Source organism: Trachypithecus francoisi, unplaced genomic scaffold (assembly GCF_009764315.1).
Source record: "Trachypithecus francoisi isolate TF-2019V2 unplaced genomic scaffold, Tfra_2.0 Lachesis_group4, whole genome shotgun sequence".
Taxonomy (NCBI): domain Eukaryota; kingdom Metazoa; phylum Chordata; class Mammalia; order Primates; family Cercopithecidae; genus Trachypithecus; species Trachypithecus francoisi.
In genome coordinates this window covers 89,132,054-89,276,232 of record NW_022681469.1, presented here as the reverse complement: position 1 = coordinate 89,276,232, position 144,179 = coordinate 89,132,054, and the positions used below count along the sequence as shown (strand labels likewise).

At 38.6% G+C, this 144,179-nt stretch overlaps 3 long non-coding RNA genes across 3 annotated transcripts; 2 read left to right on the top strand and 1 right to left on the bottom strand.

Annotated features, from left to right (window-relative positions):
* Positions 1-42,270: 42,270 nt before the first annotated feature.
* LOC117072985 lies at positions 42,271-139,595 on the bottom strand. Its single transcript, XR_004433045.1, has 4 exons — positions 139,339-139,595; positions 57,410-57,476; positions 46,437-46,681; positions 42,271-43,029 (listed from the first exon to the last, which is right to left on the bottom strand). It is a non-coding gene; the product is annotated as an uncharacterized LOC117072985 (long non-coding RNA).
* On the top strand, positions 50,085-51,697 carry LOC117072986. The gene is made up of 3 exons (XR_004433046.1): positions 50,085-50,198; positions 50,810-51,065; positions 51,615-51,697. It is a non-coding gene; the product is annotated as an uncharacterized LOC117072986 (long non-coding RNA).
* LOC117072987 lies at positions 68,909-72,885 on the top strand. Its single transcript, XR_004433047.1, has 2 exons — positions 68,909-68,998; positions 72,133-72,885. It is a non-coding gene; the product is annotated as an uncharacterized LOC117072987 (long non-coding RNA).
* Positions 139,596-144,179: the final 4,584 nt, after the last annotated feature.

Sequence of the window (144,179 nt, the reverse complement as noted above, 5' to 3'; positions counted from 1 at the left end):
CAGGCTGGTCTCGAACTCCTTGGCCTCAAGCAATCCTACCACTTTGGCCTCTCAAAGTACTGGTATTACAGGTGTAAGCCAAAAAATAATAATTTTAAGTAGTTGGAAGGCATATTATATTCTTAGATGGAAATACTTAATAATATAAAGATACCAGTGTTCTATTTTTATAAACATATAAATACAATGCAATTCCTATTAAAATGCCAACAGAGTTTTCTGTACTCAATTTCCAAAAATGATACTTTAAAATTTTTGGGGCCGGGCATGGCGGCTCACACCTGTCATCCCAGCAAGTTGGGAGGCCGAAGTGGACAGATCACCTGAGGTCAGGATTTCGAGACCAGCCTGGCCAACATGGGGAAACCCCATCTCTATTAAAAATATAAAAATTAGCTGGGCATAGTGGCAGGCATCTGTAATCCCATCTACTCAGGAGGCTGAGGCAGGAGAATTGCTTAAACCCGGGAGGCGGAGGTTGCAGTGAGCCAAGATGGCTCCACTGCATTCCAGCCTGGGTGACAGAGTGAAATGCAGTCTCAAAAAAAAAAAATTATAATAATATAAATTTTTTTGGAAAAATTAATCCTCAAGAATCACCAGTTTTGGGAAAAAAATGAGGTTAGAGTTGTCTTACAAAATATTATCATATAGATGAGAACTACTTATGAAATCAGTATGGTCTGGCATAAGCATAGAAAAATACATCAGTGGGGCAGAATAGAGAGTCAAGAAATGATTATATGTAAAAATGTACTTTAGTGGGAAATCTATGATTTATTAAGTTGCATTAAACACTATCCTTCTGAAAGAAAGTAGGACCCCTAATTTCCATCTGTTCCATACCATGAAGGGCTCCAGCTCATTTTTGTAAACACTCCAAACCCCATTTTCAAACTCCATCCACATTCTGTGGAAGCAGCCAACCCTTGGCTCTCTCTTGGACTTAATGAGTATGTGCTCCTACAGCCTTGCCTGCCCTTAGAGGACAAACTCAGGGAAGCGGGCCCTCACAGAGTCTATTTGGGGAGGAGTTCTGATGATCACAGGACTTGCAGCAGAGTCTACATTGGAATGGGAATAGATAAATGGACTCAGAGAAGTCACAACCTTTAGCCCTCCAGACTGTTCTCTCCATAAAGCGGCACATGGCTAGAGGAAAACCAGATCAGACTAAAGAGTGTGGACTAGAGCAGGGCAACTCTTGCCTGGGTCTCAGTGAAGTGATGTCACCATATTGTTTTTCTTTTTGCTATTACAAGTACAACAAACTGTCCCTCAGCCAGAATATAGAAGTAAAGATAACTTTGAGCAGAAATACGGCTGACCTAAATTGGAAAGATAATATTTGTTTTTGGGTATTATAGTGGCATCACTGCTAGCCATTCCTTACTCATACATATGTATATCTTTGTATGTGTACATATGTCTGTACATGGAAGTTTATCAACTAGTTTGTTCATCTGAATGACATATGGCTAAGTCTAAAAGGACATAGGCTTGTGGGTATTTGTACACAAGGGAAGTATATGAAAAGATGGGCACTAAAATGTTAACGGTGGTTGTTTAAACGTGTGGGGGTGGGATATCACGTTTTTACTTTCTTTCTTAGAACTTTATGTCTTTTGAGTTTTCCAAATGATTGTTCTTTAAATAGCAACAGAAAAAGAATGAATCCATTTCATTATAGAGGAAAAGAAAAGATTAAGCCTGGAGAATGTTGGCCAGTTTCTCTCCTTGAATTGGACTGACTTCCTTCTCATCCCAATGATCGTGACCTCTTTTCTTCTGGTAAAATGCGGTTTGTTCCCAGAGTTTACCTAGATTTCAACAGTTTTATAGGAGAGACATCATGAAGTTTTCCCCAGTTACATTAAATGGATTGGCTAATTCATGAGAGAAGGACACCACAATAATTAAGCTCTTACTGTGTGCTATGGATGTTAGCCTTATGCTGGGGCCATATCTGGGGCTGGTGTGTTGATTGGGTTACCTAGTGTAAAGGGTTCATGATAATGGTCACATCCTTCTTACAAACTGATTTCACAATGAAATGATATATCTAGGGAGGGAATTTAGGAATCAGTTGTGGAGATCTGGAAGAGATGTTGTAAAACCCCTAGGAAGAAAGAACATCTTTCACCTCTTCTTGCTTAGGGCTTGGACTGACCTCCCAGATGCCTCTCTTTAGCCAGTATTTCTGCTTGCCAGTTATAAAAGTTGGATAACATCTTAAAGAAGATGATAAAATAACCAAGATAACATAAATAGTAAGATAAAGTGGTATAGAATGATCACTATAAAATGGCAAAGTAAAGGCCAAGAATTAATAACAGACGATAAACATTAGAAAGTCAATGATGAAAACTAGAAACTGAAGACTAAAGAAAATAAAATTGAGTTTAAAAATAATAGCTTGAAGAGCAAAATACAATCATAAAATACAACATGTAAATTGGCTAAGATAATGAAATTGTTAGACTAATAAATGAGGGGTTAACTGGGACCCTTGGGGGCTACTGGGAGCAGCATCTGAGCTTCAAGCTCAGTTTTCTTCCTGGGCTAGGAGTCTGTTGGCAGTGATTTCTGAACTTTGAGGTTCCCAGATGGTTGATTTCAGGAGAGTGGAGCCCTGAGGTTTTGGCCATGAAGGTTCCTTCTTGTATTTTCCCTATCATGACTCCACCCATCATTTCCAGTCAGGCAGCTGACCTCCTTACCTCTGCACCTCCTGAAACATGATTGATGCAATCTTTATTTTAGCACATACTCAAATATTTGTATTTCTTTGTACTAGTTTATTTTGGTAAAGGGAAAGATTAAAATGAAACAAACTTAGCAAAAGCCCCTAAATTTTACATTTAGACCTTACTCTCATTTTTTTAAAAAAAGGAAATCATTAAACACATGAGAGTCTCCTAATTTGCAAAGCCGGTTGTTTCAATCACTTCTGTGCCAATGCCAATTCATATTACAAAATTATAATGTTTACTTCATTACATATATATGAAGTACTTAAAGATCTGATTTTTCCCCACATTATCAGCTGTATAACAGGAATGGCCTACACTGGTTTGAGTCTTAAGATCTCGTTTTACCAGGGTTTTATTTCAGTCTTATAAATAAATGAAAAACTTTTATTAAATGAAATTGATGTCATTGAGATTTAAGTAATGAACAAGCTTTTTCTTAAGTGGGCTAATCATTTTATTTGATTAACCTACAATGATTATGTCATAAACAAAATGATTTAAATTAAACAAATATCCTTGAATAAAATTTCACTTTCATTTGATTCCCATTTGACCAAATCAGTTGTAAACTAGTCACACGTTGTATATACATAGTACCACATGCATGCATTCACTATAAACAGGCAACAGATGGTAAATATATCAAAACTGACACACAGAAACAATTGTGGTTCAGAAAGATCTTGAAATCTGGGAGAGTTTGATTAAGACCTCAAAGGGAGGCCTCATCAGAGGTGTTCAGTGGGAGAAAGCCAGCAATAAGGCCATTTGGAGATTGGGGCATTGACTGTTTTCTAATTCATTCCTTTCAGAATTAGTGACTACTCTCCTTGAGGTAAGATTTCAGCAATATAGTTTACAAAACCTCTTCAAAAGTAATTATTCATTAAAGAACAGCAACCCTAGGACTGCCTCTTAAGGATTAGCTAAAGTTATTTTAGTTTAATATTTCAGACCTAAATGAACTTCTCTCAAGTAGTCCTAGCTGGTTTAAATTGGTTTTGAGGTCACAGTTGTAAGGGAGGCCTAGGTATTGGTAGACCTACTGGAAGATGAGAAAACAGCAGGCATGGTGGTGCCACTGTACAGACTGCATGACAGCATTGTCTGGCAGAGCTCAAGAGCTATCCTAAAAGAACCACAGAACTCAACATACAGTGAAGGGCCACCTGCATGGCAAGGTCATTGTCACCCTTCCTATGCCATGACTTGCTTTGCAGAACCAAGTTTAAATGTATTTCGGATGCTTCTGGATCAACTATGCTTGAGAAACTATATGTATTCCTGATTTTGCACTTTGGGAAATGATACTGTCAGAATCACTGTTATCTCTAAGTCCCTTCCATCACAAGTCCTGATGATGGATTGACCAAGAAGGTCTAGTTCAGCCCTTTCATAGGACATTATTGATCTCAGACAAAACAGCAGTTTCTACAGGAAGCATTTGGTTGTACAACATAATCAAAACTATTTTTGAACCCTGGGCTTGTAATCATGTCTTTATTTCAGAGTGACCTCATTAAAATATTTGGAGGAGTTTGCGTAATTACTTACAAATGTTTCTATACCCTCAAGCAGAACTGACCCTTCTTCTGGGAGTGTAGGTATTATAGATACCACTTACAACTTCTCTGCTTTGCTCAATGGGTCTCAATTTCGTCTAGTGCTTAGAAAAAATATTCATACAGACTGGGCACAGTGGCTTACACCTGTAATCCTAGCACTTTGGGAGGCCGAGGTGGGTGGATCACTTGAGGTCAGGAGTTCAAGACCAGCCTGACCAACAATATGGTGAAACCCCATCTCTACAAAAATTAGCTGGGCATGATGGCAGGTGCCTATAGTCCCAGCTATTCGGAAGGCTGAGGCAGGAGAATTGCTTGAACCCAGGAGGCAGAGGCTGCAGTGAGCTGAGATCACGCCATTGCACTCCAGCCTGGGCAACAGAGCAAGACTCTGTCTCCAAAAAAAAAAAAAAGTTATACAATCTCTGGTTTTCTCCATTTTACTGTTAACGGCACCCCACACTTGGGAGAAATCTTTGGTTTGAAGACCAAGTATAAGTACCTCTATGTCATTTTTGCTCAGTTCTGCCACAATGTTAAGAACAGGTATCTAGGCTTGTTTTATGTTGACTGATCTATTATCTTGCTGACTTTGCTCAGTAGGATTCTTTTATGTAGCTGTAGCCTTGAAACCTCCCACAGTCACTAAGAAACCAGAATGTTCAGGATTCCAAGACTATCGAGATATAGTATCTGGGGAGTGGAAGGGACGCTGAAGACAGGAGTAAGTTTGAAAAGTCCACTTTGACCCACATTTTGTAGCAGGTTTCTTCCAGGTAAGCCTTTGTACCTATTTGCTCAGCTTGAGTTCAAGGATAATGTTTAGTTTAACTCACTTTTTTAAGAAGCCTGGCCCTTTCCTGCCCTTTCACATCTCCAAGACAGCTTGCTTAAAAAACAAAACAAAACAAAAAAACCCAGTGGATGCTCAGATTATACTAGCATAACTTCCTTGCTGTATTTTCTTCTACCTCTCAGATTCCCCATTTTCAGATTTATCTTCCCTGGCTCTAGCTCTGTAAGTACCAACTGTGTATTTTTCTGATTTGACTTTTGATCCCAGAATCCTGATCATCTCTTACATTTTTCATAGCCTTTCTCTAAAACAATAATTGGTATTAACCTCCACTTTCAGTATCATCCAATTATTTTAATATTAAAGTACCATTGTTGCAGACATTTCATTCCAAGCATGTCTCATTCTACAGGCAGGCATTGGACAAGGCTGAGACCAACAGAAAATTGATGAAAGTGGTTCAATCCAACGTAAGTTAGTTCAACCTAGTTCTGACTCTAACAAACTTGGTTCAAGGGGATTCAAGCTAGCTTAGAATAATTAAAACTGGTGACCACAACTCAAATTGGAGATTCAATTTCATCTAGTTCTGTGCTAGTCAGTAGCCTGTTTAAGATACAGTAGGGATAAATTGGAAAAGGAATGTTTTCTTCATCTGGCATCTTAAGACCTTATGTCTGTAAAAGAATTCTTTACTCAATATTCGTATCAATCTACTTGAATCTAAGTAATTTCATTTTGAGAAACACTAGATAAAATGTGCTCAGTCAAATGGAAAGAGGTTACCTGAAATCTTAGAAAAATATAGATTAGAAAATACATACCACTTCAAACATTTTTTCTTTGAATTTCTAAATGGTAAAATCATCCATGTCTGAGGATATGAAAACAGAAAGCAGCATAACTTTTAAATCCAATGTTATTAAGGGAAATGGGGAAAGAAAAGAGAATGTTAAAACTATGCAAACTATTTCCATGTGAAATGTAGTTCTTAAAATTCTAAACTTTGACCTATACTTCTTAAACTATTGAGTCAACGCCAAAAAGTATGTATTTTTAGGCATCAAATTGTTCCAAAATCAAAAGAAAGGAGTCTTGTATTAAAAGGATAAAAATGTGTGGTGTAAAACTCATTTTTCTTTGAAGCAGTGTTCATATCCAGTTTTTTAAACCTACCTAAACATCTTATTTATGCACCATGTTTTTTCAATCAGTTTTTGGCAACGTATCTTAAATTTAGAATTAAAACTGTTCCATTGAAGGCTCTCAGAAAAGAGAAAATTAAAAACTAAGTGCTGATTTTAGGCCTATTGAAGTCTCTGCCTAAATCTGCTTTTGAGAATTAATAGTGCCAAAGTTATTTCATTTGTGACTTATTTACCATTTGGCTGAAATGAAAGAATAGAAATCATTATCTTATCACATCTCTGCCTCCAGGGCCAGCAATTTCCCTTCAGTAAGTACCTCCTAAGACAATAATTTTTACAGAGAAGTGATGTCTTGTTTGAAAGCAAATATTCTCTTGGCATCTACTGGAGATGTCTCTTCACACTTAATGGATGCATGGTTCTTAATGTTTGTGTTGTCCTTTGTGAAAAGCTTAGTATTTTTGGTACTTATTATATTGTATGCCATGCAAAAGAATCAAGTTATTCTGCAACTCTTTGTCATTTAGATGCAGCCTAACTAGTGAAAATAAATAGTATCATCATATGAATCTAAGTGATTTGAAGGCAAATGCATTGGAAAGAAGAGAAAACTATATATTGTTGAATCAGAATGTTAAGGAATGGAAAAGATCTTTGAGATCATTCAGTCCAAACTTATTTTAGTTAGAGGTGACAACATTAAAATTTAGATAGTTTTGGGTTGTTCTTAAAGTTCCACAGATGGTTTAATGCAAGAATCAAGCCCAACTTCCAGAGTTTTTCTGGAAATGAATTAAGTAAATGTCCATAGTGTACTTTTAAGCAAAAAGGAATCTCTAAAGTTGCTCAGTTGCCCACAAGCACTGTTAGTCAAGCTGTATATTGTGAATACCATGATTCAGTTAGAAAAAAAAAAATACACTTCTGTTTTCATTTGAAGTTGGGCCACAAATACTCGAATATGCAGTTGGCAGAAAGCTAAATTTCCATCAAATAATTTTGTTTTGTTTAGCTGATTTTCCCCATCTGACCCAATGTCCAGCCAATTCTGAACTTAATTGAAGGGCCCTATTGGGGAGCCTTAGATGATCATGATAATTATTATTCTGCATGATTCATAAAGCTTTCTATAGTTCTCTGGGTTAACTTTTATTTCTGGGAAATGGCGAAGGCAGTGGTTTTGAACATTGGCTCAACATTGATATCACCAACGGGGCTTTAAATATATTAATGCCTGGGTTGCAACTACAGAGACTTTTATTAATTGGTTAGGGTACCACATGGATATCAGATTTTAGCTTGAATGCTCTCTGGGTGAATCTAATGTGTAGCTAACTTGAGAAAACTACTGGGTAAGGAAAAATTGTTACTGTCACTATAGCCAATTGGAGGACCTTGGAAATCTCAGCTGCTGCTCCAGTCCTCTTAGGAATCCTCTTCTTGCTCTTGTGTCTCAAAGCTAATATGGTAGGCTACTATGTTAGGAGTCTCTAAAGTAGGAAGTGCTTGCATTTCTCCTTTTTGCCCTTAAGAAACCTTTTCCTGGAGAGTTCCTATTTGGACTCCAGTATTTTCCTGTGCTAACATGGCAGAGATGTAAGAATGTAAGTGAAAACCAAGCGTACTGCCATGTTGGTAAGATAGCCAAGTAAAAAGGGCCCCCTGGCAGAAGTTTCTTCTGGTCTGCACTGGGAGGAGCATGCACTGGGGTGGAGCCTTGGGAAGTTTGCACTGTTTGTGAGCGAGTAGCCTGGCCTCTCTTACTCCAGGTGGAATCTGGGATTCAATCTGGGAGGTGGGGAGCCAGCTAGCAGGACTGTTTCCGCCCCCCTCCCCCGTTTTTTTTTTCCCTCTTTGCCCAGTACATTCCATTTTTCTCACTCTTCAAGTGTCTGAGAGCCTAATCTCTCATGGTCGTGTGACAAGGACCCCGTTTTTAGCTGAACTAAGGAGAAAGTCCTACAACATTGGGTCAGAAGTCCCCATGCCAAGTTTCCTGGCTATTAAGGGTCACACACACTGGTACTCTGCAGAATACTCAAAATCAGCAAAGTGATGCTGTGACAGACCCCTTTTTTATTTCTTTTTGGTCTTGAATACATTTTCTAGTTGCCAAAGTTATAGAGGGGACTTGATACATTTACCTAAACCAACTTCAGTATAATATTTCTGTTCCATTTGCAAAATACACCCTTCCAGACTTCTCTAATTTTATACTAGGTAGTTTCCATAATAACCATAGTAAATAAATATGTACCTGCTATTGCCTTTAAAGTTCTTTGGATAAAGTTACCCATATGAGATAAAGCTTAGTAATATGTCAAAACCTACTCTTGGGACTAACAAGTTAGGATTTATATTAACATTTCTTTTTGGCCCATAATGTTTTATATTAATGTCAATTCTCTCCTAATCAGTTGTTACCAAGCCTTTGAGGCCACCTCAGTTTTGGTTTCTAACAGTGAGTTTTATACATGTCACATGAGCTGGTTTTCAATGAAACCATCCCAAACATGTCCTCCAAATTTGCAGGAAAACTAAGAAAATTAACACTGTATTTCTTTGGAATGGGGTAATGATAATCAAATAGCCACAAATGTAATTTTATTTATATTGATTATAAGGTAATCAACCAGTTTCACAGGTTCTAACAGATCCCATGACCTTTTTCCTAACACAGTTTGGCAGTGCCCTTCTCCTTGGTGCCTCCTTGACAGGCATTGCCATCCACATATCTTTTCTATTATAATCCCCAGTCCTGACTCCCCCTCCAAATTCTTCATCTTTTGGTTCTCAAAGTACTCTACTCCCTATCACTGTGTGCTGTGTCCAGTATGTTTTTCTCTTTGTACAGAAACAGTATGACTTGTTCCAGGTCCTTATCCCAATGTGTAGTTTCATTCTTACATTGGGATTTGATGCAAAAGATATTCTCCCACGTAAGGGAAGGGTCTTGATGAAGTTCAGACTCGTTCAAGAAAATTGGCAACACTTGCTGAATACCTTGACAGCTTTCTAAAGCAAGAATCATATCAAAAAGAAACAGTTTACATTTTAGTTTTCAGCAGTCTGGCTTACTACAAAGGAACCAGAAATCGTGGGTTACTACATGAAACCTCCAGTTTCTTTTGCTAGGCTTCTGATTTGATAACTAAGGCCATAGATGTTCTAGGCAGTCAAATTTGTTAAAATGTTAACAGTCTGACCTCTAACAGAAAAGCTGATCTGTTACAGATTGAAAGAAAATACAATTTGAGATCCATGTGAATTACTTTTTTTTCCCCAAACTGTTTACTCATTATACGTTTAAAGGTCACCAGTACACGTCGGTGTTTCAACTATCTGGGAATTTATTCACTGCTGGTAACTTAAATGAGGCCGCTCTGTTTTTCATTACTGGCTGGTATTTTTAAGTCTAAGCTCTGAACTTCTAACTTAGAAGTAGAACAAAATAACTTGGTTTCAACATTCTCAAACATGGCAAAGAGGTTTCTTATTCCCAAGATGATCATAGGAACCGGATGTGATGTTATCTCCTTCAGTTACCAACATTATTCTAAACAAGAGACTCATATTTTTGTCATATTGGGCTAAAGATGAAGCCACCTTTGCAAAATTATAACTGAGGAAATTATGACAGTAAAAGAAATCAGACCTAACTGCCTCCATCTTTCTTCTAACCTTTAAGCTGTCCTTCTTCATTCCTGAGCGTAGGCTGAACTAACTTTGGGAAGGAAGTCAGTTCATGGTTTGACTCTGAAACAAAATTGATCATAGTCCTTTCCTGAAAAGGCCCCTCCCCCTTCTTGCCTGGGGACCAGTCTATCTTTGCAGAATTAACAAATTAGGTACAAGATTAGAAATTACTGTTTAGGGGTCATGCAGCCTCTGGCCGCAAGAGTCTGAACCTCTCCAAATTGCTCCTGGGGATAACATCACTATTATAAAACCTAAGATCAGTGCTTGAGATATTTTGCAGACCCTACACTGGATGGATCAACTGACACCACCCAGACCAGTAATCTGGCTCAACCAGTTCTGTGATCCCACCCAGGAACAGAAAACAGCAAGAAAAACTCACTTGGACCTCTATGAGTCCATCTCCAACCTGACCGATCAGCACTCCTCACTTCCCAAGCCCCTCTCCACAAAATTATCTTTAACTACAGGAGACTGATTTGAGTAATAATAAAACTCTGGTCTGCCACAGGCACAGCTGGCACTGCATGAGTTACTCTTTCTCCATTGCAATTCGACTGTCTAGATACATCAGGTCTGTCTAGGCAGCGGGCTAGGTGAACCCATTGGGAGGTTACACTGATGAGTGAAAGTTTCAGTTAAAACATTGCCGGCCGGGCGCGGTGGCTCAAGCCTGTAATCCCAGCACTTTGGGAGGCCGAGACGGGCGGATCACGAGGTCAGGAGATCGAGACCATCCTGGCTAACACGGTGAAACTCCGTCTCTACTAAAAACACAAAAACTAGCCGGGTGAGGTGGCGGGCGCCTGTAGTCCCAGCTACTTGGGAGGCTGAGGCAGGAGAATGGCGTAAACCCGGGAGGCTGAGCTTGCAGTGAGCTGAGATCCAGCCACTGCACTCCAGTCCGGGCGACAGAGCAAGACTCCGCCTCAAAAAAAAAAAAAAAAAAAACAACATTGCCAAGTGTCTGTTGGAGCAGGATAATATTGTCTCTTTCAATAACTTGTTTTTATTCTCTCTTTAGAAACAGTTCTTTGGATGGAAGAAGAAAGCTATCAATAGTTCTAGCTATATGGTGGATCACATGTGATTTCCATTTGTTTGATGAGACTTTTCCATGTTTTAAAACTTGTCAGTATAAAAATGTGGGGGTTTTTGTAATTAAAAAGAAACCTACCAGATATTACAATTATAATTAACGTTGTTGTTAGGTTTTGTTTTTTTTTTCCCCCAAATGAGTGTTTTATTATCAGTCATTCTGGGCAAGGGTTTTGAGGAAATTTGCCAAGACTCTAGTGATTCTCACACTTTAATATGCATAGAAACCACCTGGGATGTCATTAAAGTGCAGTTTCTGATCCAGTAAGTTTAGGGTGGGGCCTGAAATCCTGAATTAATCTTATAAACTCCTTGGCAAAGCTATTGCTGCTGGTCTGATAACCACACTTGGAATAATACTGCTCTGACCTGTGGTTTCAAACTTTAGCTGGCACCAAAATCACCTGGAGGGCTTGCTGAAGTGCAGTTTGCTACTCTCCCACCTGCCCACCCCATGTCTGATTGAGTACATCTGAAGTGGAGCTTGATAATTTGCATTTCTTTCTTTTTTTTTTTTTTTTTTTTTGAGGCGGAGTCTTGCTCTGTCGCCCAGGCTGGAGTGCAGTGGCCGGATCTCAGCTCACTGCAAGCTCCGCCTCCCGGGTTCCCGCCATTCTCCTGCCTCAGCCTCCCAAGTAGCTGGGACTACAGGCGCCCGCCACCTCGCCCGGCTAGTTTTTTGTTTTTTTAGTAGAGACGGGGTTTCACTGTGTTCGCCAGGATGGTCTCGATCTCCTGACCTTGTGATCCGCCCGTCTCGGCCTCCCAAAGTGCTGGGATTACAGGCTTGAGCCACCGCGCCCGGCCGATAATTTGCATTTCTAAACAGGTTTCCATGTGACATTGATGCTGCTTCAGGAACCTCATTGTGGCCACTGATCTAGAGCCCTGTTAATCAAAGGTTTGTTTCTGGACCACACCAGCATTACTTGGAAGCTTGTTAGAACTACAGAATCTTAGACCCCACTCAGACCTACGAGAGTAGAATTTTAGAAGCGCTACTTAGTCTCTTTGTGCCTCAGAATCAACAACTCAGCTTTAGCTTGTTAGAATCAACTGTGAGGCCGAGACGGGTGGATCACAAGGTCAGGAGATCGAGACCATCCTGGCTAACATGGTGAAACCCCGTCTCTACTAAAAAAATACAAAAAACTAGCCGGGCGAGGTGGCGGGCGCCTGTAGTCCCAGCTACTCGGGAGGCTGAGGCAGGAGAATGGCGTGAACCCGGGAGGCGGAGCTTGCAGTGAGCTGAGATCCGGCCACTGCACTCCAGCCTGGGCGACAGAGCGAGACCCCGTCTCAAAAAAAAAAAAAAAAAACTGTGGAACATTTAAAAATCCTGATGCCCAAACTGAACCTCAGAACAGCTCCATTGGAATCTCTGGGGCTAGGGTCAAGGCATCATTAGTGTCTAAAGCTCCCCAAGGGATTCCAGTGTACAGTCATGTTTGAGAACCACGCTGTAGATGGAACTGAAAAATCCAGAGAGAGTAATCTTGTTTCCCAACAGAAGGAGACTTGGAGGGCTAATTTTCCCTGTTGCCATCCTACTAGACAGTGTGTCATCAGCCACTGGACCAACAGCAAACACTTGGGGCTCAAGCATTAAATTGATTTGATTCATGGGATTTTAGCAGCCTGCATACACATTTCAGCTTTGTTGTTTGGCCTTACTTTGTTCTAGCTTTGTTACACACCAACTGGAGCTAACCTCTCCTGTATTCTGCCATCTCTGGGCTAAGACGTTAGAAATATAGCCCTTGGGTCATTAGCTTATTTCCCCACCTCACTTTCCTTCAAAAGGTATATTCTCTATCAGATTTTAATGGGAACAGAAAGCTCTCCTGCATGGATAGGATATGTCAGGATATAGATTAAGCTGTCTTAGAGGAGAAATAACATAATTTTACAGATATGAGATGATTTTTGCAATGTATTAAATAGAACAAAATACTGTTCTTGAGCATATATTGGTCATTTTCCCTAAAAGCACAGATAGGTTTTGTTTGGGCATGTGAACTGGAATATTTGCCATTATAAGCTTGTCCTAATATTCTCCAGCTTTAAAATATTTCCTAGGCAAGCCAAGTGTTTGTGGTTGATGGTTGATTTTGGAAAAAGTTATGTATTACTCACCTATGAAGAAGTGTTACATTGTTATTCCCAAGGGTTATAAAGGCTACATTTAATTCTGGATAATGTTGAAAAGCTGAGCTACCTTTTTACATACAAACCAAAGGAATTTCTGCATGGATAAGAGCTGTGATCTATTTTGTTTTGGCAAGAACAGCATAGTTTATGAAGAGAATTGAATTTATTCCAAATACCCTCCTCAGAGACGAGAAATATGTTTGAAATGTTTGCTTCCTTTGTACCTCTGTCAACTTTTTAATTTATTTAAATTTTTTTGATTCACCTTCTACTACCTGTCAGGCTAACGATTCCTGTAAGCTGACACTCGTTGTCTGAATTCATAAGTTCTTTTCACTCTTCCTAGATTTCCTTCCCTAGTAAGGCACCTGTTGACCTTGCTGCCTGCCTGATTCCACAGAGGAGACTACTCCCAGCACCTTCTCAGGCATCTCTTTCAGGCTGTGTGTTGTCCCTGTCAAGAGGTTCTCTATCTCTATCCTTGTGCCATCTCCCCTGAGGACAGCAAGCACAATACATGCAGTTTCAGATAACTTCAATTTGCCTTCTCATTCTGGTGGAAAACAAAATTCCCATCATAAACATTATTGAGAAAGTTATTGAATAAACAAACCATAAACTATGGCATTTTTATTACATAGAAAACTTGCAAACAAATGTCCTTAAGGAATCCTTCATTCCTCCGTAAATGTTACTAAATGTTTAACAACTATCTTTGGGGATAGAGGTGAGAGGCTTGATTTGTAGCATTTGCTAATTTCAGTGGCATAAAGATTCCTATCATGAGTGACTTCAAGCTGTTGGGTAGAGATGTGTACAATACACTCTTGCAGGTTATTGTGAGTCAGACCAGGCCCAGCACCCCAAAATATTAGGTGCCAAAACATTTGTGATATTTTTGGCTTCCAGATCTCATTTTCCTTTCATTTTCAAGTGACTTGGAGACTTACTAGTCAGAAGATGTCTCAAAGATAAATATTTCCCTAGCAGATATTGTCTTTGTAATCTCCTGTGTAACTGTTTTTCAGGATGGTTTTAGAATCATCTCGGGAATCTCCAGTACAATGTACTTTTTCATCTGACCAGCATTCTCAAATTCCTGTAAAACAGGGTGAAAAGCAAAACAGCTCAGTTATAATCCAATAGTATATTCAGGAATCAAGGTGTAGAGCCTAAACCATAAGTCATAGAGCATGAGAATGTTTAGAGCTGATTTAAAAGCCATCTAAAATTGTGTTTCCTAAAAAAATTTAGTTCATGTATGTCCATGGCTAGTGAAAATAAAAATGAAATGGCCTCCTAGACATGTTATGTCTTCTACCTCCTAGTTGAAATAATAAAATCTGTGAATATTGCCAACAATTGAGATTCTACCCATTTTTAGTCTGTATTGTTATAAGAAGATTTTTGTTTTCAAAAATCTATTAAAATGCTCAATATAATTTGAAAAATGTATATGCCCTACTCTTTTCAATCTCAAGATTCTAAAATACTTAGCAAGGGAAAAAGCAATGTGACAGATCCCCTATTGTACCTCTGCCTCTCATTGAGAAACTCTGATCTAAAGACTGAGCAACCTGCCAGAGGCCATCTAATAAAACAACTGGTGGTAAGATGGGAGAGTTCCCAGGTCCACCTCACAGGACATGTGACAGCGATGTGGTTCTCTGTTTGACTGCTGTAAGCTCAAACTCCTTATGGGAGGGGGAGCACAAAGATGGGCTGGTATGGGAACTAGGGTGAGCGCTTTTGGGCTTTGGCCCCACAGCAGAATTTGGGCTGGGTGCCTGTGACTGTTGAAGCCCCAGTGTTAACATTTGCTCTTTTAGCTCTGCAATCCACAGACAGCTTAAGTGTTAAACAACTTAGTGGAACCCCCTTGGTACCCAGGTTCTTGTCCAGCATCCAGGAAGGATCAGGTCATACACAGATTTAAAGGATGAATGCAGGGGTTTTATTGAGTGGTAGAGGTGGCTCTCAGTGGGATGGACGAGGAGTTGGAAGGGGAATGCAGTGGGAAGATGATCTTTCCCTGGAGTTTGGTTGTCCAGTGGCCGATCTCCTCTCTGATTGTCCCCAGCCAAACTCCTCTCAGTGTTCATATGCTCCTTCTGTAATCTCCTTCTCTGCCGTGTTGTTCTGCCATTCATCTGCTCATCTGCCTCTGGAGCTTGGGGTTCAGGGTTTATATGGGTACAAGATCAGGGGTGTGGCAGGCCAGAAGGCAACTTTTTGGGTGAGAGAACAAGAATGCCTGTTTTCATTTAGGACTGTAGGTTTCCAGGCTTGATGGTAGGCCTTTCCTGGTAGCATTCTTCTACTCAGTATTTTCCTCTCTCCTGTCCATATCAGTAGGGACCACAATTTTTTAATTAGAAACAAATATACTACTACCCTTCTGATTAGACTTCATATTAAAAGGCTTATGTATGTGTTTTATATATTTCATCCTTCTGAATGCCAAAGTCCTTTGGAAACCAGTTCAGTAAGTTGGAATGTAAAGCATTTAACTTAAAGTTTTCGTATGTTTTAATACAATGTTGATCTCCAGGTAAATCTCTGTGAATAACCCATACAAATGCATAGAAAACTAAACACATTAGATATTGTATGGACTATATTTTATGTTTCTTAGGCTAACATTAAATGTACATCAAATTATCTGGCCTCAGAGTAAATAGGTATATTTCCTGTAGCAGGGTACTATGGAAATCCTATGTTAGCACTAAAATATTACATATCAAAATGCAAACCTGCTCCTTGTTAATTTAATAGCATTGTTTGCATCTCTCAAGATACTTTGGGGATACCAAATGTATGAAGTTAACTGGACACAATTATTTAAAGTAATCTACTAATTTTGGTTATATAAGTATATTGGAAATCACAAGCAACGTATATATGCTATTTCACAAACCTAGACTTCGCCATTATTTTGTGTATTGGTATTAGAACATGTAGAATGTGAATTGCTATAAATTTTGCTAAAGAAAGTACAGAAGTGAGGCAACCATCCTAATTGTTTTATGTGTTTTAAGGCGTTGCTAATGCTTTCCTAGATGTTAATTTTCCATTACATTGTTGTGGTTATGTTATGACATCCTTGCTAGTAAGGGGTAAGCTTAGCAATATTTATACGTAGCTTCTTAATGATTGTATTCCAGTTCTGGTTAGCCTTGCCTTACTATGGATGGCTTCTCTATGAGCATAAGGATGGTAGAGTTTCAGAGTAACATTTCAGGAGCAAATTAATGCCTACAGGATTTGTATATTTCTTACTGAAATAATTCTCAATCTTTTACCAGTCCAGTTTCTAACAACTTAAGTCATGTGAAATCCTTATATTTATATGAATATAAATTTTTAGTGTCCTTCCTTCAGAGTTGGATAAACCTGACTTTAAATTATAGCTCTATCACTTTCTCACTGTTAACTTTCGGCAAATTGTGTTTCATCTATAAACCAACCTCAGCTTTTTTTTTTGGAAAACTGAACGAACACTGTGGGGTTTGTTGTGAGAATTACATGTGAAAATGAGCATAGTCCTGGCACTATGCATATCTAACTCATCACATGCTATGCACATATACGCATAACTACATATAGACCTGCATGTGTATCAATAAATAGAGATAGAAATAACCCTATATGCATATAGAACTTAAGCCTTTTGCATAGTCCTTGCACAAATTGTCACATTTTGCTATGAATCTTTGGAAACTTACAGCCTCAATGTCACCAGAGATGACGGGCACTGCTGTAAACAAGGAGAATACATTATTTCATGACCAGAAAAGAATTCCTATTGTCTGTGGGTGGACATGACAATCTTTTATAGGACAGGGACTTTTTAAGAGGTTGGTTCCAGCAAGCCTGTTTCATAGATTCTTATGTAAAAATGTCCAGTGATCAAATGAACTAAGTAGAACTATAGAATGAGAACTGGAGGAGTAGTCAGTATCACCTTGCCAACCCCTTTATTGAAACAGTGGCAGGCAGAAACCCAGAGAACTAGGAACATGACATTTGAGGTTTCACACACTAAAAGTGAGCACAGAATTACTTGCCATTTCATGTTGACGATTCTGGAAAACTCATTTCTTGTTAGGACTTGCATGATCTTAGCCCAAGAACATTTTGAACACAATGCCAACCATCCAGCTTGGGGACAAATGGAACAAGCTTCTCAAGAACTATTTAAATATTCAATTGGAAACTGGGAAACAGCAGGAAAATAGTTAATCACTTTTTTTCACATGTTATATATGATGGTAGATTAATTAGTGTGAACCCTGTGTGGGTAGGAACAGTATGTAATTTAGCTCTGAACCTTGGCCAATAGGAGACATCTAATAAATTTATGTTGTGAAGCATCTAGAATACCATGGGTTCCCAATTAATGTGCAGAGCAATTAGTACATGCTAGATAAATGTTGAATTAAATTTGGAGGTTGTAGGCATACCAGGCCACTGAACACTATGGTAATGATTTTTGTATCATCCATGTTTACAAATTCTCTAACATGAGAACAAAGAAGAGAAACAATGAATAGGGTAAGGAAAAAAATTATCCCCATCTTACTCCTTTAAAGTACAAGTTACATACAAATGCAGAACACAGAAATAACATAAGCAAAGAAATCACATTTGGAACATAATTAAAGAAAAGTCCATTTGTAATGTGTTTGTGTTTAAAAGTTTTATTCTTGGCAAAACAAATTCTTGCTTGAAAGATAAAAGACTTATTTTACAAATGGCTTCAAATGCAGTTACTTTCTGCAGAGCAATTAGTTACCAATAGCATTTTAATAGAATAATATAAATGAATAAAGAATATATTAACCTGACTCTCCTGAATTCCAGTATGAGTGCAAATGAATGGAAAAGATACTTTTATGAATAATTTTAGATTTTTAAATTCAGAAAGTGTTGTAGTTAGCTTGCTACATGAAGGATCAAAAATGTATCTGGGCCAGATGTGATGACTCACCCCTGTAATCCCAGCACTTTGAAAGGCTGAGGTGGGAGGATGGCTTGAGGCCAGGAATTCAAGACCAGCCTGGGCAACATAGCAAGACCACCCTGTCTCTAAAATTTAAAAATTAAAAGAAAAATGTATCTGAATTTACATATCCTTGGTCAAGCATTTATTCATTGCTTCTACACACATTCACTGAGAGCCTAAAATATGCCAGGTACAGCAAGCAATTGTTACTTAGGGACTGGACAACACTTTAAAGGGCTTCGAGCATCAGAAATCCAAATTTTAAAAATGTTCTCTTAACATTTCGCATCTTTTTGTCCTTGGTACTTGTGTGGACATAATTGCCTTTGATATGCCAAGGTGCAAGAGTGATAAATTAGCTCAACTAGGCCACATCTTGCAATGATATACTTTACGTTCTATCAGCCATTTGGGTAACTCTGATATATTTGCTGCATTTTCAATTACATACACTTTTTCTTCCTCATCTTGGTTGTAGTCTTAAAGTCTGTATCCTGGAGATAATACATTTCATTTGTTTCATACATTATATAGAATTACAGTAGGTGTCTCCTAGGTTTTTTATTGGCTTTGTGTGATGCTTAGCTTCTCAAATGGAATAGACAACATAAACCCTAATAAGTCCTTGCAAAGATGTTAGCACTAATCTAAACAGTAGAAATCAAGGTTCCCATTACTTTGAGCCCTTCTAAGAATTTCAGGTACTTTTTATGTTTTCTAGGTGAGCTGCGAAACCTCAAGTGTTAGAAGATTTGAGGTATGGCTCTTTCAGAGAGAAAATTTTGAAAATCTAGGTTGATGTTCCCAAAAGCTCCTAACATAAAAATACAGGCTTGACCTACGCTGTGATAGCAAAACTCTGAAATTATCAAGTCCACTTCTTCAAAGGAATACATGTAGAAATATTAATTGTGGTAAGAAGGTGAACAATCTTTTATAATATAAACAATAAAGAGAAGCTGTTAAGTACTCGTGATACATTGGTCCATACCTTTATGAAGGAATCCATAATTTTGAACAATGTTACACTTTGGGGGGCCAGGGACATTACATAGCAGCACATACGTAAGCTCATTGTAGCTAATATATGCTAAATATTATATAAGCTTACGTAAGCTAAGTTTTCAGGTGAAATTTAGTAGATAGCTTGTATGGTGAGTAGAAGGTGAGACACCTGGACGGAGGTGGAGGATAGGCCAGGAAAAAGAATTTTAAAAAATTATTGGACTACAACTTAGAGTATTACATTTTACCCAGTAATGTACATGTATGCCTCATACTTATCTGTATAGCTGAAGCAAAAGTAATGATATTTATTCTGTGTGGGATGCTTTCTGGTGTTTTCAATTCTATTGCATAACATTAAATAAACACTGCATCCATTATAGAGATTTCACAAAAAGATAGTGGTCATAAACTACAGTTGGAAAGGCACTGAACTTGAAGGAGGTAGTGGGGACAAGGCTGGACAAGTGTAAGGGGGAAGGACAGTCAGTCTAGGGCAAATAGGATGAGGCTTGTGAGGCAATTTAAGTAGGTACTTACTCAACTTCTTAACATATCAACCCTTTACTCGTGACCTGCGAGTGAGTGCCTCCTTAAATTTTCCTCCTTTGCAACTCACTCCATGCCATAATCTCAGCTCTGAAGACGTTCCTTATAGGGACACACCCATTTCATTCTGGCAGAAAAATGACATCAGAACCAGGAAGCTAAGTGAGTTCAGAGAGAAAAATAGAGCAAAGATTTTCAGGGCAAACAGCAGGTCGAAAAATATCACCCAATAAACCAGTTTGCAGCAGAATATTCCAGGGGTCAGATCCAAGTTAGAAAAGTCCAAGCAAAGAGGAGAGCTGCAAAAACAAGAGGCTTAACCTAGAAAGGCTGGATGTTGCCAGTGCCAGTGATCTTCTGGCTGAGACGAAGCACTTCTGTTCCAGGGGCAGTAGTTTGGTTAGAGATTATGTTTTGTTGTATGTATTCCGAAACCCTAATAACAATGGCTTAAATAGAGTCTTATTTTTGTCAAGTAGCATCAAGTCTAGGGGTGGACAGTCCAAGGCTGGTACAGCTGCTTTAGGGACCCTACCAAGGACTCAGGCTTCTTGTTCCATCATCCTTAGCATGGACCTTCGTCATTACAGATGCAACTTAGCCACACCACCCCTAGTTTCACACATTCCAATAGTGGAAAGAGGAATAATAAGGGGAGGAAGAAAAGGAGAAAGCAACACGAAGGAGACTGAAAAGAATACTTTCCTAGAAATCCTCAGCTGAATGCTGAATTCATCTTGTGTCTTATTGGTCAGAATTATGTCATGTGGCCATTCCTAGCTGCAAATAAGGATGAAGGATATTGTTTTTTAAACTGGGTACATTGCTGTCTCCCTCCCCTCACTAAATGCTGGAATTCTGGTAGTAAAAAAGGAAGAATGGATATGTAACTTGTATTATTGGCCGTATACCAGAGGAACTAATCCCAGAACGACCAACCCATACAGAGCAGTTAATAGAGAGAACCTGCTAGTGGAGGAACTAGGTGTTTGCATTCCCATTTTACACCCAAGAATGCTGAGGCTCAGAGGGTAAGCAAAGGGCAGGGCTCAGATAGAAACTCCAGTCTGTTTGACACTAAAGGCAGGTGTTTTTTTTTTTTTTTTTTTTTTTGACTCCATGATACTCTCCAAGGGTAAGTCAGCATATATCAGTTCCTCTCTCCCAAGTTGTTATCTGCTGACTCATTTGGCCAAATTTTCTTTCCAGAATAAGAGAGAAAAATATCCATAAGTCTGTAGTTAACAGAGAGAGAGGAGGGCATCATGTTGGGAAAAATGAGACTCATCAGATTAATTATCCTGAAACTTAGATTCTAGAGAAAAGGGAGGGAAGAAAGAATGTCCCAGTGTTGCCACCTTTCGGGAGGTTAAGGAACCAGTGGGTCTGCTTCAGACTATTTGGGGAAGTTCAGTGGCAACCCCTGGGCAGCAGCGTTTCTCCTATGTGATCCATGGATTAGGTAGATCAGAACCACCTGGTGTCTTCTACAAAATGCAGATGCTAGACAAACATTCCTGGCATAGAAAATTAGAACCTCTGGGGACGGGGCCTGGGAATGTGAATTCTAACAACATCCTCAGGTTAATTATGATGCACAATACACTTTGGGGTCCATTGATATTAATTATCAATAGCATTTATTGAGCACCTATTTCAATAAGCACTGGATCAGACACAGATAGAAATTGTTTAATCCCAACACCCTTGCAAGATCCATTGTCTTATTTACTATTGTGTTCAGGTTCAAAGAGATTAAGTGTCTTTTCAAACTCAGTTGGTTCTTAAGTGGCACTTGGGGTTCTTTCTGGAGTTTATTTCATTCATCTTTCTTCTGGGCACCAGACTCATGAGAATAGGGGAGCATTCTATATTATTTTATTTAGAGAACCCACTTAAACAATGTTCCTAGGTCCATAAGAGAGTTGAGTGTGTAGTTAAGGAGGAAGACACACAGGCAAATACTGCAGTGGTGTGAGTTGAGGCAAGAGAATTACGGATGGAAACATCTCTCTCAAATGTCCATATTCTAACTTTGGAGTTAGGGTTTCTCAGCTTTGGCATAATAGAGATTTGGAGCTAATTCATTATTGTGGTGGGGGCGGGGTGGGGGGCTGTCTTGCCCATTGTTTAACAGCATCTCTGGCCTCTCCTTACCAGATTCCAGTAGCCATCTTCCCTTTCTTCACTGGTTATAACAACCAAAAATGTTTCCAATCATTGCAGATGACTTCTGGGGGCAAAATGGTCTCTGGTGGGGAACTACTGGGTTGAAGTATAAACTCTGGTAAAATCCCATTCTGGTGGCTTCACTGATAGAAAATTCTACGTATGCCCAGAGGCAGGAAGCAAGGCCATGTGAGAGCGAGGGGAGACCTGCCAGTACATTGGGGTCTGCTGACTCCAGCCCTGAGGGTGCATGGTGAAGTAGGCCCTCTTCCTTTATTTGGGAAGGCTAACAACAGGGAAGGGAGAAGAGCAGGAAAACAACAGATAGGCCAGAAATCTGCCTTGGAATATGGGCTGAAACGGCAACAAAGAGGGCAGCAAAAGACCCAGCAGAGAGCTTTCATTTGGCTTGGATATTGTCTTGTCTTTTCTGGGAGTAACTTTTTTTTTTCCTTAACAGAACCATTTCATCTGAGTTGGGAAAGCACTAAATAATTAAGCGAATCTGTTTGTGAATGTGGTTCAAAGAAGCCGCCAGAAATGGTGGTTCTGTAATTCTAAAGCAGTAAAGCCAAGCACAAAAGCAAACCCTCATCAGTATAATGCACTGAATGAGGGGCTGGGAAAGGACTGACTTGAATTATTCATCCTCAACATCTGGAAGGTCAATTTGGCTTTTAGAATTTGATTATATTTAGGATTAGGGTACATTTTGTTGTCAAATGTTTCTAAGGCTACAATAGGGACAATGACTTACAAATGGGTCCATATTTCTTACATATTCTCTCTCCCCAAACCAAGTTTCCACATCTTTCCTTTTTTCCATTTTTTCATTTATCTTTTATTTTTTTTTGCCTTCAATCCTTGACCTCCCACTCTGTTCTTGTGATTTTCCACACTTGTTTTCACTGTTCCTCACTGGGGACTTTGTACTGACCTAGGATTTCCTAACCATTGATCTGTGGAAGCTTAGGCAGTGCATGGAAGATCCTCCCTGAGGTTTGTGTAACCCTTGAAATCATGTGCTGCATTTTGTGTGAATGGGTCTTTTTCTCTATACAGTGGGCCCTTAGATCCCCGCAAATTCCCAGAGTCCTTGACCTGAAAGTGGTAAGAGCCACTGAGGAGCATTTGCTATGGACTTTCAGCATAGAATGGGGAAGGCATGAGTATGGGAGTGCCTTCTCTTTGGCAGGCTCATTGCCCTATTACCTCATTCAATCCACACAGCCTCTATATAATATTAGGTGGTATTATTTTCATAGGTAGCTGAGGACATGAAGACTTGAAGACATTATGTAATTGCCAAGGATATCCAACCTTCAAAATGGCTCCATGCTCGGAATTTAAGTACCTCTTTTTGATACTTGCTAAAAACCTCTTGTCTGGACTTAAGTTGAGCCATTGATAATTAGGCCCAAATAAAAAGGAGAGGGAGTTATATCCCCATGCTCTCCCCACCAGAGATGGTAAAGAGAACTCAAGTGGGCTGTAACCAGCTTCCTAGAAAGAAAGATGATTATAACAAGGATATTCTTCATTGCATTACTGCAATATTTTAATTGCCTACACTATAAGTACCACCTACACTATAAGAAGGCACTATAAGTGCCTTCTGACTGCTATGTTAACACAAAGTGCTGTACCAACACAAAAGGTTGATGGCAATAGATGTGAGAAGAATGAATTTATTATTCAGTTTCACTAATCTGTTGAAAATTCATTTTTTAACATTTTAAATTAATTACTTTAAAATACTTATTGCCAACTAACCATGTAGTACACGTTAATGGCAGGTTTAAAAATAGTGAACCTTAGTTTTGATTTCACAGAATGATCCAGTTTATGTTGCCCACTCCTCTCTGACATAAACAAAAGGCTTATTAGAATGTGGTCACTTCTTTCAATTGCTTTTGGAAAAGAAAAAGATGACTCATCATTACTGCTTTTAGTTTTGAAAATTTTATTTCAGTGTTTGTTCCCCTTCTTCACTTAATATTAGTGTCAAACATTTCCCCATGTTTCTGTTTTTTCCATGTTGCTATATAGTCATTAGACTTATTTTAATGGCTGTATAATATTCCATTATGCTGATGTATAGTAACTTAAACACTACCTTATTGCAGGATATTTCAGTAATTTTGTATTTGTTGACAATTGAAATGAGTTGAAAGAAATCTCCTTGTGCAAATAGCTTTTCTCTTCTATTGTATCATTTTATTACAGGATAATAGACTGGCAAATGTATTTTGAGTCATGATTGATTAACTTTTATCAGAGATTTTAAAAAATGTGGTTTTCTTTATAAACATCAAAAGCCTTAGAATTTTGTATACATGTTGATCCAGCAATTTCACTTTTAAAAATTCATTGAAAAGTAATTAATGTTGCATGTGTGTTGAGAATAATAATGACCATCCTCAGACTCATGTTGACTCTGTTCTGTGAGTAAAATGGGACACATTTAAAGATCTGGTAACAGGGGATCAATAAAATAAACAGCGGAGCAATGAAATAGAACCTTTACTCTGCTCAATGTTATTCTATAGACAAATAATAGTAACAGTGGATAGTAACAGTAGAATAACAGTAACTAATATTTATTAAGCACCTAGAACATGTCAGATATTATGGTAAATTCTTCATGTCCTGTGCATTTTAATTTAACACAACCCAAAAGGATTCATTCATTCTATAAATATCAAATGCCTATTATGTGCTTGGTGTTATACTAGATGCTAGAGATACAATGCTGAATACTGTAAAGTCCTATAGTTATGCTCCTGAGGAGTTTGTGGACTGTAGGGGCAGATAGACATTAATTCCATCCCTAGAAGAGAGGGAATGAGGAAGAGAAGGAAAGAATGTGGGAGCCTCTGTTCTCTGGCATCTCCATCACTCCTCCTTAGTCCCCAGTACTTCATCTGCTTTTCAGAAAGCATTTCTTGCAACTGTAAAAGGTTAGGGAGGGGGCTCATTAGACCTCATTGATGAGGGCTGCGTAGACCTCATGTTAAGTGTCCAAGGCTGTAGAGATGATTACCTGGGTTCAAGGTTGGGCTGCAACACATAGTAGGCAAGCTACCTTTTCTTTTTCCCAATTTCCTTGAGTAAAAAATGGGATTAATAAGAGCTCCTACTTTTAAAATTATGACAGTCATTTAAGGTATGAAATGTCATGCTCCATAAAGTTTAGCCACTATTACAAGCTATATTGGTGATGATATGGTTGGAATCTAAAATTTTTCTTTTGCTGACTAGCATGTAACATTGTCGACTTTTACATCTTATTGCCAATTACTTGTTTTTGTTTGAGGCAAGGTCTTGCTCTGTCACCCGGGCTGGAGTGCAGTGGTGTGATATCGGCTCACCACAACCTCCGCCTCCCAGGTTCAAGCAATTCTCCTGCCTCAGCTTCCTGAGTAGCTGGGATTACAGGTGCATGCCACCACGCCCAGCTAATTTTTGTATTTTTAGTGGAGATGGGGTTTCACCATGTTGTCCAGGCTGGACTTTAACTCCTGACCTCAGGTGATCCACCTGCCTTGGCCTCCCAAAGTGCTGGGATTACAGGCGTGAGCCACAGCGCCCAGCTGCCAATTACTTTTAAAGGCAGAACCAGTGCAAAAACAACTGTTGGAGGTAGTATGTAGATATATATATATATATATATATATATGTGTGTGTGTGTGTGTGTAGTCATATATATCGAATAGGATGAAAACTTATAGTTTTCTTATATAGTTGAAACTGTGGACACTAGATTCAACATAAGTCATAAGTTTCATTATTAGAAGTGAGAAATTGAGAGTTGTGTATTAGTCTGTTCTCACACTGCTATAAAGAATACTACCTGAGACTGGGTAATTATAAAGGAAAGAGGTTTAATTGACTCACAGTTCTTCAGGCTTAACAGGAAGCATTACTGGGAGGCCTCAGGAAACTTACGAACATGGCAGAAGGAATAGGGGAAGCAGATACATTTTTTACAAGTGTGACAAGAGGAAGTACCACACTTTACAACCATCAGCTCTCCTGAGAACTCACTATCATGAGAAAAGCATGGGGGAAACCACCTCCATGATCCAGTCATCTCTCATCTAGTCCCTCCCCTGATATGTAGGAATTATAATTTTAGATGAGATTTGGTTGGGGACACAGAGCTGAACCATATTAAGTTGAAAGATATGCCTTAACTCTTGATAACTTACTATGTTCCAAGCATTGTTTCTTAATGATGTAAATATCTAGATGTACAGTAGTCCCCCTATATCAGAGCAGGATTCGTTCCCAGACCCCCAGTAGATGCCAGAAACTTTGAATAGTACCAAACACTATATTTACTATGTTTTCCCCTAAAATACATACCTATGATAAAGTTTAATTTATAAATCAGGCACAGTAAGAGATTAACAACAATAATAGAGCAATTATAACAATATATTGTAATAAAAGTTACATGAATATGATCTCTGTCAAAAAATCTTAATGTATTCTACTCACCTATTTTCAAATGGTGTCCTGGGTAGCTGAAACTGTGGAAAGCAAAACTGTGGATAAGGGGAACTACTATATTGAAAAGTGCAAAATAGAGAAGATTTCATTGAAGAAGTCTGCTGTTTCTGGAATGGGAAATTAAGGCAGGAATTTAGAAAAACATAAACGTTCCAAATTTCAATGCCACATGGCAGGGTGGTGAGGAGGAAGCTGGAGCCAGGGTTCAAGTAACCAATGAGTTCTCTAGTTGCTAGTTCTAGTTCTCTTTTGAAGAGAAAAGAGTTATTATTAGATATTTATCTTTTCATCTATAAAAGAAATATGTCAGAAGAAATTTGTAGGCTTTCTCCAGTCCAGAATATTATGACTTTAGTGTTGTAACTTGCATCATTGTTTTAATAATGAGAATATAATTTTCTAAAAGAATTGTTAAATATATTTAAATTGTCATACAGATAAAAATTGAAGCTCTCATCTTCTATAACATCATGGGTACTTTTGAGGCATAACTGGAACAGTTATCTACTGTGATTCTTGCTGGGACCAATAACCTTCTACAGATACCAACATCAGCTCCCATGAAAGGCAAAGAGCTGACAAGTATACAAACTGCACCTCCACATTAAGCTACCAGGAGAAACTTCCAAGTTACCCTGTTGTCACCTATGCCCCGAAGGTGAACACTGTAAACTGCTACAGCATGCAATTTAGGTGAGCATTCAGGTAACAACAGTGCCAATGATGAAAAAGATAATGACTTTTCATTGTCTGCAATCTTTCATTTGGGTGAACTTAAAAGGATTTTTTAATAAGGAAAATAATCTTTCCTGAAATGTAGTCAATTCTGTGATTAGGAATTATACAGAACTTTTTTAAAGCTGAGATAGAATTCACATACCATAAAATTCACCCTTTAAATGTACAATTCAGTGGTGTACATAACATTATAAAATTAGATCATTTTAAATGGGTCTGACACACAGTAGCCATGTCATACATATTAGGCTCCTTTCATTACATCAATACATTTTGAGCCTGAAATAAATGAAATGACACAGGATATATCTGGGGTGGTTTTGTTCGGCCATGACCCCCCTGGTATGCTGAAGCCCTTTCAAGAGAGCCAGTTGTCTGCCTCTCTTCGCAACTCTGTGTTGACTGATGCCACATAACTAGCTTGAAATGGGCCATGATGGGAATATTTATATCATGGAAACTTACCAATGCCACAAAATCAGAGCTTTTTTATTGTTTGAGAGCTGATTGTTTAACATTTACCATCACATCACTGCTAGTGTATATCAATTTCTTCAAGAGTAGAATTTATTATTATTCAGGGCCACATTCAGAGCCTCATCTCTTTGTCATGACCAACAGATTTAAATCCTCATCAACTGGGAAGAGGAAACTTCAACTGGATAAATACTATATTCATAACTAGTGTGTTAATTCTATATTACTTTTTGGGGAATGGTTTTAAAGAAATTTTTATTGTGGTAAAAAACACGTAACATGAAATTTACTGTCTTAACCATTTTTAAGTATACAGTTCAATAGTGTTAAGTGTGACTTGTTAATTTTTTTGTCATCCATAGCATGGCTTGTACTATAGACGATGGGTTTCATTATGAAATGTCTGAATGGGTTTTGAAATTTCATTTGTAATGAGGTAGTTAAATTTTATTCTGGTCAGGCTCATGTTCTCACAGTTAGTTTTTGGCTGATTTATTTCTGGCTAGTCTTTCAGAATATCTTAAAATGAACTTTATATTAAGATGACCAGCTTTAGGGAATTTGGTAGCCAGGCATCCTGGACCTCCTTCCTAGAACATTGCAGTTATGTGATGCAGCTTGAATGACCCCTGACATCTCTCTGATTCTCAGGTTCAAATTCCAGATTCCTAGGAAAGTACTGTGATTCACCAAGCTTGGGCCTGGAAGACATAGCTGCATTGTTCTTATGCTTCCTCCCACAGTGATGGTTTTGAAGGACGTGCTGGTAGGGGCAGAGTTCAGGACCTGTTACTTCATATTAGACAGACGCTGGGCAGTTAAAGCATCCAGTGTCTAGTAGGAATGGTTTTTATATCAGATGATAATAAATGATGACTTTAAAGAAAATATTTCATCAAAATAGTTGGGATTTAATTAGGGATATTTAGACTATTGCAGCATAATGTAGATAAAAATGGCATAAAATTTCTGTAACCTTAAAAAGAGAAATAACAGAGTAACATAATTCATTTGGGACTGTATCTGGTTAAAATTTTAGTTGTATAATTATACAACTAAATTGTACAACTTTAGTTGTATAATCCTTGGACTTAGAGAGGAGCTGTTCTGCCTGACAGTTTCTGGTATAATTTAAGCATAAATACATGTACTCTCAGACTGTTCAAATGAGAAAGGTGGTTTCAGAAAATCTCTACCCCATTTAAAGTGGACAAACTGTGATAGAAACAGTCGAAGTAAATAATTTCTAGGCACTGGGCAGTTTATAATGAGGCCTGGTTTTCTCCCAGCCTATGTTTCCCCAAGAGGCAATTAGAGTATAGGAGACAGCATGGAGATTTGAAATGTGAGTCACTTCTACCGTATTTACAGTATTTATTAACTATATGATCTTGCCTGAGCCTCAATTTCCTGTCCATAAAACACAATAATATCTATTTGACACTGTTGTTTTGAAAAATTAAATAATGTATGTTAATGTCCTTGCAAACTATGTTGTGTGCATACTTGTAAATTAAAAGTAATTGCAAAACTGCCATTACTTTTTCACCAACTTAGTATTAAATACTTTTACTCAGTTTTCATTTACAGGTTATCTCTCTCATGTTTAACCAACCACTTATAAATATTTAATGTCTATCACTTCCTCAGCCATTTTTGGCACACTCTGTGGCAGATACTGTGCCAGTTTATTGGAATGCCAAGATGTATCTAAAATGATCCCTGTTCTCAAGTGGCTAAACACAAAACTCTTTGTAGTGAGTATAAGTGGTTGTCATCAGTGCTTATCTCATAAAGCCATACCTGAAAAGCACTACCGATTGAAATACCAGGCTTTTGCACAGGATCTTCACATTCAATGGATGGCAGGTGATGCAATCCTTACAGTTAAGAGTGTACCTTGAGAGATTGCTTCTCCTGGAAGGATATTTCTGGAAGAGGATTCTTTGCGGCGCTTAGGTTGGGTAAGCCTATCTTCGTTACTGATTATGCATCTTCTATATAACATACTCTGATTTTAGTTTATCAGAAAACATGCTCATTCCCTTTTAAAATCCAGATTTATTTATGTTTATGACTACAAATTAATCCATTGAAGTGGACACTGTGATACACCACCAGAACTCCCTTGCAAGCTTCAAAGACTTATTCCTCTAGCTGCCTGGAGTGCCACAGAATACCACTTAAAACAATACTGATTTGTTCTGTCTGAGTTCCGGAGGCTAGAAGTCCAAAAATCAAGTTGTTGGGAGGGCCATGTTGCCTCAAAAACTTTTAGATGAGAATCCTTCCTTGCCTTTTGCAGTTTCTCGTAGCCCAGGCATTCCTTCACTTGTGACAGCATCAACCCCAATCTCCACCTCTGTCTTCACATAATGTTCTTTCTTCTGTGTCTCTGTTTCCATGTCTATGTACAATTTTTTTTTTTCCTTTTATAAAGACACTAGTCATGCTGGATTAGCATCTTCTCCCAATTCAGTACAGCCTTAACTTAAATACATTTGCAAAGGCTGTATTTCCAAATTATGTTACATTCACAGGTACCAGGACTTAGTACTTGAATGTATCTTTTGGAGGGACAGGATTTAATTCATAATATCCTGATTATTCATCTATAGTATTCTTATTAATTAGACATCCCTATGGCACTTTCAATAATGGTTCAGGAAAATTTAGTTTTGTATAATCACATTCTCCTTATTGAATATATAGTCAAGGGAGACAGCAGAGGTCTGACTCCCGGCTTATAAAACAGCTCAGAAAGTAATAGCCTTAACTGAACTCACTAAACAGAGTACAAGAAGAGTTTGTTTTCTGTTCTACGGACCGAGAACATATCTTGAACCCTTTGCAATTTTGCATCTCACTCAAGAGTGTGTGAATCTACTGATTTTTTTTTTTTTTAAAGGATATTTGGGAAAAATGTAAATGCCCTTATTGTGACTAAATGTTACAAGGCACATTCTGGAGCTATTTCGTAGTGTGGTACTTTGAACTATGGCATACAAAAACAAGTGTCAATGCCAGAAGGCTACTACCCCCACAAAGTGACATTTGGTATTATGGAGGATGAGTTAAAGCTACCATCCTACCAGCCACAGCAGAAGCTTCCCCTGTAAGGGTCACAGGAGTCCCTTGCATCTTGTCTGTCATCTCAGACAATGTGCCAACTGTGCCTTCAGGAAGTCGGTTGGCAAGTAAGCCTGTGATATCTGCTCCCAGTGCTGCAATGTGATCTTTCTTCCTTTCTCTTTGCTTTTTTTCGTACAAAAAGTGGCAATGAAGACATCTAGTGAGGGGGGAAATGACGTAAACCATTGCAAATAAAATAAATTTAATGAACAAGACAAGCTGATCTGGGAACCAAGGGATACTATAGTGTTACATGAGGATTTATACTCATAAATAGTTATGTGTTTTGGTTTTGTGTTGTTTTGTATTTTACTTGTCTTTTAGAGCATGTGGTAGCATCCTCTATATTTGTTAAAAATAAAATTGTAAAAACTGAATAAGAGGCATAAAGGAAGAATTTCTAAATCTGAATAGGATATATATAATAAAATGTACTGAGCCTTGAAATTCAGAGCTAAATAGGAATTATTGTTTATAATTTTTATCATGGCTTGTAGTGGTTATTAATAGTGACTGACAAGGCAAGAACTTATCTTTAATTGTGCTGGATGGCTGTTTGTAACACTTGAAACATCTTCTGATATGTTAAGAGAATATGTGTATTCTGGACTAGGAGTTGATGTATGAATTAACAACTTTGCGCTATAACGTAGTGTGAATTATATTTTAATCAAGAAAAGAGACGTTTTAAGAGCAATCACTGGCTCTTGATATGTGAATACTTAGTTTGAGCCCCATTTTAATACCTCAAGTGTAAAAGAATAAAAACCATATGGATTACATCTTCCTCCAAATATCCAAGTCAAGAAAATAAAGAGAATATGTGCTTGACAAAATGATTGAGTATATTTCAAGTTAGTAACACAAATTTTGGCTGATTTAGCTATTTCAAATGGATTTCATGCTTCTATTTGTGGAGTTTATTTTCTGTCACTTATACTATAAAACAATTATCTATTGTAGAAGCACTACAAGTATCATTTCATGATACTTAAATGCATTCAAATGTCTCCTTTCATTACGTTATTTTCAATGCTATGCATAACAAAACCAAAAGGAATGGATATAGCTTATTCAAAGTACTAAGGGTTTAGGGTGTTTTAACTAATATTTTTATCTCTATTAATTTATAAATTCCTTATCTTCATCAAAGACCACTTGTCTTAGATAAATATATTTACAGTCCTTGCTCCAGCTTCAGATGCTTTTTTCAAGTTACATCTGTGCTTGGAACCATTTTTTTCTTTATGTCCTTCTTTGGTCTTCCAGTTTGAAAACACTATTATTCAAATACTTCCTAAAATACGACTTCTTCCAATAAAGATTTTAAAAGCGACTTAGATGACACTTTTATGGCCAATATAAAAATACCATTCAACTATATCAGAGTTTAAGATTTGCCAGGAGGAGACTCATGGTTCATTCCTTCAGAACTGTCCATACATAGTCTTGGAGGCTATAAAGCAATCTAACAAATAGTACCACCTTTCTAGCTGTTCAACTATTATTTGAATAAACTCTCAGGTCCTGACAGTGACAGATTTGGGTAGAGAGCAGCGTTGTTGCCAAAGGTAACAAATATTTAGATCCATAAATTTCGGTTATTAGTAAGTTTCTGGGACCACATCAGTGATATAGACATGGAATCTAAGTGTGAGGACCCTGGCATGTCAGCATCTTTTGAATGCCTGGTTATGGAGGAGCAGAAAATCCTTTCCTGAGAATGGCTGAGAATGCTTAATCAATCATAGGACAGCCTGTTATGACGTCCAAAGGCACAGCCAACCTAGGTCAATGTGAAATAGTTGTGCCATATTGTCTCTCTAGAACCCAGAGATTAAAAATAATAATAATAAAAAAAAGGAAAAACAGACAAATGTATTTCATTTAATGTAAACATTAAGTCCTAAGGAATGACAAACATATTCCTATGTTTAAGTGATAGGGATTTCTGCAAAAGGTTTATGAATTGTTAATCGGATATTCCAACCCTTACACCTACGTATTTCCCTAAGAAATGAACTCTGGTCTGGATCTACCAGGCAATGTTCTTCTACTTTTCTGAATAAGAGTTTAAGCTAACTGAATTCTTTCCTACATAAAAAAAATGTAAAGAATAAATAAAAGTCCCCTCACAACAAATTGTCTCAATATAATTCCTGATGAAATGCCATTCTCAACCTTACTTTGCAGAATGTTAATATTTTTATGGTTAATCTAGAAATATTCATTAGTTTTCTTTTTAAGGAATCCAAAAAATATTCAGCTGATAAGAATAAAAGTGGAAGTGAAATATAAAGAGTTATGGCATTTATTAAAATGTCAAGCTTATTACTAATTATTCTTCACAGTATTTGTAGCTGATAAATTTTCTAATCTTCAAACTGGATAATAAACTTTCAAGTCCTTGGTTCAGCTACTGGTTCTACCAACTATCTGCTGAATGCTCTACTAAGCCTAGGCACCTAGTCTAGCCTTACAAAAAGTTTTCCAAGATCTTTACTTTCACAGAACACACAGTTTCCTGAGGTAGAAAGTATGGGTAAGAACAGAAATATTTGCCTAGTGGTATTGCTATGAGAATAAAGTATAGAATGGTTATGAAAGAGTTGAGTGCATTTTTGTTTTGTTTTGTTTTGTTTTGTTTTGTTTTGAGACAGGGTCTTGCTCTGTTGCCCAGGCTGGAGTGCAGTGGCACGATCTCTGCCTACTGCAACCTCCACTTCCTGGGTTCAAGCAATTCTCATGCCCCAGCCTCCCGAGTAGCTGGGATTACAGGCACATGCCACCACGCCTGGCTAATTTTTGTATTTTTGGTGGAGATGGGGTTTCACCATATTGGCCAGGCTGGTCTTGAACTCCTGACCTCAAGTGATCCACCCACCTTGGCCTCCCAAAGTGCTGGGATTACAGGTGTGAGCCACCACACCTGACCATGAATTTTAAAAAGAGAATATTATTGGTAATTAATACCTTAAAAAGAATTTGGTTAATAATTATTTCAGTGTGACTAATCTGTTTCTGAACTACTTATTGTCCACATGAGATTTACTATATTGGATGAGCTAATACTTTCTATATTTAAATTTAGTAAGAATTCATCAAGTACAGCTTCTAACAAAAAAATAGTCATTGCTATTTATCTCTTATAAAAATAACCATTAGTGGCTGGGCGCAGTGGCTCATGCCTGTAATCCCAGCACTTTGGGAGGCCGAGGTGGGCAGATCACGAGGTCAGGAGTTTGAGACCAGCCTGGCCAATATGGTGAAACCCCATCTCTACTAAAAATACAAAATTTAGCTGGGCGTGGTGGCAGGTGCCTGTAGTCCCAGCTACTCGGGAGGCTGAGGCAGAAGAATCGCTTCAACCCAGGAAGGGGAGCTTGCATTGAGCTGAGATCACACCACTGTACTCCAGCCTGGGTGACAGAGTGAGACTCCATCTCAAAAAACAAAAACAAATAAAAACATTAGTTACCAGATAAATGTTTTTCTTTCTATTCATCCTCACATCACTTGTATGCACAAAACCTTAAGGAGTTCAAGTGTTGGCTGTAAGTTAGATTTTCTTCCACCTGGATTCCAACTAGGAATTCACTTCAGGATAATCAGAAAATGGAGTTAGCTGCTCAAAGAGCACCAACCGGAAGGAGAGAGCAGAGGGACTGAGAGCACCAATGAGAGAGGAGGTCGGCCCCGTGCAGAATGTCTCTGGCATTTCTAAGTAGTGAGACAACTTTGGAGCAATACCTAATATTTTAACATTTCAGCCTTGCCTCTTGGATTAGGAAGAAGTCCAGGAGAAGGCCTCCCCAGGTGATTGGTGTGTGTGCATTGGGGTGAGCTTCAGGCTGGCTCTAGGTCCTTGTTGCTGCTCGCCTAAGAGCTGGGCACCTCTGTCTGGGTCTAGGTCAGCCTCGCCCTTCTCTACCTTCTCCCCCAACTGCTGCAGCTGATCCTTCAGATTCACTGACCTCTGGGGCTCTTCTCTCTCCGTGGGGAATGGAGAGAAACTCCATTCACTTCTCATGACCAGCGTGCTCCAAGGAGAAATCCCGTAGTAGGACTGGGCCCTTAACTGCAGTCCTTTCCCTGTCAGAGTAGGCAAGAATGTTGGATGGGGAAGGTTAGAAGGACTGTTATGGGGTGTGAGTGGGGCTCCTACTGTGCCTGGACCCACTGCTCGCTCCAGTTTACAAGTCTACTCCGAAAGTCTTCGTCTTCTTTATGGCCAGATATTTTTGTTTCGTTTTGATTTGTGTTTGTTGTTTCCTTGAGGCTCTCTGTTGTCTCTCTGCATCCTGTCTGTCAGGCCCATAGATGTCAGACCTGTTAATAATGACCTCCTAATCCAATGCATTTACTATGTAAGCAATTACGGATTTAGAAAAAAATGTTGTGTAGAACAAGGACCCATACTCACAATGTGAACATTGAATCCCAGTGAATCCCCAACTGTGACTGAAACTGCACCAAATCCACAAAGACAAATTGTAAACTTGGATGACACAAGGAAGGGACTCCAGGCTAGACTGGAACCAAGGTCCTGGTTAGAGTCATCCCAGATTCCTTAGAGCAAATTCTAAACTATATCCCACAAACCCATTGTAAGTTGTATTTTCTTGTCTACACCTAAATAATTGTTTAAATCAAATATGCAGTAAACTTTGTGTATCCTGCACTTCATAACCTGCTTTACCATGATCTATCTTTTAGTGTCTTCACAAAGTTGAATTAACCCATTTAGGTATTGTTTTTTTCAGCAAAGAATCTCTTGCTCAGACTGAGCAAAATCATACCAGTGTTGCTTTAAGAAGGCTTCCTTTGCCTGGTTGGCTTTTGCATTTGTGGCTTCTGAGTAGAACTAAGAATGCAGGAGGCTTTGTGTGCTGGATACTAGCTGTATCATCTTTGATGCAACATTTAACTTTAAGCTACCTCCAGTACACTTCTTTCTTTCCTAATAAAATTAATAGCACTTATATAATTTTAGTCAGTGTTTGCCAATGGATTAACACTAATACAAGTCTGCATAGAACATAAGCAATTTAATTGAAATGCCAAACCATTTAAAGATTTGAATATTCTGTGGTCTATTGCACTGTATTATAAAGGCAATTATACTTTCACTTTTTTTTCTGGGCCATTGAATTCAACCTGTGAGTGTATTTTTGGTTAGAAAATTTCTGTTTTAAAATGAGGCTGGCGGGAGTTCAAGACCAGCCTAGCCAGCGTGGTAAAACCCCATTTCTACTAAACGTACAAAAATTAGCTTGGTGTGGTGGCACACACCTGTAGTCCCAGCTACTCAGGTGGCTGAGGCACAAGAAACTTGAACCTGGGAGGCAAAGGTTGCAGTGTCTCAGGATTACGCTACTGTACTCCAGCCTGGGTGACAGTGCAAGTCTCAAAAAACAACAAAACAAAACAAAACAAAAAAATCCCCAATGACAACAACAACAAAAAACCATGTCTGGGCACAGTGGTTCACACCTGTAATCCCAGCACTTCGGGGGCGAAAGCAGGAGGATCGCTTGAGCTCAGGAGTTTGAGACCTGCCTAAGCAACATAGTGAGACCTAATTTCTACTAAAAATAAAAAATTAGCTGGATGTGGTGGTGCCTGTAGTCCCAGTTACTGGGGAGGCTGAGGCAGGAGGAGATTGAGCCCAGGTGACTGAGGCTGTAGTGAGTTATGATAGCACCACTGCAGCCAGGGTAATAGAGTGAGACCCTGTCTCCAGATAAATAGACAGACACCTTTTTTCTTTACCTACTGGCTTTCTGTGCCTTTGAGTCATGTAATATACGATTGCCCAAGGGACAAAGGGCATGGTAAGGTAGATTTCTATCATAAGAATATACCTAGTTAAATTCTAGTTGACACATTATTAAAGATTCAGAAAAAATAATTATTAAAATGAAACTTATGTTGAGATAAATGTGGATTCCCATGCACTTGTAAGAAGTAATACAGAAAAATCCTGTGTGCCCTTTAACTAGTTTTCTTCAGTGGTAATATCTCGCAAAACTACTGGGTACAATATCACAACGAGGATATTGACATTCAAAAACACAAGATACAGAACATTTCCATCATCATGATGATGCCTCTGTTGCCCTGTTACAGCCATACACATTTCCTCCCATCACCACATTCTTCCACACCTTCCTTAATGCCTAGTGACCAGTATTCTCCATTTCTGTAATTGGAATGTTGTATAAATGACATACAGTGTGTAATCTTTGGGGATTTTTCTTCCTTCACTCAGTATAGTTCTCTGGAGATTTTCCCAGGTAGTTTTATTTGGCAATTGTTTGTTTTTTATTGACAAGTAGTATTCCAAGGTATAAATGTACCACAGTTTATTCACCCATTAAGAAACACATGGATTTTTTTCTCTTTGTGGCTATTATGAATGAAACTGCTATAAACATTTATGTACATACTTCTTTGTGAATATTTTAATTTTTCTGGGATAAATGCTCGGGAGTGCAGTTGTATGGTGTTTGCATGCTTAACTTTCTAAGAAACTGCAAAACAGTTTTCCACAGGGTCCAGGCTACTTTATCTTACCACCAGAAACATACGAGTGATCCAATTTTTCCACACTCTCACCAGCATTTGGTGTAGTCAACTATTTTTTATTTTAGCCATCCTGAGAGCTTTGTAATTATACTGTGGTATTAATTTGCATTTCCCTGATGGTTAATGATGTTGAGCAACTTTCTAGATGCTTATTTGCCATCTGTACACCATCTGCAGCAAAATTACGCTTCATGATTTTTGTCCATTTTCCAATTGAATTTTTAATTTTTTGACTTGAGTTTTTAAGACTTCTTTATGTGCTCATTTATCAGATATGTAATTTGAAAATATTTTATCTCAGTCTATAGCTTATCTTTTCATTGTCCTAACAGAGAAACAGGATCTCTTACAGAGCAAAAGTTTTTTAATTTTGATGAAGTACAATTTATCAGTCTTCCTGATTTGGACCATGCTTTTGGTATCAAATCTAAAAGTTGTTGTCTAGCCCTAGGTGCAAAGATTTTCTGTGCTTTTAACCTGCAAGTTTCATAGTATTATGTTTTAAATTTAGGATCTTTTCAATTTCTCTACCTTTTCTTTTTCTTGACTTATTGTACAGACTAGCACTTCCAGCCCTATTTTGAACAAGAGTGGCAAAGAGTCACCTCCTTGTACTGTTCCTGATCTTTGGAGGAAAGCATTTAGCTTTCTACCATTAGGCATTGTGTTAGCTGTAGGTTTTTAGTAAATGCACTTAATCAATTTTGGGAAGTTCTTTTCTGTTGCTGTGTTTTTATTTTTTTAAGAGTTTTTATTATGAAGGGGTATAAAATTTTTGTTGAATACTTTTTCTGCATTGATTGATCATATGATTTCTTTTCTTTAGCCTGCTAATACGGTTGATTACATTCATTGATTTTCCAATATTGAACCAGCCTTGTATCCTAGATCATAAGAGTCATGGAGTATAATTCTCTTCGTATATTGTAAATTCTATATGCTAATATTTTGCTAATAATTTCTGTATGCATATTCTTGAAGGACATTGGCCTAAAGCTTACATTTTTTGTACATTTTTGCCTGTTTTTGGTATTATAGGGTATCTTTGTATATTCTGGCTGCTGTAACAAAATACCTTTGATATGGGGTAATTTAGAAACAACAGAAACTTATTTCTCACTGTTCTGGAGGCTGGAAAGACCAAGATAAGGTGCCAGTAGTATCTACTGAGGGCCCACTCCTCATAGATGGGGCCCTTTAACTGTGTACTCACATAGTGAAAAGGGCAAACATGCTCTATCAGGCTGTTTTTCTAAGGGCACTGATTTTGTTACTGAGGGCAGAGCCATGGGCTTCTTCTAGGAGCACAAGGGTGGTTCAGTATTTGAAAATCAGCTAATACAGCTGGCCATATTAATAGGCTAAAAGAGAAGAATCATGAAACCATACTAATCAATGCAGAAAAGGCATCTGACAAAATTTTATACCCATTCATGATTAAAACTTTAAGAAAAATAGGAATGGAAAGGAACTTTCTAAAATTGATAAAGAACATGTACTAAAAATCTGTACTTAATATTATACTTAACGGTAAAAAGCTAACGCTTTCCTTCTAAGATCAGGAAGATCAGAGCACTAGAAGTCCTTGTCTCCTAATAGTATCACCTTGGACGTCAGAATGTTAGGATATGAATTTGAGGGGGAGCATAAACATTCATATTATAGCATAGTATTAAAGAAAGAATTGGGCTATTCAATTATTTCATCTTGGGTAAGGAAATTTCAGTCATGTGCTATGTGCTCTATGGTGGGTAAGCACAGGTACTATGAGAATTCATAGATGGGGACTGATTCAATCTGGGCAGGAAGTTAGGCAGGTAGGCAGGTAGGCAGGTAGGCAGGGGTAGGGAAGGCCTGCTAGAGAAGATGATCTATTAGGTTGGTGCAAAAGTAATTGTGGTTTGGCAAAAAACCTAATAGAGGAGAGTTAACCAGGCTAACTAGATGGATGGGTAAGAGATCAGGATGTGTCAATAAGAGAAAAGAGTGTAGAGGGGATCGTGGTAGAGTTCATTAGGGGGCCTGCATTTTTTGCTGTGTCTAGAACTGAATGTGTCTGTGGGGATTGGACAAAAGAGGATCTTGAGGGGAGAGAGAATGATAAGAGGTAAGACTAAAGTGTAAATAAAGACTTAATCCTGGACAGTCTGGTAGGATCTGCTAAGGAGTTTGAACCAGTAAGTACAATGGTGGGGAGTCACCGCAGAGTGTCAAGTCCAAAAGAGACAAATGATAGTTGACTTCAATGTAGAAAATGGAACTTTTGCCTATGAGTACTCGCTGTAATAAGGTATGTAAAATGTAAAGTGAAACATACTCAGCCAAGACTAGAGTTTCTTTAGATTGCATTTCCTTAGATCTCTATTTAGACTATAGAGAGATTGTTCCTAACATAAGTAACAAATCCATTTTTTAAAGAACCAAAACGATTTGGGTTACCCACTTAAAAACTGAAGTCCAGCTCTCATTCTTTTCCCACTGCCCAGGAAAATGTAAACCATTGGGTGGACATGTTTTTATTGAAACATTTAAGCACTTTTTTGTTTTCTTCCTTTTGACTATTCAGTCATGAGTAATTTAGGTTTTTGTAAAGTACTAGTAAATTTGTCTCCCTTTAAATATTTTAACATACATTTAGTGAATAATTGTGAACAAGGCCCCATCGCTTGTGAGACACCTGAAGTGTCTCATAGTCTCATTCCACAAGTATCTTATGATTGGAGAAAAAAGACATACATGTGGGAAAAATTCATAATAATACAGGATGATGTGTGATATCAAATAAGTGGAACTGACAATAAGGGTGATTAAAATTTAGGGAAGGCAGAGACCACTTTGAACATGATGCAAGGGAAACTGAGTTCTTTAGCTTTTCATTCAAAAACTTTATTGAGGATCTTTCCTTGGCATTGAGCCAGATAATATACCTGTTCTCATGGGGCTTACTTTCTTTGAGGGAGATAGACATGGTAAAAATAAGACAGTTTCATTATGAATATGAAACAGGGCAAGGTAGGCTAAGTGAAGTGGGTACTATTTAATCAGAGAGGCCTCTCTGAGGAGGAGACATTTATACTGAGACAATGCCACGAAGGAGCCAGCCATGATTTAAGGTGAAAATTCTAAGCAAAGGTACCCACCAATCCAAGGAATAAGCTTGGGGTGTTTGAAGTTCAGAAAGAAGGCCAGTATGGCTGAAGGGGCTGCGAAGAACAAGAAGAGATGGTAGAAAATAAGATCAAAAGTGTCTAGATCACAAAGGCCATGGAAAGCCATTTCAGGATTTTAAGTAGAGGAGTAAAATAAAATGGTTATTAAAAAGACAATCTCGGTCGTGTGGGGTGGCTCAAGCCTGTAATCCCAGCACTTTGGGAGGCTGAGGCAGGCGGATCACCTGAGGTCAGGAGTTCAAGACTAGACTGGCCAACATGGATAAACCCCATCTCTACTAAAAATATAAAAATTAGCCTGATGTGGTGATGCCTGGCTGAGGCACAAGAATCTCTTAAATCCAGAAGGTGGAGGTTGCAGTGAGTGGAGATTGTACCACTGCACTCCAGCCTACAAGTCAAAGAGAGACTCTCAAAAAAAAAAAAAAAAAAAATTCTGGCTGGTTACTGGAGAAAGGAGGAAAAAATCAGATTCAGATGTGTCAAGTGCTACCGGGTGCACTAAGAGGTTAAAGAAGCGACCATTGGACTTGACAACATAGAAATCCTTGTGACCCTGACAGGAGTCACTTCGGCCAAATAAGCAGCAAGTGAAGTCCCAACAGGAGTTGACTGAGGAGGAAGTGCAAGCCATGACACACATTTTTGTGAAAGTGATTAAGTGCCTTTAAAAACGTTCTGCTAAAACATCACCTTCTGCTGAAAAACTTTGCGTACTCCTAAAACGTGTTTTTGAGCAATGTCTTTTTAAGGTGGAAGGAACTTTAGAGATGATCTAGCCTAACGCTTTCATTTTACAGATGGCCAGAATAAGGTCTGTGGAATTTAACTAGTTTGCAGAGCCAGATGCCTAACTTACAGTTTGCCGTTTTTGTTTTTTAATTCTACACTGCTACGAATGATAACATTTAATTGAGTGCTTACTAGGTGCCATATACTATGTCTAAAGCTTTACATATATTAAGTAATAAAATTCTCATGATAATCTTATAGGGTTCTAGTAAAATCTCCATTTACAGCAGAGAAAATGAAGGCACAGAACATTGCAGTATCTTGTTTCATGTCAGATATCTGAAAAGTTCTGTGGAGCTAGAATTCAAAACCCAGTTACTAAGGAGGACACATTCTTGATCAGTATTTTATTCTATTATTTTTATTAGTTCCAATCCTTATGGGTCTGTTTAAAAATGTGTATCTGCATTATTGTGCAAACATTTCTGAGATCTCATCACATACCTGATCCCATTTAACCTGTCTATCCCTCCATCACTTTTTGTGGAAAATGCTATTTAAGTTGGAGGTTCTGCTTGAGTATTCCTAATTTTTTTTCTTTTTAATGCATACGGTGATCAAAGTAAATAGCTAACATATTGGCACCAAACCATTGCCTTCTGAAGCAAGCTTTGTATGAAATTGGTCTGTCATTGACCACTGTAAGAAACTCATTTGTGACCAGGCGCAGTGGCTCACGCCTGTAATCCCAGCACTTTGGGAGGCCGAGGCAGGCGGATCACAAGGTCAGGAGTTCAAGACCATCCTGCCTAACACGGTGAAGCCCCGTCTTTACTAAAAATACCAAAAAATTAGCTGGGCGTGGTGGCAGGCACCTATAGTCCCAGCTACTCAGGAGGCTGAGGCAGGAGAATGGCGTGAACCCAGGAGGCAGAGTTTGCAGTGAGCCGAGATCGCGCCACTGCACTCCAGCCTGGGTGACAGAGCAAGACTCCATCTCAGAAAACAAAACAAGAAAAACAAACAAAACTCATTTGTAAAGATAATAGTGTAAAGACTTCATGACTCTTGTGTATGCTTGCCTGTGTCTAAACTCCACCTCTATCAGCAAACTCAGTAAATTGCCTCTTTCCAACATTTATCTCCTATTTTTGGAGAAAGTTTTGTGGGAGCATCTACCACATTGCAAAGATTCAACATTTCTCCTAAAAATAAATGGGAGTTTCTTTTAGATATAAGCAATGAAATTTCAAGCAATATTACTTCTCTCATGTCCTTTGCTTTTTTAAGATCTAAACCCCAAGATTCAACTGGATTTTCATTGAAATTCATCACGATCCCCTCTGCAGCTGTGGTCTCAAAATACCATTTCTGCATTTATTTTAGCCCATGGAATAACTCTGCTGAGAAACCACAGAGTCAATCAGACTCAAAATGCTTAAAATCCTTCCTGCTTGGAGTTTTCCATCTTCACATCAAAGCATTTCATGCCCGTCAGCAACTTTTTAATGCATTTGCTCCTCATTTGCACAATTTCCATTTAAAGACGTTCCTTGGCTGACTTCTCTGATGAAGTTTCCTGCTTGCCAGGAGAGCAATGCTAATGCAGAAATTACAAAGGGGGCTTCATGTCCCTTTTCTGGAGGACCTGATATTTCAGATAATGTTCAACTTCAGTTTTGGAGAAACCACTGTTCTTTGCACCAGGGGAAAAGAAACTGATTTTCAGTATGAGCAACCTGTGAAGATAGAGACAAATATAAGTAAATGAGAATGTCATTGAGGAAGAGAGTTGAAGACACAATAGAAGCACTTACTGGACTCCATACAGTAATGTCATATCTTTGTTCTAACTTAAGCTTCATGTATACAATGGGGTTTAAGAAACTTGGCAAGAGATTTTTTTTTTTTCTTAAACTGAGTTAAACAGTCTTGACTGCCTTCTTTTAATGAAAGGAAAAATAATACACATAACAATAGATTTGAGAAGGAAGAGCCCAAATCCCCAAGGGCAGCAATCTTCTGGAAAATGTTAATATTCATGAGTTATAGGAAAGTGATGAGAGCCAACACATCCCTTTTTTTTTTTTTTTTGCTCCAAGTAATCAATTCTTTGCCTACAGCCAAACCAGGCCTTTTAATAAAATTATTATTACTTAAAAAGTAAAAAGATAAAATTTTTAGCATTACATAACTCAAAAATAACCCAGGGTTTATATTTTATTGATATATCTTACACATCATGTAAAACTATTCTGGTGTTTATATCTTATTGATATACCTTACACACCATGTAATTTATTTTTGAAAACAGCTTGTTTCATCAAATCATAATATGTCTGTACTAAACAGAGTTGAATGAAATTTGGCTTAAATATCCTGATTTCTGTATTTGTCCTAAATCAATTCACCATGGTTCAGATTCAATGTTTAGTTGATAATAAGTGAACTCGCTAATATATTCATTTATTGAATTTTCATCCTATACTACATATTCATAACCATACAAAATACACAAATATGGAGTTCCTATGACTGCTAAATTAAGCACATCTAGATCAGCGTTTTGTCCATTTTTCATGTTTCCTTCTCTTAGGAAGAGTTGTGGTTTCTGAAATCATCGGAAAATTTGAATAACTACATTTCACCTCCACTTTTTAGGGGAGAGGTTCATGAAGAAGTGATTGAGAGGGAGAGCAAGGCTTGGTTGGACAGTGTGGTAAGTCAGCAAGGGTGAAAAGAGAATGGGTCCCTGTCAACTATATATATAGTTCTTCCAGGGAGGGAAACATAGCCTCAAATTAGCTTTTCATCCTGTTCTGACAGTGCAAGGAAAAAGTAGTGAAACTCTTTGGACCACTTTTATAACTTGCAGTGTTCTCATCGAGCTACATTTTTTTATTTGCTTGCTTTAAGGACTTAGAAGTCTATAAAGTGTAAAATGCCCAAATCTACAAATAAAAGCCTAAAATCATAGAGGTAATCTCAACAGCTGAGAAAGATGTAGCACGCAGAATGCCAAACTAATAGCTGATTAACTGAAAACGTGTATATATTTTTTAGCAATTAGTGGAGAGCTCAATAGAACAATTTTAATTAGCCATATGGTTTGTTTTACTGGGACTAGAGCTGTGTGTCTCTACCACTCTGCCAGGCTTTTAGGACTTCACAAGTTTAATATATACACACACACACATACATACTTTGTAAGTTTTATTTCATATATATATATATACACACTTATGTATTTTGATGATCCAAAATGAGACTTAATGATAATATCCAAACCATGTTTAGTTATGTTGCTAAAAAAGTAAGAAAAACATAGCAGTCTAATTTCCATTCTTTAAAGAACAGGAAGGATGGGAACTTTTGGTTTCAAGTGTATAAAGTGCACTGTTTTAATTCTTTCATATAGTATAAAAGAATGCTTGTATTTTACAAAAGATTAAAGCATATTACGCATCTTAGAAACAAGTGTCAAGAAAATATAGTTTTCATGACTTAGTACTTTACTGGAGTATTTTTTTAAACTATTATCCATTTACTTTTAAATGGGATAAATTTTATGTTAAGTGTTTTCTAGTCGTAGCACAGATCTAGTAAGGTTAAAATAGAATTGTAATTAACATAAGTAGGCTTTAAAAATTTTCACTCAGGGAAACAATTACTTGGGAAACAGATAATATTCTTAGATCTGAACACTTACCACATAAAATCCACATTGAAAAATAGCTAATATATATTTGTATTTTATTGAAGATGAAGTTATAATATATAAATGTGAAAAATAGCACAGAAGTAGACCTGATGATTTTAAGAATGGTAGCAAGCTCAAGCTCAGTAGTCAAGTTCCATACAGTTGATAGTTAATTTAAAGCTCTAAGATCTGTGATATATATATCTCTATATGTAGATATATATAGATATCCTTTTCCTCTGCCAAACAGGAAGCTATAACCACAAGCTATTGAATGCAAGTTACCTATTGAAACCTTATAACAGTGGTTCCTAACCTTTTCGGCACCAGGGACCAGTTTCATGGAAGTTAATTTTTCCAAGGACCACGGTGGGTGGGGGATGGCATTCGATTCTCATAAGGAGTATGCAACCTAGATACCTTGAATGCAGAGTTCACGATAGGGTGAATCTAATCTAATGCTGCCGCTGATCTGACAATAGGTGGAGCTTGGGCTTAGTAATGCTGGCTTACCTGCCCTTCACCTTCTGCTGTGCGACCCTGTTCCTAACAGGCCATGGACAGGTACTGGTCCAGGACTTGAGAACCCCTGCCTTAAAATAATTTATTTTTCTATTCTCCAAAAGATTCCATAGAAATGTGAGGAGGAAAAGTTGCAATTATTTCTGAACCTTCCCATCAGCCTTGTCGCTGACAGAATTGGCCTATTGTGGATGGGCTTTGTCTAGATTAGAGAAAGTAGAAGATGCTCTTTTGGTGTAATTGTTCAGGTGAGTCCTTCATGTCAATTATTTCATTCCTGTTCTTATTATGTTATTTGTATTAGTCTGTTTTCATGCTGCTGATAAAGACATACCTGAGACTGGGCAATTTACAAAAGAAAGAGATTTATTGGACTTACACTTCCACATGACCAGGGAGGCCTCACAATCATGGCAGAAGGCAAGGAGGAACAAGTCACATCTTACGTGGATGGCAGCAGGCAAAGAGACTCCCGTTTTTAAAACCATCAGATCTCGTGAGACTTATTCACTATCAGGAGAACAGCAAGGGAAAGACCCACCCCCATGATTCAATTATCTCCCACTGGGTCAGTCCCATAACACGTCGGAATTATGGGAGCTACCAGATGAGATTTGGGTGGGGACACACAGCAAAACCATATGATTGATTATCCTTTTTATGGATAAGTTACTAATCATAATATATAGTCATCTTTTTTCAGGAAGTTACTGTGAAATGACCTTCCTTCAGGCAAGAAAACCTAAATATCACAACCCTCAGATTTTATGAGTCCTTTTTATGTGAGAAAATAACTGATACCTTCTCTATCAAATCAATAATGTTCAGCCAGGCATTTATTTTTTATGTATTTTTATTTTTCAGGATGAAGGTAAAATCTTACAATTCAAAGTAACATTGTGGTTCATTTGACCAAGTACTTACTGTGGACTTTAGGACCATTTATTCAAATTGTTGTCTTTGATTAAGTCAAGAACTTTTGTTGCTTTTTTTCTTCTAGCTTTCTTCAACAACTGTAATTAATCACAGAATGTGTCATCAATCTTTCCACCAAGGCCATGAATACTCTTTGAATGAATGACGATTCTTTCTTTGTGTTAAGTTTCTGTGCCCCAAGGCTATTAAAATTTCATAGTTTCTCCACATTCTTCAAAGCTTTCAACTTTTGGCTAAAAACAACATGACAGAACAAGATCTATTATCTGGCTCTATGAATTAATCTGCATTCAAATGCCTGGTGATTATAGCACTTAAATCTATTTATCAAAGCACAGAGCTTTTGCAGAAAGTATTTCTGAAAGTTGTGCCTCTAAAAAGGGTAGAAAAGACTCCAAGACTCCGGTGTGATCAAAGCATTTGGATCAGGCAGCCATTCAACCACGTGGACTATTGGGACAAGGATTAGGCCCCCACAGAGTAGTTAAGTTTATAAAAATGATTCAAAAGAGCCAAAAGATCAGAAAATAGTAGGATTAGTTGTTTGTTTTATTGTTCTGGGATTCTGTTTCTAGATTATGAAAGATCAAAGGGGTTTACCACTTCTTCCCATATTGACGTCTAGAACCTCCTTTCCAACTAGTGTGGTAAGGCTTATCAGTATATGATGAAGATTTGGGATTTTGCATCTGGCTTCTAAACTTCTTTGTGTAAACTGGACCTTTATCCCTTCACTTCATCCTCTTGATATGAAAGCCAGCTAAAACATCACCTCCTGATCTTAATCTATCTTTGCATGACAACAAATCAGAATTGTTGCTCTTCTTTCCCCCTAATTCTCTGACATTTCTTATCCATTTCTTAATTCCTTTCTTCTCTGCTCTACCTACTGCCCTGCTCTCATAGTTCTAGAAGACCTTCATTACTCATGCCTATCCTAGTATTCATCAGTTGGCAGAGGGACTCCTTGCTTTCTCAAAGACTTCTCAACACAGAGAAATGCACAATAGAAGAGAAAGGGAAATATGGTTAAGCAACATAAGGATTTAGAGTTTTTGGAGAACGTTCAAAAGAAAGTTGTGAAACCTATGGGAAAGGTTTAAAGGAAATAAAATAGTCATTACTAAGAGCTAATGGGGGCTAAAGGTTGTTGTAGAGTGCATGTCAAATTATAATGCCTGGAAGCAAAGCAACAGTCTGGTCCCCAGAATAATATGAGGAAAAAGATACGGTCAAATTGTTATAAATTCCATGTTTTTGTGGTAAAAATATCGTGGTCAGTAGGAAAACAATAGGTAAAACTAGATTCAAACTTCAAATTACTCAATGATCCACGGAGAGAAAGAGAAACTCAAGCAGAATAAATCCTCCACAAGGATTGTTGTTCATTGCATTTTGACATCACTAACTTGGGCAATTACCTCAGTGCCCAATTCATATGACGTTGGAATGGATTTCTAAGCCCACACTGCTCACCTGACCCTTCGGACTTTTCTCATTATTTTTGTTGTTCATTCTGTTGTGTGTCAGGAGATGGTCTAAAATTAACTGAGTATCTTCCTATACCCAGGCCCCACCTTAGATGTTTTATATTTGTAAGGGAGTTAATCTTTACAACTAATACAGGAGTTATTAAGAAATAATTTTTAGGTAGCTAGAAAGGGTAAAGGTTTTTGGTGGTAATTTTCCTGTAATAAGAAGCAACCCCCAAACCATTTCTTTTCTAACCAGAAAGGGGGCTTGAAGGGCCAAGTCAGCAAGCTTTGATATGCAAATGCAGGCCATTAGAAACTGGGTCCACCCAATATGGCAATTCTTGCCTTCCTCTTGTCACCAGGTGTGCCCAGTGTCACGGCCACCTCCAGATACCTCTGGGTGTTCAGGACATCATGGCAGCCCTCATTTGCATATTAAAAGACTAAGATGGGAGGACCAGGTTTTCCCTTGGGCTATGTGAATGATGCACCTGGTCAAACCAATCCCCTGGGCCCTATGCAAATCAGACACCACCTCCTCCAGCCTCCAATATAACTGACCATTTTTCTGCTGCACACAGGATTTCTCTCTTGGAGCCTCCCTCCCTCTGTCGTCTCTGTATGGGGGAGCTGCTGCTTTCTTGATTGCTTGTTAAACTTTCTGCTCCTTAAAACCACTCCATATGTGTCCATGTCATTTTATCTAAATCAGTGTGAGACCAAGGACCCTGGTGCTACTCCAGTCATTGCAGCTGTATCATAACTACCCTGACAGGTGAATTGTACTACCCTCATTTTATGGAAGATAAAACTAAGGTTCAGGATGGTTAACCAACAAAGGTCATGTGCTAATAAATATTAAAGCTTAGACTTCAGGCTTGACTTCATTGATTGGGCATTTTATCAACTGTATATATTTACAGTTCTAAGTCCATTGTTGAAAATTTGAGATTAATTCCAGGAAGATTTGGAGATATATGACATGAAAGGAAGGAGGTCATAGTTTTTAGGTCAAATGATTTAACAAAGTCAATAGATCACACAATTTTCATTCACCTTGTGCTGACCCTTTTAAATGAAATGACATGGGTAATAAGGGTCACCCTTCCTGGAGCTAGCTAGAAAGAAGTGATGTTTCCTTTAGCTATTTAAGGATCAACCTCCCACATTCATAGGGAGCTTATTATACAGGGCAATGTGACAGGCAATGGGGATATAAAAGAAATGAGTTCATACCACAAGGTATTTTTAGTCTCAGGGAAGGAGTAAATATGCAAATGAGAAAATTCCATCAAGTTTAAGGCACCATTACCTTATCTCTTATTTTCCTTTTCCAAGGAAAATAAAGATGTCAAACTATATCATGCCTTCAGTTGTGGGATTTGAATATTCCTTTTAGAATCAACTTCGTAGACTATATGCCATGCCAGATGTCAATGCATTTAGTTACAGCTAGAATGAGGATGGGTCCAGAGGAGAGTCAGAAATATCTTTCTAGGCCAAGTGACCTTTGAATGTGCAAAGGTAAGGAGGAACAGTGTGAAGAAGAGATGCGCAGGCTATTCCATGCAGAATAAATAGAATGGGTAACTAGCTGGGACCCAGCCTGGCATGTCCTGGGATGATACGGAAATAGGGAGGCTGGGGCGTCACTGGGGACCTGGAGGCAGGATGGTGGTTAGGAATAAGGCTCCGGCCGGGCGCGGTGGCTCAAGCCTGTAATCCCAGCACTTTGGGAGGCCGAGATGGGCGGATCACAAGGTCAGGAGATCGAGACCATCCTGGCTAACCCGGTGAAACCCCGTCTCTACTAAAAAATATAAAAAACTAGCCGGGCGAGGTAGCGGGCGCCTGTAGTCCCAGCTACTCGGGAGGCTGAGGCAGGAGAATGGCGTGAACCCGGGAGGCGGAGCTTGCAGTGAGCTGAGATCCGGCCACTGCACTCCAGCCTGGGCGACAGAGCGAGACTCCGTCTCAAAAAAAAAAAAAAAAAAAAAAAAAAAGGAATAAGGCTCCAAGGTGCAGGCCAGCCTGCAGGTCTTAATGCGAGGGAGTTTGCATTAATTTATTGCAGACAATGGGAAGCCATTGGAGAAACTCAAGCAGGAAGCCGAGTCTATCTAACATCTTTTTCTTCCTTCTTTTTGGGTATGCTCCTATCAGAGGCTTTACAAATAGCTACTTTTACATCAAACTACATGCAACTTGTTTTCCCTGCTGGACTTCCATAGTTGTGAAGCCATGATTACCAGAATTTCTGATTCAAAGATTCTTGGTGAGTTTCCCTCCTCGGAGTCTTTTATCTCCTTTCTCTGCCCTGATCTTTACTCCAAAATTCTACTCATTTCAAATGCCACTTCTCCTAGGTATTGTGTCTTGTTCTTCCCCAAGTGTACAGCAGCTTACCATCATTATATGAACCCCCTTATACTTTTTTGAGCTCTCACTCAACTTCTCTTGATGTATATATTTTGGTATATTTGGTCTTTTAGATTGAGCTCTTTGAGTACAGAGATGGGATCTTAATATCTTATCAATTCTATGTTAGTATCTGTTTTGAGCTCAGTCTACTAAAGATGACATAATAGGTATATTGAATTGTGTACTTACACACATGGAAAAAGCATCCCCTTTCCAGTCTCTGAGGAGCAACAGAAGGAATAAAATGCCCCTACATCTGTATGCTTCTTGGTGTGGTAGTCAGCCTCCAAGGCACTCGCAGTGATCCCCACCTCCTAGAATTCACACCCTTGTGAAATCCACTCCTACATCATACCAGCGTCGGTCTGTGGGATCAAATAATATGGCAAAAGTGATGATACGTTACTTCTGAGATGAGGTTGTAGAAGAATGCTAGCTACTAACACCTTGACCTCTCTTTCTCAGATTTCTTGCTCAGGCCAAGCCAGCTGCCATGTCGTGAGAACACTCAAGCAGCACATGGCAACGAATGGAGATGGGCAGACATGGGCTGGCAAGAAACAGGCTTGCCAACAACAGCTTGAGTGATCCTAAAAGTGGGTCCACTAACCCCATGTGACTGTTGCCCTGGCCAACAACTTCACTGCAACCTCAGGAGATACCTATCCTGAGTCAGAAACACTCAGTCAAACTACTCGTGGCATCTTAATCCAGAGTAACTGTGAGATAATTATGATGATTTTAAGCTTCTCAGTTTGGGGGTAATTTGTTATGCAGCAACAGATAACAAAACACTTAGCAAATGTCATTCCAATATTCTTTGATTGAGGGACATAGGGATATAGGAGAAAAGAAAGGTGAACACTCAGGTTTAGAAAACAAAAGAAAATACAATCAAATCATTTTTCTAATAAAAAATGGGTACTTTGCAATTTTGCCTTAGCTCAATTTTAAGGTAGATCTATGTCAGAGTTCAAATTCAGTGTTCAATGACTTATTGCTTAAAAGTACAATGATCTACCTAGTCTCCTAAATGAGGCAAGAAAAGAGTGAGCTGGTAGAAAGAGGGTTAAGATCCTCCAAGAACTGAGTTTGTGTTCCAACTCTGTCACTTACTATTTGATTATCCATGGGCAATTTATGTAATCTGTTTTAAATCACGGTTTCCGTACCAGTACAAGGGATAATAATTTTGATCCTGCATATCTTGAGACTAAATGAGTCATTGTGTGTGGTGCTTTATAATACTGATGTGTTTTTCTCTTAACAGGCCCCGTTGACTGGAGGATGGCCACTTGACAACACATTGTTTCCTGAGGAAACTTTTGGCTTCTGGTGACTTGGGCCCCAGGCAAGTGTGTGCCAGTCACAAACTTTCTGGCTCATCCTAGGCTTCTCAGTCTCTGTCCCTCTATATTGAATTTGATTTTGAGAAGAAGGCATCCAAAAGAGTTGGTGTGAACCTAATACTGTCACAAAGCTAGGAAAATGTTGAGTTCAACATCTGAGACAGGAAGAGAACCCCAGCTGCCTTACTAAGACTGATTTCTGTCTTGTATTTTGAATACAAATTTTTGCATATATTCGTAACTCATCTTATGCTTTATATGTATTCAATGCTGAATGGAATTTTGATGTACTTAAAATCTGATAATCATTTTCTCTGCCATTTTCCAAAAGAACTGGAGTTTAAGCGGACTATTTAGAGGCCTAGCTATGTTCAAAGGCTCTCAGGGAAGATATTGAGTAACTTCTATAGTAGATGCTGTTGGTGCCCAACACTTATTCCTTCAGTGCCCATGATTTAAAACAGATTACATAAATTGCCCATTGACAATCAAATAGTAAGTGACAGAGATGGAACACAAACTCAGTTCTTGGAGGATCTTAGACCTCTTTCTACTAGCTCACTCTTCTTTTCTTCTGGCCTCATTTAGGAGATTAGATAGATCATTGTACATTTAGGCAATAAGTCATTGAATACAGAATTTGAACTGTGACATAGAACCACCTTAAAATTAGTTCCTTTTTATGGCTGATTAGTATTTCATCATATATATTTACATTTTCTGTATCCACTCATTGACTGATGGATATTTGGGGTGGTTCCATGTTTTTGCAATTGCAAATTGTGCTGCTATAAACATGTGTATAAAAATATCTTTTAAAAGATACTTGTATACACATAATAATAAAACAATGACTTCTTTTCCCCTGGGTAGATACCCAGGAGTGGGATTGTTGAATCAAGTGGTAGATCTACTTATAGTTCTTTAAGGAATCTCCACACTGTTTTCCATAGTGGTTGTAGTAGTTTACATTCTCAACAGTGTAAAAGTATTCCCTTTTACCACATCCATGCCAACATCTATCATTTTTGATTATGTCCATTCTTGCAGGAGTAAGGTGGTATCACATTATGGTTTTGATTTGCATTTCCCTGATAATCAGTGATGTTGAATGTTTTTCCATATATTTATTGGCCATCTGTACATCTTCTTTTGAGAATTGTCTATTCATGTCCTTAGCCCACTTTTTGATGGGAATTTTTTTTTTTCTTGTTGATTTGAATTTCATGTAGATTCTGGATATTAGTCCTTTGTTAGATGTGTAGTTTGTGAAGATTTTCTCCCACTCTGTGGGTTGTCTGTTAACTCTGCTGATTATTATTATTATTTTTGTCATGCAGAAACTGTTTAGTTTAAGAACCATCTATTGGTCTTTGTTTTTGGGTTCTTGTTCGTGAAGTCTTTGCCTAAGATAATGTCTAGAGGAGTTTTTTCCGTGTTATCTTCTAGAATCTTTATGGTTTCAGGTCTTAGATTTAAGTATTTGATCCATCTTGAATTGAGTTTTGTATAAGGTGAGAGATGAGGATCCAGTTTCATTTTTCTACCTGTGGCTTGCCAATTATCTCAGCATCATTTGTTGAATACGGTGTCCCTTCTCCACTTTGTTTTTGTGTTGCTTTGTCGATCAGTTGGCTGTAAGTATTTGACTTTATTTCTGGGTTCTCTATTCTGTTCCATTGGTCTATGTGCCTATTTTTGTATGAGTACCATGTTGTTTTGGTGACTATAACCTTATAGTATAGTTTGAAGTCAGGTAATGTGATACGTTTTGCTTAGTCTTTCTTTGGCTATGTGGGCTCTTTTTTGGTTCCACATGAATTTTAGCATTTTTTTTCTAATTCTGTGAAGAATGATGGTGGTATTTTGATGGGAATTGCATTAAATTTGTAGATTGCTTTTGGCAGTATGGTCATTTTCACAATGTTGATTCTACCCATCCATGAGCATGAGATATGTTTCTATTTGTTTGTGTCATCTGTGATTTCTTTCAGCAGTGTTTTGTAGTTTTCCTTATAGAGGTCCTTCACCTCTTTGCTTAGGTGTATTAAGTATTTTATTTGTTTTGCAGCTATTATAAAAGGAGTCAAGTTCTTGATCTGATTTTCAGTTCGGTCATTGTTGGTGTATAGTATTGATACTGTTTGTATACATTGATTTTGTATCCAGAAACTTTACTAAATTCATTTATCAGTTCTAGGAGCTTTTTGGAGGGGTGTTTAGGGTTTTCTAGGTATATGATCATATCATCAGCAAACAGTGCTAGTTTGACTTCCTCTTTACTAATTTGGATACCCTTTATGCACAAACAGACAATCTAAGGTCATACACTTCAAGGAACTAGAGCAACAAGAACAAACCCAAATTCAGCAGAAGAAATAACAAAGATCAGAACAGAACTAAATGAATGAAAAACCTGATTCTTTGAAAAGATAAACAAAATTGATAGACCATTAGTGAGATTAACCAAGAAAAGAAAGACGTTGCAAATAAGCTCAATTGGAAATGGGAGACATTATCACTGATACCAAGAAATACAATAGATCATTGAAGGCTACTATGAACACCTAGAGGAGATGGCTAAATTCCTAGAAACATACAACCATCCTAGATTAAATCAGAATGAAATAGAAACACTGAACAGAACAATAACAAGCAGCAAGACTGAAATGGTAATTTTAAAATTGCCAACCAAAAAAGACAGATTCACAGCTAAATTCTACCAGACATCCAAAGAAGAATTGGTACTAAACCTATTGACACTATTCCAAAAGATGAAGAGGGAATCCTTCCTAAATCATTCTATGAAGCCAGTTTTTACCCTAATACCCAAACCAGGAAAGGACATAAAATATGAAAACTACAGACCAATATCCCTGATGAACACAGACGCAAACGTTCTCAACAAAATACTATTTTTAATAGACTGGTAAATTGAGTAAATGTTTGAGTTCTGTAAGCTATTCTAGCAAATGACTTAACCTGAGAGGGGAGTTATGGAAACTCCCAGTGTATAGTTGGTCGGTCAGAAGTACAGGAGGCTGGGACTTGCTATTGGCATGTGAAGTGTGGACAATCTTGTGGGAACTAATTCCTGTTAGATAGTGTTAGAATTTAATTGCATTTCAGGACACCCAGTTGGTGTCTGCTAGGAACTAAAGAACTGGCTGGTATGAGAAATAAACCCTACACATTTGGTATCAGAAGTGAAGTGTTATTTACAGTTCAGTTGGCTGTAAGTTAAATTAAAGACCATTTAAATATATATATCTTTTTGAGCTTCTGTGCTCTCTCTTATCTCTTCGTAGTAATTGTCTCTTTGGAGTAATCCAAAACTGGTTATTGGTGGCTCTAAAGGAGTGTCCTCCCTTCAGGAGCTAGGTGGGCCTGCAAGGAAAGCCTGCTCACTGCATAATTCCTTGAGCTGGAAGATCCACTCTACTCGCCCCCAGGGCAGTCCTTTTGGTTGAGGTATCAACAAGCAGACCCCCACCTAGCTATCTTTTGTGGTGTTCTCAGGATACTCATGCATCCTTGTGAAACAGAAGTGGGAATCTAAAATGCGTCACTGCCTCCACCTAGTTTCCTGTCTTTCCCATGCTCTAACGCGTATAGGTCACCAAGTCTTCTGCAATATGATTATAGAGCATATTCCACCCAACATGTCTATATATGAATTATCAATTGTTAGCACTTAATACGGTACACTAAATAGAGGAAATGTATAGATATTGGTTGAATGAACAGAGGTTTAGCTATTCAACAACACTTTGTAGATAAAGATGGTTCTCAAGTCAGAGCCACTGTGCTCCCATCTTGTTCTATTTTCACTGCGGAACAACATCTGTTCATTTATATGGTGTATTATATATACTGAGACTGTAATTAAGGCACCCGCAGCCTTCTCCTCTTTTGGCCAACCAACATCATTTCCATGGTCCCTTCCTCTTAAGCCTGGGTTTCCAACTCTTTAATCATCACTGCTCTCAAATGTCCCACTTTTAAACTGTGGCGACCTAAACGGAAAGCTATCATAATGATGCTGTAAAAGTTTGGCAGATTTCATCAGAAACCAACATCTGTTTGGTCTTTTCTCATTATCTTCTTGCTGACTTTTCATTAAAGAGTTTTGGAAAAGCTGTAAAATGTATTTTTTAAATTAATTCAACAATATCCATTCTGGCCCAAATCTCTGTTTGCATGTATACAATTTTTATGCACAAATTGATTCATAAATGAAGGGTTTTTAAGCTTACAAATATAAGCCTTTATACAATATTTTAAAATATTTTGCATGTTTTTCTGTTTGTAGTTTTGGCTGTATTAACAGTGACATGACTTTCGAAAAATTATTTTGACTTCGTTTTTATTTAAACCTTTCCCTTGGTATATACCCATTGAATAAGAAAAACAACAGTATTATATACACTTACCATGTGCCAGAAAAGGGTTTTACATGTACTAACTTAATTTTCATAACAACTCAGTGAGCCAAGTACTATTGTCTTCTCCATTTTTTAGATGATGCAGTTTAGGGAGAGAGAGGCTAAAGATTTGTTCAAGATAAGCCCAGCAAGTGAGGGTCAGAGGTGGGACCTAAGAGAACGGACTGTAGGCTGAGGCTTCTAGTGTCCATCATGATATGCTGTTGTATGTACATGAATACCCGGGTGCACTGGGCCTTTTGTAGAACCTTTTTATTGGTGATCACTCATATACACAAGCAGAAGTTTTCTTTGTGTTTAAAGATGATTTTTCTAATACAGTAATCATACTTGAGTACTGATGCTGGTTTAACTGAAGAAATGACTCATGACTATTTCTTTATGGGTGTACTTTCTTAGCTCCCTTAAAATTTTCATTTTTTTTTTTTATTCTGAGAATGTAAGTCCTACAGTTGCTAAATATTGGTAAATTTAACTTTGTTTAGTTCAGATATTGAGCTCCTCTTGCCATTGTGAATAGCAAATGTAGTAGCCTCCACGAGCCCTATAAAATTAGCCCAAGCAGCTGTGATGTACATTTTAGCCTATCTACAAATACGGAAGAATGCTTTTTGCCCTGAGCATAATTCATCTCAGAGTCAGGTTTCCAGAAGAGACGGTACTATGGTCACTACCCAGGTCTTCCTGCGGTGCCTTCGGAAACTGTATTGCCCTTTCAAAGAACTCTTGATACCATTCTGAGAGAACTGTCTGCACTATGAAGTTAGTGGTATGGTGTATCCATACCTCAATAAACTTGCTCCACCTTCACCTATTTGTTCCTTAGAGTTTTCTTTAAACTTTAGGGAAAATAATTACCTTGATAAATAAAAATCATACCAGCTTATTTTACTTAGCTTAATAAATTGAACATAATATTAAAAATTGCTCTAAAAAAGCAAACCTAGAGGTGCTCTCTCTACCTATTTAAGGAGGTTATTTGAGAAAACCCATGATCCTGTCTCCAAATGTGCCTTTGAACTTACTACTTGTAGAGAATAGAAGAAAGCAATGCTTCTAGTCATAGATAAGGATTTCAAATAAATTTTAACAAGTATTCTTTACTCCCTAAATGTTCTCTAAAACAATGATTTATCTTTAAAATATTATATGCATACGGTTTTATGGTAGGATCTGTATCTATTAGGAAATACTCAAACATCTTTTAGTATGCTGATTTTTAAAGAATTCATAGCAAAAGGAATTCATAACAAAATATGAACAATGTTTACCTTTCTGGAAGTAGAATGGGAACTGTTGGGAATGGAGATGAAGACTTCACTTCATGTTCTTCATTTCCTGCAATGATAGAAAAACAAATTCTATACATGTATTTCTTTACAGGTAGTTATGTGAACAGTGAGATTGAGCTACTTGGTTTTCATACATTTTTCTGAATTAAATAAAATTAAAAGATTTGTCGAAGTTCACACAGCTAGTTAGTGGCTAGATCTAGACCTAGAATCCTGGTCCCCTAACTATACCGTCTTCCCTAAGGATTATTTATAAAGTATATCCCATTAATTTAATTGAACCATAAAACCAAGCTTTAGAACAGGTATAAATACACATAAGAGATAAATATAATGACTCATAGGTCAAATGAATTGTAACTATGTAAATATTAAGTGATAGAAATACGCTCAGTTTGAAAATAAAATGACGCACAGTTGAGGGAAAACTCATTTTTTTTAAAGATGGAGGATTCTAGATAAAATAATGGAGGAAAGTGGCCAATATGGTTGCCTAGAAGCAGCCAGTGGGTGTAGCTCTCATGGAGAGCAACAGAAGGGGTGAGTAAATATAACACCTTCAACTGAAACATCCCAGTATTCACATAGGGAGTAATCAAGGAAACAGTTTGACTCATGGAGAACAAAGAAAACCAAGACAGGAAAAGAGCCCACCTGGGAGAAACACGGAGCCAGGGACCCTCCACTACCCAAGGAATCCATGCTGCTTTGACAGATCTTTGCAACCCTTGGGACAGGAGAACTCCTTGTGAACCCAGTCCACCAGGGCCTTCAGTCTGACAGAGCTACATGGAGTCTTGGCAGAGCAACCACTCAGATATGGGTGGAATCACTGGAGCATTAGATACTTGGGCTTTCCAGCAAAGGTAGCTGCAGCTTCAGCCAAGTGGGAGGTTAGACCTCTGTACATACCCGTAGAAAAGAGGCTGAATCCAGGGGACTGAGCAGCAACAGCCTGCAGGCCCCACCATCTATGGTACCTCACAAGATAAGACCCACTGGCTTAGAATTCTGGCCAGCCACTGGTACCAGCATTCTACCTCCCTATGGAAGAGCTCCCAGGGGGACAGGCAGGCCTCCATCTTTACTGTTCAGGTACCTTAGCTGTTCCAGCCTTCAGGCTTTGCAGAATCCAGGCCGACCAGGGGCAGAAGGGATCCCCCAACATAGCACAACTGCTCTACCTAACATGGCCAGACTACTACTTTAAGCAGGTCCCCAATCTCATTCCTTTTCACTCGGCAGGATCTCCAAACTGGGGCACCTCCAGCCACCTCTCCCCTAAAGGTGTTCTCTGTCCAACAGAGATGAGTGAGCTCACGGAGGGGGCAGGCCACCATCATTGCTGTTTGGGTGACTTAGCCATTCCAGCCGTCGGGCTTTGGAGTGTCTAGGCAACCAGGGGCTGAAGCAAATGCCCAGCAAAGCATAGCTGCTCTACCAAAATGTGGCCAGACATCTTTTTCAAGCAGGTCCCTGATCCTGTTCCTCCTCACCAGGCAGGACCCCCCAACTGGGGTCTCCAGCTGCCCCCTACAGGTACCTCTGGACCAGCAGCAGGCCCATACCCCTCTGGATCAAAGCTCCCAGAGAGAGGGCCAGGCTGCCATTTTGCTGTTTCACAGCCTTCACTGGTGATACCTCCAGGTACTGGAAAATCTGAGGTGACTAGGGGTTGGAGCAGGCCCCAAGCATACTGAAGCAGCCCTACAGAAAGGTGGCCAGACTGCTACATGGGTGCCTGTTCCCCTATCCCATATCTCCAGGTCCTTCAGGCCTGGGACTCCAGCCACCCACCACCAGAGCTATCGAGCCCATAGCAACTTGGCAACTCCCTGGACAGAGCCCCCTGGTTCAGCTGAAAGCCTCTCCTGTATTGCTTTATTTTGATTCTTATTCTCCTTGGATTGGAGTTTGCTTCCCTCCTGAATCTCAATGATCTTCTTATCCATATTCTGAATTCTATTTCTGTCATTTCAACAAGGTTAAGAACTCTTGTTGGAGAACTGATGCAGTCATTGGGAGGACATATGACACTCTAACCATTTGTGCTACCAGAGTTCTTGTATTGGTTCTTTCTCATCTCTGTGTGTAGGTGTTCCTTTAACTGGAGTGCAGATTGAGTATAGTCCATAGACTTCTTTCCAGGAGCTAAAGGATGAAATAGCCAGTATAAAAAAGAACCTAATGAGTCTGACAGAGCTGAATAACACAATCCAAGAATTTCACAATGCAATCAGAATTATTAACAGCAGAATAAACCAAGCTGGGAAATGAATCTCGGAACTTGAAAACTGGTTCTCTGAAACAAAGCAGTCAGACAAAAATAAATAAAAAGGAAAAGGAATAAACAAAACCTCTGAGAAGTATGGGATTATGTAAAGAGGCCAAATCTATGAATCACTGGCATCCCTATAAGGGATGGGGAGAAAGCAGACAAGTTGAAAAGCATATCTCAGGATATCATCTATGAAAACTTCCCCAACCTTCTAGAGAGGCAGTCAAATTCAGGAAATAGAACTCCTGCAAGATTCTACACAAGAAGATCATCCCCAAGACACATAATTGTCAGATTTTCCAAGGTCAGAATGAAAGAATGTTAAAGGCAGCTAGAGAGAAAGGGCAGGTCACCTACAAAGGGAACCCCATCAGACAGTGCAACTCTCAGCTAAAACCCTACAACCCAGAAGAGAGTGGGGGCCTATACTCAACATTCTTAAAGAAAAACATCATCTTCGAGAATTTCATATCCAGCCAAACTTAGCTTCCTCAGTGAAGAAATAAGATCCTTTTCAGATAAGCAAATGTTGGGGGAACTCATTACCACCAGACCTGCCTTACAAGAGATCTTGAAAATAACACTAAATATAGAAAGGAAAGACTGCTATTAGTTAATGCAAAAACACACAGACCAGTGTCACTGTAAAGCAAACAAGCCACCATAATAACCAATTAACAGCACAAAGACAGGATCAAATCCACACTTACCAAAACTGGCCTTGAATGTAAGTGGGTTAAATGCCCCATTTAAAAGACACAGAGTGGCAAGCTGGATAAAAAAGCAAGACCCAATGTTATCTTGTCTTTAAGAGACCCATCTCATGTGTAATGACACTCACAGGCTCAAAATAAAGAGGATGGAGGAAAACATACCAAGCAAATGGAAAACAGCAGAAAGAAGGGGTTACAATTATTTCAGACAAAAGTTTCAAACCAACAAAGAAAGACAAAGTATATAATGGTGAAGTGTTCAAGTCTACAAAGAGACATAGTTGTCCTAAATATATACGCACCAAACAGGAGCACCCAGATTCATAAAGCAAATTGTTAGAGACATACTATACAAAGAGACATAAAGTCTTCCACTATTATTCTGGGGGAGTCTAACATTCCACTGACAATATTAGATCATCGAGGCAGAAAACTAATAGATATTTAGAACCTAAACTCAACATTGGACCAATGGATCTGACAGACCTTTAAAGAACTCTCCAGTGGAAAGTAACAGAATGTACACTCTTCTCATCACCACATGACACATACTCTAAAATTTGCCACATAATTAAACATAAAACAATCCTCAGCAAATGTAAAAAGAATCAAAATCATACCAAACACTCTCTCGGACCACAGCACAATAAAAATAGAAATCAAGGCTATGAAAATCGCTCAAAACCATGCAATTACAAGAAAATTAAACAACATGCTCCTGAATGACTTTTGGGTAAATAATGAAATTAAGGCAGAAATCAAGAAGTTCTTTGACTATCATGAAAATAAGGATACAACGTACCAGAATCTCTGGGACACAGCTAAGGAAGTGTGGAGAGGGAAATTCATAGCACTAAATGCCCAACCAGAAAGTTAGAAAGATCTCAAATTAACAACATAAATTTAAATGGAAAGAATTAGAGAAGCAAGGATAAATCAACCCCAAAGCCAGCAGAAGACAAGAAATAACAAAAATCAGTGCTGAAGTGAAAGAAATTCAGAGACAAAGAAACCATTTAAAAGATCAAATCTAGGAACTGTTTTTAAAAAAATTAAAGTAGATAGGCCACTAATTAGACTAATAAAAAAATTAAGACAATTAGAAATGATGAAATGGATGTTACTGACCCCATAGAAATAAAAACAACCATCAGAAACTACTATGGACACCTTTCCACACACAAACTAGAAAACCTAGAAGAGATGGACAAATTCCTGGACATATACACCCTCCCAAGACGGAGCCAGGAAGAAATTGGTTTCCTGAGCAGACCAATAATGAGCTCCAAAATAGAATAAATAGCCTATCAACCAACCAAAAAAAAAAAAAAAAAGCCCAGAACCAGATGAATTCACAGCCAAATTCTACCAGATGTACAAAGAAGAGCTCATACCATTGCTACAGAAACTATTCCAAAAAACTGGGGTGGTGGGGGGACTCCTCCCCCACTCATTCTATGAAGCCAGCATTATCTTAAGACAAAAACCTGTCAGACACACACACACACACACACATAGACATCAGGCCAATATCCTTGCTGAACATTGATGCAAAAATTCTCAACAAAATAAGTGCAAAATGAATATAGCAGCACACCAAAAAGCTAATCCACTACAATCAAGTAGGCTTCATCCCTGGGATGCAAAGTTGGTTTAACAGATGCAAATCAATAAATATAATTCATCATATAAACAGAACTAAAGACGAAAAACACATGATTACCTCAATAAATGCAGAAATGGCTTTCAATAAAATTCAGTCTCAGCAATCTGGGAGGCCAAGGCAGGCAGATCACCTGAGGTCAGGAGTTTAAGACCAGCCTGGCCACCATGGTGAAACCTTGTCTCTACTAAGAATACAAACATTAACTGGGCATGGTAGTGCCTGATGTGGTATTATGTGCCTGTAGTCCCAGCTACTAGGGAGGCTGAGGCAGGAGAATTGCTTGAACCCAGGAGGCGGACGGTGCAGTGAGCCAAGATTGCACCACTGCACTCCAGCCTGGGCGACAATGCAAGACTCCAACTCAAAAAAAAAAAAAAAAAAAGGCCAGGCATAGTGGCTCACACCTGTAATCCCAGCACTTTGGGAGGCTGAGGCGGGCGGATCACAAGGTCAGGAGATTGAGACCATCCTGGCTAACACAGTGAAACTCTGTCTCTACTAAAAATACAAAAAAATATTAGCCGGTCATGGTGGCGGGGGCCTGTAGTCCCAGCTGAGGCAGGAGAATGGCGTGAACCTGGGAGGCGGAGCTTGCAGTGAGCCAAGATTGCACCACTGCACTCCAGCCTGGGCAACAGAGCAAGACTCCGTCTCAAAAAAAAAAAAAAAGGTTAAAAAAAAAAAGAAAATAATGATCTTATGATTCATATTCTGATATTCTGGCACTCTTTCAGAATGTAATGAGACCTTCTAATCAGACTTCACATAAACTTTAATTTTAAATATCTTCCTTTTTTTTTTTTTTTTAAACAAAGGTTGGCAGAGTAGAGACCTATCTTTAAGGGAGAATCCTCCTACTTAACCAATCATTTGTCCATCTGTCCATCATATGCCTGTCTTCCTTCTCCTCCTTGTTTTCCCTCAATATGACTACGTATTGAACACCTACAATATGCCAAGCATTGTGCTAGGTCGATTCCTATTCCTATTTCCAAAAAGTCTTAGATGCCCTCCTGGAATCAGTGAACAGATATATATATAGGATTCTTGGAGTATCCTTTTTCCATTGCTTATAGAAACACATATGTGCTTTGCAGAAACACATATGTGCTTTGCAGAAACACATATGTGCTTTGCTCCTTGGACTGCTAACCCCCACTAAGGAAACATTGTCCCAGAGGGATAGTTCCTTTCCATATAGAAACAGTGATGCAGCACTGAGTAGGCAGTCAGTATTTACTGAATAAACTCATCAATAGCTGTGACAGCTTTCCCCTCTCCAAGCCAAACTCCTAAGTAAGCTTTGAAAAGTCTTCAAATTTACTTCTATTCCTTTCCATTCTACCATTTTTGAAATGGAAATATGTGAAGAAAAATGGATCCTGAATAATTTCAGCCCAAATTCCTGGAGGAAAATAGTAAGAAAAGGGAAATTGCTACTTATTTGGAGCTGCCTACAAGTTAAATTTTTATGATAAAATAAATTCTCATTATTTCACCGTTACCTCCTTCCTGGTAAAACGTATTGGTAGTTACTCTCATTTGCATTATTTAATATGCCCTGCTAGGATAATGTTATTTATATTTTTTTTCACGTGTCAAAACAGAGGCTTTGAAAAATTAAATAACTGGCCACACAAAGAAGTCACTGGGTCAAAGATGGTGTTAGTATGGCGGCTTGAACAACCTGTTTAAGAAGGGACAGGTGCTGAATTAGGGGAATGTGAGAGTTGGCACTGAGCAATAGGCAAGCCCAAGAGAAAGAAGGCTGACTCACCAGGACGTGGAATTAGCACAAAAGGTCAACTTTCTCTCATAGATAAAGGAAAACTCACAAGTCATATCCCTGACAGGACAAAAACAAAGCCTAGACACTTCAGCAAAAACATAGCATGCCAAGAATATGACTTTTCTAGGAAAACCTTTGAGTAAGACTTACATATGGAAAAAATGTTTTAAAAGCTGGGTACATATTGGGACAGAAAGAATTTCCAGGTAGGCATTAAGGATATTTCTAGATCTCTTGTCTCCTCTGGGTACAATTAGGTGTACAGAGAAAAATATTTTAGGCATTTTCATTTCAAAATGAACAGAACAAAGGAAAGAATTCATTAAAAGAATATAAAATTAATTTTAGTAGCAAAATAGCATCACTATCATAAGAAACAGCTCTTCTAGCACTGCTAATAAGGGTTCAATTCATTACAACTGATAAGATGCATCTGACATGAAAGGCTGGCTAGGAAAACCTTCAGGAAGATGGGGGAAAACCACTAAAATTCATTGGTTCCAGCAGTCCATTAAAACATTTTCCAGCCTGCTTATTGAAGCTGTGGAAAAACTGGGAACTCAGATTTCTCACTCTAGGATGTGGAAAGTTTAAATTACAAGAAGATGGAAAGGAAGGAAATGGCAAAAGGAAAGAACACCATGAGTTAGTTACAGCTAATCTGAATTTATGGATATTTCTTAAGAAATGCAGGGAAAATCAAACAAAAGGATGGGGATTATAACAAACTTCCATGAATGTATGTACCAAAAAAGCTGAAAAAACAGGGCTTACTTAAAACTTATACAAATGAAGAGAAACATTAGACTGCCTACTTCATTATTATAGTAAATACCTATTAAGTAGGCTCCCCACATAATGCATGTACATATAAAAGGGCAATAAAAAGTGAACTGGGCAACTTTTTGTTGCCCTCATATATACATAAGGGGGCAAGTATAAGTCAGTGGACCATTCTGAACATGCCCATATCTAATGAATTGGCAGCTATCACTTAGATATTAGAATTGCTACTATTTATTAAATGCTTCCCATGCTGTGGGCATATTTTAAGGAAATTTACATGTTATTTCATAGATAGTAGATGAGAAAACTGAGGCTGAGAGAGGGTAAGTAACTCATCCAAGGACACATGGGTAGGAAATAGAGAAGCCAAGGCTTAAGCCTAAGGATAATTCTCTCAGAGTTCATGTTCTTTCTACTATGCCACACTCTTTCACCTCCATCTTACTCTAGGGTATCTACAGCTTAATGAGGTAGGGAAAGGCTTCTGATGACATGGAAACCAAAGGCAGTACTCCTCAGGAGAAAGGGCTAAATAAGACTATTTAAGATGATAGCATGGAAAACAGAGTGCATGTTGTAAACACCTAGCACAACACTTGGTATATTGTAGGTGTTCAATCTATGGTCATGTTGATGGAAAACAAAGAGGAGAAAGAAGGCAGGCATAGGACGGCCAGATGGACAAATAGTTGGTTAAGTAGGAAGAATCTTCTTTTCCTTTGAAGTTTACAGGGATCTGTGTGAAATCCAAAATTTCAAAGAAATGGAGGGAAGCATACACAGCTGAGGTTGTGCCAGAGTCAAGAACATCATCCCATCAGGACATGAAAGTTGGAGACACGGTCTCTAGGACTCCATAGAGAAGGCATTTTTATCCCTTTGCTCATGCAAGATGGGCAAAAACATTTAGATATTTGGGATTAGAATATATATTCTCTCTCTATATATATATTTTCTATGTGTGTGTATATATATAAAATATATATTCTCCCAAACTTTTGAAATCCCAAATATGTTTTAAAAATATGTATTTTATATATATATATATATATGGCTGTATATTTAGGGGAATAGGCATATATAGATATGTACAGACACAGGCAATTGCAAGATATATATACCTATGTATACACACATCTTACAATTGCCTGTTTTGTCATTTACTTTTGTTAAACTTTAAAGCTGTTTCTGTGTTAATTCGTTTGCAAGGATTAGTGTAGGAGGAGAAAGTGACTTTTTGGTTCCTTGTCTTTTCTCATGCCTACCGTAGGCCATGGTTGACTTTTTTTTTGTCAACATTACAATCTGAATTTTTAGCATCATATTATAATAAGCCTTCCCTTGTTTTCCTCATACACTGAAAAGATTTAAGAGCATTCATGATGCCCTTGAATGTTTCTTTCAAGAAACAGATAACATTTGAAATTAGAGAAAACCTGAAGCATTTGGAGGTTTTGATCAGATGTATTCTCAAGTGGAGGACGTCTATGAAATAGCATAGCTGTAGAAAGAGGCAATCAAGCATGAAACCCTAGGTAGCATTAAATAGAAGGCAAAATAAAAGCTGCATGTGTTTAAAGCATATTTCTTAAAATATCTTAACATGTCTGAACCATGCCTAAGCCTATTTTATCAAAGTTACCACTAAAAAATTAGCTAAGTGTCTTCAACTTACATTTCAAACATTACTAGAGTAAAACTCTTTTTGGTCACTTTCCTTGATGTATTGGTAGTAAATTACATTTTTTACAATATACATGTAAGTATTTCGTGAATTCTTAATATAAAAAGTAAGGCATCATTTTCACCCTTTCAGGAAAAAAAAAAAAAAAAAAAACCCACAAGACCAAAGAGGAAATGTCACCATCCAAAGACAACAATCTTGATATTTCCTATAGGGCTTTGTGTGTCTCTTGGAATGGAGAAGGGTGATAAGCTTCTTATGGGACTCTCAGGCAGCCAAGATCAAGACATGTGCTCTTCTTCTTGCTCTCTGGGACACACTGCCTCTAAGAGAAGTGTGGTCTAGGAAATCCACTGTGATGGCTGTATTATCTTAAGTCAGTAGTTAAAAAAAAAAAAAAAAAAAAAAAAGAAATTCTACCCACCCTACAAAGTAATAATCCCACCTCTAGAAAATCAGGCACAATGAAGTAATTCTTTAAATTATACATCGTATATAAAATGACCAGTTTTCCAAACAGTCTGCATGATTTTGCATATTCATAGCTCATGGATGACTCCATAATGACCTGACAGCAACCTCTCTCTTAATTGGGCCCCGATTCCCAGGTTTCAGGTCTAATTTTCGTTCTAGAGAAGATTCCCCAACAAGATTGTTTTATACTTAAATCTAAGGAGACTCACAGGTTTTTGTTTTGCATTTGCTTTTCTAGACAGAGGCTACTGATTACATCCTATACTAGAATAAGTTCCTGTATACCCTTTGATATGGTTTGTCTCTGTGTCCACACCCAAATCTCACCTTGAATTGTAATAATCCCCACGTGTCATGGAAGGGACATGGTGGGAGGTAATTGAATCATGGGGGTGGGTATTTCCTGTGCTGTTCTCATAATAGTGAATCAATCTCACGAGATCTGATGGTTTTATAAAAGGGAGTTTCCCTCCACATGCTCTCTTGCCTGCTGCCATGTAAGACGTGACTTTGCTCCTCCTTTGCTTTCTGCCATGATTGTGAGGCCTCCCTAGCAGAATGGTGAGTCAGGTAAACTTCTTTCCTTTAAAAATTACCCAGTCTCAAGTATGTCTTTATTAGCAGTGTGAGCATGGATTAATACAGTAAATTGGTACTGGTAGAGTGGGATGCTGCTATAAAATTACCTGAAAATGTGGAAGTAACTTTGGAACTGGGTAACAGGCAGAGGTTAGAACAGTTTGGAGGGCTCAGGGGAAGAAAGGAAAATGTGGGGAAGTTTGGAATTTTCTAGAGACTGTAGGGCTCAGAAGACAGGAAGATTTTGGAAAGTTTCGAACTTCCTAGAGATTTGTTGAGTGGCTTTGAACAAAATGCTGGTAGTGATATGGACAATAAAGTCCAGGCTGAAGTGGTCTCAGATGGAGATGAGGAGCTTATTGGGAACTAGAGCAAAGGTCACTCTTCCTATCTAAAGAGACTGGAGGCATTTTGGCCCTGCCCTAGAGATCTGTGGAACTTTGAACTTGAGAGAGATGATTTAGGCTATCTGGCAGAAGAAATTTCTAAGTGGCAAAATGTTCAAGTGAAAACACAGCGTAAAAGCTTGGAAAATTTGCAGCCTGATAATAGAAAAGAAAAACCCATTTTCTGGGGAGAAATTCAAGCCTGCTGCAGAACTTTGCATAAATAACAAGGAGCTGAATGTTAATCATCAAGACAATGGGGAAAATGTTTCCAGGGTGTGTCAGAGACCTTTGTGGCAGTCCCTCCCATCATAGGCCCATGGGGGTGGGGCGGGGGAGGGGCAGGCAGGAAATAGTTTCCTGGGCCAGGCCCAGGGCCCCCCTGCTGTGTGAGCCTAGGGATTCAGTGCCCTGCATCACAGCCGCTCCAGCTCCAGCTGTGGCTAAAAGGGGCCAAGGTACAGTTCAGGCCATGGCTTTGGAGGGTGCAAGCCCCAAAGTCTTGGCAACTTCTATGTGGTGTTGAGCCTATGAGTACACAGAAGTCAAGAATTGAGATTTGGGAACCTCTGCCTAGATTTCAGAAGATATGTGAAAATACCTGGATATCCAGGAAAAAGTTTGCTGCAGGCACGGAGCCCTCGTGGAGAACCTCTGCTAGGGCAGTACAAAAGGGAAATGTGGGGTTGGAGCCCCCACACAGAGTCCCCACTGGGGTACTGCCCAGTGGAGCTGTGAGAAGAGGGGCCACCATCCTCTAGACACCAAAATGGTAGATCAACTGACAGCTTACACTGTGTGCCTGGAAAAGCCACAGACAACACTAGCCTGTGAAAGCACCTGGGAGGGAAACTGTACCTTGCAAATCCATAGGGGCAGAGCTACCCAAGGCCATGGGAACCCACGTCTTGCATCATTGTGACCTAGATGTGAGACATGGAGTCAAAGGAGATAATTTTGGAGCTTTAAGATTTGACTGTCCTGCAGGAATTTCAGACCTGCATGGGGCCTGTAACCCCTTTGTTTGGCCAATTTCTCCTATTTGAAACAGCTGTATTTACCCAATGCCTGTACCCCCATTGTATCTAGCAAATAACTAACTTGCTTTTGATTTTATAGGCTCATAGGCAGAAGGAACTTGCCTTGTCTAAGATTTTGGACTATGGACCTTTGAATTAATGCTGAAATGAGTTAAGACTTCACGGGATTGTTGGTAAGGCATTATTGTTTTTGAAATGTGAGGACATGAGATTTGGAAGGGGCCAGGGGTGGAATGATATGATTTGGCTCTGTGTCCCTACCAAAATCTCATCTTGAATTGTAATAATCCCCATATGTTGTGGGAGGGACACAGCAGGAGGTAATCGAATCACAGGGGCAGGGTTTTCCTGTGCCGTTCCCATGATAGTGTATAAGTCTCGCTAGATCTGATGGTTTTATAAAAGGGGAGTTCCCCTGCACCTGCTCTCTTGCCTGCTGCCATGTAAGATGTGACTTTGCTCCTCATTCACCTTCTGCCATGATTGTGAGGCCTCTCCAGCCATGTGGAATTGTGAATCAATTAAACCTCTTTCCTTTATCATTACCCAGTCTTGGGTATGTCTTTATTAGCAACATGAGTACAGACTAATACACCCTCCTTTCTAAAGGGTCCTTTCTTAAACTCAGGCATTAAGCTGCATGGCCTCATTTTTAACAATTAAGATGGTTATTAGTTTTACTGGTTTCTCAACATTTTTTCTTGTTTTTATCTTCCTTACCTGGATCCCATATTTTACTTACTGGAGTATGTTCACAAGTAATTTTTGGACATCTGAAAAAACGAGACTAGCTAGTTTTTGTGTGGTACCTATTAATAATGCCTCTGAACTAGTGTTTTATGAAATACACTTTGGAAAACAATGACATAAATTTACTTACATTGACCAAAAACATTGAAATTTCTTAGATTTGATCTCATTAAGATCAAACTTTCTTGTGACCAGTGAACCCCCATAAATATGGATTCAAATGGACCTCACAGAAAGAATTACCAGGAATACACGTTTATCTTCCCTTGCTATATTTTTGAGTTATGGACAAGTAAGCAGAAATAGGAAATCAAACACTTTTCACCTAAAGCCTTAAAGAACAACTTCTCAAACAAGGTAGAATAAATAAAGTTGTAGACTTATTAGAATCCCTCTACCCCATTCTTTCCACACCCTGCCCCCAACATAGGTAAATGAAACCATATATAGAACAAGAAGATACACATTTTTCTACTTGTGAGCCAATATTACTACTGAGCTTTGCATGGCCAAATTTGTTTTTGCTACCAACTTAGGAAAAATGAGAAAATGAGATTTAGATAAGAACAAATGCTACCGTAAAGAGGCCAGAACCCCAGCCTAAAATAGCAACACCATTTGAAGTGGGACTCCATAAATAAATGTTTTTCATTTATGTCTGGTAATTTCCATCCTCCTCTTCCACCCTCAAGTTCCTGTAGTGTGAAGGCATTTGAAGAAACACAATGATAATGAACTCTCTCTGGGAAATATAGAGTTAACTTTAAAAGACATATCTCTTATTGGAGATAGGCTACATGAGATTTTGCTGGATATGGAAAATAAATGTGATAACCTTCACCTTCATTTCCTGGAGTAGCCCTGACACGCCCCCCATTATTCCCACTTGGGAACTTGAAATAAGATTTGATTTCAGTCTCTACAATGAACATATGGTGTATGTACAAATAGCTTCTAAGCCTTTTGATGTCCATTAAGAGGAAGGAGTGGGGAGCTGTTTCCTGTAGGAATATGGGACACTAGGGAGCATTAAAGAAAGAAACAATGGCAAAGGAAATGTCAGTCTTTTGCACTCATTATGTTTCTATGAACAATGAATTTCATGAGTTTTGAGGCCTTTAATGGATGCATTACAGGTTCCAATTTTGTTCCTACAACTATCTTGGGGAGCCATACATAATAGATTTACATTTGAAAAAACACCCAGCATCATCCTGTCCCTCCTTTCCTTGGTCACCTAATGGGGATATTGGATTGTTGTGATTACAGACAACATGAAAAGCCTTTTGGAACATTTGTAGTTAGAAGATCTATTAAAATTCATGATTATATCAAGTCTTGTTCCTTTTGCCCTCCAATTCCCCACATTAATTTTCTCTTTCTTGGGGACAGAGAATATTAGAAAAAGAAATAAAATAATAACCCTTCATAAATACATCAACCAGAAATAATCTCAATATATATCCTTCAAGTCATGTAAGTATGTATATATTTTGTCAAATAATTAAGTTTTGTGCTATAACAAAGGGGATTAGTTTATTAAGCACAGTTATTAAAATAGAAATCTATTACGTATTTTACTTTCTACAAAACTTTGTTTTTGCCAAACACCCTAATTTTTATTTCTTCTGACCTTAAAGCATAGTAATACCTTAAAAGTTTTAAATGGACTTTGTATGACTTAGACATTTCACCTGTATTATTGAGTTTGTATCACCCAAATCCTTGGATTGTTCCTAAGTTACAGAAAAATAAATCAGAGTACTTGGGATAGTGCCTTACTCAGAAATTCACACATGAATTTTTCAATGGACAAAGCTCCAGCCAGAGTCTAATCCATACTTAAGCTTATTATTGTAGGACTTTCAATGTTGAATATGACTGAACAATAAATACTGAGCTAGCAATTATCTAACACCTGTAATTTCCAAAGAACTATGTTGCAAAGTTTAGTTATAAGACAATTCATGGTTTTCTAACTAAAAATGGATGACTCCTGTTATGTTTTTAGAGAGGCTCTTTAGGAGAATTGTTTTGTACCCAGCCTCCACTGTGTAACCAGTTAATTAAATCATTCAGGAATGAAAGTTATTTAAATTTCAAGTGATACCAGACCCAGCTCAGTTCTTCCCATTCCTCTCCTGTCTGTATTTAGAGCTGTGCATCATGTTTCTAATTGCCACTCCTCTTCTTCTAATAATTATCAATCTCTTAAGAAGAACATAAATGAGAGCAGGAAAAAGTTTTTATTGAGTATTATGTCCTCAGTAATACTCTACATCAGTAGGTGCTTAGTACTTATTATCTTATTTGACTTTTACAACTATTAATATTGATATTTCTGGTTAATAGCTATTTGTCCTCAAAACTCCATTCTCCCTTTTTTCCTGGGCATGTCTTCTCTATTCAAGATTATGTTTCTCAGCTTCCCAAGTGGCGATAGTCATGTGACTAAGTTCTCACTAACGGGATCTGAGGGAATGAACAAAAACTCCTGTGTGTGAGAATTCTTGAAAAACGACTGCTCATCCTGGACTTCTTTTCATCCTTCTTGCAGGCTGGCTGAATTTGCGGAGACCCAACTTTGCCCTTGCATGTGTGAAAAATGGCCTCAAGTATGACACCATGGCAAGATGGAAAGAAACTGTGCTCTTGAATAGCTTAGAGATTCAGAGCCCCTCATCAGCTTGAAATGCCCACCTCAAAACAATGACATGAGAAGAAACAGACCTCTAATTTAAGCCACTGTCTTTTTAAGAGCACTGTAGTTTGAAATATCTTTCTTTCAGCTGTTTAGTCCCCAGCTAACCACTTACTGACTTTATCTTACAGGTCAAGAAAAATGCAGTTCTGGGGGACAAGTCACTAATATAAATGTATTAGAAATTTTCCAGCTCTCCCTCCTTGCCCAGCAGAGTATATTTCTACTCAAACACAATGAACCCATCTGGAATGGGACAGAACAAAATGGGGTGGGCCTGGGACAAGAGAATGTTCAGCTACACAGGATCCAGGTCAAAACTCTTTAATCCTCCCATTTCTGGATCTCGAATGAGCACCTTTCGTCTAGCAGTTCTCCTCAAGAGGTTTGCTTTCCCACAGCAGCTTGTCAACAGTGTAAGAAGTTCCAAAAGAGCTTTTGGGGTTGTAGGTTATGTGGCATCACCCCAGCTTGTCTCAACACCTCTGATGAACAGTAGCGGAAGAAAGGACTCTTTCCACATGAGTTCCTCGGTGGTCCCCATCTCTTAGGGAGTTTATAAAAAATCCATCATCTTGTTCTACTAAACCCAAATAAATATAATTAACATCAAATTTGTGTTCTGCTCATCAAATTGCACAGCCATAAAGAGATAATCTTCATAAAATAAATCACTAGGCTTCCTTGATAAGTCAATAAGGCAAAAACCGTGAGAGTAAATTAAGACAAATGGGAAACCAGCTGGAAGAAATCAAACAGGCAAAGCAGGTGGGTTGGCTTGTGTTTGGGAAGATAAAACACAGCATGAAGCATTTACACATTTACACAAAAGCAAGATATATAACCTTAGGCTTTGAACTGAGCTAAATGCATGACTTATTTAAGAAGAGCTGGTAGCTGGGAACTGGTTGAACTAAGAGTGTCAAGACCAATTCTGACGATGTTTTCTTGTACTTAGTCTGTTTTTACATGCTCTGAAGATTGCCAAACAACCAGCAGCAGATGGTTCTGTATCTAAGTGCGATGCTAAGTGGTGTGAGGGATGGCATGATTGACCATTTACTCAGAGTAGCATAAAAGAAGAAATTCTTGTTAAAAATGACTCTGTTGTATCAAATGGCTGTAAAACAGGCAAGAGGTGAGTAGACCTTCAACAATCTGTCCCTTATTGGGACAAAACCAACACTGGGCCCAACAGCCATGAGGCATTCCAACATACATCTGTAGACACGCAAAAGCTACAACATCACTTGGAATACATCCTTAGGTAACAATCCTGCGTCCAGCAACTCCATCGCCTTTTCCCAAAGAATATACCTTGCTATTGTAAACATAGATTTAGACATCTCATTTCAGTTGATCCCATTTTGGCAGGATTCATTTGGCCAAAAAGAAACAATGATTGCCCCTTTCATTTTGGGCCTCTGACAATGCTTCAGAAGTTGTAGTCCAAGCACACACAAACAGTGCCAGGAGTGGAGTTTCCAATAACTTCTGGCTAAAAGCCTCAGAGTCAGCCTTTCCCAATTTATCATGCAAAATGTTTAAAATTAACAAAAGCCACCTCAGACTACAATTTTCAGAATCTGGGAATGCTCACATCCAAGAGCAAGATGGATACACTTGGATTGAAAGATGCAACCAAGACCCACACATGCCAAGTCCTTGCCACAGAACAAGATGTCCAGCTGGAAGAAAGTAGAGGAATCCCCAAACCATTTGTCCTCTGGCTCAATAACACCAGAATTATACCAACAAAAAACTGTGCAGCGGTCACTCTCCTGCACAGGTGTACCGCCTTGTGAAGTGATCAGGGAGACTTCTGTGTTACCAAACCCTCCTCACATCCACTCTCTCTCACTGAAACAGCTCTTTCTACACAAATTAGAAACTTAAGCTCCCAGAAAACAACTTGAAAGGAATGTAGAGAAGCTTATGATTGTCAGATTTAGCAAATAAAAATACAAGGATGCCCAGTTGAACATGAATTTCATATAAACTACAAGTAATTTTTAATATATGTATGGCCCAAGTATTAAAAGAGGACTACAAATAATTTATTTGTGTGAGTATGCCTATAAGTATTTGGGACATACTTACACTAACAAATTATTTGTCATTTATCTGAAATTCAAACTTGGCATTCTATACTTAACTTGGCAATTTGAGGAAGGGCGGAAAAAGAGAATATATATCACATTGCATCATGGAGATACAGACCTTAAAAATAAAAATGTTGTAGGCTGAGGCCAAGACACAGAAGCCTTTGCAGCCGTGTTAATTGGGTATTATAAGTTTATATTTATTAACTCTTTTCAGAAATCATAATCTCAAAGGAAAATATCCCAAATCATCTCAATACAGACAACATCCCTACAAGGACACTACTTGACATATTCAATCAGAACAATATGAAATCTTACAAAGTAAGAATTGGACAGAATTTAGAATGTATACTCATTGGCCTGCCTTTTAGCTATTTATAGCTGGAGTCCAACAGACACCATATGTCATGAATGGAAATCCACATGCCCGTCACTGACAGTCTGAACAAAACTTGTTTAAGAATAAAGGAGGAGGAAAGCAACAAAGGTAACTACATTTCAGAATATTGGAAAGTGACTACTATCACAAGAATATAAAAAAGTGTTTTTATACTATCTGACATAATCAAAAGAATGTGAATTATGTGAAACAAGAGCCAGAAGTCACAAGGATGAATTGAGAAGCTTGTTAGGTGCGTTAAAGACATTTCAAGAAATTGAAAATATAGGAGTATTAGAGTCTTTATTGAAATCAGTGAAGAAATCGAAAATGTCTATCATTGAATTAGAGTTTAAATATCAGATGCTGTCTCAGAACTCATCAGAAAAATCAATGATAAAGAGATAACTGTAAAATGATTTTAAAAGTACAGAAGTTAATTTAAAAAGGAAAAAAAGATTTGCATAAGATTTGTCTTCTACAACAATAAATTCCAAAAGAGAGTAGAAAAATATCTATAAAATTTGAGTAAATATTGCTCCTCCAAAGTCCATATTTACTCAGTTTTCCTTGTGTAAAGAAGTGAAAAAGACATTCTAACTTGTGAAACAGCTAGAAAACATATCACATATGTACATTTCTTGAAAATAAATTTCATTGGGAAATTTAACGTGTGCTCAAGAAATTAACCAAATTATTAATTCAAAACTACGTAAGTTCTGGAGAAAAAGCCCTGACGGTTTTCATAATAATCTGAGGAACTCCAAGGTCCATACTCACTGAGCATTGTGGTCTCTAACAGCGGTTTTTAAATATGAATGCACGTGATAATTACTGGGGGACAACATTTAAAAACATCAAGATTAGACCCCCACTTAAGATTAATTAAATCAGAAATTCAGAATAGTGGATGGAAATGTGGGCACTGAAAGTTTTAAAAGCTCTGCGGCTGATTTTAGTGTGTATCCAGGGTTGAGAACCATCCTTTAGATAAAGAACAAGCATGAAATCAGATCTGAGTTTGAACTCCTTCCTGTGACTTATGGGACATGAGGTGATCGCAGGCAAATGGCTCAACCCACCTAGACTTGATCAATTTAAAAATCTGAGATAATTGTATGTCTATCATATTATTAGCATAAAATTAGAAAATACATGTCATTCACCAAAGGTGGGGTTACACAATTTGTAGCCACAAGACAATATTTTCACAGTATTTTCTGGGAATGGCAGTATGCATGTGGTGTTTTTATTTTTCCATCATAAATGAGTTTTGTAGGTAAGCAGACCTTTCATCCTGTACACCACCAAATTCTATGTAACTCTGAACCTATTTCAATTTTACAGAGAGCAGCAGCTCATTTGCCAACCTTTAAGGACCTCTAATACCTGGCCACTCCCACTTTTAATCTGAACCAAACACACTGCTCTCCTTACCGAATCTTCATGCAAACGCAAATGGTCCCAGCATAGCCCTGCTCACTTCTGCCTCTGTGCAGCTGCTCACATGGGTCACAGGCTCACACCTGCTGTCTTTTCCTCTCATTGCTCATTCTTAACAACTGCAGCTCTAACTGACCTTCCATAGTGCCCTCTAAATTTACTACAGTTTTCCAGTACCTACCTTATATATTATAGTACTATATTATTTATTATTTTGTATTAATTTTTCCCAATCTAAGCTTTAGTTTCCTGCGGATGGTGTAGGAAGAAGAAAGGGTGATATGGAAAGAGTATTTAACAATGCACAGAAATGCTCATCAGTGGTGTTGAAGCAAAAGTAGTTCACTAAATGAATATATAATATTGACTTGATTATGGAAAATTGCATTAGGCAAAGACTGAAAAATATAAACTAAAGGGTTGGCAGTGATAACCTCTCAGTGGTAAGATTATGAGGGACTATTATGTTTTCTTCATATTTTTCTCTATTTCCCACGAGCTACATTTATTAGTTCCATAGTAAGTCAGCAAATGCAAGGCAAAATGGCATATATGACAAAATCAAAATTTTCAGAAAGCAACTGTTATAAAGATATAAGAGGAAAGGATACAATAATTATTAATAGTATTCATAAAAGAAGATATGAGTGGCAAATAAGCACACAAAAAATTGCCAAAGATTGTTTATCAAGGACATGCAATTTAAGCCACAATCAACTATTACTACACAAATCAGAACATAACTAAAATTAAAAGGCCTGACAACACCTAATAATGACCAGAATGTGTATCTATATTAAATGTTGACAGCAATGCCTATAACAAAAAACTGGAAATAACCTGACCCTAGAGAAATAGTTGGAAAATTGTTGTTTAACTTCAAAGCAGAATATTTTACAGGTATCAAAAGTTATGTTTTGATAGAATTTTAAATGATAGATTGAAAGCTTACAGTATTGAGGAAGCATGTCAAATGTCAAAAACAGTTAATTCTGGGGTGGTGGTAAGAGAGAGCTAATTTTTTGCCTACATACTTTTCCAAGTGTCAGTATATATTACTTATATCAGAGGAAAAAGCAAATAACAAATATTAACGTGATGACTTGTTTTTGGAATACAAGTACAATTACCTTAGCAAGGGAATTCATGTTTCAGGAAACAGTGATCCTTAATGCTGATTGTTGAATGACCTGGCATTCTTAGGTAATAGCTTTACTTGATATATTGTGTATTTTTGGTTTAATTGTTGGTCAGTTTGGTATTCCATGTGGTAGTGCTACTCAGAATGTGTTGTAAACCCTTGGTGGCCCGTAGAATCAAAACTATTTTCATAATATTGCTAAAACATTATTTGCCGTTTTGTGTTGACATTTGCCCTGATGGTGCCAAAGCAATAGAGGGTAAGATTGTTGGTGCCTTGGCATGAATCAAGATAGTGGCACCAAACTTTACTAGTTATCACCGTATTTTTTACTATCACATACTCACTCTTAAATAAAAAAATTTAAAATTAAAATATTTACTTCAGAATGCCCTTATGAAACAGTGAAAAATTACTATTGAATCTCTGCCCGTGTTTTAAAAATTCTCTGTCACAATAGGAAATGAACTTAAAGCATACCAAGTACCATGGTTGTCTTAAGGACAAGCATGTGTTCTGCTAATTGAACATAGGCTGAACCGTCACTTTTTTAGAGCATTGTCACTTGCACCACTCTTCCTTGAAATGATGAATGACAGGAAGCTATGGTTATTCAGATCTAATATTTGACAGAAATTTTCTTGAAAATGATCAAAGTGAGCCTGTTACTTCGAGGGGATCAACTGGCAGTTTCCGTTGTTGGTGATAAAAATCTGAGCTTTCTGGTGACAATTCGGATTTTGGAAAGCTGGTGTCCATGCCATGAGCTTAATAGTTTCCTAATATTTAAAGACCTTTCCAATAAAATCAATTTTGCTATTATTAACATGATTTTTCCAGTCTGGGCAACATAGCAAGCTCTCATCTCTACAAATAATTTAAAAAATAACTGAGCGTGGTGGTGGTTGCCTTTAGTCCCAGTTATTTGGGAGGCTAGGGTGGGAGGATCATTTAAGCCTAGGTGGTCAACGCTGCAGTGAGCCAAGACTGAGCCACCACACTTCAGCCTGGGTGACAGAGCAAGACCCTATCTCCAAAAACAAAAACAAAATGAAAAACCCTATGATTTTCTTTTAATATTACATGATGGAATGGATCAACGTTTGGAAGAGCTACCTAACTTATTGAACCAATCTTTTCCAAATAACCAGTCTGTGATGTTACAAAATCAGAGGTAAAAGATCCATTTGAAGTGGAAAGAGAGACTGTTTTTATTGTTGCAAAGTATGAAAAGTTCACTGATACAGTTTCAGATTCCACACTGCAACTAACTTTTGAGGAGCTCTTTTCCACCTCTTTTGTGTATGAGGTGAGATTCTCTCTATATATATGTCAACCAAAATAACATATCACAGCAGATTAAATGCAGAAGCAGATATGAAAATCTAATTCAGTCATTCTCAATAAAGCTCTGAGGTTAGAAGTCCCTCAGGTATTAAATATGAATTATTAATTTTCTGGTACCTACATTTAACAAAAAAGGAAAAATTCCTTTTCTCACAAAATGATCTCAAATTAATCTTGATAAATTATTGTCTTACATATTAGAGAGAACTCAATTATAACTGTTTTTTGAAAGTTCTCATAATATTATTGCGCTCAATACCAAAAATACATCATACCAATGTGTCAAGATTGTGTTCAGCAGCAGGTAATATAAAAGCAAAATTATAATGAAGGACTTTTTTTATTTTCTTAAATGTTCAGACAAAATCTTGAAAAAGAACAAATGTGGGAGACTTGAACTTTTTGAATTTAAAATTTTTTATTTTTTATTTTTTTATTATACTTTAAGTTCTAGGGTACATGTGCATAATGTGCAGGTTTGTTACATATGTATACTTGTGCCACGTTGGTGTGCTGCACCCATCAACTCATCAGCACCCATCAGCTTGTCATTTACTTCAGGTATAACACCCAATGCAATCCCTCCTCCCTCCCCACTCCCTGTGATAGGCCCTGGTGTGTGATGTTCCCCTTCCCGAGTCCAAGTGATCTCATTGTTCAGTTCCCACCTATGAGTGAGAACATGCGGCATTTAGTTTTCTGTTCTTGCGATAGTTTGCTGAGAATGATGGTTTCCAGCTGCATCCATGTCCCTACAAAGGACACAAACTCATCCTTTTTTGTGGCTGCATAGTATTCCGTGGTGTATATGTGCCACATTTTCTTAATCCAGTCTGTCACAGATGGACATTTGGGTTGATTCCAAGTCTTTGCTATTGTGAATAGTGCTGCAATAAATATACGTGTGCATGTATCTTTATAGCAGCATGATTTATAATCCTTTGGGTATATACCCAGTAATGGGATGGCTGGGTCATATGGTACTGCTAGTTCTAAATCCTTGAGGAATTGCCATACTGTTTTCCATAATGGTTGAACTAGTTTACAATCCCACCAACAGTGTAAAAGTGTTCCTATTTCTCCACATCCTCTCCAGCACCTGTTATTTCCTGACTTTTTAATGATTGCCATTATAACTGGTGTGAGATGGTATCTCATTGTGCTTTTCATTTGCATTTCTCTGATGGCCAGTGATGATGAGCATTTTTTCATGTGTCTGTTGGCTGTATGAATGTCTTCTTTTGAGAAATGTCTGTTCATATCCTTTGCCCACTTTTTGATGGAGTTGTTTGTTTTTTTCTTGTAAATTTGTTGGAGTTCTTTGTAGGTTCTGGATATTAGCCCTTTGTCAGATGAGTAGATTGCAAAAATTTTCTCCCATTCTGTAGGTTGCCTGTTCACTCTCTTGATAGTTTCCTTTGCTGTGCAGAAGCTCTTCAGTTTAATTAGATCCCATTTGTCAATTTTGGCTTTTGTTGCCATTGCTTTTGGTGTTTTAGACATGAAGTCCTTGCCCATGCCTATGTCCTGAATGGTATTACCTAGGTTTTCTTCTAGGGTTTTTATGGTATTAGGTCTAACATTTAAGTCTCTAATCCATCTTGAATTAATTTTTGTATAAGGAGTAAGGAAAGAATCCAGTTTCAGCTTTCTACTTATGGCTAGCCAATTTTCCCAGCACCATTTATTAAACAGGGAATCCTTTCCCCATTTCTTGTTTCTCTCAGGTTTATCAAAGATCAGATGGCTGTAGATGTGTGGTATTATTTCTGAGGACTCTGTTCTGTTCCATTGGTCTATATCTCTGTTTTGGTACCAGTACCATGCTGTTTTGGTTACTGTAGCCTTGTAGTATAGTTTGAAGTCAGGTAGCATGATGCCTCCAGTTTTGTTCTTTTGACTTAGGATTGTCTTGGCAATGCAGGCTCTTTTTTGGTTCCATATGAACTTTAAAGCAGTTTTTTTTAATTTAAATTTAATACAAAGTTACAGTAATTAAAACAGTGTGGTACTGGCATAAAGACACACATATACACCAATGGAACAGGATAGAGAACCCAGAAATAATCCCTCACACATATGACCAAATAATTTTCAAAGAGATGCCAAGAACACTCAGTGGTAAAAGGACAATCTTTTCAACAAATGGTACTGGGAAAACTGGATATCAACATGCAAGAAAATAAAATGGAACCCTTACCTAGCACCATATAAAAATTAACTTAAAATGAATTAAAGACCTAAAAATAAAGGATAAAAAAAGGTTTACTCTTAAGTAAAACATAGGGCAAATGCTTTACAACATTGAATTTGGCAAGATTTGATACGGCACCAAAGGCACAGACGATGACAAAAAAGAATAGACAAAGTGAACTTCATGAAACTTAAAAACTTGTTTTTTTTTCAAGTCAGGGTCTCACTCTGTCACTCAGGCTGGGGTACAGTTGTGTGATCTCAGCTTACTGTAGTCTCAACCTCCTGGGCTCAAGCGGTCTCCTACCTCTGCCTCCAGAGTAGCTGGGACTATAGATGCATGCCACCAAGCCTGGCTAACTTTTCTGTATCTTTTGTATAGAAGTGGTTTTGCCATGTGGCCCAGGCTGGACTTCTGCTCCTGGGCTCAAATGATCTGCCCACCTCAGCTTCCTACGTGCTGGGATTACAGGCATGAGCCACCATGCCCAGCCAACTTAAAAACCTTGTGCATAGAAGGCCACTGTCAGCAGAGTGAGAAGGCAACCTTTGGTGTCTCAGGTCATTTGTGCTGCTATATCAAAATACCTGAGACTGGGTAACAACAGAAATTTACTTCTTATGGTTCTGGAGGCTGAGAAGTTCAAGATCAAGGTGCTGACAGATTTGGTGTCTGCTGAGGGCATGTTTCCCCTAGATGGTGCCATGTCAATGTTTTCACATGGCAGAAGAGATGAAGGGGCAAAAGGGGTTAGCAATTTCTCTCCAGCCTTTTTTTTGAAGCAAAACAAAAGCACGGATTTATTGAAACAAAAGTACACTCCACAGTGTGGGAGTGGGCTTGAGCAAGCAGCTCAAGAGCCCTGGGTACAGAATTTTTGGGGTTTAAGTACCCTCTAGAGGTTTCCCATTGGTTACTTGTTTGCACCCTATGTAAATGAAAACCTGGCCAACAACCAGTCTGATTGGTTATGGGAGGGATCAGTCAGAGGTACTTTCCATTTTTCATCTGTGAGGCAGTGGAAAGGGGGGATTGCAAAGGAAGTAGCTTCTTTTTTTTTTTTTTTTTTCCCTTTGTAAACAATGAGAAACTATTTTTTTTGAAACTGGACTGAAAGAAACTTCAGGAAGAATGACGTAGAAGTAAACTGCCATTCATTGTATTTTTGATATATAAGAGATATGTGTTTTTGTGTGTGTGGGTGTCTACTTCCATTTCTGGGTATATACCTAAAAGAATTGAAAGCATGTTCTCAAACAGATACTTGTACATCTATGTTCATAGCAGCATTGTTCACAACAGCTGAAATGTGGAAGCAATCCAAGTGTCCATGAGTGGGTGAATAAATATGCAAAATGTGGCCCAAAAATACAATGGGATATCATCTAGCCATAAAAAGATAAAAAAATCTGACATATGCAATAACATAGATGAATCTTGGGGACATTATGCTAAATGAATAGGCTAATCACAAAGAGGTAAATACGTATGATTCCATTTATCTGAGGTAGTTAGAGCAGTCAGAAATCAGAGACAGAAAGTAGAATGGTGGCTCCCAGGGGCTGGAGGAAAGGAGAATGGAGAGTTATTGTTCAGTGGGTATAGAGGTTCAGTATTACAAGATGAAGAGACTTAGAGAGATGTGATGGATGGTGGTGATGGTTGTACAACAATATGAATGTAGTTAATACCATGTACACTTAAAATGGTTAAAATGGTAAATTTTGTTATGGGTATATTACCACTATTTTAAAAACTGGAAAAAGTTCAGATAGGTCCTCCATTCTGGTGCAGTGATTCTACAATGTGGCTAATGTCTTAGGCTTGTTATATCTTTCTTTGCTGCCATCCTTAGCATGTAGTTTTAATCTCCATATTTGCAAGATGGCTGCTTCACCATCCATGCACTAGGCAGGAAAGAGGAGGAGAGGGAACCGAGAGCATTAGCAGCTGCTAATCAGCTTTGCATCTCACTAGCCAGGACTGTGTCACATAATCACTCAAAGCTTAAAGATAGTCTAGAAAAGTGAGTTTTAGGGGGCGGAGCAAGATGGCCGAATAGGAACAGCTCCAGTCTCCAACTCCCAGCGCGAGCGACACAGAAGACCGGTGATTTCTGCATTTTCAACTGAGGTACTGGGGTCATCTCTCTAGGGAGTGCCGGACAATCAGTGCTGGTCAGCTGCTGCAGCCTGACCAGCGTGAGCTGAAGCAGGGCGAGGCATCACCTCACCTGGAAGCACAAGGGGGAAGGGAATCCCTTTTCCTAGCCAGGGGAACTGAGACACACAACACCTGGAAAATTGGGTAACTCCCACCCCAATACTGCGCTTTAAGGAAACAGGCACACCAGGAGAATATATCCCACACCTGGCCGGGAGGGTCCCACGCCCACGGAGCCTCCCTCACTGCTAACACAGCCGTCTGCCACGATCTATCCGCAAGGCAGCAGCGAGGCTGGGGGAGGGGCGCCCGCCACCGCTGAGGCTTAAGTAGGTAAACAAAGCCGCTGGGAAGCTCGAACTGGGTGGAGCTCACAGAAGCTCAAGGAAGCCTGCCTGTCTCTGTAGACTCTACCTCTGCAGACAGCGCACAGCTGAAGACCAATAGGGGAAGCAGCGGAGGCCAGTGCAGACGCGAACAACTCTGTCTGACAGCTTTGGGGAGAGTCGTGGATCTCCCAACACGGAGGTTGAGATCTGAGAACGGACAGACTGCCTGCTCAGGTGGGTCCCTGACCCCTGAGTAGCCTGGCTGGGAGACATCCCCCACTAGGGGCAGTCTGACACCCCACACCTCACAGGGTGGAGTCACCCCTGAGAGGAAAATTCCAAAGAAAGAATCAGACAGGTACACTTGCTGTTCAGCAATATTATATCTTCGGCAACCTCTGCTGCTGATACCCAGGCAAACAGGGTCTGGAGTGGACCTCAAGCAATCTCCAACAGACCAACAGACAGTCCTTCTGACTGTCAGACAGAAAACTATCAAACAGGAAGGACACCTATACCAAAACCCCATCAGTTCGTCACCATCATCAAACACCAGAGACAGATAAAACCACAAAGATGGGGAAGAAGCAGGGCAGAAAAGCTGGAAATTCAAAAAATAAGAGCGCATCTCTGCCTACAAAGGAGCGCAGCCCATCGCCAGCAACGGATCAAAGCTGGTCAGAGAATGACTTTGACGAGATGAGAGAAGAAGGCTTCAGTCCATCAAACCTCTCAGAGCAAAAGGAGGAATTATGTACCCAGCGCAAAGAAACTAAAAATCTTGAAAAAAAAGTGGAAGAATTGACAGCTAGACTAATTAATGCAGAGAAGATCATAAACGAAATGACAGAGATGAAAACCATAACACGAGAAATACGTGACAAATGCACAAGCTTCAGTAACTGACTCGATCAACTGGAAGAAAGAGTATCAGCGATTGAGGATCAAATGAATGAAATGAAGCGAGAAGAGAAATCAAAAGAAAAAAGAAGGAAAAGAAATGAACAAAGCCTGCAAGAAGTATGGGATTATGTAAAAAGACCAAATCTACGTCTGATTGGGGTGCCTGAAAGTGAGGGGGAAAATGGAACCAAGTTGGAAAACACTCTTCAGGATATCATCCAGGAGAACTTCCCCAACCTAGTAGGGCAGGCCAACATTCAAATTCAGGAAATACAGAGAACGGCACAAAGATACTCCTCCAGAAGAGCAACTCCAAGACACATAATTGCCAGATTCACCAAAGTTGAAATGAAGGAAAAAATCTTAAGGTCAGCCAGAGAGAAAGGTCGGGTTACCCACAAGGGAAGCCCATCAGAATAACAGCAGACCTCTCGGCAGAAACTCTCCAAGCCAGAAGAGAGTGGGGGCCAATATTCAACGTTCTTAAAGAAAAGAATTTTCAACCCAGAATTTCATATCCAGCCAAACTAAGCTTCATCAGTGAAGGAGAAATAAAATCCTTTACAGATAAGCAAATGCTTAGAGATTTTGTCACCACCAGGCCTGCCTTACAAGAGACCCTGAAGGAAGCCCTAAACATGGAAAGGAACAACCGGTACCAGCCATTGCAAAAACATGCCAAAATGTAAAGACCATCGAGGCTAGGAAGAAACTGCATCAACTAACCAGCAAAATAACCAGTTAATATCATAATGACAGGATCAAGTTCACACATAACAATATTAACCTTAAATGTAAATGGACTAAATGCTCCAATTAAAAGACACAGACTGGCAAACTGGATAAAGAGTCAAGACCCATCAGTCTGCTGTATTCAGGAGACCCATCTCACATGCAGAGACATACATAGGCTCAAAATAAAGGGATGGAGGAAGATCTACCAAGCAAATGGAGAACAAAAAAAAGCAGGGGTTGCAATCCTAGTCTCTGATAAAACAGACTTTAAACCATCAAAGATCAAAAGAGACAAAGAAGGCCATTACATAATGGTAAAGGGATCAATTCAACAGGAAGAGCTAACTCTCCTAAATATATATGCACCCAATACAGGAGCACCCAGATTCATAAAGCAAGTCCTTAGAGACCTACAAAGAGACTTAGACTCCCATACAATAATCATGGGAGACTTCAACACTCCACTGTCAACATTAGACAGATCAACGAGACAGAAAGTTAACAAGGATATCCAGGAATTGAACTCAGCTCTGCACCAAGCGGACCTAATAGACATCTATAGAACTCTCCACCCCAAATCAACAGAATATACATTCTTCTCAGCACCACATCGCACTTATTCCAAAATTGACCACATAATTGGAAGTAAAGCACTCCTCAGCAAATGTACAAGAACAGAAATTATAACAAACTGTCTCTCAGACCACAGTGCAATCAAACTAGAACTCAGGACTAAGAAACTCAATCAAAACTGCTCAACTACATGGAAACTGAACAACCTGCTCCTGAATGACTACTGGGTACATAACGAAATGAAGGCAGAAATAAAGATGTTCTTTGAAACCAATGAGAACAAAGATACAACATACCAGAATCTCTGGGACACATTTAAAGCAGTGTGTAGAGGGAAATTTATAGCACTAAATGCCCACAAGAGAAAGCAGGAGAGATCTAAAATTGACACTCTAACATTACAATTAAAAGAACTAGAGAGGCAAGAGCAAACACATTCAAAAGCTAGCAGAAGGCAAGAAATAACTAAGATCAGAGCAGAACTGAAGGAGATAGAGACACAAAAAACCCTCCAAAAAATCAATGAATCCAGGAGTTGGTTTTTTGAAAAGATCAACAAAATTGACAGACCGCTAGCTAGACTAATAAAGAAGAAAAGAGAGAGGAATCAAATAGACGCAATAAAAAATGATAAAGGGGATATCACCACCGACCCCACAGAAATACAAACAACCATCAGAGAATACTATAAATGCCTCTATGCAAATCAACTAGAAAATCTAGAAGAAATGGATAATTTCCTGGACACTTACACTCTCCAAGACTAAACCAGGAAGAAGTTGAATCCCTGAATAGACCAATAGCAGGCTCTGAAATTGAGGCAACAATTAATAGCCTACCCATGAAAAAAAGTCCAGGACCAGATGGATTCACAGCTGAATTCTACCAGAGGTACAAGGAGGAGCTGGTACCATTCCTTCTGAAACTATTCCAATCAACAGAAAAAGAGGGAATCCTCCCTAACTCATTTTATGAGGCCAACATCATCCTGATACCAAAGCCTGGCAGAGACACAACAAAAAAAGAGAATTTTAGACCAATATCCCTGATGAACATCGATGCAAAAATCCTCAATAAAATACTGGCAAACCGGATTCAGCAGCACATCAAAAAGCTTATCCACCATGATCAAGTGGGCTTCATCCCTGGGACGCAAGGCTGGTTCAACATTCGCAAATCAATAAACGTAATCCAGCATATAAACAGAACCAAAGACAAGAACCACATGATTATCTCAATAGATGCAGAAAAGGCTTTTGACAAAATTCAACAGTCCTTTATGCTAAAAACGCTCAATAAATTCGGTATTGATGGAACGTACCTCAAAATAATAAGAGCTATTTATGACAAACCCACAGCTAATATCATACCGAATGGGCAAAAACTGGAAAAATTCCCTTTGAAAACTGGCACAAGACAGGGATGCCCTCTCTCACCACTCCTATTCAACATAGTGTTGGAAGTTCTGGCTAGGGCAATCAGGCAAGAGAAAGAAATCAAGGGTATCCAGTTAGGAAAAGAAGAAGTCAAATTGTCCCTGTTTGCAGATGACATGATTGTATATTTAGAAAACCCCATTGTCTCAGCCCAAAATCTCCTTAAGCTGATAAGCAACTTCAGCAAAGTCTCAGGATACAAAATTAATGTGCAAAAATCACAAGCATTCTTATACACCAGTAACAGACAAGCAGAGAGCCAAATCAGGAATGAACTTCCATTCACAATTGCTTCAAAGAGAATCAAATACCTAGGAATCCAGCTTACAAGGGATGTAAAGGACCTCTTCAAGGAGAACTACAAACCACTGCTCAGTGAAATCAAAGAGGACACAAACAAATGGAAGAACATACCATGCTCATGGATAGGAAGAATCAATATCGTGAAAATGGCCATACTGCCCAAGGTTATTTATAGATTCAATGCCATCCCCATCAAGCTTCCAATGACTTTCTTCACAGAATTGGAAAAAACGGCTTTAAAGTTCATATGGAACCAAAAAAGAGCCCGCATTGCCAAGACAATCCTAAGTCAAAAGGACAAAGCTGGAGGCGTCACGCTACCTGACTTCAAACTATACTACAAGGCTACAGTAACCAAAACAGCATGGTACTGGTACCACAACAGAGATATAGACCAATGGAACAGAACAGAGTCCTCAGAAATAATACCACACATCTACAGCCATCTGATCTTTGACAAACCTGAGAGAAACAAGAAATGGGGAAAGGATTCCCTATTTAATAAATGGTGCTGGGAAAATTGGCTAGCCATAAGTAGAAAGCTGAAACTGGATCCTTTCCTTACCCCTTATACGAAAATTAATTCAAGATGGATTAGAGACTTAAATGTTAGACCTAATACCATAAAAACCCTAGAAGAAAATCTAGGTAGTACCATTCAGGACATAGGCATGGGCAAGGACTTCATGTCTAAAACACCAAAAGCAACGGCAGCAAAAGCAAAAATTGACACATGGGATCTAATTAAACTAAAGAGCTTTTGCACAGGTAAAGAAACTACCATCAGAGTGAACAGGCAACCTACAGAATGGGAGACAATTTTTGCAACCTACTCATCTGACAAAGGGCTAATATCCAGAATCTACAAAGAACTCAAACAAATATACAAGAAAAAAACAAACAACCCCATCAAAAAGTGGGGAAAGGATATGAACAGACATTTCTCAAAAGAAGACATCCATACAGCCAACAGACACATGAAAAAATGCTCATCACTCGCCATCAGAGAAATGCAAATCAAAACCACAATGAGATACCATCTCACACCAGTTAGAATGGCAATCATTAAGAAGTCAGGAAACAACAGGTATTGGAGAGGATGTGGAGAAATAGGAACACTTTTACACTGTTGGTGGGATTGTAAACTAGTTCAACCATTATGGAAAACAGTATGGCGATTCCTCAAGGATCTAGAACTAGATGTACCCTATGACCCAGCCATCCCACTACTGGGTATATACCCAAAGGATTATAAATTACTCTACTACAAAGACACATGCACACGTATGTTTATTGCTGCACTATTCACAATAGCAAAGACTTGGAATCAACCCAAATGTCCATCAGTGACAGACTGGATTAAGAAAATGTGGCACATATACACCATGGAATACTATGCAGCCATAAAAAAGGATGAGTTTGCGTCCTTTGTAGGGACATGGATGCAGCTGGAAACCATCATTCTTAGCAAACTATCACAAGAAGAGAAAACCAAAAGAAAAAAGAAGGAAAAGAAATGAACAAAGCCTGCAAGAAGTATGGGATTATGTAAAAAGACCAAATCTACGTCTGATTGGGGTGCCTGAAAGTGAGGGGGAAAATGGAACCAAGTTGGAAAACACTCTTCAGGATATCATCCAGGAGAACTTCCCCAACCTAGTAGGGCAGGCCAACATTCAAATTCAGGAAATACAGAGAACGGCACAAAGATACTCCTCCAGAAGAGCAACTCCAAGACACATAATTGCCAGATTCACCAAAGTTGAAATGAAGGAAAAAATCTTAAGGTCAGCCAGAGAGAAAGGTCGGGTTACCCACAAAGGGAAGCCCATCAGAATAACAGCAGACCTCTCGGCAGAAACTCTCCAAGCCAGAAGAGAGTGGGGGCCAATATTCAACGTTCTTAAAGAAAAGAATTTTCAACCCAGAATTTCATATCCAGCCAAACTAAGCTTCATCAGTGAAGGAGAAATAAAATCCTTTACAGATAAGCAAATGCTTAGAGATTTTGTCACCACCAGGCCTGCCTTACAAGAGACCCTGAAGGAAGCCCTAAACATGGAAAGGAACAACCGGTACCAGCCATTGCAAAAACATGCCAAAATGTAAAGACCATCGAGGCTAGGAAGAAACTGCATCAACTAACGAGCAAAATAACCAGTTAATATCATAATGACAGGATCAAGTTCACACATAACAATATTAACCTTAAATGTAAATGGACTAAATGCTCCAATTAAAAGACACAGACTGGCAAACTGGATAAAGAGTCAAGACCCATCAGTCTGCTGTATTCAGGAGACCCATCTCACATGCAGAGACATACATAGGCTCAAAATAAAGGGATGGAGGAAGATCTACCAAGCAAATGGAGAACAAAAAAAAGCAGGGGTTGCAATCCTAGTCTCTGATAAAACAGACTTTAAACCATCAAAGATCAAAAGAGACAAAGAAGGCCATTACATAATGGTAAAGGGATCAATTCAACAGGAAGAGCTAACTCTCCTAAATATATATGCACCCAATACAGGAGCACCCAGATTCATAAAGCAAGTCCTTAGAGACCTACAAAGAGACTTAGACTCCCATACAATAATAATGGGAGACTTCAACACTCCACTGTCAACATTAGACAGATCAACGAGACAGAAAGTTAACAAGGATATCCAGGAATTGAACTCAGCTCTGCACCAAGCGGACCTAATAGACATCTATAGAACTCTCCACCCCAAATCAACAGAATATACATTCTTCTCAGCACCACATCGCACTTATTCCAAAATTGACCACATAATTGGAAGTAAAGCACTCCTCAGCAAATGTACAAGAACAGAAATTATAACAAACTGTCTCTCAGACCACAGTGCAATCAAACTAGAACTCAGGACTAAGAAACTCAATCAAAACCGCTCAACTACATGGAAACTGAACAACCTGCTCCTGAATGACTACTGGGTACATAACGAAATGAAGCAGAAATAAAGATGTTCTTTGAAACCAATGAGAACAAAGATACAACATACCAGAATCTCTGGGACACATTTAAAGCAGTGTGTAGAGGGAAATTTATAGCACTAAATGCCCACAAGAGAAAGCAGGAGAGATCTAAAATTGACACTCTAACATCACAATTAAAAGAACTAGAGAGCAAGAGCAAACACATTCAAAAGCTAGCAGAAGGCAAGAAATAACTAAGATCAGAGCAGAACTGAAGGAGATAGAGACACAAAAAACCCTCCAAAAAATCAATGAATCCAGGAGTTGGTTTTTTGAAAAGATCAACAAAATTGACAGACCGCTAGCTAGACTAATAAAGAAGAAAAGAGAGAGGAATCAAATAGACGCAATAAAAAATGATAAAGGGGATATCACCACCGACCCCACAGAAATACAAACAACCATCAGAGAATACTATAAATGCCTCTATGCAAATCAACTAGAAAATCTAGAAGAAATGGATAATTTCCTGGACACTTACACTCTCCAAGACTAAACCAGGAAGAAGTTGAATCCCTGAATAGACCAATAGCAGGCTCTGAAATTGAGGCAACAATTAATAGCCTACCCATGAAAAAAAGTCCAGGACCAGATGGATTCACAGCTGAATTCTACCAGAGGTACAAGGAGGAGCTGGTACCATTCCTTCTGAAACTATTCCAATCAATAGAAAAAGAGGGAATCCTCCCTAACTCATTTTATGAGGCCAACATCATCCTGATACCAAAGCCTGGCAGAGACACAACAAAAAAAGAGAATTTTAGACCAATATCCCTGATGAACATCGATGCAAAAATCCTCAATAAAATACTGGCAAACCGGATTCAGCAGCACATCAAAAAGCTTATCCACCATGATCAAGTGGGCTTCATCCCTGGGACGCAAGGCTGGTTCAACATTCGCAAATCAATAAACGTAATCCAGCATATAAACAGAACCAAAGACAAGAACCACATGATTATCTCAATAGATGCAGAAAAGGCTTTTGACAAAATTCAACAGTCCTTATGCTAAAAACGCTCAATAAATTCGGTATTGATGGAACGTACCTCAAAATAATAAGAGCTATTTATGACAAACCCACAGCTAATATCATACGAATGGGCAAAAACTGGAAAAATTCCCTTTGAAAACTGGCACAAGACAGGGATGCCCTCTCTCACCACTCCTATTCAACATAGTGTTGGAAGTTCTGGCTAGGGCAATCAGGCAAGAGAAAGAAATCAAGGGTATCCAGTTAGGAAAAGAAGAAGTCAAATTGTCCCTGTTTGCAGATGACATGATTGTATATTTAGAAAACCCCATTGTCTCAGCCCAAAATCTCCTTAAGCTGATAAGCAACTTCAGCAAAGTCTCAGGATACAAAATTAATGTGCAAAAATCACAAGCATTCTTATACACCAGTAACAGACAAGCAGAGAGCCAAATCAGGAATGAACTTCCATTCACAATTGCTTCAAAGAGAATCAAATACCTAGGAATCCAGCTTACAAGGGATGTAAAGGACCTCTTCAAGGAGAACTACAAACCACTGCTCAGTGAAATCAAAGAGGACACAAACAAATGGAAGAACATACCATGCTCATGGATAGGAAGAATCAATATCGTGAAAATGGCCATACTGCCCAAGGTTATTTATAGATTCAATGCCATCCCCATCAAGCTACCAATGACTTTCTTCACAGAATTGGAAAAAACGGCTTAAAGTTCATATGGAACCAAAAAAGAGCCCGCATTGCCAAGACAATCCTAAGTCAAAAGGACAAAGCTGGAGGCGTCACGCTACCTGACTTCAAACTATACTACAAGGCTACAGTAACCAAAACAGCATGGTACTGGTACCACAACAGAGATATAGACCAATGGAACAGAACAGAGTCCTCAGAAATAATACCACACATCTACAGCCATCTGATCTTTGACAAACCTGAGAGAAACAAGAAATGGGGAAAGGATTCCCTATTTAATAAATGGTGCTGGAAAATTGGCTAGCCATAAGTAGAAAGCTGAAACTGGATCCTTTCCTTACCCCTTATACGAAAATTAATTCAAGATGGATTAGAGACTTAAATGTTAGACCTAATACCATAAAAACCCTAGAAGAAAATCTAGGTAGTACCATTCAGGACATAGGCATGGGCAAGGACTTCATGTCTAAAACACCAAAAGCAACGGCAGCAAAAGCAAAAATTGACACATGGGATCTAATTAAACTAAAGAGCTTTTGCACAGGTAAAGAAACTACCATCAGAGTGAACAGGCAACCTACAGAATGGGAGACAATTTTTGCAACCTACTCATCTGACAAAGGGCTAATATCCAGAATCTACAAAGAACTCAAACAAATATACAAGAAAAAAACAAACAACCCCATCAAAAAGTGGGGAAAGGATATGAACAGACATTTCTCAAAAGAAGACATCCATACAGCCAACAGACACATGAAAAAATGCTCATCACTCGCCATCAGAGAAATGCAAATCAAAACCACAATGAGATACCATCTCACACCAGTTAGAATGGCAATCATTAAGAAGTCAGGAAACAACAGGTATTGGAGAGGATGTGGAGAAATAGGAACACTTTTACACTGTTGGTGGGATTGTAAACTAGTTCAACCATTATGGAAAACAGTATGGCGATTCCTCAAGGATCTAGAACTAGATGTACCCTATGACCCAGCCATCCCACTACTGGGTATATACCCAAAGGATTATAAATTACTCTACTACAAAGACACATGCACACGTATGTTTATTGCTGCACTATTCACAATAGCAAAGACTTGGAATCAACCCAAATGTCCATCAGTGACAGACTGGATTAAGAAAATGTGGCACATATACACCATGGAATACTATGCAGCCATAAAAAAGGATGAGTTTGCGTCCTTTGTAGGGACATGGATGCAGCTGGAAACCATCATTCTTAGCAAACTATCACAAGAAGAGAAAACCAAACACCGCATGTTCTCACTCATAGGTGGGAACTGAACAATGAGATCACTTGGACTCGGGAAGGGGAACATCACACACTGGGGCCTATCATGGGGAGGGGGGAGGAGGGTGGGATTGCATTGGGGAGTTCTACATGATATAAACGTCATGCACATGTACCCTAGAACTTAAAGTATAATAAAAAAATTAAAAATTAAAAATTAAAAAAAAAAGAAAAGAAAAGTGAGTTTTATTACACTGTGGTAGAGGCAGACAGGGGAGGAATGGATTTGAAAATACAGGTTGGATCAGCCAGTCCAAGTGTCTGCCATATTCAGTAGGCAAAGAAGTAACATTAATAATGGCTTTTTTCAGTGGAAGGAAAAATAACAGAAATGTATCAGCCCCAGGAAAAATTGACGTAGGTATATACTTTCTCCTGAGTGAATAGCAACAGCATTGACAGGGTGGCCCAATGTAATACTAACTATAAAACATACCCTGTTGAGAGGTAGACAGTAAATGTAGAATTGTGTGTGTATTTTTTGTTTTTTGTTTTTTAATAGAGATGAGGTCTCGCTATGTTGCACAGGCTGGTCTTGAACCCCTGAACTCAAGGAATCCTTCTGCCTCGGCCTCCCATAGTGCCGAGATTTTAGGTTTGAAGCCACCCTGCCTGGCTAAAACTTAGTTCGATTTTTAAAAACAAGCAAAACAGTCAACCTTTAATTTTCCTTGTAGAGAAAAAACTTTACGATTAATAACCTAATTACAGAATAGCAAACTTAGCAGTTGCCAGCCTCTTTCATTTGTGGTCCACAATCTGTAAGGAAATTAAAAAAGGGAAGACCCAATGTTTGTAGCTAATCCTCACGAGTTAGTCGTGTGAAGATGTCACATATTCATAATCAGTAAGGAGGGTTTCATTCCTTCCTCATTTATTTGTGTGGCCCTGTACTCTCAAGATAAAACAATGAGTAAAGTGGAATTCTCATTTCAAGAAGCTTAATATCCCAATGAAGTTTGCTCTTCATTTTTGTCTATAATTTATTTACAGGAGGTTTGGTGAATCAATTGATGTAAAACGGTATACAAAATGATTCTAACATCGAGATATATCTGTTTTATATAAACTATAAAATACATTTGTTCTATAATTAGGGCATCTAGTACATAATAAATAATTCTATGACTTACTGGAGAAGAGCCGGGACATAATTTTCTTGAAACCAAATTCTTTGGAATTAAAGTAGGAGGAAGAGAAGAGAGCATATAGCTATGCATGTACAGAAGGGTGAATTGGGGAGGGGGATGGAGGCGGAAGAAAGATTAGACTGGAAGTTTCTCTCAGCTGAAAGAAGTGACTGAATTTGGCCAGGCGTGGTGACTCACGCCTGTAATCCTAGCACTCTGGGAGGCCGAAGTAGGCAGATCACCTGAGATCCGGAGTTTGAGAACAGCCTGGCCAACATGGTGAAACCCTGTCTCTAATAAAAATACAAAAATTAGCCAAGTATGGTGGCACACGCCTGTAAATCCCAGCTACTCAGGAGGCTGAGGCAGGAAAATCACTTGAACCTGGAAGGTGGAGGTTGCAGTGAGCGGAGATTGTGCGTGAAGCGACTACATTTTATCGTCTTTCTTGAAAGAAAGAAATAGATAAAAATAATTTTTAAGGATCAAAATTGGATTCTTTATGCAGCTTTCCAAAATTTCTGTGGTAGAAAATAATTGTATATAATGTTTTATCACTTTTTTTATACCCGATTTAAAACTTTTTTTCTTTAAGCCAAAATTTATTTGAAGTGGCTGTGAAACTTCTTGATGCATTTTTCTTGTTTGGAACCCGCCGTTAGTCCCCAGTAAAAACAAATACCCACTCAGATCTTTTTAATAGTCTATGAAGATTAAATACCCCAAACCATAACATTTTTGTGGGTTTGACATTCTGAAGTTTTGCTTTCAACTCTACTTCCAAATCTTTAATTTGGGGAGGAAGGAAAGAAATGATTTCGGAATTTATGTGGCTATTAGGGCCAGTCAGAACAATAGATCTGCTTCAGCCATGCCTTCTGTAAATAACCAGCCCTATTCAACCCAAAGAGCCTCTCCGTTTGGGTTAGTCAGTTCCAGTTCTGTATAACTCATGGCATTTCCTCAAAAAATTAAAAATAGAATTATTATATGATCCAGCACTTCCATTTCTGGGTATAAGTTTATACCTAAAAGAATTGAAAGCATGCTCAATGGAATCCAGCCCCTTAAACAAGTTATAATATTGGAACATCACTGCACAAATGAACCTCTTTATTATGAAAATCTTGTGGGGTTTTTTGGAAAAGGGGAAGATCAGTTATATAGTTTATTGGATAACCTTTATGAATACATTCTATGCATAGTTTTAAGTCTAAGCTAATACGATTCCTGATTCTGCATCCTGTCACTCTAATGGAATAATTACTTTTCCACCTGAAACTTTATTTCCTTCATTCTTTGATTTATTAAAGTCCATACCTCTATAATAAAATTTAAACTTAATTTTTAAAGGTTGTTTTGCTCATATGTAAAAGTCAAGGCATTTTTTGTAGATATCAAGTGTTAGTAACATAAATACAGTTTTTGAATACAAGGCAAAAGAGAAGAGGTCCAGAGCACAGGAGATCTGACCCTTTGTCCAAATTCTGTCATCAGTCAGTGGTTAATCTCCCTTAAATTCCTTTTGTTTTTCATTTTAAATAAAGCTAACATATTGAGACAAAATATCAGGATTTGTTTATTTCTAGAATTCCATGTATCTCCTAAGTAGTAGAGGAAAGTGTATATTCTATTTACTGTTTATGTATTTTTAAATCTTTTCCGGATATCCGGCACACCAATGTTGTTACACCACTGAGTACCCTACAGTTTACAAACTTACTCACGTATCACATACACTGTTAGACTGATGTTTATTATCTCTTTAGGCGTAACTTCTAGGAGGACTTGTTTACAAGGACCAGAATAGACTGTTTAATGAGAAACACTTCCATTGAACAAAGAGCAAGATTTACACTTCTGAAACCTCATCTAGTGGTTTCTATAAATATACGACCTATTAAAATCTAAATTCAAAGCATACCTAATACTTACTAAAATCTTTTAGCTATTCCTGAGATTCAAAAGAAGTTGTACACTGCTGATTAGAGCATGTATACATTTTGCAAAAAGAAAAAACAAAAACAAAAAACATACCAATGCCATCACCCTTTGTCATCAGCTTCATATCAATGTTTTGATATTGTTTATCCAGGACCCTGCTTGAGACAACATCTGTTCCATATTTCTTTTAGTATTACCAATCTTTTCAGGTTTCTTAAAACCTACTTCTAACAATAAACTTGATTTCACAGGACTCTTATTTCCAACACTATGAAACAGACTTTCTTTGTTGAATGTGTACCTTATAGTACTTGAATTATGAAAATGTTTTCAATTAAAAAACTTCATTAGTAGGTATTTAGCTGGATCTTAGTTTCAGCATGTACCAGTGGGGACTGTATTAACATTTTTCTCTTCATTGCTATTCACCAAGTGATTGTGATGGTATTTTCCATAATGCTCTGTTATTTTTCTAGTGACTTTTCCTATATTTCAGATTAAAGTGATATTTCCTTGCCCAAAACTCGCTCCAGTGATCAGACTTTGTAACTGTCCTGGAGGGTGTCTTAATTGCTTCTCTAATGACTTCATGCAAGAAGCACACACATACTCCTCCACAAATACAAACCTAGATTTGTATTGGTATTCATTCATTGCTTTCACAATCCTTTCCATTTGTGAATATGGCTCCATTCATTCAATAAACATATAGAGCACCTTTTATTTTCTGGGCACTATGCTAGGTACTGTGGACATAAATACAAATATTAGACTTTGTCTTTCAGCAGAGTGCAATCCAATGTCTTAGACATATTTCCAAGTTTTACTATGCATGGTGATTAGGTGCTGTGAGGTTAGCAAGTAAAAAGAAATCAGTAGAAATCATAGCTAGAAAAAGTTCGAAAATTAAAAATAAGAGTGAAGATAAGGGGCTTGAGCTATTTTAAAACATTATGGCATCGAAGCTAGAACCCGACACTCTTTTTCTCCTCAAGGGAAGTCAGGTTATTCTCCCACACTACGTGTACCCCATAAACTAGGTGATAATAACAGCCTCCTAGCTTCACAGCACAGCTCCCACATCAGAAATCCTCTGATAAAAGCTGTTGTGTGTGTCCGTGTGAAGAGACCACCAAAGAGGCTTTGTGTGAGCAACAAAGCTGTTTATTTCACCTGGGTGCAGGTGGGCTGAGTCCGAAAAGAGAATCAGCAAAGTGAGATAGGGGTGTGGCCATTTTATAGGATTTGGGTAGGTGATGGAAAATTACAGTCAAAGGGGGTTGTTCTCTGGCGGGCAGGGGCAGGGGTCACAAAGTGCTCATTGGGGAAGCTTCTGAGCCAGGAGAAGCAATTTTCCTAGGTTAATCCCTCAGTTAAGATGGGGCAGGAACAAATCACAATGGTGGAATGTCATTAGTTAAGGCAGGAACTGGCCATTTTCACTTTTGTGATTCTTCGCTTGCTTCAGGCCATCTGGATGTATATGTGCAGGTCACAGGGGATAGGATGGCTTAGCTTGGGCTCAGAGGCCTGACATTCCTGTCTTCTTATGTTAATAAGAAAAATAACATGAAATAGTATTGAAGTGTTGGGGCAACGAAAATTTTTCGGGGGTGGTATGGATAGATAATGGGCAATGTTTCTCAAGGCTGCTTTGAGCAGGATTAGGGGTGGTGTGGGAACATAGAGTAGGAGAGATTAAGCTGAAGGAAGATTTTGTGGTAAGGGGTGATATTGTGGGGTTGTTAGAAGGAACATTTGTCATATAGAATGATGGGTGATGGCCTGGATCCAGTTTTGTATGAATTGAGAAACTAAATGGAAGACACAAAGTCCAAATAAGAGGAGGAGGAAAACAGGTATTAAAGGACTAAGAATTGGGAGGACCCAGGATATCCAATTAGAGAGTGCCTAGGGGGGTTCAGTGTAATTACTTGCTTGGTTGGCAAGTTTTTGGGCTCTATTCTTGAGGTTTTTTTTTTTTTTTTTATCTTGTCATATAAAAGGTTAGATTGATTTAGGTTAAAAATAATACTCTTTATTTAAAAATATATGGAGTCTTTTTTTTTTTTTTTTTTTTTTAAGCAGTGAGTAAGTCAATGCCTCCGCGATTTTGGAGGAAGAGAAATACAAAGCCAGCAATTGTTTGTTAAAGAAGGATTAGAAACGGGTAGGACAGAGTGACATTGATAGTGTGGTGGAGATAGCTGGGGAGAGGTAGAGGGTGGCATAAGAATGGGAACAAGAATAAGAGTGAGTATAAAAGTAAAGAATAGGACTTCATCAGGGTGAAACTATTGGAGTGTACCCCGTCAGCAAAGGTTATCTGTCCACTTTAAGAGAGACTTAAGGGTGGCAGTTTGAGGTAAAACCAGGAGTTATCAGTTATGATGGTTTGAAGGAAAAGTGTAAACCGGCAGTTTAAACAAGGGCAGGGTATTCATAAGTAGCTGAGAAAGGTGAATAGGAGTATGACTGGACAGAAGATAGTAGGGATGACAAGTTTTTGGAGTGCAGCTCAAGTTGGGCTGGTGTCTGGAATGAGACTGGGGCCTAATAAAATGGAGTGTACATACAGGAGCTCAAATGGTCTGTACCCTGTAGTATCCCAAAGACAGGCCTGAATTCTGAGAAGGGCAAGTGGTAAAAGTATTGTCCAGTCCTTTTTAAGTTGGAGGCTGAGCTCAGTGAGGTGTGTTTTTAAAAGACCATTAGTCCATTTTACCTTTCCTGAATATTGAGGACGGTAAGGGGTATGAAGGTTCCACTGAATACCAAGAGCCTGAGAAACTGCTTGGGTGATTTGACTAGTAAAGGCTGGTCTGTTATTTGGACTGTATAGAAGTGGGAAGGCCAAACCAAGGAATTATGTCTGACAGAAGGGAAGACATGATTGTGGTGGCCTTCTCAGACCCTGTGGGAAAGGCCTCTACCCATCCATTGAAATCGTCCACCCAGACCAAGAGGTATTTTAATTTCCTGACTTGGGCCATGTGAGTAAGTCAATTTGCCAGTCCTGGGCAGGGGCAAATCCCTGAGCTTGATGTATAGGGGAGGGAGGGGGCCTGGGAAATTCCTGAGTAGTAGAATAGTAGATGGAACACCGATAAGTGATTTTTTTGAGGATAGATTTTTACGATGGAAAGGAAAAGAGAGGTTTTAGGAGATGGGCTAGCAGCTTGTAACCTACATGGAAGAGGTTGTGAAATGACGACAGAATAGAATGGGCCTGTAAGGCTGGAAGGAGATCTTTTCCTTGGTCCAAGAACTATTTGCCTTGTGTGGGAAGAGATTGATAGGTGAAAGTTTCAGTGAGGGAGTAGATGGGAGTGACCCACAAGAAGGAGGAAAGCTGGCCGTGAAGGACAGAAGTTGGAACGCTAGCTGCTTCTTTAGCTACCTCATCAGAATAAGCGTTGCCCTGAGCGATGGGATCTGATGCCTTTGATGGCCACTGCAGTGAATGACTCCAGCTTCCTTTGGAAGTAATGCGGCCTTAAGAAGAGTTTTTATTAAAGAAGCATTAATGATGAAGGACCCTTACAAAGTGAGGAAACCCTGTTCAGCCTATATAACAGCATGGTGGTGCAGGATATGGAAGGCATATTTAGAGTCAGTATAAATATTGATGTGTAGTCCTTTTGCAAGAGTGAGGGCTCGAGTTAAGGCAATGAGGTCGGCTTGCTGAGAGGTAGTGGAGAGGGGCAGAGCGGTAGGCGGTAGCCTGCCTTTGCTGGTGAGTGGTGATTAGGCCTGGTGGAACTGCCATCAATAAACCAAGTGTGATCAGGGTGAGGAACAGGAAAGGAGGAGATATGGGGAAATGGGGTGAATGTCAGGTGGATCGGAGAGATACATTCATGGGGTCAGGTGTGGTATCAGGAATAATGTGGGAGGCTGGATTGAAGTCTGGGCCAGAAACAATAGTAACTGTGGGAGACTCAACAAAGAGTGAATATAGCTGAAGGAGCCGGGGAGCAGAAAGTATATGTGTCAGATGTGAGGAAGAAAATAGATTTTGGAAGTTACAAGAAATAAAGAGAGTGAGTTGAGCATAGTTTGTGATTTTGAGGGCCTCTCAGAGTATTAGGGTGGTGGCAGCCACCACACAGAGACATGATGGCCAGCCTAAAACAGTAAGGTCAAGTTATTTGGACAAAAAGCCTACAGGGCACAGTCCCAGGCTCTTGTGTAAGAATTTTGACTGCACAGCCCTGTACATTGGCTATAATAAAAAGGGTTGGGATGAGTTAGGGAGAGCTAGTGTGAGAGTAGCTTCTAGGGCTGTTTTTAAGGAATGGAAAGGGGAGTGGGGAAAGGATTTAGGATCTATGGGGTTAGCTAGGTTTTTTGTGAGTTTATATAATGGTTTAGTCAGGATGGTAAAACTAGGTATCTAAAGGCAGAAGTACCTAACCATGCCTAGGAAGGAAAGGAGTTGTTGTTTTGTAGAAGGGGTTGGGGTTTGGGAGATTAACCTGGCACAATCAGCAGGGAGAGCACATGTGTTTTCATGAAGAATTATGCTGAGATAGATAACAGATGAGGAAGAAATTTGGTCTTGACTGAAGTAATGGGGGCTGTCTGTGAAGCCTTGGGGCAGTACAGCCCAGGTAATTTGCTGAGCCTGATGGGTGTCAGGGTCAGTCCAAGTGAAAGTGAAGAGAGGCTGAGATGAAGGGTGCAAAGGAATAGTAAAGAAAGCATGTTTGAGATCCAGAACAGAATAGTGGGTTATAGAGGGGTTGCGGAGGGAGGTATTGAGGATAGGAGAGTATATGGCTTTGGCACCATGGGGTGGATAGGCAAGACAATTTGGTTGATAAGGCACAGATCCTGAACTAATTGTAAGACTTGTCTGGTTTTTCGACATGTAAAATGGGGAATTGTAAGGAGAGTTTATAGGCTTTAAAAGGCCATGCTGTAACAGGCAAGTGATAATGGGCTTTAACGCTTTTAAAGCATGCTGTGGGATGGGATATTGGCATTGAGTGGGGTAAGGGTGAGTAGATTTTAGTGGGATGCTAAGGGGTGCATGATCGGTTACCAAGGAGGGAGTAGAGGTGTCCTATACTTGTAGATTAAGGTGGGGAGATACAAGGGGAGGATGTGAAAGAGGCTTTGAACTGGGGAAAAGGGCGGCAATGAGGTGTGGCTGTAGCCTAGGAATAGTCAGGGAAGCAGATAGTTAAAATGTCTTGACCTAATAAGGGAGCTGGGCAGGTGGGGATAACTAAAAAGAAGTGCATAAAAGAATACTGTCCAAGTTGGCACCAGATTGGGGGAGTTTTAAGGGGTTTTGAAGCCTGGCCATCAGTACCCACAACAGTTATAGAGGCAAGGGAAACAGGCCCTTGAAAAGAAGGCAATGTGGAGTGGGTAGCCTCCATATTGATTAAGAAGGGGACGGACTTACCCTCTACTGTAAGAGTTACCCAAAGCATCTGTGATGGTCCTGTAGACTTCTGAGGCGATTGGGCAGGGTCAGTCTTCAGCCGCTAAGCTGAGATGATCTGGGAAGAAGTCAGTCAGAGAGCCCTGGGCCAGAGCTTTAGGGGCTCTAGGAGTGGCTGCTGGGAGAGCTGGGCAGTCTGATTTCCAGTGGGTCCCTGCACAGATGGGACATGGCTTGGGAGGAATCCCGGGATGTGGGCATTCCTTGGCCCAGTGGCCAGATTTCTGGCACTTGAAGCAAGGTCCTGATAGAGGAGGTCCTGTAGGAATGCTTGACTGCTGTGACTTAGGCATGTGCATCTTAGGCATTTTGAAGTTCTTGTGTGCTGCAGATGTGGCTGGGGTTTCTCTCACAGTGGAGGCAAGGAATTGCAACTCAGAAATATGTTGCTACTTGGCTGTCTCTACTCTATTATTGTACACCTTGAAGGCAAGGCTAATGAAGTCCTGTGGTGGGGTTTGAGGGCCAGGATCTAATTTTTGGAGCTTTATTTAATGTCGGGAACAGATTGGGTAATAAAATGTATATTGAGAATAAGACAGCTTTCTGACCCTTCAGGGTCTAGGGCTATAAAGCATCTCAGGGTTGCTGCCAAACAAGCCATGAACTGGGCTGGGTTTTTATATTTGAGGAAAAAGAGCCTAAATGCTAACTGATTTGGGAGAGGGCAGATAAAGAAAAAGGAGCATTAACCGTGACTATGCCTTTAGCGCTAGCCACCTTTTTAAGAGGAAATTGTTGGGCAGGTTGGGGAGAGCTAGTCGTGGAATGAAACTGTAAGCCGTGAGCTGGACCGGGTGTGAGGAGGGGAGGTGGTAGAAGGATTGATAGGGTGGGGGAGTGGAGGCTGAGGAAGAATTGGAGCCTGATTCAGCCTGGCAGGGAATGACCTGAGGAGGAGCAGTCTGGGGAGGAGGGGAGAGGTCAGATGGGTCAGTAGAAAAGGAAGATTGAAAAGACTCAGTGACACTTGGGGTTGGTACTGAGGGTACAGGTGGGAGGGAAAGAAGGAAGATTTGGGACAAGTCGCATTGGAAACAGAGGCTAGGGAGGGACCCATGTGTAAAAGAATGCCTGGATGTCAGGTACCTCAGACCGTTTGCCCATTTTGCGAAAATAATTATCTAGATCTTGTAGGATGAAAAAATCGAAAGTGTTGTTTTCTGGCTATTTGGAACAATTATCAAGTTTGTATTGGGGTTAAGTGGTATTGCAGAAGAAAATAAGGGGTTTAGGTTTTAGGTCAGGTGTGAGTTGAAGAGGTTTTAAGTTCCTGAGCACACAGGCTAAGGGAGAAGAAGGAGGAATGGAGGGTGGAAGGTTGCCTATAGTGAAGGAGGCAAGCCCAGAGAAAAGAGAGGGTAGAGACATGGAGAGAAGGGTTGGGGGGTGCTTGCCCCCAGGAAAGTGGTGCTTGCCACTAAGGGTAAAGGATCAAGGCAGGCTTCCCTGTGGTGATCAGACACCTCTGAAATTTGGGTGAATGATCAAGCAGGTGTCCCCGCACTGATTAAGCACCAAGGGAAGACTATCTTCCCGAGTCCGTGATCGGCGCCGGAGTTTTGGGTTCACGGATAAAACAAGTCTCCTCTATCTCTACCAGAAAAGGAAAGGAATTGAAATTAAGAGAAGGGAGAGATTGAAGGATGGTGCCAAGATTGAAAGGAGAAAGAGGTTGAGGGATAGTGAGAGAGGTTGGAGAGGAGAGTAAAAAGAGGCCGCTTACCCAATTTAAAATTGGTGAGATGTTCCTTGGGCTGGTTGGTCTGAGGACCCGAGGTCGTAGGTGGATCTTTCTCATGGAGCAAAGAGCAGGAGGACAGGGGATTAATCCCCTAAGGGAAGTCTCCTGCCCAAATGTCACATGCATCCATGTGAAGAGACCACCAAACAGACTTTGTGTGAGCAACAAGGCTGTTTATTTCACCTGGGTGCAGGAGGGCTGAGTCGGAAAAGAGAGTCAGCGAAGGGAGATGGGGTGGAGCTGTTTTATAGGATTTAGGCAGTGGAAAATGGCAGTCAAAGGGAGTTGTTCTCTGGTGGGTGGGGGTGACAAGGTGTTCAGTGGGGGAGCTTCTGAGTCAGGAGAAGCAATTTCCCAAGGTTAATTGCTCAGTTAAGGTGGGGCAGGAACAAATCACAATGGTGGAATGTCATCAGTTAAGGCAGGAACTGGCCATTTTCACTTCTTTTGTGATTCTTCACTTGCTTCAGGCCATCTGGATGTATATGTGCAGGTCACAGGGAATATGATGGCTTAGCTTGGGCTCAGAGGCCTGACAAAATCTCTCTTCTTCTGGGGCTCTTGCCATCTGGTTACCAGCTTCTACCATCCTCCTTGCTGTTGTTCACCAATGCCTCAGTCACTCCACATTTATCAAGGACCTTAACCCTCTGATCATTTTCTTTCTCACCACCATTTTCCAGGCCAATTTCAATATCAATGCAAACATCCAACAAACTTGCTTCACAGTTCCCTGATCACTTCACTTCCAGCATCAGCACACCAGTTCTCTCTCACCACATGCATCAGGGCCACACCCTGGACTTTGTCAGTGCCTTAGTTTTCTTTTCTGGATTCTTAAACTTTTGATAGTGCCTTCCTTATCCTCCCCACATTTCTCTCACTCTCTTATTTTCATCACTTTAGTTATTTGACCACATCAAGGCCACCAACACTTTTCCTGTTTACATTCTGTCCTTCCGCCCTTTCTTGTCTTCTTTCCTTGACCTGAGAATGCCTAAACCCCACGGCTTGTGAATTTCATTTCTTGAGCCCAGGTGTACCTCTTGTAACACCCGCCAAGAAAAACACAAAGCTTAGCTCAATCCAGACCCTTCCTATACTTTTACACCTGAGAAGCTTGGCATATCTGGCAGGAAGGAACAAATGGGTGTGATGGCATACACATGGTCTTCAACTTGATCCAAACCCTTACTGCTGCTCTGTAATCATTCTCTTCTCCAGCCTCACCATAATTACTTGATACTTCTACCATTCTCAACTGTCCTGACCTGCTCTGTTACTGATTAGTTTCAATAGATGATTGAAATTTTAATTCATGAGGAAACATTTATATATATGTGTGTGTGTGTGTATATATGTGGGTGTATACGTATGTATACACATATATATACGTATATATATTTTCTCCTATTCAGAGAGAGGAGAGGAGATTTATTATGGGAATTTATTAGCTCACAAGATTTTAGAGGCTGAGAAGTCCCACAGTGTAGCTGATGGTATCATTCAGTCTGAGTTCAAAGGCCAGAGGACCAGGAGAGCCCATAGTGTAATTCCCAGGTCAAAGTCAAAGGCCTGAAAACTGGGGTGGGGGCAGGGATGCTGGTGTAAGTCCTGCAGTCTGAAGGTCCAAGAGCCAGGAGCTCCCACCAGTGCCCAAGGGTGGGACAAGGTGGGTGCCGGGTTGAAGAAGAGAGAGCAAATTCGCCCCTCCTCTGACTTTCTGTTCTCTTTAGGCCCTTGTTGGATTGGATTATGACTGCCCATGTTGAGCCAGGGTGGGTCTTCTTTACTCACTCCAGTGATTCCAATGCTAATCTCTTCTGGAAAGACCCTCATAGACACACTCAGAAATAATATTTTACCAACTATCTGGGCCTCCCCTAACTCGCTCAAGTGGACACCTAAAATTAACCATCACACTCAAATATCCTGAGTCACCTGACTCATCAAGTACCCTCTCTCCTCTGTAGTCAGTCTCGCCTTTTCAGTGTGTTAACACATTCAAACTCCTCTCAACCAGAAAACAGAAACCTTTTCCAATTCTGTTTTCTACTCCAACTACTTCTCTCTGGTCTCTTCCTTTCATACAAAGTGTCCACAAAGAAAGTAGCGTGCACTGTTAGCCTCCATGTCCTCACCTTCTTCTATATTTAATCAATTATTGATTTTAAAATAATCCACATAAATATGCATATATAAGATATAAATGATAATTAAAATATATGTGCTGCTTAGCTTAAGAAAGAGATTAGCAATGCCTTGAACATAAATTTGTATCATTCCTCTTCCCAAGTCCTCCTTCACATAAAGGCAATCAAATTTTTGCTTTTCTCTTTTTTTTTTATAATTTATACATAACTAAACAATATATGGTTCAGTTTTGCATGTTTTGATTTTCTGTAAATTCTATCATATTGTTAGTTTTTTTCTGTGGTTTGTTTTGTTTGTTGCTTTTGCTCACAATAGCTCTGTGAGCTTTACAATGATAAACAGAGCAGCTGTGGCTTATAACTTATATTATCTGAATATATTGTAAATTAACTTTGTTGTTCTCAGTTGTTGCTATTACTACATTGAACCACATGAAACTGCAGTTTTTGTAGTTTCATGGCAATTTAATATGGTTTAATCTTTACAAACAACACGCTGCAAATATTCTTGTCCATGTCTCTCTATGCCATGTGTGAACGTCTTTCTAGGCTAGGACTGAAATTCATAGTTCTAACAGGATGGGCATCTCCATGTTTACTGCATCATGTCAAATTATTTTCAAAAACTATTAAACCAGTGTATATCCCCACCATTAAAGTATAAATGATCCCACTGTTTTACACTTTCAACACATGGTATTTTTCCCTCTGAAAAAGCTGCAAATCTGAGTAATATAAAGTAATATTTTGTTATATTTTTAGTTTTTGTTTCCCTGATTTGTGATGAGGTTAACTAACTTTTCACATTTTAATTGGTCATTTGTATTTTCTCTTCTGTTTGTATTTGCACCCAGTTTTCTGTTTAAAAATTGTTTAGTAGGAGTTATTGACAAGTTCTTAATAGTAACTTTTTTTCAGTGATACAGATTGCAAGTACATCTTTTCACTTTTCGCATGTATTTATTCCCTAAATTTTTAAAAAATATTTTATTTCACTTTAATTTCTGGGATACACGTGCAGAACATGCAGGTTTGTTACATAGGTATACATGTGTCATGGTGGTTTGCTGCACCCATCAACCCATCATCTAACTTTTAAGCCCTGCATGCATTAGATATTTGTCCTAATGCTCTCTCTCCCTACCCCCTCAATTTTTAGTGTACTTTGTTGAATAGAAGTTCTTAATATTAATGGAGTCAAACTCACAAACTCATTTTTTTTCCTTGTTAAATCCTTTCCTACTTCATAGTCATAAAGATCTTTTCCTACTTTCCCATCTAAACTTTTTGAAATTTGACTTTTACTTTGAATTCTTTAATTCATTTAGAACTGATTTTTGTATGAGATGCAATACTGCATCTGTCATATATTGTTTCTCCATAAGCATTATCTATTTCTGGGCTCTCTCTTCACTTCCACTGGTCTATTTGTGTATTTCTGCACTAAAGAAGCCATGATACCTGCTACAGCAAGTTGTTACACTTCATTTATTATTTCTTGACTCTTTAACACTTCTACCCAAATCTTTAAATCACTCTCAAAATTCAAGGAAAATAGGTTTCTGGAAGAAATTTCATTGACCCTATATATTAATTTGGGGATAACTGGCATATTTAAAATATTACATTGTATATCTCTCAATTTAGATCTTTTAAAATATATTTCAAAATGTATAAATTTCTCCATGAAAGGACTGATAATCTCTTGTTAAATTCATTCCTAATTATCTATTTTTGGTTCTACAAATGACATTTTCTGTTTGTTAATTTTTGTGTATTGATCTTATATCATCACTTAGTCACTTAGCTAAGCTCTTTTATAAATTTGAGTAATCTGTCTGTAGCCTTTTTGGGGTTTTCTATGAAAACAATACCTTCTGCAAATAATGAGAATTTTATTTATTCTTTTCTTATCCTTTCTTTTTCATGTGGTTTCTGCCATCCTTAGTTCAATGTTGAATACGTGTGGTAATAGTGGGCATCCTTCTTTTGTTCCTTTCTTTAATGATTTTACCTCTCTGATGAATATGGTATCTCCTTTGAGAATTTTGTATTCACTCTTTTGCCAGTTACGAGAAATTCCTTCTATTCCACGTTCACTGAGAGTTTCTAACGTGAATGAATATTGACTTTCATCTGCAGAAAGAGATGACTTTATAAGTTTTTGTCATTAATTTAATAGTTTTGATGCTAATTAGTCTTTTATTTCTCGGATAAAGCCAATTTAGTAATTTGTGTGTGTGCTTAATGCATTGCTACATTTAGATTGCTAATATTTCATATTGGATTTTGGAATCAAGATAACAATAATAGCCTCATTAAACAACTTAAAGAGGAATGTGTCTTTTTATTTTCTGGAAGAGTTTATGTTAAATTGGAATATTTGCTCATTAAATATATTTAGTAGAATTTATTATAAAACTGTGGACTTGGGTTTTATGTGAAAAGATAGTTTAATTTCAAAGATTTAATTAATTTCAATGATTCGGGATTGCACAGGTTTCCTAATTCTTTCATAAGTCAATTTTTGAAAAATATAACTTTCTAGAAATGTACCCATTTCATACAAGTTGTCATTATAATTAAAAGTTGTGTATAACATTCAGCTATCATTCTAGTCCTTCTGAAGCTGTTTTCTTTTGCTTTACTAATATTGGTTGTATCTATCCCTTTTTTTCTTAATTTGTCAGAGACATCTAGATTTTAACTGCTTCAAAGAACAGATGTAATTTCATTAAATTTCCATATTCGATCTTATGTTTTATTAATTTTTGCTTTTATTTCTGCTATCTTCTTTTTCTACTTTCTGGGTTTATTTTTTCAATATTATTCTAAATCACTGATTATTCATTTTCATCCCTTCTGAAAGTCTATAAATTTATCTCATCTATTTTATCCATATTCCATATATTTTGATATATAGGATTTTTCATAATTGTTTAGTTCTAACATTTTCTAATATCCATTTTGATTGCTATTTTGATGTATTTAGAAGTTTGTTTTTAAATTTCTAAATATATGAGCTTTTTCATAACCTTTTCATCACTGATTTTAAACTTTATTGTGACTAGAGAATGTGGCCCATATATTATCAAATATTTCTTGCATATTGGCTAACACTAGTTTTATAGTTTATTACATGGCTCTTATATACTTATATGGTCAGTTAGTTTCACATGTGCTTAATTTTGTTGTCTCTAATTGTTTCATGCTTTATACTACATACAGCAATTAGTTCAGGTATGTTGTGGTCTTAACATTTTTTATATTTTTCTTTTTTTGTGTGAGAAGATACGTTTTTGATTTCTCAAATGCCAAGCACTGTCTCAAAATCACACAGGATGACTCATGAATCTCTGCTGCTAATATTTACTATATACAATTTTGAATTGTGAAATTTGGTAGATGGTACTTTAGAATTACTATGTCATTTTGTAGTCATTCTCTAACTCAAATTATGCTTTTTTACTTGAAGGTCTATTTTATCTGATAATAATATAGCCACAATAATTTTTTTTTTACCCTTTTATTTAAAAATGTTTTGTGTCTTTAAGATTCCTGATGTATTTTGATTAATTCCTACCATCTTATTTTGTACTTTCCTTTCAGGCTTAATACAGTTTATAATTAATCTGTATTTATCTGTACTTCCTACAAGGACTTCAGCATGCTTTAGCTCTGAGCATGACCTTTCTGACTTAGTCTTGTTTTTGTTTCTCCAACTTCTCTGTGGTGAACACGCCCTCAAGTGACCCCCTATGAGTCATGCCCTTGCACAATTTTCTCCGCTTAAGTGCAGACAGAACCTGTGCCCTGCTTCTAATCAATGGAATATGGCAAAGACAATGAGACATCACTCCCTTAAGTTATTTTATATGATAAAGGTGATAGGATGCCACTTCAATAATTACTTAACATATACATCCTGGAGAGAAATCCTCTTTGGTGGCTTGAAGAAAACAGCTGTCATACTGTGAGGAGGTCTATGGAATGGGGTGGCCTGCCTCCAGCTGACAGCTAGCAAAAAGTCTGGGCCCTCAGCGTAGAGCTTAAAGTAAATTAATTCTGCTAACAGCCTGAATGAGCTTGGAAGTGGATTCTTCCTCAGTGGCCACCCAGATGAGAACACAGTCTGCTGATACACAGGCTGTGAGACCAGATCAGGGAACCCAATTAACCTGTGCCCACACTCATGACACATGGAAACTTAAGGTCAATAAATTTGTGTTGTTTTAAGCCACTAATTTGTGGTACTTTGTTACATGGCAATAAAAAATTAATACACTCTAAAATTAGACTTCATTTATTATTATGAGTATGATTATATTTAACATTTGTTTAGATTTTACTCACATTTCTCACTTTATTTTTGCTCACCCTTTCTTCTTGAACTCAGTTTTTCTGAAAGCATTTTCCTTATTTCTGAAATATGTATTTTAGAAGCTCCTGTAGGGGAAAAGATGTTTCTGAGGACTCTGTTGATCTTTTTTAATCTATTCTAGATATGTAACTATAAGCATTTTTTCATGGATTTAATATGATCTCACAGTTTGCTGGTTTCCACTGTTGTTGTTTAGAATTCAGCTATCACTGTAAATATTTCTTTGGAGGCAATGTTTTTCTCTCTGAATTTTTTAAAGTTATTTTTCACTAACGTTCTACAGTTAAGATTGGGATTTGCTTTGCTTCATAAATCTGAGGATTCATGTCATCTGGAATTCTGGAATTTCTCAGACATTTCCCTCTAAAATTATCTCCCTTCCATTTCTCTGATATTTCTTTGTGGAATTCTGATTTGGATATATGTTATAGTTTACAAATATTTTTTATGTCTCTCTACTGCTTTTCTACTCCCTCTGTTTCTCTGTGCTCTGTTGGAGCCAACTACTTCAGCTTTATAGTCTAGGTTAGTCATTCTTTTTTTTTTTTTTTTTTTTTTTTTTTTTTTTTTTTGAGACGGAGTCTCGCTCTGTCGCCCGGGCTGGAATGCAGTGGCCGGATCTCAGCTCACTGCAAGCTCCGCCTCCCGGGTTTACGCCATTCTCCCACCTCAGCCTCCCGAGTAGCTGGGACTACAGGCGCCCGCCACCTCGCCCGGCTAGTTTTTTTTTTTGTATTTTTTTTTTAGTAGAGACGGGGTTTCGCCGTGTTAGCCAGGATGGTCTCGATCTCCTGACCTCGTGATCCGCCTGTCTCGGCCTCCCAAAGTGCTGGGATTACAGGCTTGAGCCACCGCGCCCGGCCATAGGTTAGTCATTCTATCTTCAGTCATGTCTAATAGGCTAAGCAGTACACCTATTGAATTTTTAATTTTAATTACTATAATTTTCATTTCTGAATGTCATATTTTTTATTAGAAATGTGTAGTCATCTTTATAGTCACTTCTTCCTCATTCATGTATGTGACTTTTTTTCAACTTTAAATATTCTTTTTCTTTAACTTTAAACATCAGTCTTGCAGTACAAATGTAACTAGTTCAATATCTAGGGCTGATTCTGTCGTTTGTTGTTTCTACTGAAATTGACTCCTATTTCTTCTTTCCTTTTATTTTGTAATTTTAGATTCCGGGATAATGTTGGGATTTTATACATGGAAGTTCTTTGAGGTTGACAGTTGATTCATCCAGAGAAAATTATTATTTGTTTCTGTCAGGCAGTTAAGGAAGCTTCATACCTAGGGTGGCGGGAGTCTTTTTTCAGACAACGCAGTCAGTGAGACAGGGAATCCTGTATTAGTCAGAATTGTACAGAGATTAATAGGATGGATGGGTGGATGGATGGATAGATAAATAAGAGAGGATTTATTAGGAGAATTGGCTTACACAATTATGAAGGCCAATTGAGAAGGACATCTGCAAGACCGAGAACCGGAAAAGCTGATGGTATGACTCTGAGTCCAAGGTCAAAAGCCTGAGAACCCAGGAACTGCTGGTGCAAGTGCCTGAGTCCAATGGCTGGAGAACCTGGAGTTCTAATGTCCAAGAGCAGGAGAAGCAGCGTGTCTCAGCTTGAAGAAGGAGAACAAATTTGCTTTTCCTTTGCATTTTCATTCTGTTCTGGTCCTCAGTTGATGGGATGGTGCCCATTCACACTGAAGGCAGATTTTCCTTACTCAGTCCACTGATTCAAATGCCAGTTTTTTCCAGATGCACCCACAAATAATGCTTTACCAGCTTTTTTTTTTTTTTTTTGAGATGGAGTCTCCCGCTGTCACCCAGGCTGGAGTGCAGTGGCACAAACTCAGCTCACTGCAAGCTCTGCCTCCCGGGTTCATTCCATTCTCCTGCCTCAGCCTCCCTAGTAGCTGCAACTACAGGTGCCCACCACCACGCCCAGCTAACTTTTTGTAATTTTTTTTTTTAGTGGAGTTGGGTTTTCACTGTGATCTCTATCTCCTGACCTCGTGATCCACCCGCCTCGGCCTCCCAAAGTGCTGGGATTACAGGTGTGAGCCACTGCGCCCCGCCGCTTTACCAGCTCTCTAAGTATCCCTCAGTCCAGTCAAATTAACACACAAAATTAACCATCACAGACCCTAACCTAGGGCCATTTGAGGACTAGCTCTGACTTATAAATTCTCATAAGATGCTCAAAAAATTCACCATTTTATTTGTTTCTTCATTCAGGGCAGACTGTTTTTAATTTTTATTTTTTCCAAATTCGCAATTTCACTGAAGATGTAGTTCATTATGGGTTCCAGAACTTGAATCTAACTCTCCCATTGTGCAGACCTGAGTTGATCTATGTCACGACTGAAGCCCCAGGCCCCTGGAATTCACCGATGATTTCACTGCTTACAATTCTCTGAATTGGTCCTTCCCAGAACCTTTAGTCTCTGGTAACTCCGATGGTTTCCCTTACTCTTTCCAACACAGGCATGCATTTAAATGTGTTTTTCATTTGGTGTCTACTACTTTTAGGTGTTTTGTAGCAGGATAGATTTTCAGGATATTTACTCTGCCAATACTGTTGGAAAAGGAAGTCTCTGTCTACTCTTCACCTTCCTGTAACCCAGTTTTGCCCCTAGCATTTTACAGATTCTATTCCTGCTAAGGTCACCAGTGACATCATAATTCCTAAATAAATACTCATCAGGCCTTTTCTCACTCTGTAGCTTTCGAAACCCTCGTCCACTCTTTCCATGAATCACCCTTCTTCCTTGTATCATCTCATAATATTACACAGGCATGCATAAACACACACACACACACACACACACACACACAACCTTGGCATTTGCCATTATGAGCTCTTAGGATGTTATTTTCACACTGCCCTTCTTTCTAAAAAGGTCTACTAAGAAACATTATTAAAACAATGGAATTTTCCTAATCCTCTTTCTATCCAATGAGATCCTGAACATACATCTTAATACTGCTGTTGCTTATTGCAAGATCCATTTGTCTCTCAAGTCTGCTCTGTTATTAATCTATTTTTTATTAAAATTTATTTTTATTTTTTATGTTTAGATATGAGGTCTCACTGTGTTGCCCAGGCTTGTCTCAAACTCCTGGACTCAAGCAATCCTTCTGCCTTGGCATCCCCAAGTGCTGTGCTGTGATTATAGGTGTGAGCCACTTCACCCAGCCGTCCTTTTTTATCTCTAATAATATTCTTTGCCTTAAATTCTATTTGGTTTCATATTGGTTGCGTGTTATATGTTTTCAATTCTTTTACTTTTCTATATTCTTCTATATAAGGAATATCTCTTGAAAGTCACACAGGTATTTTTCTTTTATCCAATCTGACAATCTTTGACTTTTAATTAGAGTACTTACTTTGTTGACATTTCATGTAATAACGAATATATATGGGTTTAAATCTATCATCTTACTATCCTTTTTTTAAATTATACTTAAAGTTCTGGGGTACATGTGCAGAACGTGCAGGTTTGTTATATAGGTATACATTGGTATGTATACATGTGCCATGGTGGTTTGCTGCACCCATCAACCCTAATACCTATATGTCATCTACTTAGGTATTTCTCCTAATGCTATCCCTCCCCTAGCCCCCCAGCCCCCAACAGGCCCCAGTGTGTGATGTTCCCCTCCCTGTGTCCATGTATTCTCATTGTTCAGCTCCCACTTATAAGTGAGAACATGCGGTGTTTAGTTTTCTGTTCTTGTTTTAGTTTGCTGAGAACAATGGTTTCCAGTTTCATCCATGTCCTTGCAAAGAACATGAATCCAGCAGCACACCAAAAAGTATATCCACCACAATCAAGTCGGCTTCATTCCTGGGATGCAAGGCTGGCTCAACATATGCACATCAATAAATGTAATCCATCACATAAACAGAACCAATGACAAAAACCACGATTATCTCAATAGATACAGAAAAGGCCTTCAATAAAATTCAACAGCCCTTCATGGTAAAAACTCTCAATAGGGTAGGTATTGATGGAACATATCTCAAAATAATAAGAGCTATTTATGACAAACCCACAGCCAATATCATACTGAATGGACAAAAACTGTAAACATTCCCTTTGAAAACTGGCACAAGACAGGGATGCCCTCTCTCACCACCTCCTAGTCAACATAGCATTGGAAGTTCTGGCCAGGGCAATCAGGCAAGAGAAAGAAATAAAGGGTATTCAAGTAGGAAGAGAGGAAGTCAAATTGTCTCTGTTTGCAGATGACATTAATCTCTTTTTAAAATGTGCCAGCCCCTCTTAGAAGTTTGCCTGTTGCTTAAAATCCTATCCATTACTGATTTATTATGTTCCTGCTTCAAAGTTGATTCATTTGCTTAGAATTACTGGTGAATAAATGGCTAGGTGCCACTTTCAATGGCAAGCTTCCAGTTCTGTAGAAGCTATAAAAGTCAACTTCAGAACAGCTGCTGTAGGATGGCTTGGGGTGGAAGCCTCTAGACCTGTAAGTCACTTCACCACCACAATGCCAGATCAAGGGTCTACTTTTTAGTTGCACCCAACAGACAGGAAGCAGGCTTATCAGTGACTCTTTAGCAATGGCTAATAAAGAAGATAGCTTAGATGTGGAATCTAAAACAGCTGAATTCACAGTAGCAGAGAGTAGAATGGTGGTTATTAGGGGCAGGGGCTGGGAGAGAAGAAAGGGAAGGTACCAGTCAAAGTGTATAAAATTTTGGGTATGTAGGGTGAATACATTCTAGAGATCTAATGTATAGCATAGCGACCATAGTTAGTAATACTATATTATATACATGAAATTTGCTCAGAGATTATATCTCAAGTATTCTCATCACACACATACACAAGGCAACTATGTGAGAAGATGGGTATGTTAATTAACTAATGATAGCAGTCATTTAACTATATTACAACATCCTGCTGTATACCTTAAATATATTCAATTTTTATAAAGACATTATATTTTTTTGAAACAGGGTCTCACTGTGCCACCCAGGCTAGAGTGCAATGGCATGATTATAGCTCACTGCAGCCGTTATTTCCCAGGCTCAAGAGATTTCCTACCTCAGCACCCCCAAGTAGCTGGGACCAAAGGCATGTGCCACAGTTGACTTTTTTTTTTTTTTAAGTGGAGATGAAGTCTTGCTATGTTGCCCAGGCTGGTCTCAAATTCCTGAGTTGAAGTGATCTTCTTGCCTCAGCCTCCCAGAGTATTGGGATCACAGGCATAAGCCACCACACTTGGCGTGAAAATATTTTTAAAAATTTAAAAATAAAAAAAAGAAGATAGCTTGTGGCCACCGTGAATTTCGTTATGAGACTCACCTCTGTATGTTTTATAGTAAAATATTATTTATTTTACTCATAAATCATGTTCAAGTGATATTTGAGTGGAAATGTTTTTCTTTCAGCAAATTCAGAGAGGGAATATCAGGGAGCATGATCTGGAGAAGGCAGAGTGGGTCAAATACTAAAATCCGGACTTACCGTCTCAGAAGTTGGCAAGCAAACAAGATGAACCTAGTGCTTCTAAGGGTCTAAGTCCCCTAAGGACCAGAGCAGATATACGTGGTGTCCTTTACCTCTACGGCTCTGCATTTTCAAACTCCCCTACCCGTTCTTCAGTCTGTCCTCTAATTCCTGTTCTTTCTCAGCGTGTGTTCTCACTCATCATTTCTTCTCATGCCACCTGACCTGCTTAAGTGAGGTTCTTGGCATCAGCCACCAAATTTACCCTGACAACTCCCACGGATACATGATTAGCTCTGATATCCACCGGGGTTTAAAGAACTGTTGCAAATTCTTCCTGATTATCTCCTCTTAAAGGCACCTAAAATTCAATGTGACTGAAATGGAGCTCTTCCTCTGTATATCAGCTGTCAGTTCTCATTGCTTCAGCACCTACTGAATTCTCTCACCAGCTCACTCCTTTCATACTCCTCCATAAAATCAAGAAAAGCCTAAAATGGCCAAAAACTAACCTATCTTGCATAATCATCGCTTGTAATTTTGCCCACAACTTCAGTAGTTTCTGATGTAAAAGATGTTCCATTCTTTACCACTGAGTAAAGAAGTTAAAAATGTTCCGTAATTTCGAATTCCTCTTTGTTCTAAGACTTTACTCTCACCTCTGGGTTCACAGCTAAGCTCCCCCAGGACTGATACTGCTGAAAGTCTGATTTCAACAAAACATTCATGTATATGTAAAAAATAAATCATCTGACAAATTGAGAATTGCTCCATTTGAAAAACAGATTCAGTCATAAAGACAGAGGTCAATATTAAGCCTATGAGTAAGGTAAAGAAATGGGTGGGAAGAAAAATAACCCCAAATAATTGGCTTCCCAGCACCCAGAGGCTAATAGGACTCTTACTTCCTGCTTGAGGTGAAAGCAAGCAAAGGCACCCCTGTTCCTATCTTGTCTTGGTCAAAAGATAAATATGAATTATTATTCTTTTTACATCAGTGAAGAACTTTCCATCACCCTTTTGGCAGCTTTCTGCACCAACCACTTCCCCCTCCTAACTCCAGTTAACCGTTCTCACATCTGAGAAAAATAGGTGGAGGATATTTCCAGGAGCCTCTGTTGCTGAGGTTGCCCACAGTCAGGTAAAAGTGGGAGAAATTGCTGAACCACTAAAAACCTGTTCCTGAGAGACAGAAGTAGAAAAAGGTTACACATATTTTTAAAAAAGAGAAGTTGAGGTGTAAGGCGGTGGTGACTCGGTAAACTTCCTCTCATGATAAAATAAAGTAAAATAAAATGAAAGTGTCTGCCACTACATTCACAGAAGCCAGGCACAGTCTTTTTATAGCCACCTCAGGGAGAATCTTCAGGATCTCCAAGTGTTTAGATATTCCCAACTTCCACGTATTTAGCACCTGGGGCGACAGGAAGGGTGTGTGAAACTCCATTAGCAGCACGCTTTGGAGACAAAGCTGGGTGCACTCTTTCAGAACTGCTTAGCATTTCCCTTTTAAAAAGATAGGTAGAATTTAGTGAATTTTCCATATAGCTTAATTTCAATTCCATGTAAGAGCAAAATAACAAAATGGTCATACTTCTTTTATATTTGCTTTCTTCTTTTCTGAGCAGTTGGTGAGAGGTCGGTTTCTGGGAAGGTGATAATTTGGAGTCATATTTTTTTCTGCTCATTTCATATTATAGATTTAATATTGGCTCTCGAAAATTGAATCTATTCTTCAAACTGAGCGATTCTAGTGAGATGACTTCATTTATACATACATTGATACTTTCTTTAAAGGCTCATGTTTTGTTTAAGGTCTGTCTTAGGAGAAAATGACCCATGCTTTAAATAGTAGTATGTATGCTTCAGGAAAAAAAGTATGGTCATCACAATCTCACCATCTACTCTACCTGCTGAGATGGATGTTGATTTAGGCACCTAGGTTCAAGCTCTTGTTTCTATGTTTCTCAAGTTTTGTTGTATAGATGTTACATAATAGATGAAAGGAAGAAAAAGAGTTCAAATTAGTCCACTGTGACTTGATTGCTTTGGACTGGAAAGGGCAGAGGGTCAGTAAATAGAAACAGAAGAGCTGCTTCTGTGCAGAGAGAAAGAGGACAGAAGCCAATGTGGGCTACACTAAGAGTGAGCTTGGGTCAAACTGAGGAAAGGGAAGGCAACTGCTTTTCTAGTGAGACAATTATAGGAGTCTCAGGGAAAGAAGATTTTAAGAAGTATTTCTCTGCATCAGAAGTAGAATGTTCCTCTGACATTTTTCAGGACACCTCATTGGAGATTTAAATTGCTTTCAGTTGCTGTTTGTGGGTATTGTACTGTCTCTTCGATTGCTATAGGATACTGAGGTGGGCTCTAATGGAGTAGCAAAAGCTCTGCCTGTCTATGGCTCAGTATCATCGCAGCAGGATTACATTCTCCTTAAGAAGAACTCAAGACACTTGAAAGTCACGTCAACATTTTAGGCCCTGCCTGTACTGAGTTAACTAATTTCAACATAATTTGTTACTTTAGTTGTTATTATACTCACACTTATTAAGTGATTGTAATGTATAAGGAATTGTGCTAAGTGTTATGCATGAGGTAATTTGATTAATCCTTCTACAATTTCTCTGAGGTTATTGCTATTTTTATCCCCATTTAAAGACCGAGGACACAGACACAGATTTGACAGTCTGGCCAGTCCTATAGCAAATATGTGCCTATGCCAGGGTTCAAATGGAAGATGCCTGAACTCTAAGATTTTAGGCTTTGACTCAAAGGATCTGCTCAGCTTATGTGCAGAACTCTTAAAAATAAAACCATAGAGACAATTTTGAATTTAGAGTTATAAAACTCATGCTTAGATTTTTAAAAGCACGATCATGAATAATAAATCCTAAAATCCTGTCTTTAAATGGACTGGACTAGTTTTTCATGGGGAAAGTGATATTACTGTTCTCTGGGGTAAAAGTGATATTTTGATCTTATCACTGGAACTTCCTCCTAAAAAGATATGTCCAGAAAGGAATTGGAAGTTGAAAATGTTTCCTTTTTCCTTAAGACGATTCCATACATCCTTCTAATTAAATGGGAAGATTTTATGTTAAAAGATTTGTTTATTCTCGTCTTCTCCCAAATCTAAGAGATCTAGAAGACAATCTAGAGTCTGACACCGAGCCTCCCTGTCGTTCATCATCTTTGAAAGTCACGTGTTGTGAAATGCGTGTCAGTTACCCTCAAGACACAAGGTTCAAAGAGACACAAGGAGTTCTATTTTTCAGTTTCTCTTTTTGCAGCTTCAAAATTTGGGTTTTGGACACCTGCAGGTGGATTTTGAAAACAATATGTTCTTTCAGGGGGCTTAGAGAGTGAACGAATATGTGGGAAAAAAAGGGTGTTTTTTTTTTTTTTTAAGATCTCAAAGTAACTAGTTTTCTTTCCATTCATGAATGCATACATATATATACACACATACACAAACACACACACTCTCCAACTTCTACCCTGCCCTGCCCACAATATGTAAACACACACACAAATACACACACACACACACACACAGAGTTGACTCTTAACCAACATGGTTAGAACTGTGTGAGTCCACTTATAGGTAGATTTTCTTCCATCTTTGCCACTCCGGAGACAGTAAGACCAACCCCTCCTCTTCTTCCTCCTCAGCCTATTCAACATGAAGACAGTGAGCATGAAGACCTTTATGATGATCCACTTCCATTTAGTGAATAGTAAATATATTTTCTCCTCCTTATATTCTTAATGTTTTCTTTTCTCTAGCTTACTTTATTATAAGAATACAGTTTATAATACATATAACATACAAAATATGTGTCAATTGACTATTTACATTATTGGTAAGAAGTCAACAGTAGGCTATTGGTAGTTAAGGTTTTGAGAAGTCAAAATTGATATGTGGGGCCAGGCACAGTGGCTCATTCCTGTAATCTCAGCACTTTGGGAGGCTGAGTTGGAAGGATCACTTGAGCTCAAGAGTTCAAGACCAGTCTGGGCAACATGGTGAAACGCCCTCTCTACAAAAAACAAAAATTAGCCGGGCATGGTGGTACATGTCTGGTCCCAGCTACTTGAGGGGCTAAAGTGGGAGGATGGCTTGAGCCCAGGAACTGAGGTTGCAGCAAGCCAAGATGGCACCAATGCACTCTAGCCTGGGTGACAGAACGAGACACTGTCCTTAAAATAAACAAACAAAAACCAGTTATATATGGATTTTTGACTGCTTAGAGGGTTGGTCCCCCTAGCTCTCCCACCCCTATTGTTCAAGGGTCAACTGTATATCATTATAAATATATAATATATACATACACATTCAGTTACATATACAGTCAGATATTACAAAGCATTGTTTCTTTTGTCAGTATTCTTCTTAATACTCTAAAGTCTTAAGCAACACTAGAGATAACATCCGAAATATAAACTACTTCTAGCAGTTCTGACCGCCCAAGAATGTGAAGTTCTGGAAAGTCTCTCAATGGATGCCACAACAGGGATAAAAACCGTACTTTGAACAACTGCCTTTCCAAAAATATTCCTACACATATTATTGACAGGATTACCCGGCAGCAAGTAATGGGATGAAACAGCGATGCGACCTGGTTTACCCAGGAAAAGCAAGAATGCCAAATGTTGCCCCAAGCACCAAACCAATAGAGAGGAAAATATGACTGACCTACATGCCATGTGCATTCCCCTATGGAAAACATATTGAGAGGAAATGAAGAATTGGATATCTAGGCTGGATGTGGTGGTTCATGCCTGTAATCCCAACACTTTGGGAGGCTGAGGCGGTTGGATCACTCGAGGTCAGGAGTTCAAGACCAGCCTGACCAACACAGTGAAATCTCATCTCTACTAAAAATACAAAAGTAGCCAGGCATGGTGGCACACACCTGTAATCCCAGCTACTTGGGAGGCTGAGGCAGGAGAACTGCTCAAGCTCAGGAGGCAGAGGTTGCAGTGAGCTGCACTCCAGCCTGGGCAACAAGAGCAAAACTCCGTCTCAAAAGAAAAGAGAATTGGATATCTAAGTATATTAAGAATATGACAGACTAGTTCAAATAATGTGTGAAAGTCGGGTACCCTGGTAATGAGAAAACTATACTTCTTGGTGAATGGAGAAGTCCCTGGAGCCTAACCCCTAAAGTTCTTTTGTCCCACTTTCCTCTAAGTACCTTTTGACATTATTATTTGACATTTATAATGTTCAAACACAAAAATGTTTGGTTTAAGGGCTTGGGGAGTGTTTTAACATCCTGAATACAGAAAATACATGTCACATCCACACACGCATGCACACACATTCACACGCACAGACATCTTCCAGCTTTTACTCCATCTCGCTGCCTCCACTCTATACCACTCAAGCCAGAGTATTTTATTAAAAAACATAAATTTTATCTTGCCTATCCCATGCTTTCCATGGTTTGCAGTTTTATGCAGGAAAAAAGAAATTCTTTCCTGTGGCCTTCAAGGTCTGTCATGATTTGCCCTATTCACCTCGTTAATTCATGTTATTCTACCCAACCCTTTGCCTACCATCTTCTGAGACTATGTTTCCTTGTGTTTCTACCATAGGCCAAGCTTGTTTCTGTTTCCAGACCTTTTTGTTAACCTGACATGTTTTTATGGCTGGCTTTGTTTTGTTTTTCTCATTTTTCTAGTTTTCCTTTTTTCCTCAGAAACGCCATTCCTGACTATCCAATTTAAAATGAGTCTCTTGGCCAGACGTGGTGGCTCATGCCTGTAATCCCAGCACTTTGGGAGACTGAGTGGGGTGGATCACTTGAGGCTGGGAGTTCTAGACCAGTCTGGCCAGCATGGCGAAACACCATCTCTACCAAAAATACAAAAATTATCTGGGTGTGGTGGCGTGTGCCTGTAGTCCCAGCTACTTAGGAGGCTGAGGCAGGAGAATCACTTGAACTCAGGAGGCAGAGGTTGCAGTGAGCTGAGATCACGCCACTGCACTCCAGACTGGGTGACAGAGTGAGACTCCATCTCAAAAAAAGTTAATAAAAATAAAAAATTAAAGTGAATCTCTCAATACTATCCTCTCATGACACCTTGCTCTCCTCCTTTACAGCATTTGTCCTAACTTATAAGTATGTGTTTATGTATTTACTTGCTTAAATCCAGTCTCTCATGCTAGAATACAAGTTAAAATAATGCAGGAACAGTATTTGATTTATTTTCTCTTGTTTATTCAGACTCCAGCCCATCATTTGGCACTAGGATGTGTGTGTCACTTTAAACTCTCCACTGTTTTCACCTCTTTCCTCCAGAGGGGAGGAAACACAAACAACTTGGAAGCCATAGTGAATTTTGCAATGAAGTGAGGCAACAGGATACTCCCAGCTAATCTTTAGGTATACCCATAGCATAGAAAAACAGTTAACTAAGGAGGTACCTTCAACAATGGAATTTTTCCAGAAGAATTATAACCCTGAATTTTGGTCAGTTTCATCACAGTGATTATATGAGATACAATGGGCATGGGCAGGGTCAGCCCAGACATTAAAACTCAGACCTTATTATTCCATAATGACCACCTGGGCTCCCAGGTTGGCTCCTCAACTCTTTCTGATCATGTGCAAGTAGAAAACATACCAGTCAAATTGGAGGTTTGTGTCCTACAGAGGAAGGAGCAGATTAGCCAAATTCATTTTTCACTAGTTCTTTTGGTGTCATATTGACCTTGCCGTTAGCTTTAGACACTCTGCAAAGTAGTCACTCTTAAAATGTCATATTTCAAAATGGTCACGCTGGTGATGGCTGCTACTTACTAGGGCACAGAAAAGAACATCTGTCACTTAATATGGCTCTGAAGAATCTTGGAGAATGTTTCCATCATTTCATGGGAAAACTTGAGTCAGATCACTTTACATATTTCAATTGCCATATTTATTCACAGAAATTACATTTTTTTTGCAAGACTGCAAATGTCTTTGAGATTTGGGGAAATGAAAAATAACTCTTGATGTGCTGCAGATCCATTCCTCTGAATGGCTTTTCTTTCCTTAATACTGTCATCTTCTTGTCTCTCAGTTAATAGCTTCTGCTATTGTTAACTCTCTTGCTGTTAGTAGTTCCTTAGCACTTGGTTATTTTCTTGTGGTAAGCCTAATTTTCAGACTGATGTGCAAATCTTAAAAAAGAAACTAGTGCTTAGTTATAAAGATGTGGATACAATGGACTTATAAAGTATATAAACCTTAGAGAAATTTATATAGAATCTTTAGGCAAGATTTGGGCCACTGCTTATAAAGCTACATTTATTGATAGAAAAACGTTCATTATCTTTCTTTAGATGCTTCAGAAAAATTCCTGAATTATTATTGTTCAATATGTATATGTGTGTGCATTTCAACTTTTAAAATTCAGACACATAGGTTTAAACTTTTATCTGGGTGATATGGTTTGGCTGTGTCCTCACCCAAATCTCATCTTGAATTGTAGCTCCCACAGTTCCCACATGTTGTGGGAGGGACCCGGTGGGAAGTAATTGAATCACGGGAGCAGGTCTTTCCCATGCTATTCTCATGATAGTGAATAAGTCTCACAAGATCTGATGGTTTTATAAAGAGGAGTTTCCCTGCACAAGTTCTCTTCTCTTGTCTGCTGCCATGTGAGACCTGCCTCTCACCTTTTGCCATGATTGTGAGGCCTCCCAAGCCACCTGGAACTGTGAGTCAATTAAAACTTTCTTTTGTTAATTACCCAGTCTTGGGTATGTCTTTATCAGCAATGTGAAAATGTACTAATACAGTAAATTGGGTATGTCTTTATCAGCAGCATGAAAACATACTAATATAGTAAATTGGTACCAGTAGAGTGAGATGCTGCTGAAAAGATACCAGAAAATATGGAAGTGACTTTGGAACTGGGTAACAGTTCCAACTGTTAGTTGGAACTAACAGTTTGGAGGACTCATAAGAAGACGGGAAAATGTGGGAATGTTTGAAACTCCCTAGAGACTTGTTGAATGACTTTGACCAAAATGCTAATGATGTTACGGACAAAGGCATCCAGGCTGAGGTGGTCTCAGATGGAGATGAGGAACTTGTTGGGAACTGGAGCAAAGGTGACTCTTGTTACGTTTTACGGGCATTTTTCCCCTGCCCTAGAGATCTGTGGAACTTTGAACTTGAGAGAAATGATTTAGGGTATCTGGTGGAAGCAATTTCTAAGCAACAAAGCATTCAAGAGGTGACTTGGGTGCTATTAAAGGCATTTAGTTTTAAAAGGGAAACAGAGCATAAAGTTTGGAAAATTTGCAGCCTAACAATGTGATAGAAAAGAAAATCCCATTTTCTGAGGAGAAATTCAAGCTGGCTGCAGAAATTTGCATAAGTAACAAGAAGTTGAACGTTAATCGCCAAGACAATGGGGAAAATGTCTCCAGGGCATGTCAGAAACCTTTGTGGCAGCCCCTCACATCACAGGCCCAGAGGCCTATGAGGAAAAAATGGTTTCCTGGGTGAGGCCAGTGTCCTCATGCTGTGTGCAGCCTGGGGACTTGGTGCCCTGCATCCCAGCCACTCCAGCCATGACTACAAGGGGCCAAAGTATAGCTCAGGTTGTGACTTCAGAGGGTGCAAGCCCCAAGCCTTGGCAGCTTCCATATGGTGTTGAGCCTGTGGGTGCATAGAAGTCAAGAATTTAGGTTTGGGAACCTCCATCTAGATTTCAGAAAATGTGTGGAAATGTCTGGATGTCCAGGCAGAAGAAGTTTGCTGCAGGGGTAGGGCCCTCATGAACAACCTCTTCTAGGTCAGTGCAGAAGGGAAATGTGGGGTGGGTGCCCCTACACACAGTCCCCACTGGAGTATGTGTATCCCTACCTAGTGGAGCTGTGAGAAGGGGGCCACTATCCTTCACACCCCAGAATGGTGGATCCATGGACAGCTTGTCCTGTGCACCTGGAAAAGTCACAGATACTCAATGCCAGCCTGTGAAAGCAGCCAGGAGGGAGACTGTACCCTGCAAAGCCACAGGGATAGAGCTGCCCAAGACCATGGGAACCTACCTCTTGCATCAGCATGACCTGGAAGTGAGACATGGAGTCAAAGGAAATCATTTTGGAGCTTTAAAATTTGACTGCCCTGCTGGATTTCAGACTTGCATGGGGTTTTTTAGCCCCCTCATTTTGGCCAATTTCTCTCATTTGGAATGGATGTATTTATCCAATGCCTGTATCCCCATTTCATCTAGGAAGTAACTAACTTGCTTTTGATTTTACTGGCTCATAGGCAGATGGGACTTGCCTTGTCTCAGATGAGACTTTGGACTTGGACTTTTGAGTTAATGTTGAAATGAGTTGAGACTTTGGGGGACTATTGGGAAGGCATGATTGGTTTTGAAATGTGAGGACATGAGATTTGGGAGGGGTCAGGGGAGGAATGATATAGTTTGTCTGTGTTCCCACCCAAATCTCATCTTGAATTGTAGCTCCCACAGTTCCCACATGTGGGAGGGACCTGGTGGGATGTAATTGAATCATGGAGGCAGTTCTTTCTTGTGCTGTTCTCATGATAGTGAATAAGTCTCACAAGATCTGATGGTTTTGTAAAGGGGAGTTTCCCTGCACAAGTTCTCTTCTCTTCTCTGACATAATTGTGAGGCCTCCCCAGCCACATGGAACTATGAGTCCATTGAACCTCTCTTCTGTGAATTGCCCAGTTTTGGGTATAACTTTATGAGCAGTAGCATGAAAATGAATACACTGGGCAAACAAAATAAAAAGCAAGACACTCACTCAAATAAACTGCATTAAGAAAAACAAGCAAGCAAAAAGAAAAACCAATGGTCATTGTAGAGGATCCATAAAGTCAATCATTTTAGATGTATTGCCAAGAAAAATTGTTACAAAACTTTTGCAATACCAAGTAAACTATACCTATAAGAAAAAAATTTAGTCAGTTGAGGAATATATCTCACAATTTGGATTTAGAACAATACTTTTTAAGTGTTAGTGATTGTTTAATTTTTACCCGAAAGGCATAAGAAACATGAGTTGGTTCTTTGAATTTACATAAAAGTAGAACGAAAAATAGGAGTTTATTAGTGTTGGATGCTTTTGTGCTTATGTAACAAAATAGTCTGGCTGAAATGCTTTGGCAAGTATGCAATGCATAATATAGTGTAATAACTTATGGTGTTTTGGAAGAAATATAAAGCTGCTAAGATATTGTGGTTTTGAACTTGGCATAAGAGTTGTAGAACAAAGTTGGCCCATGTACTTTCACAAGAACTTGCACAATGGATAACAGACTTTCTAAGAACTATATATAATGAAGTGATAAGCAACCTGATGCATTGAGTCCTACTGTAACTTTTTAAGGGTCCATATATCAAGAGTCTTAAAAGGAGATTATTTTATAGAGAAGGGTCCCTGAGACACCAATAAATGAACCTGTGGAATGTAGTTCAAGAAAGTCATATTTTATCCCAAGTTATATTCAAGAGGAATTGTAATATAGCAACATTTCAATTATATGAACATTGATACTTAGTGAATATCTCCTATGTGCTGCCTTCTACAGATACAAATATTAGTAAGACAGTCAAGACAGACCCTGTCTTTGTAGAATTTATGTCCTCATGGTCTTCACATGTAGGCACATAGCCATAACAATTCTACAAGGAATAATATAAGTGCTATCAGAGATAAAACATTTCTGTGCTCCAGGTAGTTAATACAGTTTGGATGTCTGTCCCCTCCAAATCTCATGTTGAAATGTGATCCCCCATGTTGGAGGTGGGGCCTCACAGGAGGTGTTTGGCTCATGGGGGCAAATCCCTAATGAGTGGCTTGGTGCCCTCTTCATGGTAATGAGAGTTTCTCACTCTATTAGTTCACATGAGAGCTGGTTGTTAAAAAGAATCTGGCACTTCCATCTCTCTCTCTCTCTTGCTTCCTCTCTCCCCTGTGACATATCTGCTCCCCCTTCACCTTCTGCCATGAATAAAAGCTTCCTGAGGCCGCACCAGAAGCCAAGCAGATGCTGGAGTCATGCATCTGCTTGCCCTGCATATTCACGAACCAAATAAACCTCTTTTCTTTATAAATTACCCAGTCTCAGGTGTTCTTTTATAGTAAAGCAAAATGGACTAAACTGCAGTAGGTCAGGAGAAGGCTTTGCTAGTGTCACTTTTTAATCTCTACAGGAGAGCTAACTATCCCATGATCACAACCAACATCGAAATCTGAATAAAATCACCTATCCAAAGACAGAAGAATATAATGAGTATAGAATGGAGAAAATTAAATCCTCAAATATGCATATTTAAGATGCTATAACAATGAATGGAAATTCTCTCCATGGGAAGATGGAGGAGTTAAAAATTTCCTCTTTGTGGTGCTCTCTTCCATATCATTTGACTGGAGCTTTTATGGGAATGTCCAATGTTCTGAAGCAGCATCCATTTGGGGCCCTTTGGAAATGGGGCACTTCTTAAACCTGGTATTGTAATAAAGGGATAAGTTTAGTGGGTGAAGTACAAATGGCCCCATCTCTGTGCTAGAGCAGGAGGGAGCTTAGGATTTGTTACTAATCTCTATCTAGAAATCAGGAGCCTATCTTTTCTTTTTTTCAGTGAATCCCATGAAAATAAATCCTGCAGAGGTGGTGTCATCTGCCGCTGGCAGCTCATAAAGGATTTTAGGATTTGCCATCCCAGCTGTTTCTCCCTTACAAGCTTTATAAAAGAGCTTTTGAAGTGAACCTTGAAAGTCACAAGAGACTTCAACTAGCAGAAATAGGAAAATCCTAAAAAGAGGAAATCATATATATACACAGGTGTACAAAAGAGTGGGAGAGGTTGGGGGTAGGGGTAGCAAAGAGTTCTATTTGGTTGAAAAAAGAGATAAGCATGTGTTCTCAAGAGAAGCAATGCTGAAAAGAGGTTCAGGGTCATATTGAAAATCTGGACAAGAAAGTTGAAATAAATTTAGCAGGAGTTAGCATGTCTTCAGCAATTCTACTTGAATACGTGAGCAAGATGCCTTCCCTATGTCCTAGAGGAAGACGACTTTTTCTTTTTCATTTTACTTCTGTCCCTTTGAATATATACTGTAGACTCCATCCTCCCACTTTCAGAGAGAATCTTGGGGTAGATCTTATAGCTTATGCAGGTATTAAATAAGTAGTCTCCTTTTTCAGGTATTAAAAAGCTTTGTCCAGTGTAAAATTAAAACCCAAAGCTGTCATCCAACTTACATTTTTCCTCAGGCTGGGGATCTTACATTGGGGAAAGAAGGAGAGGTTAGCTCCTTCTCTCCCTGGGACCACCTCCTCTTTTACTTCCTAGCTGCATTTTCTGGTGGCCAAAGGAGGACAGGAAGAAGCATTAAATGAAGGGGAGTCTTATTTGATTGGCACAGTTAACAGGAACTGGTACTCTCTAGTCACGGTAGATGACAAAGCTGACTCTCTCTTGCAGGACATTTCTGAGAGTTTCTTAGATTCTATACCTACTTGACCTCTCAGACCTCCCAGTGCCTTTGCCTAGAGCCCCCTCAGCTTTGGTAATGAATGTTTGCTGTGGTCACAGCCAGAAGCCCTTTTCGTTTTCAAGAGCGTTTGTAGCCAGCTCTCTATCCAGCCTATGAAAAGCATGCATCTTGTGTTCACTGTTGTTGAAGGACTGCCCTTTTTCTCTTCAGTTTGCCTTCTCAAAATGCTGCTGTCCGACTATTTTTAGACTGCCCCCTAACTCCACACACCAGCAGAAGCATGACAAGTTCTCCAAGTCTTCTTTCAAAGTCCCCTCACTTGATTTGAGATGAGTAAAAAGACTCCTTTCCCATTCCCCTTGGAGAAACACATAACACATTTACTACTTGCTTCAAATGAATACCTATTACCTTTATTTTCATGCAAGAATATGTTATATCATCTGGATATGGACTATCAGTTGCACAATTTAGGATATCCTGAATAGATAGTATTACTCCTCCATTTCAAATCTTAGGTTTCTTGGCACTTAATGCTTTTAGGGGCCTCTGCTGAAATTTAATAAGAGAATAGTTCTAATGTAACATCCCATTTTGTACACAAACAACAGATCCACTGTTTATGAATGGCATTTCTAAAAGTCTATCTGTAAGCTATTTAATTGGAATACTGAGCTCGTGTCCCATAAAAACCATGTGTAATTGTCATGCATGAGATCCAGAGTGGATCTCAAAGGCTTATGCGGATCACAGATATTGACACTGACCATATTAAAACACAGAAATTTTTTAAACACAAGAGTACACAAGCACTTGTTCTTTTAGAGTTGGAATGAACTGTTGCAGAAGACAGACACAAAAAGGCAATTTGTACATTATCTATCTCCACTAGAAATGGAAGAGATATTGTTAAATTAAGTTTATCCTAAAGCTGTGTCCTTACATATTCTTAGTTCAGCCTAAGGTTTTTCTATACGTAGTGAACTATCACTTAGTTATAATTCACTAAGTGAATCAAAGTGGCCAATCAAAGGTGCCAACTATTCAAACTGTGTTCAAATAAGGCAAACACCGGGTTTTAACCAATTGTCTATTTCTGTATCTCACTTCCACTTTCTGTGTGTCACGTTCCTTTTTCTGTCCATAAATCTTCTTCACATGGCTATGCTAGAGCCTCTCTGAACCTATTCTGGTTGGGGGCTTCCCAATTCATGAATAATTCTTTGCTACATTAAACTCTGTTCAATGCAATTTGTCTAAGTTTTTTATTTTATCAATTAATATTATGACAGTAAGTTTACCTATGAAATTAACAACCATAAAAAATTAAAAAAAATGTTCAAAGTTAGTGATATGTGTTCACTATAATACTCGCTTATGAATACTCTAGGAACCACAATTTTTAAAACTCTTTTGGAAAACAATTTGGTGATTGCATCATAGGCCTTCAAATAACATCTTTGGACCCAATAATTCACTTGGATTAGTACTTTATCTTTCAGAAAGTTTGGGGCATTAAAATGATAATGACAGTGCCATTTTAAATGACAAATTAAATGTTAAGATCAGAAAATGGTTAAGTAAATTACCATATACCAACATGATAGAATATTTGGTTTCCACCGAAAAAGATATTTGAATCTTAGAAAGCAGTGGTATCTTTGGGACCAGCCTGCCATTTTACAAATCCCCACATACTAGCTGCATGTCCTTGGACAAATGACATAACCTCTCTGGGCCATTTCTTACATCTGTAAAGGGGGATAAAAATGCTAACCATCTCATATGGTTCCAGTGAAGACATTTAATTAACACATGAATGAACTTAAGTAGTATCTGGTTCATATCAGCATTTAATATTCGCTCTTATTGTACAGAAGCTTATATTTGGCAAGAGCACAATGACAAAAATATGCATGAAAAATGTTGAAATTAAACATTTCACAATAGAAATAGCTGTCTTGGTGGAAAAATGGACAATCGGCTTTATACTTATAATTTTTGTAACAAATATACGATAGTTTAAAAGGGGAAATTATTGAAACAATTATTTTTAAAATGTAGGGCATGTTATCTGTCCTTAGGAAGTTTCAAATTCAAATGAGGACTGATGTTAAGAACAGCAGAAACTATCATTTAGGGCAGAATGTGTTAAGTATTACCACAAAGAAAGGAGGGAATTGATCTAGCAGAGGACAGAAAAGACACTTAAAAGGGAAGGCAGCATTTGGCTGAAACCTGACTGAATTGTATTTTGAAGGTGGCATTAAGTATTTGGTAAGTTTTACACTTTTAAGACTGAGAAAACAAAGGTAACAGTGGGAAAGGAACAAGCACTAAGTCACCTGGATTGGTTGGAACACAGGACACCTGAAGGGACAAAAATAGAAAAACCTGTTTGGAATCCATGATGGAAGGTCTTAAATCTAAATAAATGTTGACTATTTCTGAAGCCAATCGGGTCTGTTCAGATTTTGATCGCCCACCAACTATCTAAAAAAGAATGGATGAGCTTTTCACTCTTATTGAAATATTGCCTCCTAAATATATGAAATTATAACAAAAACAGTATTACTGTGACCATCTGAATAACCTTCTCAATGAACTTGCACACTAGTAGCAAAGGTTTTCTAGGATCTACCTGCACTCAGCGTGTCAGTGGTACCCACATCTGGCCCTCCACCATCCATCTCCTGAATATTGCTTCTTACACATGAAACTATGTTCAAGAAACTCTTTAATATTTCTACCTGATGTTTTGATGACAACACTGATTTCCACACCCAGCTCAGATTCTAGTTCCACTTCTGCTGGGTACCATGATATCCTCCAAACCCTCTGTGCTTACTTTGTTCCAAGAAGCAAACATTCGGTCTGTCATGAGCTACCTTGAGATCACTCAGTATTCTTACCATGAAACTTTTTTTTTCTGCCTGGGATTTATTTTTCAGAGTTAAACAGTGTATTTGGGTTCAGGAATCAATTGTGATATTTCTTGGTATTCTTCATATCACAATGCATTTTACCATGAGTCAATGCTCAGCTCTTATTTTTTTGAGATGGAGTCTTGCTCTGTCACCCAGGCTGGAGGGCAATGGCCCGATCTCGGCTCACTGCAACCTCTGCTTCCCAGGTTCAAGCAATTCTCCCACCTCAGCCTCCCGAATAGCTGGGCTAACAGGCACCCACTATCATGCCTGGCTAATTTTTGTAGAGACGGGGTTTCACCATATTGGCCAGGCTGGTCTCGAACTCCTGACTTCAGGTGATCTGCCCGCCTTGGCCTCCCAAAGTGCTGGGATTACAGGCATGAGCCATGGTGCCGGCTGGCTTTTTTTTTTTTTAACCAAGTCAATGAATTACCGAGCAAAAGAATGTGTGAACACCCTATATACACAGGAAGGGCTCTCAATCTATCCCATTTTGTTTTTGCAATTCTTATGAAGTGTTTTTGCAATTTTTATGAAGAGTTTTACATATTTAACAATAATTCCCACAGTTTCTCTGGGGGATTGGTCCTAAAACCCCACCCTCCAAGGATATCAAAATCCAGGATGCTCAAGTCTTTCAAATAAATAGCATGGTGTCTGCATATAACCTACACATCCCCTCCTGTATTCTTTAAGTCATCTCTAGATTACTTATAATACTGAATACAATGTAAATGCTATGTAAATAATTGTTATACCACATTGTTTAAGGCATAATGACAAGGAAAAATGCACATATTCAGGACAGACACCACCATCCACTTTATTTTCCAAATATTTTGTATCTGTGGTTAGTTGAATCCATGAATACAGAACCCACAGATGCAGAGGGCTGACTGTACCCTAGCCAAACCAAATTAGTTTCTGGCCTAAGACGTATTTCTCCTAACATAATTTTTAGATGTTAACAAAAAATAATGAGATCTAAATTTAGAACATTACTGGACTTAAATGAATTGCATAATATTTACAGTTTAAAGCAGCTCATTTGGAGCCAAATCAGTTTCAGTTTTAGAACAAAGAAAGATATATAACAAGAAGAGGTATAGTTGCCAGTGAGAGGGTGCTCAATTAAAGGCATGTCATCATGAAGGCCCTGAAGAACAATTTGAGACATACTTTTCATCACTTTCCCTCAATGCTAGCCTGACACAAGCAGGCACATGCAATATCTGCCATTTCAACTCAGTTTTCACATTAAAAGTAACACTGGCAAGGATTTTTAAATGATAATACTCAGGGATTGGCAAAGATGTGAGAACTGATCACTGTCCTACATCAATAGGAGTTTTAATGGGTTTCAAATTTTTGCAGCATAATTTAATGCATATTGTCAGAGGCCTTAAGAAGTATATACCCTTTAATACAGCCATCCTACTTCTAGGAATTTTTCTAAGGAAATAATCCTGGATGTGCATACCCATGTAGCTATTAAAATGTTTGTTGCTATAAAATTAGCATAGTAAAAACTGGAAACCACCAAAATGTCCTGTAATTGTAGACTCATAAGGATAATTTATGACATCATATACCTATACGCATGTAGCAACTGGATATACCCACCAAAAGATGTTCTGGGAAAATATTTACTGACAAAATAAAATGTTCATGGGTGTGGTCAGTTTCAGTCAGCAGGCCAACAAATATTTCCTGAAAAAAATGTGCCTGATGCTGTTGTAGGTCCTGGAGATAACAGGTGGCAGAAGTGGAGAGAAACATACTACGAACACAAACAAATGAAATGCAGGCACTGCTAAGGGAAATAGAGAATATACAATAGGGTAATGTGCTAGGAAATGACTGGGAAGATGGGCTGGGTCTTGCTTCGCCTGGACTGGTCAGGGAAGGCGTATCCTCAGAGGTGACATTTGAATTGAGGTCTGAATTAAGAAGCCACATGCGGATCTGAGGAACATCTTAAGCAGAGGAAACAGCAGCACGAAGCCCTTAGGTTCAGGAATTTGTAATGTCTAGAAGCCTGTGTATCAGAAGGCTAACTAATCATGGTTATTTCCTGCTAGTGGGATTACAGATTACTGTGTATTTTCTTACCTGTAATATCCTTATTTTTCTATAATTGACATGGATTAATTTTTAATAAGAAATACAAGTTAATGTAAGTAATAAAATATTGCTTTCATCCATGTACTTTAGATGGCAATTTCCCAAAATGATTGCTCACAGTAACAAAGATGTGGCCTTAATCTAGAAAATCAGGAGGGCTCATTCTGTCCACTTCATGATTAAAACAGTCTATTTCATATATCATTCTTATCTTGGCCCTCTATTTTTTCTTGTTTTCTTAGTGGTTAAGTTGGGAAGAAATTAATTTGACCAAGGTAAGATATTCCATGGAAGCATAAGAATAGCTTAACGTTGCATCTTTGTTACAGAAGCTAGGTGTAGTAACATTAAAGCTGTGCATAAATCAGGGCAAATTTATTTTGACTTAAAGTTACAATAAACAAGTTGGGCACAGTGGCATTTACCTGTAGTCCCAGCCTCTTGAGAGGCTAAAGCAGGAGTATTGCTTGAGCCAGCTTGGGCTGGGACAAGACTCTGTCTCTAAAAAGTTATGATAGACAAAATGCATCCCACTTACCTAATGTTCAAATGGGGTAAGGCAGCAATCCCTCGTGTATGATTTCCAGTAACACAAATCCACCTTTAGATGCAGACACGCTATATATGATCTTACAAACAGGGTTTCTAGGCACCAGCACTTACTGCAAGATTGTTAGGGATACGTGAATAAGACATCTGCTTTCTATTGATTCTGTAGAGAGCAACTTACTGAATCATCACATTTCTTCCCACTGAAATAAGAACTTTGGTCTTTGGTCTATTTTCTGATAAGATGGTAATAAATGATCCAAAGGAAAAGATTCATTTGTAATCATGCTGTATAGCTATTCTCATTTATTTCTATTTAAGTTGATTTGACTTGATCTCTAAACATTCATTGTTTGCCGTGGCAATATAGAGATACGTGATTTGAACTACACGGCAGGTTAATTCACTAAAGATATAGAAGGTCTATGGAAAAGGGAGCTATTCTGCTGCGAGTAATACAAAGTTAACACACTTTGACAAAAGAAGGGAGAGGCTTTGACCTCTACTGAGCTAAATTTTATGAGCAATTGCACCATAAAATTGAAATTAAATATGTGTGGGATTTGGATTAAGTATACCTTGGGGGATATAGAAGGAGGAGGGATGGATGTTTTGGTGGGGTGGGGAGGAATCACTTTCTGCAAAATTTTGCTTTAATTTGGCTCTGCCTAAGGGATTTTTAGGATTTATCTGATCTCTGAAGTTCTATTAGACTTTACCATTTAATGAAAAGCAGAATATGTTCAGTGTTAAAAGGGGCTCACTGTGTGGAAACTTTAATTAAAATGTAAAGTTTAGAAGAACATTTATATTAAATATTTTAATCTACTCAGTTTTCTTTTAGATACATCTATTGTAAAAAAAAAAATAGTTCTTAACCTCTCTGAAGCTGTTACAAGTTTACGGGTAAAAGTAGTTTATAAAACAGACAGTTATGGGCTTTCTATACACCAAGGGACCTCAGAAGTCTTGGTAGGACAGATGATAAAGAACACCATGTTTGCTTGGATTACACATAAATAAAATAAAAATCCATCAGACAAGCATCTTGAATAATAAATAGAAGAGACAGAGCATTTGGTATTATCTTCAAGTACTAAAGAATGATCTTTGTAGTTATTTTTATATAAAAATGGTTGCTCTTCAAAGGGCATGATAAAAATATGGTTTTCCTAAAGGAAAATCTCATGGAAATCATGTAATCATTAAATGAATTGCTGATTTGGATCTATTTTTGCAAGACTGCCAGTAAAAAGTCAGGATTCAAAAAAGAGTGGTAATTTATATACACAACTACTAATGAGAACTGAGAACATTGGAAAACATGAACAAAATAATGTTGTAGGATTTTCTAACCTAATTCAGCTAAAAACAGGGTCCTTGTCACATTGCCATGAAGTATGAGGCTTGCAGATACTTTGAAAGTTGAGAAAATGCAATTTATTGGACAAAAAGGAAAAAAAAGGGAAACAGGGACCTTGCAGAACTAGAGTCCTGCTGGCATATCCTTCCTGCCAGTATATCCTTCCTGCCTCGCAGGTTGAATCCCAGGTTCCTCCCAGAAAGAGGAGGGGCCAAGCTCCTCCCTGCTGCAAAGAGCACAAACTTCTGTGGCTCCACCCCAACGGGCACAGATTCCAGTGCACAGGCTGGTTGGAGTTTTTCCAGGAACCCCTTTACACTTGGCTGTCTCATTAAGTGTTATAAACCAACATCAAATATGAGTCCATTATTGCAGATTCTGCCTTGGATATGACAAACACCAATCAATTGATTATTGTACACAACTAGTAAAATAGACAACATAGGAGTAATGTTTACCATTTTTTGCCAACTGAAGGCTATGACTTTACTCAAGAAAGTAGTTCTGGACACTGTACCTTGACAATGAACAACTGACAACATTTATAGTCTTTTGACAGTAGAGCTGTAATGAAAGATATAGACAGCATTCTTTTTTAATAAGTACACAGAATATGTCTGAGAGCAGCTCATTCTGTAAGTGTTATGAGATGAGGACTCACCTCCAGGACACTCTGAAGTTGTGGACTATTTGCATACCTTTTCAACAGTTCTATATTTATATATATATATATATATATTTTCCAGGTTTGTCTCAAAGGTGGAATATTTTAAATACACACACCAAATTGGATTTTTCTTTAAATGATCTAATTTAATGAAATGGTCCATCCATTGCAAAGTTGTTCAGACTTTGGAAGATGGGACAGTGATATTTTAAATTCTCTAAAATATATTTTAGAGATGCAGAAGAGAAGCTCAAACTCAAGATATGACATTTATTTTAAAGGTTGATGAAGCTCCAATAAACCATTTAAACTGCAAGTTGTAATGACATTTTGGAACATTTCAATAAAACATGATAAAGTACAGACTCAAACTATTTTGTTTTCAGACTTAAAGAACTAAGTAAATAAAATTATTAGAATATAAACAAAAGCAATGAAGTTTATTAGTAAAATCAAGAAAAAATTATCGTGACATCTAGAAGAATATTGAAATAAAAATTTTTCATAAACTGCAATAGGACTCTAAATTTTAGAAGGTAATGGATGACTACAGACACTTCTACCTCTCCTACTCTGGGCTGTAACGCTCCCTTCCTGTCCTTGGAGCACCTCACAAGCAGTCTATGTCTTGTGACTTCAGGGATTCACTGTGAACCATAGCATTGGTGCTGTAGAGTGAATCAACTAAAGTTTGTCTTGTTTCCTCTTCATATACAAGGTAAATTTAAATTTCTAAGTTCTGGTATTAACTCCCTGTATTCCAGTAGATTCTCCTGTGTACTTCTTGGGAGGCAAGAACCACACTTGAGAGAGTAATGCTGTTAAGTGTTTTCATGCTTTAAATTCTAAGACTTTAAGATTAGGTCACTATCACTCTTCAATCCATGACTACTAGGCTGTGACCCAAATAATGTTTACTCATCTTGCTGACATTCCTTTTGTGAACTATAATCAGCTTTGCCTTAACACAATATTTAAAATTGGCCATTTAATATCTTATTAAATGGTCTCTGGGGAAAAACAATAAAGATGATTGACTATTTTGTATGTAATTTGCCTAAAGATTTAACATTTCTCCACATGTTTGAAGTATTTAGGGACATATATTCTAACTTATACTTAATAGACATTATTAATGAAAATATACCACCCATAGAATATTCATATACCAAAAGCTGCATTAGAAGAAATTAGTTTGGGAGAAACCTTAGGATTTATCATAAAACCCCAGAACTAAGAGCTGTGTGATTAATAGAAAAGCACACTCTGTTAGACATGCTTCCCAGGCGTTCTCAGAACTCTGTGATCTGTGGTCACACCCAGAGCTGAGAGACCAGCTGAACTTTGTCATTGAACTTAATATGGTTAAATAAGTTATTAATATATTTCTACAAGTTTTTTCAGCTTCAGCTTGTGTAGTTAATCATTAAGATAGGCAGAGGTGGACCCATAAAGGGATCTAAAGAATAAATGTGCCTTAATATTTGATAAAGAGAAGGGAAGGACCCCAATCAGGTTTCTCTGTGCTGCATTATTTGGCAATCTTGGGAAAGTTACTTTCTTTTAAATTACCTTATTTAAATGGGAAAATTTGTACTCCAATGAGCTGCAAGTGCAGGACCTTGGTCCAAATATCATGCTTAAGATATACCTGAAACGTAAGTTTCTACGGAAATCCCTGATTTACTTAGTGGTAATCAGATAAAAGCTTTTGCCTTAAATGTTTTTTATTGTGCACCTGAAAAGAATTTTACACCCATCACTAGGACCCTTCCTTACCACCCTGGGAGGAACAAATCTCCTTTTCTCTGAGTGTTCTAGAAAGCCTCAGGTGACAAAGTTGCTACCTATTGCAGTTGACTGCAGATGAGGTAGAACTTTCACTCTTCCTTTAATATTTAGTAGTTTTCATTGCTCAGTGTTAAATCTGCCAGATTCGGGAGATTCATTAGTTTATGAAGCTAATCTCCCAAGTCAAGAATGTTTCCTCTATAAATTGAGGCACAATAACCAGGAAATTTTAAAAGAGTCATGAAGGGAAAGAATGTTTCTTACCAATAAAATGTGTGTGCTCTCCCAAGCTTGCTGTGTTATAATTTTTTTTTTTTTAGATTTGGACAAACATCTAAAATATTCCCAGAAATATTAAAGAACAGTAAACATCAGTTTAGGAAACAAGTTTTGAACCACATGGAACCAATATAAAAACTAAAGTTACATTCATTCTGGAAATGGCACTCAGATGAAAGGTACTGCCAGATCTTTGCAAGAGAAATATTATAAGGAAGAGAATAAAAACCATCATCTATGGGAAAGCATGGGCACATGCTCACACAGCCATCGACACAGACATACTAATCCATGGTCATCCACTCGTGTTCCTCTACATACTTGTATATTTGGATACCTCTGAAAGTTCTCATTGCTAAGTTTAGCTATGTATTTTTATATGGGCCTATTCATTTAGCTATTTTTCTATATCAACCATTTCTACAAAACTCCCCACTCTGTCCAAAACATACAGACCGAAGTGGCAGAACACGGACATTCACAACAAATAGGCTAATGGACAGTAGCCTCAAGCTCTTTTGTTTCCACCAGTTGTGTCCTGAGATTCAATTTATTTGTCCCAAACCTCAGAATAAAAGTATTACAAATGAAATGCAACAATAAATTTACTGTTCCTATGAAAATTTGGTTAAAAGTATTAAAATATTTTGACAATGGAAGTAATTAAAATGTTTTTAAATTCGATGTGGGCAAGAAAATTGTTAAAGAATCGGGAGGAAAATATTAACATTCTAGGAAGATTCTGCACTCTGTTTTCTTTAAAAGTGTCTCAGTTCTCATTCTATTTAAAAAGTGGGTACAGTAGTTGATGAATTTCAGGTGTGGGAGATACAAGAAAAACAGTGACAAGTTCTAGCAGTAGATCCATATCTAAAGACAAGGACTTGTAACAACCTGTATACCAAAAGATTAATTAAAAGATGCACATTTGTGTTTTAAGTTAAAAAAATTTAAGGTGTGTATACATGTTTTAAGGACTCCCTGCTTTAACCACATTTTTCAATTAACCAGTTGCCTGTTAGTCTGGACCTCATCATAGAAAAACTCTCCTAATACAGATAACTTACCTTGGTTCCATCCTACCAAGTGCTTAAGTCACCTTCCAAAAAGATGTACATGTTGCTTAAAAGTATAAAATCAAAGCTGAGATTTTAAGGAGGAATGGAAAAAACAAGGAGAGAACAATACAGCCAGTTTTATTCAGTTATGAGATTTGGGTCAGTTTAGTTTTCTAATGCCAAAGCAGAGAGATGAATTAACCACAAGATTCATTGCATCCAAATTAAGAAAAAATAAAAAATGAAAAACTGGTTGCTCTGGCAAAGCACAACTTTTCCTGGTATCAAGAAAAATCTGATAAAAAGTGGGTTACTCTAGCAAAGTTGTTTGGGTACTAACTATAGCTGAAATAAGGTACATTCACGAAGTACGAAGTGTTTGAAAAACTAAAAAGAACTTCATTATACGGCAGTATTTAATCGTAAATTTCCAACATAACCTTGTATAATAGCAGCTCATTTATTGAGCACTTACCTTACGAGGAACAGGGTTCTCGACTGGTGGGTATGATCTCTTTTTGTCCTCATGGCATCCTCCTCACAGAGGGTAGGTGCTATTATTAGCACCATTTTAAAGAGGAGGAATCTGAGTCCCAGAGGCCAAGTAATTGGGCCAAAGTTGTAGGGCTACCAAACAGAAAACCAGCTCCAGCATGCTAAACCCCTTTCCAGCACAAGGCTGAACTTTTCCCTTCTCAGGTATTTGCAGTTCATACTACTGAGCCTACTCCTTGGAAAGCTTCCCTCAGCTGCTTTTGCTTGCAATCTTTCTCATACCTGACTACACACACATTAGAATTACCTGGGAAGCTTTAAAAAACAAACAAGCCTTTTGGCTCCACCCTAAGTAGCTCTGATTCAATCCATCTGGGGAGAGACTTGGCATCAGTATTTTTTTTTTAAGTCACCTTAGGTTGTTGACCATTGAACGTGAGGCAAGCACCTCTTTCTACTTAATGATAAATGCAGATTTGTAAAATAAGTATCCTGTCAAACACATTCGGGGCTGGTATGATTGCACAATGACCCATTGTGCTGTTGCTTGGCCTGGCCCTCTGTTGGGCAGCTCTATTGAGAGTTGATACACTTGTAATACTTCACTTTGTCAGCTTTGTGGCTTCAGTCACAATTCCATGTTAACACAAAAAGTTTCATTGACATTATATTACATTAAATTTGTAGTCAGCCTTGAAGACTCTTCTGATTATCTTTCCTGTGTAACAAATCATCTCAAAACCTAGTGGCATAAAACACCACCATTTCATCATGCTCACAGATTCTGTGGGTCAGAAACTTGGACATTACAAGGCGGGTGTGGTTTATCTCTACTGGGCAGTGTAGCAGTTCCAGCTGACTTGATTGTGCTGGGCAGGAATTATCTGGAGGCTTCTTCATTTATAGATCTTGCCTGGGCTGGAATGACTTGAAGCCTGGCTGCAGCTGAGACTGGCAACTTTAACACCTTACACCTGGGCTCTCCACATGGCCTGGCCTCCTCCTCATACTTTCTGAGCCTCAGGATAGTTGGGCTTTCCACCTGGCAGCTTGGGGCTCTGGGAGTGAATGTCTACTCCAGCTGACATCCACCGTCTTTCCAGTTTCCTGGTCTGTTCTGTCCCTACTTTGGACAATTATTTTGCATAATTTCTGCTGAACTGTAGTGGCTGAAAACAGTCACAAATCTGTTCAAGAAGAGGAGACCAAAAGCCCAACCAAGTGCTTTTTAGCCTCAAGGATAAAATCCGTTATTATGTTTCCTTCAAAGTATATAATTCCCATCTTAATAACTGTTTAAATATTTATTGAATAAACTGGTACAGCCAATTCATTATATAGTTTATAATGGTTTTTATACCTGTTGGAAGATAAATAGAACTGTATTTAAAGTGCACTTTGCGGCCAGGCATGGTGGCTCACACCTGTAATCCCAGCACTTTGGGAGGCCAAGGCAGGTGGATCACATGAGACCAAGAGTTTGAGACCAGCCTGGGAACATGGCAAAACCCTATCGCTACTAAAAATACAAAAATGAGCCAGGCGTGTTGCTGCACACCCGTAATCCTTGCTACTTGGGAGACTGAGACATGAGAATCGCTTGAACCCAGGAGGTGGAGGTTACAGTGAGCCGAGATAGTGCCACTGCACTCCAGCCTGTGTGACAGAATGAGACCCTGTCAAATAAATAAATAAATAAATAAATAAATAGTGCACTTTGCAGTGCATGTACTGTTACAATCTAACTGAAGTATTTTATTGTTACCCATGCTTAAAGCACGATAGATGCATAACTATGTCTGTTTAACTTCATTCCATAGTAAGACAAAGATGCTTGGTTTCAATCATTTTTCCTTGAATATTACTGTGCAAGTTGTGCTAAAACATAATAATAAGTAAATAAATAAAAAATAAACGAAGTGCCCTTTGCTTAGCAAAGAATGCATCTAATCAGGCTCACTCAGGGTGGTTAGAGCAGGTTGCTTATGGAGAAGAGATCCACGCCACACTCTGCTTTCACACAGCTTTTCATCAATAGATAGCATTGCTTATAAATGGGGTCTGGGAAAAAATAATGGCCTCAGTCAAGCTAATCAATTTTTCTAGATAATAATCCAAAGTGAATGTTGTATGGTATTATTACTTAACAATGTCTATGATAAGTACAGCCAAGTTTGGGGTTTTCTGGATACTTCTTTTAGTTTTCCTTTAGTTTCCAGGGAGCAAGTTATAATTACAGGACCTTTCAATGATGTTTTAAGGATTATTTTCATCTCACTGCTGCGTTTCTTGTAAAAATGGAAAGTCCCAGATTTGTATTGGCACATTGGATTAAAATTCATCAGTCGCTGCATTTTTTCCAGATCTATTTCTTAATTACTTAAACTGATTTAGGCAATTAGTTGGCTCTCTACCAATCCTTTACTAAGTTTAGTTTGAGGTTTGTTTCAGTGTTGTGATAGGATGAATAATAGCCTCTTAAAGACAGCCAAGTCCTAATTCCCAGAACCAGTGAATATGGGTACCTTGCTTTGTAAAAGAGACTTTGTACATGTGATTAAGTTACAGATCTTGAGGTGAGAGATTATTCTGGGTTATTGGGTTGGGCCAATGTAATCACAAGTGTCTTTATAGGAGGGAGGCAGGAGATCAGAGCGAATAACAGCAGATAGAGGCAAGAGATTGGGATGACATGAGAATGAGGTCAAGGGCCACAGAATGCAGATGGCCTGAGAAGCTGACAGAGGCAAGAAAATTGATTCTCCCCATGTCCCAGAAGGAACCAGCCCTGCCAGCACCTTGATGGTTGCCCAGGGAGACTGACTTTGGATTTCTGACTTCCAGAACTATAAGAGAAACAGTTCTCATAGTTTTAAACCATTCAGTTTTGGTAATTTGTCACAGTAGCCATAGGGAACTAATACAAACATTGATGTCATTCAAGACATACAGCTGTACAGTTCATTTGATTGGTTGAACTATTGGTGTTGATATTGATTCCTACACCAAGTATCTAAGTTTACTTCATTGCTGTCAAAATGCAAACTACTGTTGGCTTAGATTTTATTGATGACTTGAGAAAATATTATATATGTTCATCTATAAGGAAATCACTCAGTTAAAATTCAGAATTAAAAATCAGATAGAGTGGCTAGTCATTTTATCAAAGGTTGTTTTGTTTATCAGAGGCAAATTTGCTTCATGAGTCATAAATATCATGGAGCCACACTAAAACATTTCAAAAGTGAGTCAACTTACAAAACTGCAATTTGCTTCCAAACTCTTCAAGTACATCTATTGCATAAAGAAATCAAGCAAGGAAGTAAGTAATAAATGTAATAAACATAATGAATACTTAGAATTCATTCAAATACTCTTAAAAAATTTTTTAAGTGCCAAGGGCTATAAAATAGGTTTGGCATTATTAGTCAAATCCTTTTCCTTAGATTCCCCATTTGTGCCCAAATGTACTGAGTTATTCTAAAAATAAAATAAATTACGTGGCAGTGCCTAGATTAGTATCTGGCACATGGTAGATATACGATAAATATCAGCTGGGTGTGAATGGAAGGGGTGTTGGCAGCTGTATAGCAGCAGATCTTGTTCATTGGCAGGTGATTGATGCCACCTCCAGCTTAGACCCGAGAGAATGCCTTTTCCTCCCTTTCAGTAAAAAAGAGGGTAGAAAAGGTCCTTTCACTCTGGCCCTGTGCCAGGGCCTCCAGTTATTAATATTAGTACAGTAAATAACTAGTGTCTGCATGACATGTTTTCAGGCTGTCACATCTTGACAATGTTAGAGAATCTGTGAACAGGAAGTGAATTTTGAAGTACTTAATATGTGTTTTACTTCAGAGTTCCCTTAAGAGCGAGATAACAGATCTAAGAACAAGTGGTTACTTTAGTACATCATTTTTGTTCAGCATTTAGGCCAATACCTGATTGATTAATTTGCTCTTTCTTTTTGTCAGTTAAATGTTAGTAAAACATTCTCTCTCAAAAGTAATGTGGAGTATGCTGTAAGTTGACTTTGACTGTGCACATGAGCTGTTCCAGAATTTAGCTACATGGCTGAGAAGCCATGAGTAAGGAATAGGAAACAACTTTTTTTTTTTTTTTTTTTTTTGAGACAAGGTATCTCCTCTGTCACCCAGGCTGGAGGAGTGCAGTGGCACAGTCACAACTCCACTGCAGCCTTGACCTCCTGGGCCCAAGGAATCTTTCCACCTCAGTCTCCTGAGTAACTGGGACTACAGAAGTACACACCACCATACCCAGCTAACTTTTTATTTTTTGTAAAGACAAGGTTGAGGCTGCAGTCAGCCTTGATCATGCCACTGCCTGCGTGACTGTGAGACTCTGTCTCAATGTGTGACCCCCATATGCAGTAAAGCTCTGTTTCTGATCTGAAACTATATAAATTGATGTTTTAAGCTCCTTGTCCTTTCCAACATAGTATAAATTATTTTTGTAGAGGAGTGATTCTCAGCCAAGGGAAATTTTGTCTCCTAGGGGACATTTGACAATATTTGGAGACATTTGTGGTTGTCACAACTGGGGTGGAGTGCTACCAGCATCTATTGGGGAGAGTCCAGAGATGCTGCTAAACAACCTTCTGTGCACAGGACAGCCGCTGCAACAATGACTCCAAATGTCAATAGTGCCAAGGCTGAGAAACCCACGAATAAGCTCATGCAGGGAATGACATGGGTTAGGGAAGGGAGCTTGTTATGAGCGAAAGCTAGCAGTTGTGTTCCCTGTGAACATTTTGCTGGTTGCCTAGTTGCAATTTTGCAATGTTGATTATTACTTAAGAGGAAG